Source organism: Chrysemys picta, chromosome 1 (genome assembly GCF_011386835.1).
Source record: "Chrysemys picta bellii isolate R12L10 chromosome 1, ASM1138683v2, whole genome shotgun sequence".
Lineage (NCBI taxonomy): Eukaryota > Metazoa > Chordata > Testudines > Emydidae > Chrysemys > Chrysemys picta.
Genome location: NC_088791.1, coordinates 322313159 through 322457337, shown reverse-complemented (window position 1 = coordinate 322457337; position 144179 = coordinate 322313159). Strand labels below are relative to the sequence as shown.

The window sequence follows — 144179 nt, the reverse complement described above, 5'->3', positions numbered from 1 at the left end:
TTGGTTGATTAGCGGTCCTGGGAGCTCTGGCCAGTCCTCAGGAGGCAGCTCCTCTGCAGGCTCCAGCAGCAGGCGAGATGCATCCATCTCCTGTGGTGGCCCCCTGCCCCAAATGAGCTCACGGCCTGCCTTTTGTACTTCCCCTTCCTTGTCCCACTCTTCCACTTCCAGAAGGGCGGACCTGGCTCTCCTGGTTTAGTCCACCAGGCAGCATGTTGTGCTCCTACCCTGTCACTCTCTGAGGGAGGCCATGCCTCCTCGCTACACTCATGTTTCCTATCTTAAACCAATTTCTATCTAATCCTACCCAAACTATTAGGGATTAGAATAAAATCTTCCTGGAAGGCAGATTACCTCACATCTGCCTGCTTTGGGGTTTCTTGCACCTTCTGCTGAAGCGCCTGTGTCCAGCCACTGTCAGAGAGAAGATGCTCAGTTAGATGGAGCTCAGATCTGACACAGTATCATAAATTCTGTGTTCCTATTGTGGTGTGGGAAAAGGTCATTTTAAAATGTAGAGTGCTAAGTAATTTTATCCCTCAAATTACTAAAAATATTTAGTCCAGAGAAACAAGAAATGATAGACCAGCTCTTACTAATTGTTTCCCTTACTGCCAATTCAGGGGTGTAACTCCCACTATTTTAGTCACAGGCTAAGTTCCCCCTAAGCTGCATGGCCGTGCAACTATGCAGCAGGCTATCAAGGGCCGTGCAGGCATGCAGCAGGGAGAGGCTCCTCTCCCCCGGCCCAGACCTCAGAGCTGCCACAGCCGGGGAGAGGTGCCCCAGCCCCAGAGCTGCTGTGGCCTGGGAGAGACACCTCTCCTCCAGCCCCAGCCCCAGCCCCGGAGCTGCCACGGCCAGGGAGAGGCGCCTGTCCCCCAACCCCAGGCTGCTGCAGCAAGAGAGGGCTGGAGGAAGTCCTCTCTCCCCACCGCAGCCCTGAGGCAGCCCACACCCCAAACCCCTCATCCCCCCATACCCTACACCCCTAGCCAGAGCCCTCTCCCCAACCCTCTGCTCCAGCCCTGAGATCCTTCCCATACCCCAAACCCCTCATCCCCAGCCCCACCCCAGAGCCTGCATCCCCAGCCAGAGCCCTCATTCCCCCCACACACCCCAACCCTCTGCCCCAGCCCTGAGCCCCCTCCTGCACCCCAAACCCCTCATCCCCGGCCCCACCCCAGAGCCCACACCCCCAGCCAGAGCCTGCACCCCAACCCTCTGACCCAGCCCTGAGACCCCTCCTACACTCTGAACCCCTTGGCCCCACCCCTGCCACACATCAACTCCATATTGGTGCACATAACAAAATTCATTCCACACATAGATGTAAAAAATTAGGGGGAACATTTGTCACAGGTGCTCTTTTACATATCTTAGGGACACCATGACTAAAACTAAGATAAAACACCCCAATTGTTAATGAGGGCTATTTTATTATTAAAGAAAATAAAATAAAACATTAAACAACACAAAAGGTTACATCCATTACTATTTCTTCTGTATGCCTCTCTGTGGAGAGTTTTCAACTGAGATTACACCTTTCAAAGCAGGCCTGCCTTTGGGGCGACACTTTCAGTAAATTGAGACCAAGGTCTTATTTCCCAAAGTTATTGTCAGTCCATTCTTAGTATATCATTACGTAACTAAAACTGTTTATGGATGGGCAAAACAATTTTGTTTAAGGGCAGGTTGATCCTGTTTGGTCATCAGAAATAAAAAATAATTTATAAATGGCTAAAATAAGCAATTTTAACTAAATTGGAAATTGAAGAAAATATTTAAACTACTTACTTAGAAGAAGCCATCTAAGGAGCTGTCTAAAGACAAGCCAATTAATGAATACTAAACATCTTACATCCAACTAAATCCTGCTATTTTTCTGTTTATCAGTGTTTGGCCCCTGTCTCCTCTCTAGGAATACATGGTCTAACCCAGGGATGGCCAAATGACGACTCACGAGCCACATGCAGCTCTTTTACAGTTAAAGTGAGGCTTGCAGAGCCCCCACCCTCACTCTCCGCCTACCAGACTGGAGGGGGAGCTCAGGGCTTTTGCCCTGCAGCAGAGTGGTGGGGCTAGGGGCTTCTGCCCACTGGGGAGGGGGGATTTTGAGGCTCAGCCCCATGGGAGGCACCTGCCAGGACTCGGGGCTTTAGCCCCACTCTTGGTGAAGCCCTGAGCCCCAGCAGGCGCCTCCTGCGGGTCTGAAGCCCCTCGCCCCACCACCCTGCCACAGGGCAGAAGCCATGAGCCTTGGCAGGTGTGCCCAGCTCTCGAACTTCTGAAGATTATCGTATGCAGCTCAGTAAGTTTGTTCACCCCAGTCTAACCATTTGATGATTAACAGGAGAAACTGTTAACATCTTAAATTATAACTGCATGTCCATATCCCAATAAAATCATTATCTGATTTTTACATCTAACCCCTTGGCAGTACCTTTGCTACTTCCATCTCACCTTGTTAAAGTCTTGTTTGTCATCAGGATGGCTTCTTGAGGCTTCCCTGTTCTTAGCTTTCACTTTTCAGCTTCAGTTTTTCTTGCAGAGATGAGCTGTTTTGAGTGTGTGTTTTATGTGAAAGCAGAGAGAGTTTTATACCTTTTTCCTCTCATAATTTTACTGGAGGCAGAATACACACCTTTTTAGGACTGGTTTGAATTTAAATATTTTCTGTTGCTCTTTTTGCATTGGCTCAGTCCTTCATGGGTTGGTTTTGGTGATGCCTTCAGCTCCTGAATATGCAGTCTGCCTAATGAATATGCAACATGCTTCAAGTTGGCTTTGTTCTTTTCTGGTAGGAAAGCCTCAGATAACCTTTAAAGTTTGAGTTTTAACTCTTTATTTTTATTCAGTCCATTGTCTGTGACTTCTTCAGTTTCACTAGGGTTCACAAGGAAATTAAATTCTGTTTTTAAAAAAGTCCAGACGTTTCTTCTGTTTTTTATATAAAAGTTTTTAGTTCACAAAATAGTCCCTCAAATTCAGTAATCCTTCAAGAGGGCCTTCAAATTCAACTAGCCACTAAGGAAAAAGAATGACTTCATTAACAATCTTTGATGAAGTGATTCTTCTTCTGACAAGTGGGGGAAGAGAGGCTTAAATTTGCCAAATAACTAATAAATTCTCAGTGAACAAAAATATTCTATACTTAAATAGCTTTTTACATGAGTAATCAGCCTAGCAAGGTCATTAGATTTCAGGTTGGTGTACAAAGCATTTTACATAGAAACAATATTAGGAAATTTCACTAGATATTTTGCACTTACTTTTGAAAAGCGTGTATTTTAATTATTTATCATTTCAACAATTAAGAAGTAAAGAAAATTTTTTGTGGAAAAATTGGAAAGAGTCCAGCGGAGGGCAACAAAAATGATTAGGGGTCTGGAGCACATGACTTATGAGGAGAGGCTGAGGGAACTGGGATTGTTTAGTCTCCAGAAGAGAAGAATGAGGGGGGATTTGATAGCAGCCTTCAACTACCTGAAGGGGGGTTCCAAAGAGGATGGAGCTCGGCTGTTCTCAGTGGTGGCAGATGACAGAACAAGGAGCAATGGTCTCAAGTTGCAGTGGGGGAGGTCCAGGTTGGATATCAGGAAAAACTATTTCACTAGGAGGGTGGTGAAACACTGGAATGCGTTACCTAGGGAGGTGGTGGAGTCTCCTTCCTTGGAGGTTTTTAAGGCCCGGCTTGACAAAGCCCTGGCTGGGATGATTTAGCTGGGAATTGGTCCTGCTTTGAGCAGGGGGTTGGACTAGATGACCTCTTGAGGTCCCTTCCAACTCTGATATTCTATGATTCTATGATTCTAAAAGGTTTTCCACAAAACATTCCCAACTGCACAAGTTTTTCCTAAATTTTTAAGCAGAGACTTTCCTATGCAAAGGAGGGGGAGAAAGTGCCCAATTTACAACTTAAGACAAGGATCCTCAGTGCTGCTTATCTTTGAAATAGCCTTTCATCCTTTTAGATAATTAGGTTTATTGCAGCATTTGTTTCCTTCAGATAAGTAATCTTATACAAGAGGAAGTTTGGTTTTTGACCAAAGGGATGTTTACTATCTACAGTTTTTTACAACATGCAATTAAAACTCCTATCAAGTATTCTCTACAAAGCATCAATCAGCATAATTAACATATATATAAAATCACAGAACAAAAGCAAATCATATAAAGGCCTGAATTTATAAAGGTACTTAGGTCCATAATCCCCAGATTTAGTCACCTGAGGGCAAGGCTACACTACAAAATTAAGTCGACCTAAGTTACGTCGACGTACAGCCTCCGAAGTAATTAAATTGTTTTTGTGTCAGCGGTGCACATCCTCATCAGGAGCACTTGCCCGATTTAACTGTCAGTGAGGGATATTGTGAGATGGCTTCTGAAAGGCAACAAGAGTCAATATAAGCAACAAAGCGTCTACACAGACACTGCATCAACCTAACTACATCGACCAAAGTGCTACACCTCTCACAGAGGTGGAGTTATTAAATTGGTGGAGTGGGTGAGTTACATTGGTGGGAGATACATTTTAGTATAGGCACTGTGATGGGGCATCTGCCCCATTCTGGCAGAGAAGGGATTAAAAGCAGTCTAAGGAGGCTGTGCAGGGAGCTGCCAATCCAAGAGCCACCAGTCAGACCCAGCAGGCCCATATAAAAAGAGCTGCAGGGTCAGAGGTGGTCAGTTGCTGCAGGGAGCTCAAGGGAGAGAACTGGAATGTAGTACCTCAGACAGGACAGCTACTATCAGGGAGCAGGGGAGCTAGAGAGAGAGCTCCTGGCTGGCTGCTGGGATTCAATGCCCGGAGAAGAGGGTGAAGAAGGTCCTGGGGCCACAGGAAAGTGGCTCAGGGAATTGAAGCAGCACTGGTGAGAAGTTAAAAAGAGGTAGTGGGAGGCTGCTAGCTGCAGGGTCCCTGGGCCGGGACCTGGAGTAGTGTGTGGGCCCAGGTCCTCCCCCTCATCACTGGGGAAGTGGCTAGATTCTAGAACTGAGATAACCCTCCCCCAGAAGGGGAAAAACACGAGAAGTGACACAGCTGGAGGACTGAGTCATGAAGAGGATGCTGCAGTAGTTGGACTGAGGCAGGACTGTAGGACGGACGGGGGGCCACCAGGAGAGGGTGCACTGGCAGAGCTAATCCCCGTGGCGGCCAGCAGGAGGTGCTGCAGTGATGAATTTATATATATAATATATAGTGAGCGAAAGGTTTAAATTAAAATCTATGGATCAGATTCATCTCTGCACTGGTGCACGTGCCAGAATGGGGACAAAGGAGAGGCACTTGGATTTTGCCTCTTTAAGGCTGAGTGGGGTTAGTGCAGCTTTGGTACAACCCTAACTTGTGTTTACAATAGCCACTATGGGCCAATGCAGGGGCATAAATCACTGGGGCACGGGTCAGCCCCTTCCATGCCCCACTTTTGCATCCATCTCCATTCCATCCACCCTCGGTGTGTATTATTTATGCCTGCCCTGGACACTAATATCAATAACAGCACAAGAAATTGTGAGGGATCACTGGCCTCAAACCCAGGCCCACAGGCCACAACTGCCACCCAGCAGCTCACCTGAATAACCAGGGAAGGGTTAGCTTGCAGGTAGCATTGCCCCCAAAGCTGCCAATTGGGGGAAACATCCAGCCCCCTGATTGGCTGAGGAGAGCTATATAAACCAGGAAGTAAGAAGAGGAAATTGTCTGAACAACTAGAATTGCTGGCTGGCTGCTACTGTATTCATGCCTGCTCCAAGTTCCTGTCTTCCTATTCCACATTCCAGTTCCTGCTGTCCTGCCCTGCTCCAGGTCCCTGTCCCTCGGATTTATCTTTGATTCCATCTCTGGCTCTGACTCTTGGTGTGGCACCTAATGCTGTCTTAGGGTTTGATTCTTGGCTCTGACCACTAGGCTTGACCGCCCACATGCCAGTCATTGCAGAAATATGCCCAGCTAACATGCTGGTCTGCACATTGCTTCCCCAAAGAAGTGTGTCAGCAAGTCAGGGATTATGTCCAGGACCTCAAATTATTACCACATACAGGAGCACCGCCAGCTTTTCCGCCACCCTAGGCAGCGGAAGGTCCCACCCCAAAATGCCGCCCCCCCACAGAAGCGGCGGAAGGTCCCGCCGTGGAAATACCGCCGCGGTCGCCGCCCCCCAAATCTCAGCGCCCTAAGCGACCGCCTAGGTCACCTAATGGGTTGCGCCGGCCCTGACCACATACCCTAGAGAAGCAGCATATGCTAACCAGTAGATGGTGAGTGTGTATGCCACTGCTGTTCACAGGAGCAGCAATAGAACCCCACAACACAAAGCCCCATCCTTCCTCTTGGAATCCTACCCTAGCCAGCAAGATCCCGTTGCAGAGGACACAGCAGGGTGCACCTCTGTGCCCCATCCTGTCATCAGCTGTGCTAAGACAAGATTGGTGAGCCAAATTCTCTATTGGTGTAAATGGGCAAAACTCAGTTGATGTCCATGGAGCAGCACCCACTTACCAGAGTTTCTAAATCTGCTTACTTTACTAATTACAATAAGCCTGGACACCTTTTAGCCCCAGAGGAGAGTGAGTTGGGTTATACTCTGCCTCGCATATCATCAGCTAAATTCATCATAATTAAGGCCTGGTCCACATTAACCCCCCACTTCGGACTAAGGTACGCAAATTCAGCTACGTTAATAACGTAGCTGAATTCGAAGTACCTTAGTCCGAATTTACCGCGGGTCCAGACGCGGCAGGCAGGCTCCCCCATCGATGCCGCGTACTCCTCTCGCTGAGCTGGAGTACCGGCGTCGACGGCGAGCACTTCCAGGATCGATCCGGGATCGATTTATCACGTCTAGACAAGACGCGATAAATCGATCCCAGAAGATCGATCACTTACATCCGGACCAGGAAGTAAGTATAGACGTACCCTTGAACCAAAAATTTCAATTTGGAAATGCCACTTCAGTGCCTCATGGGAGTTGTAGTTCAGGTACCTCACACTCCTCGTCTCTATGGACTGGGCTCCCTGGCCAGTCTATGGATGCCATGATGCACTGCAGTCTCCCGACTTGTTGAGCCACCACATTTCATCATGGGAGTCTCTGGCCAAAGTGCATCATGGGAGATATAATCTAGCTGGGGAACCTAGCCCACAGAGGAGAATGGAGGCATGAGGCAACCAAACTAAAACTCCCATGGGACACCACGGTGACCTTGCAATATCAGTATTTTTGTTTCTGGGTGTTCCCTTTTTTGACAAACGGTCAAGATTTTCCACAAATACACTTTTTGCAAATAATTCATTTGATCAGAAACCCAATTTTCCATGTAAAAGCAGTTTTGACACAATTTTCCACCAGCCATACATATAAAACCAAGGTCCTGACCATCTGCAGTGATTAAAATATGATGGAATTTTTCTGAACAGTATGAATATTAATGCAGATGTCCTGCTCAAATTTCTACTTGGGCAGTTACATCATGCTACCCAGGGCCGGCCCCAGGCACCAGCTTCTCAAGCAGGTGCTTGGGGCGGCCGCTCCGGAGAGGGGCGGCACATCCAGGTATTCGGCGGCAATTCGGCGGACGGTCCCTCACTCCGCCTGGGAGTGAAGGACCTTCCGCCGAATTGCCACCGCAGATCGCAATCGCAATCACGATCGCGGCTTTTTTTTGTTGTTGTTTGTTTTTGTTTTGGCTGCTTGGAGCGGCCAAAACCCTGGAGCCGGCCCTGTGCTTACCTACTAAAAATTCCCCGTATATCTTCAGTCATATGTGCCAAAGGTTTATCTTCTCTTATTCCCAGTTATTTTAAACCATGGTTTGTGGATAGCTAGTTGATCAGAAAGTGATAGCTCCTCTTTATTTCCACTTGTTAAAATACATTAAATATATGACAATAGCTATAGATGGAGGTTATGCACTTGCAGATCGGAGAAGGGTGGTCAGTGTGCTTACAAGTAGGAAGTTAGGGGAAGATGATCATGACACATTCTCTCCACTAAAATAGGCTCTTCAGTGACAGGGCCGGCTCCAGGGTTTTGGCCGCCCCAAGCAGCCAAAACAAAAACAAACGAAAAAAAGAAGCTGCGATCGCGATCTGTGGCGGCAATTCAGCGGAAGGTCCTTCACTCTTAGGCAGAGTGAGGGACCGTCCGCCGAATTGCCGCCAAATACCTGGACGTGCCACCCCTCTCCAGAGCGGCCGCCCCAAGCACCTGCTTGAGAAGCTGGTGCCTAGAGCCGGCCCTGCTCAGTGAGCATATCTGAGAACTCAAAGTCTCTGCTATTCTTCACTGTCAGTGCTAAATGCTAAATTGTTGTGTTGTGTTTTCTGCATATCCAAGTTCTGATCCTGCAAGCTGCTGAGTGCCTTGACTGCTTACTGGAGTCAAGGTCAAGCCCTTAAACAACTGTCACATTTCAAGGGTGACTGTATTTTAATAGTGGCCAAAGTGATTCTTCAATATACATTATGGCAAAAGCAGTCATTTGTTCAATCAACATCTGAAAAGCTCTTTGAGACTTATCTGGGTATAGGAATGTAATCATACAAGCAACCATGTTTTATTCAAATGAAAGATCAGAAGAAAGGAAAAACTGCTCGTGAAATAAAAAGGGTAGAGTTGGAGGAACAAAAAGTCTCTTCAGGCTTCTAAGAAGGTTTAACCAACAGAGTGTAAAACAAATAAAAAAGCATTAAAAAAATTGACTGTCTCTTTAAATATTTGTATAGGAAGCAAATCAAAATGTTTCCTTTTTTCTTTTCTATTACAATTTCTGTCACAAGAAAAAATTATCAAAATTTTAAAGTCTATTTACACTCTGTGAATCATACTTCCTTGACTTTTTCAAACTTGAGAGTTTTCATTGGCTGGATTCTGGACACGTTATGTTTTTACTCCACATGTTACCTTGACTATAAACCTAAGGACCAGTGGAATGAATAAGCAATTAATTTAAAGAGTACTATAAAGCTCAAAAATATACCACACACTGCTATAATGCAGAGGCTATATTAGGTATTGATTCCAATACTTTATGTTTGAAAGAAGAATTGAAACAGTTCTACAAACAAATTAATTTATTAACAGGCAGAATAGAAAATGTATAAACCAGGCCTTTTATACACATAAGTTGGTAATTTTGTGGTCTGCCCTAAGTGCTAAAGTCTATTGCTTTCAATAATTGACCCTTCTGTTTAATCTTTGCTTACTGATTATAAAGAACATACAATTACTGGATTTTGATATTCTTTATCTGCCAGTTGAACAAAATTAGCCAGTGTAAATATTGAATTTTCTTGGCTGCAGTCACCTATCAGAAGACAGTTGGAGCATATCATGGTTATAAAAATACACGTATTGCATTTGCTGTTTTAGCTGTAGTTGACCTGTCCCTGGCTCAATTTAACAGTAATTGGAAGAAGGAGCATTTGTTTCAGTTGATTATCTAAAGAGAATTTGGAAATAAATTATAAAGTGGGGGAAAAGAAAAAGGGAAGAGGAGAAGAGAAAATCAAGTGAGAGAGGATTGGGAGAATCCTTTGTGAAGTAAGATATTTTCATATGAACATTTATAAATAGACTTCTTGTATATGAACAGATCAGAACAATCAGAAAAAACCTTCCTTACAAGGATGTACAGGCACTAACAGTTACATTATTTGCTGGCCTGTAATTGCAAAGACAGTGAGACTATTTTAGCCTCCTCAATGGAAAGTTAATGGCCACTGAAAACTTAAAGGATTTGCAATGAACCTTATACCACCTACCAAAACTGTAACTTAATATTAATGCAGATTTGGGGCTCTTGATTCAGAAGAATGTGTCTGTGTGTTAGCTTATGGGAAATTACTTGGTTAATTAAATCAGGAACTAAGGTGAGTCTCAGATTCATTGGGATGCTTGAGCTAATCTGATCATAGTTCAATTCAGTCTAGTCATTCTTATCTTAAGCGAAGACTATGTGATAAGAAAAATGTACCTGCTCTGATTCTTTCTTGTATAATTTTGTTTTGTGAATAACTCATTGGGGAATGTCTATTTTAGGATTTTTCTAAAGTGCCTATCATCACAGAATGTAAGAATTTAGCAGATAAACTTAATGGGCATAGAGGTTTTCTATTAGACTTCTTGTATTCTTCTCCTGTCCCTGGTTATTGAGACCTTTCTTGGGGTAGGGAATTTGGGGATGGAGGTTGTGGGTTTTTTTAGTTTGTGTTTAATTTTGTGGGTGTCTCTAATCTATGTAGGTGCTTATTTGGTCTTCGTCACCACAGTACTTGAGCGCCTCTACTTATGGTAGAAATGTTTTATCAACATTTATTTTTATATCTTCTCTATTTCATCCTTTAACCTTGTGTGTATGTTTTATATTATATTCACACAAAATTCAATGAGATTACTCATGAAATGGTTACAGTAATGGGCCCCTATTCCTTAAGCAGCTTATACAGGCAAACCCACCTTTCCAAAGCACACTTTGTGTGAGCTTCTCATGGCACTATACAGAGTAAATATAAAAATATACCATATAAGCCATAACAATTCTAATACACAGTCAAACTACAATATATTAAAGCTTTTGATTAACTAATCGTTAGTGGTAACTCTATTTTGTAAATACCCTGCTGATGAAACACAAGTACTGGTGTGTTCAGTAGCGGAAGATAACAGGAACAAATACTGTGTTGACCGGAACAGGTTGTCCCTTCTTGTTGCCATTAGTTTCTATGGAAACATTAACTTCCAAGTACAATAGGCCAATGCAACATGTGGTACATAAGCACAATCTATGTCAAGGCAACTGGAAGGACAATTTGTGCCAAACTCCATCTGATGTTAAAAAAAAATTAAAAACACTTATTGGAAAATGGAATCTTCTGAAAACTGGAAGAACCAAGAAACTACATTTTACATTTGTGTTCTTTAAGCAATACATCAAGCAGAATGCTATCCTCCACATGGTATACTAATTAAAGATGAGCCAAAATAAGGAATGAAATCTGAAATGCCTAATGCCAATCTTCAGAGGTTGGGATAAATTGGCACCCAGTTCCAAACCCCCATTGGTACTGGCTGTGCAAAAACAATAACCAGCTGAAAAGTTTTGCAAAACTAAAGCCACTGTCAGTTTGATCTATGCTGAGTTGAAATGTAGTTGCATATCCAAAAAAACTCATGTGGCCCTGAAGCTACAGGTGAGGAAGATTTATTTGCACCACTGCAGTTTTCAATCAGGTTTAGTACTGCCAACCTACCGACTGTTAGATTTTCTAGATGGGTCTCCATCCAGGCTTACACTGCAGAATTTATTATTATTTAAAAGAAACATTTGCACTGAGGCTTGGATATTGCAAAACAAAATGCCATATAATGACCCCACGTATGGTTGTATTTATATAAAACAGTTATAACTGAGGGATAAGTGTTTTTGAGTCTAAGGCTACTAAAACTCAGATTTAAGGTGTCTCAAGTTGGGATTTCAGATATCTAAGCACACTACATTAATAGTCATTAATAGTCAAATTTTGATTTAAGTCAGGGGCAGCACCAGCCTCTTGCGGTGGGGGCGGGGGAGGCTGAGGTGGGATAGACAGAAAATTGAAGGGGACTGCGCTATATTGGCACAATTAGCTAGGCTGCTGTTGATAGATGGGGGGAGTGGGCAGGGTCGGCTCCAGGCACCAGCTTAACAAGCAGATGCTTGGGGCGGCCAAGGGAGAGGGGCGGCATGTGCAGCAATATGGGGGCAGCAGGTCCCTCACTCCCGCTAGGAGCGAAGGACCTGCCGCCGAACTGCCACCGCCGATCTTGGCTTTTTTTTTCCCCCCCAATTGCCGCCGCCGATTGCGATTGCGGTTTTTTTTTTTTTTTTTTTTTTTTTTTGCTTAGGGCGGCAGAAATGCTGGAGCCAGCTCTGGGAGGGGGAGCTGGTTACAGGTACAGCCCAGCATGGCTGCAAGTTCCTTTTGAAGAGACAGTGAGAGAGAGGCTAGCCAGGGAGGAGCTGACCGCTGGAGGAGGTGGAGCAAGAGGGGAGAGTTTGGAGCAACGGCCGGGGGAGCTGCAGAGGAAGGGTGCTACAGTCTCAGGGACAGTTCAGCTCACTGAACACTCACCCAGCATTGTTCTCCGGCTCTGCTTTTCGATGACACAGAGCAGGGGGGAAGCACAAACCCTGAAATCGTGGTTCAACTGTGCGTTTTACCATGAGGTAAATAGCTCCCCTGTGGTGCTTGGCAAATCCCTGAGCTGGGTGCCTCTATGTGAGCCAGCTGGGAAGCCTTCTCAGCTGAAATAGTTTTGGCTTGCTTCTTCTCACTGTCTCTTCTCCACTGCTGCTGGCGGTGGTGCTGCCTTCAGAGCTGGGTAGCCAGAGAGTAGTGGGTGCTGCCCGGGCACCCACCTCCAAAGGCAGCACCATCACCAACAGCAGTCCAGAACTGTAAAGTAAGGGTGGCAATGCCATACTATGCCACCCTTACTTCTGTGCTGCTGCTGGTGGTGGCACTGTCTTCAGAGCTGGGTGCCAGGCCAGCAGCCACCGCTCTCTGGCTGGCCAATCTGAAGGCAGCACTGCCGCTAGCAGCAGCGCAGAAGTCAGAGTGGCAATGCCATACCATGCCATCCTTACTTCTGCCTAACATTTGACCTTTGCACTGGGAGGGGTGGCTACTGAGGGACTAAGGCAAATTCTGGGTTGGCTATAGCCTCCCCCCCCCCCCAGAGCTGCCCCTGGTTTAAGTCCAAGATCACACACAAAGTGTCTGGCAGAATCCATGTCTCTAGACTCCAAATCCCATGCCTAAAAAAAAATTAGTGTCCATCATCACTACTTGTAAATGTTAGCAAGGTAATTTATTAATTTTAATGTAGCCTTTTCTCTCTTTTATTCCACTTATTACTGTTGGTCAGCATTCTGTCTCTGTGTTCATCCAATTCTCTCTTAAACCAGTTGCTTGGTCGTAGTTTACTATCTAATTATTAATTTGTGTGGTTGTGCTGCCACCATCTGGTTAACTTATTAGCAATGGAATTGTATATGGTAACGAGAGCTGGGCAAACTATTTGGATTAAAAGACGCAAACGAAGTGAAACACATTACCAATCAAAAATTAATCCAGGTTTTCTGGGGTCTATCAAGCTTTGGGAAAACCTGGACATACATTCCAATTTTGGTCTTTCCCCATGCAATTCCTGCCACACCCTTTATCTTCTGTTGAATTCTTGGGTGCCCGGTGTCCTGCAGCTCTTCTCTGCTGTTAGCTTAAGAGGCAATTAGCTGACCCACTCCCAACCTCTTCACCATCACCAACCTCCCTAGAGCTACTGCAGCCTGCCTGCTGGATCTTCAGGGAAACAGGCTGTTTTCTCACTTCAAGTAGGCAGCAGTAGCAAGATCTAAAAGGGGTTTCAGAATGTACTGTGCTATCATGCATGAATTAGGTCCTATGTTAAATTCTGAAGGGAATGGGCGATCTCCTCACCCCCACCCTATAACAAAGTCATCAAGAGGTAGTGGAGAAAGCTTGGGCCTACTGAGGAGATCTGGGGGCCTATGGAAAAAAGAGTTGTTTTAATAGACATGAATGGTGTGACCAGCAGGCAGAGGTGTAGGAGTGTGTTGAATGGCCAGTGCTACAGGCTGGGGTGCTACGATTTGAGACAGAGCAGCTCGATACCTGCTTGCATTCCTGAGGGTCCTGGTATCACAGCAAACTAGGTCCATCTTCAAACCTGACCCCCTTACTCCAGTTCCACTCATCATACTACAATCCTGGCTTATAGATTTGTGTAGAAGCCATGCAGAGCTCCCCAGCATCATATTAATTTCAGCCTCAAACTAGGTGAAATTCAGTCATTTTGGCTGTTTCTCTTTGAGTTTTTCAGGTACATTCAAACCTTCCTGCCTTCTCCTCTGCAAACGGATACCAGTGTGAATGGTCTTTAGGGCAAAACCAGGTTGGCCAGCAAGTTGAGCCTGATAACTGGTTCTGAATTCTCCTATTCTTGTGATGCAAACTACCTGCTGAGCATAGACTTTTATAAAATAAAAACCAAAATGTACAAACCTTGTGAACCAACAGAAAAACTTAGGCAAAGGAGAAAACTACATGGAAAACATAAGCACACAAGTCAATTTTATTGTGATCTTATAAAGTTTCTCTCTCTCTCTCTTTGTGCATCGCACATTTGAAAGAAATAACTAGATCTAAGCAAAATATAAATATTCAGATTGCTTAGGTTTGAAGAATAACAGTTTTCAAACATTTCAAAGAAGTTTCTTTGCCGAAGTTTGAATCCATGGAACATACTCTCTTCATCAAAGGAGCAGGCGTTATATTTTCATGAAAAGCCTGATGCATGAAATGCACCCCTGAATACTGCTGTTTTGTGATTTCTCATGATATAAAGGATTTATGACTGTGTTCCCTATAATAAGAACTTCTCGTGATGGATAATAATAAATCATTATGGCTAAACCTAATTCTAATGCACTGACTGTATTTCAAAAGCTGTTTTTCTTTTCTCATTTGTAACTCTTCCTGCAGGTTGTAAAATATAGTGAGATTTATTTTTATACAGTGACCTTAGATATAATGAAATGTCAATACTCAGCTCTACGTGCATGTTTTCTAAGAACTTTTAATAAAAGGCAAAGGGAATCAAGCATTAATTTGGGAACCACAACCACATTCAAAAGCATGCAACCATAAGCAAAAACCCAACCCCACTGTGAGTTGAGCAGTGTCATTTGCCTCAGTTTCCCACTGGTGGGGAAGTCTGACACACAAATGTCCCTTTAACACATCACTCCCCTCTCCCTCTGCTGCATCCCACTCACAGTTGGCTGTGCTTGGTTAGCCAAGACTCAGTGTTCAGAGGTGTGTTCGCAGGGGGTTGCCTCCCACCCCAGAAAGGGGGGGGGGAGTGTTGAGCAAAGTTGCCAGTTGCTGTGCGCTTCTGCAACTAGCTATTTGCCACTGCTGCGGCTGCTTTTCACTGCTGCTTCTGGATGCTCCCTGCCACTTCTACAATGCCATGTTCTGGGGTTCCACCCCTTAACCCAGATCTTTAGTGATTTCAGCTCTTAGTGATTTCACTGGGAAGCAAGGAACCTCACTGCCAGTACAGCATCTGCATTTTCTTTCCTTCTACTACTGTCCCAACAGCAGGTCTAAAATATAGTTTATCAGCAATTCAGCTTTGGTAATCACAGAACAGTGACTCTCAATTAAGCCTAGTTTAAACTCTGGAGAGAGTAAGGTCAAACAGTATCTAGAACTCTTTCAGAAACAGCCATACCAAGAAGTACAAACTCACACTCCATCTCTACTGGGCTTTGGTATCCATATCCCCGCTTAGCAAGCAGGGCCAGCTCCAGGCACCAGCCCAGCAAGCAGGTGCTTGGGGCGGCTAAGGGGAAGGGGCGGCACGTCGGGCTGTTTGGCGGCAATTCGGAGGCGGGTCCCTTTTGGAGTGAAGCACCTGCCCCCGAATTCCTGCCGAAGAAGAAAGCGGCACGGTGGAGCTGCCGCTGGCGTGCCACCGATCGCAATTGCAATCGCGGCTTTTTTTTTTTTTCGCCGCTTGGGGCGGCAAAAACCCTGGAGCCGGTCCTGTTAGCAAGTAAGGTTCAGTTTAGGGTGACCCCTCTTGATCAGGGCAGAGTAAGTACAGTTCAGCTGCCCTTTACTCATTCAATAAGGATAACAACATTTCATTACCCCTGCACTCAAGTCTAAAGTGATTTGTAACCCAACTCCAGCCAAAAGTGATCATTTTGACAAAGCAGCTCCATCATGCTGCACACCAGGCACAGTAGGAATGTCTATGCAAACACTGTCTCTTCCTGAAGTCTTTTCTACCAGCTCAACACCAGATGTCAAGAGAGAGCTCATTCACACCCTGCTTATACGTCTAATAAAAGAAACAGATGATACAGACATGTATCAGGAGGAAAGGCAAGGTCACATCACATTCTCCGTCCAAGAAGTCTCCAGATCATCCTGCTTCTGCTCCCATCACCTGGAAGGGCCTATTAAGAACATGTAAGACAAGAACCAGAGTAGATTTTGGGAAGCAAGCAGGAAATCCCCTTGAGCAATGCTGCTGCTGTGTTTCTTGCAGGGCCACAGTGATTCTCGGCTGTTTTAACAACAGGCTGAAGTCATATGCTGTCTGGTTTGGGTGCCAGTCAGTCTGATCATTTACATCCTTAGGTAGTAAAGTGACAAGGAAGTCCCAGTTCCCCCATTGGCAAACTGGAGAGTTGATCAGAGGCTAACAAACTGCCAGAGCATCTGGCTGTCAGGTGTAAGAGCTGCTAGCCAGACACTAGACCCTTTGTGGTCTCTGCACAAATAAAACCTGTTAATCCTCTGCATTGCCTAATATATTACAACAGTCAGTGTGCCGGCTGGGTTTCTGTGTGTGGCACATCCACAGACAGCTCCTAAAATCTGTGGCTCTTCCTAAAGGGGAAGAGCTCCTGATTCAGGAAGTAACCCTGAGAGTAAGGTTGGAGAGGTGGTGCTGCCTGCCGTAGGAGAAGTGAAAATGGTTTTGGAATCAGCAGCACCAGGAAGGGAGCTGCTTCTGTCCCCTCTAACAGTGATAAATACATGTTCTGCCATTAGTGAGCTTGTGCCAATGTCATTATTCAGGGGACTCTGCCTGCTGGTGCTAACCCACCAAAACAGACCATGAGGTCACACAACAATATATAGATAGTAGTACGTGAATTTAAGTCTATTATAAGGGGAATGTTATTAGTTTCCTCAGGATTTGGAGGAAGTGAGAAAAGGAGTAATCTTATCACCTCTCAAACCTTTGTGATCTCTTTTTTCCAATAGGTCTGTATGGGCTCTTGCTTAGTGTTCTTCACAAAGAGAAGCATTATAGAGACTGGAAAATAGTGTATTCATTTTTTTGTGGCAAACATACAGGTGAGCTGTGTAAGCATGTGTTCTGAGATAAGGATACTTCCTGAATGTTTTCCCACCTCCTCCTCCTCACCTGTACTTAAGTGTATGTGCATGCAGACAATTGTATATGGACTTCATATTAAGAATTTGTCCATAACATCAGTTTTGGACCCAAGTAAGGTTGTAACACCCCCACCCCCAAACTCTCATGGGTTTGTTTGGGGTTTTGTTTTTAAGGCTCTCCTAATTTCTTCCATCAAACCTGCAAACTCTTTCCCTCATGAAAAATGGCAGCCACTTCCCATTACCTGTAGTTTTTCCATGTGAAAGCAAGGCCGCCTCTAGTTAATATGGCCACTATTTCCTATTGTTTTCAATAAGACAGAAGCCAGGCTTCCAGCTGGGAAGATGGCATCCTTTGGGCTTGAAGGTGAGGAAAATGGCCCGAAACTGTTAGGAAACAGGGGAATATGAACTGTAGGACTAGGAAGAAGAGATTTTTAAGGTTAATAGACATTAAAATGTGCCTTGAAAATCTGTTGTTGAAAACTACAGTTCTCTCTCTCTCTTTCTCTCTCTCTCCTCTTTTAGCTATCTGGTGGCAATCACCCCCAGGAAATGGGACATCTTGTCTCAGGACTCGGGAGCATTAATGAAGCTAAAGCTAAAATATACAATTCCCAGGAAAGGAAATCACTGATGCTTGACAAGTAAGTTTCCCACTATTGTTATTTTCTCAACCTAAAGACTCCCATTTACTTATGGACAAAATTTCCATTTCCCTTAGCCTAGCTAAGGAGAACCACTGCAAGGCGACAGGCAAGAATACCTGCTCAATTTCCTGTGTAGAGCCCTATTGTCTCCTATATGTTAATTAAGAACCAGAGAAGTGGAAAAACAAAATGTAGGTTTAAACCAGTTAGGAGTTGGTGACCAAAAACCTGAAAGTTCCAGAGGTCAAACTTCCTGATACCTCAAGAAGTCTCTATGTATCATAGAATCATAGAAGATTAGGGTTGGAAGAGACCTCAGGAGATCATCTAGTCCAACCCCTTGCTCAAAGCAGGATCAACCCCAACTAAATCATCCTAGCCAGGGTTGGACTAGATGATCTCCTGAGGTCTCTTTGTCAAGCCAGGCCTTAAAAACCTCTAAGGATGGAGATTCCACCACCTCCCTAGGTAACTCATTCCAGTGCTTCACCACCCTCTTAGTGAAATAGTTTTTCCTAATATCCAACCTAGACCTCCCCCACTGCAACTTGAGACCATTGCTCCTTGTTCTGTCATCTGCCACCACTGAGAACAACCTAGCTCCATCCTCTTTGGAACCCTCCACCCCCTTCAGTAGTTAAAGGCTGCTATCAAATCCCCCCTCACTCTTCTCTTCTGCAGACTAAATAAGCCCAGTTCCCTCAGTGTCTCTTCATAAGTCATGTGCCCCAGCCTCCTAATCATTTTTGTTGCTCTCCGGTGGACTCTCCAATTTGTCCACATCCTTTTTGTAATGGGGGGCCCAAAACTGGACGCAATACTCCAGATGTGGACTCACCAGTGCCGAATAGAGGGGAATAATCACTTCCCTCGATCTGCTGGCAATGCTCCTACTAATGCAGCCCAATATGCTGTTAGCCTTCTTCGCAACAAGGGCACACTGCTGACTCATATCCAGCTTCTCATCCACTGTAATCCCCAGGTCCTTTTCTGCAGAACTGCTGCTTAGCCAGTCGGTCCCCAGCCTGTAGCAGTGCATGGGATTCTTCCATCCTGAGTGCAGGACTCTTTATCTTTCATCCCAGTTAAGAAGATACACATTTTGTTTGCCTGATGAATCAGATAGACATCTCTCTTCATTCAATTATCTATCTTGTTCCTCTAATGTACTGTCTCAGTCTATCATAAGTCTTGACAGATATGATGAGTGTTAGATATAATGAAAGAATATATGAATGGTATCTACTGCATTTAGAGGAACTATATAAAGGACTGTGTGTTCTCTCATGCAAGTCATAAACAGAAGAGATAGGAATGGGATAGCACAAGAAGGAAAAAGGAATGTTGAAAGATAATCACCTAATCAGGGTATAACTTTGGAATATTAAGAGCCATTGTTTAAAAAGTGGGATCCCAATTAATAGTTAGGGAAAGTGAACTACAATCCATGAAACGAATTAAACCCTCGGACTAAAACAAGCATTGAAGAAGTTTGTTATACACTGACACCATCTACTGGAGAGCAACAGAAACAGCACAAAAACTGAGAAACTTGAAAGCTGAGCGCCATTTGGCAAATGGCCAGTAGAAATCACAGGATACCCTGGTCCAATGAGCCCTGATATCACGGTATATAAAACTGAGGAGTCAGTGATAATCCACCCAGTATTCCCCGTCCCCTACTCAGTCAGGCCTAAGTAGATGATAAAGGTTAGAGAGATTTCAGTCACACAGAAGGAAAATAATTAGGGCTGTCAATTTATCGCAGTTAACTCACGCAATTAACTCAAAAAATTAATTGCGATTAAAAAAATTAATAGAATACCAATTTAAACATATTTTGGATGTTTTTCTACATTTTCAAATATATTGATTTCTATTACAACACAGAATACAAAATGTACAGTGCTCACTTTATATTATTATTTTTTATTACAAATATTTGCACTATACAAATGATAAACAAAAGAAATACTATTTTTAATTCACCTCATACAAGTACTGTAGTGCAATCTCTCTGTCATGAAAGTGTAACTTACAAATGTAGAAAATTTTTTGTTATATAACTGCACTCAAAAACAAAACTGTAAAACTTTAGAGCCTACAAGTCCACTCAGTCCTACTTCTTGTTCAGCCAATTGCTAAGACAAACAAGTTTGTTTACGTTTATGGGGGATACTGCTGACTGCTTCTTATTTACGTCACCTGAAAGATTTGACAAAACTCAAAGAAGGTACCAGTGTGAGATTTCTAAGGATATCTTGACCCAAGGTTTAAGAATCGGAAGTGCCTTCCAAAATCTGAGAGGGATGAGGTGTGGCGAATGCTTTCAGATGTCTTAAAAGAGCAACATTCCAATGCGGAAACTACAGAACCTGAACCACCAAAAACGAAAATAAGTCTTCTGCTGGTGGGATCTGACTCAGATGATGAAAATGAACATGCATCGGTCCACTCTGCTTTGAATCATTATCAAGAAGAACCCGTCATCAGCATGGATACATGTCTTCTGGAATGGTGGCTGAAGCATTAAGGGACACATGAATCTTTAGCACATCTAGTACGTAAATATCTTGTGATGCCGACTACAACAGTGCCATGCAGAAGCCTGTTCTCACTTTCAGGTGACATTGTAAACAAGACGTGGGCAGCATTATCTCCTGCAAATTATAACCAAACTTATTTGTCTGAGCGATTGGCTGAAGTAGGACTGAGTGGACTTGTAGGTTCAAAAGTTTTACATTGTTTTATTTTTGAATGCAGTTATATTTTGTACATAATTCTAGATTTGTAAGTTCAACTTTCATTATAAAGAGATTGCACTACAGTAATTGTATTAGGTTGTAATAAAAAATAAATATAAAGTGAGGATTGTACACTTTGTATCCTATGTTCTGATTTAAATCAATATATTTGAAAATGTAGTAAACAGCCAAACATATTTAAATAAATGGTATTTTATAATTGTTTATCAGTGCGATTAATCACGATTATTTGTTTTAATTACTTGACAGCCCTAAAAATAATCCAACGCTGATGAATCCAGGGTGTAGATTCAAGCCAGTTTATGTTGGAGATCATGACATTTTATTAGAAACCAGATTGTGACAATCCAGCTGCCTTTTTTCTTCAGAGCTGCAACACCTCAGCTAAGTGCAGGCAGCAGACAGGCAGCAGCGATCCCATGATCCCCAAGGACTTTCATTAGAAGTCAGGGAATGGGTCATTCCTTTTTAGGCATAGAGGTATGATGATCTCTTTTTCTATAGAAGCTCCCAGGCTCTTAACCCTAAGGCCTTCTTTACTCACAATCCTCACAAGGAGAATCCTGCCCCTTTATCCCAGTTTTTATTCCTCCCCTTTGTTACTTCCTTAACTGTATTCTAGATTGCAGCACAGATCCCACGGCCAAAGGGGATGCATCACCTCAACTCAGTCTAGTGCCTCTTTGCAGCCTGACATTTTGGAAGTCTATGAGCAATATTATCTGCTCCTTCACACCAGAGATTTCCACCATCACCATGTATCATTCCCATGCACAAGGAATGCATTTTGCCATTATCTCTGAGCATTATTTGGTCCATTTCAGATCTTCTTCCCCATCAGTAACATGGAGGCTCACAGGGAAGTTGTGAGTAACACCGAATCTAGTTACAAAACAGAAATCCCTCTCACTTTACCCTGGGGTTGTAGATGATGCTTCTGGACCAAATGGGATACTCGGACATTCAGGAAAAAATCTGCAAGAATGACATCAAATAGACTTCAGGACAAGTTTCTCCTTCAATGGAGAAATGCTCATGTAGCACCCCGTATCCACCTGGTTTCGTCCGTTAGTCGTGACGATATCCTTACAGGTTTTGATGGACAAGCCTGGGTTCATTTGGATCCAGCCTCCTGCTCAGCAGGGTGTAATTTCTTTATTGTCTTCCCATGTGAATGTATTTAGCGGTGCCTCCACCCCCGTCATTCCTTCCTGGCAGGGTCACCAGGGCAACTTGGAAGGAAAATGCTAAACACAGGGTAACCTGCACTTACTTGCCAGATAGTTGGAGACTCCCAAGAAATAATACAAACATATACAATATATTCAACACAGTAATTAATATTAAGCAGGAGGTAAATATACTATAACAGGGTAAAACACTATTCTTAGAGTCACCGATCCCCTGGCTGACTCAGACACCATGTGGGCAAATAGTGAGGGCAGCTGCTTTACAAAAGGCCATGTGCCCTTTGTGGGAAGCTGAACCAAAGGATCAGAGAGCAGGCTGTTTTCTCCGAACTCTGAAGCATTTTGCAGCAGGGGCTTTTAAATCTATATACTTCACTGAGTGGTTGGTTAATTAGATAGCTGACTAGCTAACTGGGTGATTTCAGCAGAGGAGGAGGGAGAGTCTGCATGGATTCCGGTTGAAATCAAGCAAGCTGTGGGAAGATGTTGTTGCAGTGCATTTGGCTCAGCAGACTGCATAGATTTTGGTGATCAAACGCTGTAACTGAAACTCGGGTGAACTCAACCTAAGTGTTTCTGTGGGGACTGATCTCTTTAGATTTAAATTGTTTTCTTTATTTCTGTTTATGTACAAATGTGACGACAATGTATGTGGATTATAAAGTAGCCATGTTATGTTGTAGAAATTAAGTTGTTATTATTACTATTATTGTTATTATTACTATTATGTTTCTTTATCTTTATAAAGTTGGTACTTAAGAATTAATTTCATTCCTTTTGTTCTCTTTGAACCTGAATGTGGGAAGGTTGACTCTGTGCAATCCTTGCTGAAAATCCTCAGTGACTGAATTCTGGATCTCCTGGTGCTTTTCTATGGGAGTTGGGGGGTTTTAGGCACTGGAGAAGGGTAGTGAAGTAAACTCTAGCCCACCCAAAGGTTATACAGATATGCCTGCTATCCTCCCCTGAGTCGACAGGGGCCCTTGTCCTTCTAAATAGTGTCTCTCTTCTCTCCCTCTTGGTTGCCTCAAAAACTCTGAATCTGCTCTGGGCTCCCCCTTCCTACCAGGGATCGTGCACCTCTCCCTGAGCTACCAGCACACAGAGTCCCAGGTGAGTTCCTTGGGGTTACACTCACGTGACTCTGAAATAAGTGAGGGAGCATCCTCAAACTTGCTATGCCTTGAGACACCTCACATAACTAGTTGTAGTTGTACTACAATTGTAACATGAGACCCAAGTTCAATTTTTCTCTCCCCTGTGTTATCCTTTTGAATTTGAGAGAATGAATAAGAAGTGCTATGGAAGAAAGGAAACACAATCAGCCTGTCCTGCCAAACCAAAATCACAACAGACTCAGTTATTTCCAACTTGCCATTCTGCTGTCACTTAATTCCATCCAAGCTGCCCATTTATATCAACAACCTAACAGCCTTTTTGCTAATATCTGTGTCACAGAAATGCTTGCAGGTATGTCACCATTTTGAAGCTAACCTTAAAGTGATTATGTCAGAAGTCATATTTTAAAATATTACACACACACGCGCGCGCGCGCGAAGAGAGCGGAACAAACCAAAATTTTAAATACAAAACATTGCAAAAAAGCCTACTTCATTAAATATATTCAATAAGAAGTTTTTTTAAAGGAATTGACATTTCTCACTCTTTAAAACACTATATCCACCTTTTAATATATTTTAATTTTCAAAATCTCTTTTGCAGCATTCAAACTAATTTTATTTTACTGAGCTTTTCAGTTCTTAAAGTTCTAAATATGTTGAAATGGAAATAGGGCTGCATCAACTAACACAGGGATTCTCAAACTTCATTGCACTGCGACCCCCTTCTGACAACAAAAATTACTACACAACCCGAGGAGTGGGGACCAAAGCCTGAGCCCACCCGAGCCCCGTGGCCAAAGATTGGGAGGCCAAAGCCAAGCCCCGGGCAGTAGGGCTCAGGCTTCAGCTTTCGACCCGGGCCGCAGCAAGTCTAAGCCAGCCATGGTGATCCCATTAAAATGGGGTCACGACCCACTTTGGCATCCTGACCCACTGTCTGAGAACCGCTGATTGGATCATTTGGGGCTGGGTCCTTCTGCATTTGGATTGTCTTGCTATTCTTATTTGTATATCTCCATTTCTACCCCTGCTCACCCACTGCATTCTAGCATCTATGGACCTCTGCCCCAGCATGGGTGGAGACATCCTTACATAGATCCCACCACCCATGTGCAGCAGAACTGCCCTGGCTCCTGTCAGGGGACTGAATGGTGGAAATTTGATGTCATTTATCTGAACTAACAACTTTGCCAAAATGTTTTGCTTTTATGGAAAGAGAGTCCATCAAATGTGGGCCACTTTTATTCTGAATGAGAGTGTTCACCCGGGTTTAATGCAGTTTAACTAATTATTTTAAATTCACATCTTTACTTAATTTAGATTAATTTTCCTAAGTGTCCCCATATAGACAATCCCCTAGACTTAAATGGAAGTGGCCTGATTTTCAGAGGTGTGGAGCACTGCCAGTTCCTGTCAACTCCACTGGGAGCCAGGTTTGGTCAGCACCTCTGAAAATCTGGCCACTTTTGTTTATGTTCCAAAATATGGATTTCTGTCACCCACATTCAAAAATTTTGACCCAAAAGTATGTAGGGTCCAATCTCCCATTTTTGCAGTTCACTTCCCTACAACCTCCTTGAGGTCCTACTCTCTCACCTCTTCCTGCTACTGCTTTTTACATAGAAACCTAGAAGCTTGTTGCCAGTAGCATCACCAAGCAGACAGCAGGCCAGATGCCCCTCTGCACCTTCAAGGGACATCTCCTCACATTCACTCCCTGATGTGGGTGAGGACATCCTCTTCTAGCTCTTCCCCAGGGGACATTAGGAGCTTCTTTCCTCTCTCTGTCCTATTAGATTTTCGGGAGTTCCAGGGGCTTTTCTTTCACCCTTTGTCTCTCCACTTATGTCCCCAACCCCGTGGGTATGGTAAAGGAGCTTCTCCTCTCTCACTTTCTCTCTCTGTTGGAGGAGTCCCACCCCGATTTCTTGCCCATGGGTAGTGATACCCCTTTCTGTGGTTCTCTCCACTTTCCAGAGGTGCAGGGCTTCATCTGTTCTTGTGTCTACTGCAAAGGATCAAATGGGGAAGGAGGAACAGACTCCTTGGATTTAGGTCCGTTGGTCACCTCTTCTCCTCTGCTGGGAGATTGGGAGTAGTGATTAGTTCAGGATGTGCTAACTACCAAGCCCCCAGTAAACCCATTTTACCATTATCCCTAAATGTTATTAAGCCATGTGGCATCTTGTATCTCCTCAGTAACATGGAGGGCAGACAGGATCACAAAAGGGGAATCCCTTTCACCTCAGTGTGAGACTTTTGAATCAATGTATTGTCAGACAAACCGGAAAAGATCTGGAGGAGCAACAGAAAAGAAATGTCAGATCAAGTTTCTCTCAGTGTAACTTCTCATCTGCACCTGAAACAATCTGAGGGGCATCCTCAGACCCCCTGTGCCCTGACATTATACTTTTTAGATTACAAGCTCTTCAGAGCAGGGATTTTCTCTTACTATGTGTTTATATAGTACCCAGCACAATAGGACCCCCAATATTGATTAGGACCTCTGCATGCCACTTCAATAATAACAAATTTAATTAATAATGAATAATACATTACATTAGACTGTCACTAAATGACATTGCATAATTGGGAAACTGAGTGCAAATTATTGAATGTAACCAAATAAATTTTTTTAATCAAGAATTCTGCATCACAAAATATATTTGTTAATTTATCTTTACAACTGTAGTTCTTTTATAACACTTCATAATGTACAGGTAAGTGTACTATAGAATAGTGTGCAAAATAATAAAGTCTCAGTATAATTTGCACAACTTCATTGCACTACTTTATGAATCTGTTCCTTAATCCAGCATAATATAAACATATAGGCCATTAATAAAGTCTTAAATATAAATTCACTCTAATGGAATACACTAGATAATTCAAAATTATTTTATGTCTGAATTTACAGCAAAGAAAAAACGCTAGTAATCTAAGTAATTTTGCAAACATTTTACTGTCCAGTTAAAAGCTTTCCTAAGTGGAAAATGAAACGCCTTTGATTATACTGTTATTTCCAGATGTTTAACACACACTGAATGCTACACTGCCACGTCAGATATATTCAAGCTACCTAGTTGCTATGGAAACCCTGTTGTCATTTTTTTATGTAACTGAAGCATGCACAAATTGGGTCAAAACCTTTGCATTCACCAAAGTGAGATTTACCAGTTTAATTCTGTTTGTTCATAGCAGCACAAACTACATGTCCTTTAAAGGTGATTTTTATAGTCTGGACTGTCATTTCTGGAACAGATATTAAATATAATTACCAAGCTTCATTTGACTTGGAACATTAAAGCTAGTTTCTCTGAATGTGTCATAGCCTAGAAATGTATTTTACTTTCTGTTCGGGAGAACAAATCAGTATGTGGGCTGATGGCCATTTGGTCACTGGCTTTAAATATCTGGCCACCAAAAACTTGGGTATGGTTATTAGCCATCATTTTAAATACTGAACACAAAACACTGGAATCAGTTTTGTGCCCCTTAAGTCTCCATTTTAGATAAGTGCAAGAAGAACAGGCCAAGGATATTTAGAATGCATCTCATTTAGAATCGCTCATCTCTCTTATGCTATCATGATGTCTCACAGTCCCAAGCAGTAATATATGTCCTTGTTGCTTCATATGGGCTAATTTCCCAAACTTGAGGAAGACTATGAGCAAAACTGACTGGAAGGAAATATTTAGTCAGAAAAATGAGAATGAAAATTGGGAGTCCTTTAAGAAGAGTCTATTAGATGGCCAAAAAGCCACAATATCACAATCAAGAATGAGGACAACTTTGGCTAAAAGCCCATTCTGATACAGTGGCAGAGTTGAGGCAGCAATTAGAAATATATACAGCAAATGAAAAAAAGGGGAAATACATAGCAAGGAATACAAGTTATGAGGCGTAGGTAATGAATAAGATAGACTAAAGACAGAGAAAAATCCATGGCTGACATGACTAAGGAAGTTGGCTGTAGTCCACAAAAGCTTATGCACTAATAAATTTGTTAGTCTCTAAGGTGCCACAAGTACTCCTGTTCTTTTTGCGGATACAGACTAACACGGCTGCTACTCTGAAACATGACTAAAACAATAAAATGGAGTTTTTAGTACATTAGGAACAAAAGAAATCCTAGCAATAGTATAGGCCAGGGGTGGACAAACTTTTTGGCCTGAGGACTACCTCTGGGTATGGAAATTGTCTGGCGGGCCATGAATGCTCACGAAATTGGGGGTTGGGAGGGGGTGAGGGCTTTGGCTGGGGCAGCAGGGCTCTGGAGTGAGGCCAGAAATAAGGAGTTCAGGGTGTGGGAGGGGGCTGCAGGCTGGGGCAGGGTGTTGGGGCCTGGGGGGGAGGTGAGGGCTCCATCTGGGTGTGTGGGCTCTGGGGTGGGGCTGGGGGTGAGGGGTTTGGGGTGCAGGAGGGTTTCTCTGCTCTGGGATGGAGGGGTTTGGAGGGTGGGGGGGATCAGGGCTGGGGCAGGGGGTTGGGGCATGAGGGGGGAAGAGCTCAGGGGTGCAGGCTCCAGGCTGTGCTTACTTCAAGCAGCTCCCGGAAGCGTTGGCATGTCCCCCCTCCGGCTTCTACATGGAGGCACGGCCAGGTGGCTCTGCACGCTGACCTGTCTGCAGGTGTCACCCCTGCAGCGCCCATTGGCCGTGGTTCCTGGGCAATGGGAGCTGCGGGTGCAGCACTAGGAGCAGAGGCAGCATGTTGAGCTCCCTGGCTGCCCTTATGCGTAGGAGCCAGAGGGGGGACATACCACTGCTTCCAGGAGCCACGCGAAGCCACGGCATGTACAGAGCGGGGCAAGCCCCCTACCCCATTCCCTGGCTGTAGCACTAGAGTGGGACAAGCCCCAGACCCTGCTTCCCGGTGGGAGCTCGAGGGCCAGATTAAAATGTCTGAAGGGCCAGATGCAGCCCCCGGACAGTAGTTTGCACACCCCTGGTATAGGCCCATAGATTGAGATGGTAAAATTGTTAATAACATTGCAGAGAAGGGAGAAGTGTTCAATAAATATTTCTATTCTGTATTTGGAAAGAAGCAGGATGATGTATTTTATCACAGGAAAATGAGGTAGTACTTTCTAGTGCATTAATAACCAAATAGGATGTTAAACAATGTCTGCTAGGGATAACTTCTACTTGGGTTGCCACCTGGACATGGTGGAGAAGCTTGCATATACACCTCTACCCCGATATAACACTGTCCTCGGGAGATGAAACTGCGTTATATCGAACTTGCTTTGATCTACCGGAGTGCACAGCTCTGATCCCCTGGAGCGCTGCTTTACCGCGTTATATCTGAATTTGTATTATATCGGGCCGCGTTATATCGGGGTAGAGGTGTACTTAAGCCCCTAAGAGCGATGCCATCTGGAGTCCTGTACTCCTGGTAGGGTCACCCATGGCAGTAAACTCGAAGGCAAGGTACCAGACAAAGTGCAGCCCAGCACAACACAGCCCAGTATAAGATAGGGTTACCATCCGTCCGTATTTCCCCGGACATGTCCGGCTTTTGCGTCTCTAAATAGCCGTCCGGGAGGAATTGGTAACAAGGTTAAAATGTCTGGGGGTTTTTTCTCCCTCGCCTCCCTCCCTCCCTTCCATGCAGAGTGTGGCTGCTGATTGGGCGGCTAGGCCGATTGACCCACTCCCATTGGCCTCCAGCAGCCAGAGCCCTCCCCTGCTTCCCCCTCCCTCTCTCTGTAGTCCTCTGTAACACACAAACCGACCCACGTGGAGCCAGAATGGTAAGAGGAGTGGGGGGGGCAGTCAGGGAGTGGGGGAGTGTTGGATGGGTCCCCAGCCTCCACCTGCCACCCCCCCTCCGTGCATCCCCCCCTCGGTGGGTCCCCCATTCCTGTCTGCCTCTCCCTTGTCTGCATGTGCTGGCTCTGGCAGTACACGCAGACAACTGCTGTCTGCTGCCCCCGGGTCCTAGTGCCCCCATCCACTAATGGGAAGACAGGCTGCCCTTACCCTGCCCTTCCACCCTAGCCCTGAGCCTCTCCAACACCCCAAACCCCCCAGCCTTCATCCCCACACACCCTAATCCTCTGCTCCATCCCTGAGCCCCCTCCTGCATCATGAACCCCTCATCCCCAGACCCACAGCCCTCACCCCTGCATCCCCTCCTATCCCCAAACTCCCTCCCAATCCCCCTCCCTCTTCCCACACACCCCCTCCTGCCCTCAAACTTCCTCCTAAAGCCTGCACCCCCTCCCTTTGCACCGCCTCTCACCCCCAAACTCCATCCCAGAGCCTGCACCCCTCACCCCCTCCTGCACACCCACCCCCTGCCCCAGCCCGGAGCCTGCACCCAGCACCCAAACTCTATCCCAGAACCTGCACCCCTCCTGCACCCTAATCCCCAGCCCAGGACCTGCACCCCAGACCTCCTCCCCCCACCCAACCCCCCTCCCAGAGCCTTAGGCAGGTGGGGTGGGGGGTTCTGGGCACCACCAAAATTTCTACAACCCTGCCACCCATGCGAGTGGATAAGGGTCAGGGCAGTCAGGGGACAGGTAGGGTCCTGGGGGGGGGGCAGTTAGGGTAGGGGGTCCTCAGTCAGGGGACAAGAAGCAGGGGGGGTTGGGGTTCTGAGGGGAGCAGTCAGGGGGTGGGAAGTGGGAGGGAGTGGATGGGGCGGGGCTAGGGCGGGGCTTCCCCCCCCCCCCAGTGTCCTCTTTTTTGTTTGTGGAAATATGGTAACCCTAGTATAAGACCTCAGTGGCAGAACAGGCAGATGAAGCAGGATCACCTCTCAATGGCTACAAAGGCGGACGAAGGCTGCAATGGAGGAGACACCCAAGGTCGTCTTGGACCTCCTTGCCACTGGACACGGGTGCCTCTTCCACCAAGATTTGTGTGTCTGCTGGTGCATATCAGCTCCCCCACATTAAACTACTCATGCGCCAGCTTCTTTCACAGAAAGAACTGTTTCCCCACCCCTGCCCATAAAAGTCCTGTGGCGATGGGCGAGTGGCGATGAGGATAGGTGAAGTGATCACCAGGAATCCCTAGTCACAGACCCACATGCAATCTTGCCCTCCTCCGCAATGGCCCCAAACTCGTCCCTGGACTCCAATGGTACTAGCTCCTTAAATTTGAGCATGGAGTTCCATGAGTTAAAATTATACCCATTAGCCACTGGCATCTGGTCATAAGTCCATATCAAGGTTTTATCCTCCCTCTGATCCTTGATTAAGTTAGTCACTCTAATTAGAATGACAGGTTTCAGAGTAGCAGCCGTGTTAGTCTGTATCCGCAAAAAGAAGAACAGGAGTAGGTGCCACAAGTACTCCTGTTCTTCTTTTTTCTAATTAGAATGTTCCCCTCTTTGGGAAGGGACACCATTTCATTTTAGGTAAACCTTCTGAGGGAACTTACCGTCGGACAAATCCTCCTTCTCCAGGATCCAACTGCTCACCTACACCTGCCAGTGTTGCAGGTTTGAGACCCCTACTCCCAGGGTTACTTGAGTTAATCCCTTTGGGAATTCTAGGGCTGTTTTAAATCCCCTCAGTACCTCACATAAATGCTCCCAATCCCAATGCAAGATAAGGGCTAGGCTAGGGTTGAGGCACCACTACAGGGAAGTTTGTATTTTCCTCTACAGTCAATTGCACATATGCACTAGGAAAAGGTTTGACATCTCAGTGAATACATTTCAGAAAAATAGTCTCTCTGGGGTCTCAGTGTTTGGGACCAGGTCGTGCTAGTCCAGGGTCCGCTCAGGTCCAGAATACATCAGGCCCATCACCTCTGTTCCATTTATCCAAACAGGATACTTTAGCTGGCTTTCACTGGTCCACACCTGTCCATAACCACACTCCATATAGGGGCATTCATAATACCAGTGACCTGGGCACCCGCATGAAAAGCAAACCCCCATTCAATCAGACACTTGAGAAGTCGCTCTAGACCCATGTTGCCTGTCCTACCAACATACACCCTTAGGTCTAGGTATTCGACCGCCAGGGTCATTCAATCCTGCCCCCTCCCCAGGGTAGGAAGGGTACCTGAATTCTCCACCTGTTGTGAAGGGGTTGACTCAATGCTGGTGTCTCCTTTTGGCCAGTCAGAGCATAGCAACTCTCTCCCCAATGGATGTCTCCTGCCAATGGCCTCTTCTCCTCTACCTCTTCCTGTGACTTGGCCCTCCAGCCAGGTCACTTTAAAGTCTCATCCCTTCCAGGGTTGTCCACAAACAAAATGCAAGGGGAATTAATACAAAAAACCTTCATAGGAAATAGAGGGGAATGATTCCTTCCCAAGGTGCAACAGAATCTGGTCCTCCCTCCTCTCATGGAGGGGCCTTTGGGAAGCAGTCATCTGCAATGCTCCTGCCTTCAGATAGCCTTTTCCTCAGAAGCTGAGGTTTGGAGGTCTGTTCTCTTCCCTGATCTGCCAACAAGTGAGCTGCTCTGCTCCCCTTTTAAGCTCCTCCTCCAGCATATGCATGTCCAGCAGGGATGGCAGGGTGAAGCTGCCTGAGCCCAGAGCAGCTTCTTAACCCCTTGTTGTTCAGCGTGAAGTTGAGTGGGCTGAAATGTAGGGTGGGCTGAAATCTCATTGGCACTTGCCTGGGCACCCATCTGGATGCCAGTATGGCCAATGCCATTGACATAATTATCACATGCTGTGCACTCCATAATGCTTGTGAGGATAACGAGGAGTGCTTGCATCCCGATTCGGCATAGGACAAGTATGGCTTACAAACTCTGTCCAGGTAGCTGGATCCCACATAAATGCACTCTGGTCCTGGTTCCCAGCTGGCATGGGAAATCAGGGATTCCATATGTGCACACATCATGGAACAGCAGGGAGGTAGAGGGTGGCATCTCTCTGTGCCGAGGAACATCTCCCTGTGCCGATACTGGAAAAGCACATAGGGGAACAATGGCATATCCATGTGGGGCTACATAGCTGTATGAAGGTTTTATTCTGTTGCCTGATTTTAGGAGATTAAATATTATTGTTTAGATAATATGGGTTATAGGCTCGCCAATTAATCTGATCAGAAGATCATAAGGGTCTTGTCCCAAAATCAGGCTACACAGAGTTTGCAAAGACCCTCGAGATGTACTTTATGTTTTAGCTCATCACCACCTATCTAGGATAAAGGCCTCGAACATATGTATGCTAACTTGCCTTAGCTCAACATACAGGATCTAGCCTGTAGGTTACTTGTGTTACAGCCAAAAATACTCGAATACAAATCTATAAACCTATTGTAATAAAACAAATAATCAAACCCATAAGAAAAGATATATAAGCAAGCAAGCAGACTAGCCCTATTGGCTACAGTTCCCTGTAGCTGATGGTCATTAGCTGTTCATTCCTGTGACAATTCACATGACCTCTCCACTGAGTTATTACCTTAGGGAGGGATTTGTGCTGTTGAGAGTGGTGGCCAAGTCATACTGCAGTCATTGTGCAAGGCTTGTGTCATAACTGTTCACGCTTGTTTGCAAATCTCTGTTATTGAGAGCTCTCAATCTCTCCTAACGACCTTATCAACATTTGCTTTTGGGGTGTGCATTTGTTCTATTTTTATAACTGTTGTTTTTCAGTAATGCTAGCTGCACTTAGCAACTGTTACAGAGCACTAATCCCAGGGCTGAAACAGGTCAAGGGTTTTTGCAAAGGCGGGGGACACGAAAATGAAGGTTAGTATCAGATGCCTGTATTGATATTTGATTTGTGTTTCATTTTTCTGCATGTGAAACAAGCCATAAAGATGTTTATCTAACCATTTCCTGGGTTGTGAATTCAGCTGCTTTTAGAACAAGTAGTGCTTTCTGTAAGCACATAACACTAACTGTACTTTCCCTGCCCCTCCCATGTATCCTTGAGACTTCAGATATTTCTTAACCTGGGGGGCAGGGCTGTGGTGTGGGACAGACAGAAAGGTGTTCACAGTATGATGGCACCAGAGAGTTACACCATTGCTCTTCATTTGCTGTGAATCCCAAACCTGAAAACGTCTTACAGTCATCATACTTAGGAAGGGGGTTCCACACTCAAGTCAAAGAAACTATAATATTTATTCAAACTAGTTTGTGGAAGGTGTAATTGGAATATTTTTAAAAAGAAATGTAAACCAACAAAACATAATGGGACTGAATCGGTGAAATATGGCCAAATGTTAATGTTTCTGCTAACCACCCTAAACAGCAGCTGGAGCAGGAGGAGGCAGGGCTGGTGGTTCATGGAGAGTGAACATGGCAGCAGGCGAGCCCTGAACTAATTCGGCCACTAATTCTATGGGCCTTTCCATTAGGGCATGCTCCCCTGCTCTAAGGCATGCCTGCTGCTCCATGAACCAGTTCATCAGCATCTCTTCCTGCTGAAGAGCCCAATCCTTACATACCCTAAGGAACTCAAACTGCTCATGATTTCTATTGTCCACACCAATGAGCAGGTCCTCCAGGGTCCTTCTCCATCTGCCTCGGCGGTGATGTCCTGCCCTTCTGGTGGAATGATTTCCCTCTCAGGAGCAAAAGATCCTGGCAATTCAAAGACAACTGTAGCATTATTTTTTTTTCCTTTGGAAGAAGCTGAGAAATTATCCCACATACAAAATGATGAGGTCTAAATTAGCAGTAACCCCTCAAGAAAGAGATATTGGAGTCATTGTGGATAGTTCTCTGAAAACATCCACTTAATGTGCAGCAGCTGTCAAAAAAGTTAACATTAGAACCATTAGAAAAGGGATAGATAATAAGAAATTATTAATGCCTCTGTATAAATCTATGGTATGCCCACACCTTGAATACTGCATGCAGTTCTGGGCGCCCCATCTAAAAAAAGATATATTAGAATTGAAAACGGTACAGAGAAAGGCAACAAAAATTATTAGGGGTATGGAACAGCTTCTGTATGAGGAAAGATTAAAAAGATTGGGACTTTTCAGCTTGGAAAAAAGACGACTAAGGGGGGATATGATAGATGTCTATAAAATCTTGACTGGTGTGGAGAAAGTGAATAAGGAAGTGTTATTCACTCCTTCACATAACAAAAGAAACAAGGGTCACTCAATGAAATTAATAGGCAACAAGATTAAAACAAAAACAGAAGTACTTCTTCACACAATGCATAACCAACCTGTGGAACTCTTTGCCAGAGGATGTTGTGAAGGCCAAAACTATAACAGGGTTCAAAAAAGAACTAGATATGTTTATGGAGGATAGGTCTATCAATGGCTATTAGCCAAGATGGTCAGGGATGCAACTACATGATCTGAGGCCTGGTCTACACTTGGGGGGAGATCGATCTAAGTTACGCAACTTCAGCTACATGAATAACGTAGCTGAAGTCGATGTACTTAGATTGACTTACCGTGGTGTCTTCACCGCGGTGAGCCGACTGCTCTCGCTCCCCTGTCAACTCCGCCTGCACCTCTCGTACAGGAGTCGATGGGAGAGTGCTCGTGGGGTCAATTTATCGCGTCTAGACTAGATGCGATAAATTTACCCCCGCTGGATCGATCGCTGCCTGCCGATCCGGCGGGTAGTGTAAACATACCCTGAGCATCACTAGCCTCTGTTTGCCAGAAACTGGGACTGGATAACAGGGGATGTATCACTTGATGACTGCCTATTCTGTTCATTCCCTCTGAAGTATTTGGCATTGGCCACTGTCAGAAGACAGCATAGTGGGCTAGATGGACCATTGGTCTGACCCGGAATGGCCACTCTGATGTTCTTATAACCAGGGCCGGCTCTAGGATTTTTGCCGCCCCAAGCAAAAACAATTTTGGCTGCGCCCCCCCCCCATTTTTTTCTTACCCCCACCCCCGGCCCCGCCTCAACTCCGCCCCTTCCCCAAATCCCCAGCCCTGCCTCCTCCCCCGCAGGCTCTCAAGCCTAAGAGGGAGGGAGGGGTAGGGAGAAGCAGCACGTGCGCCGCGGCCACTCGGGGTCTCCCCCTCCCTCCCGGGTTTGAGAGCCTGGGAGGGAGGGCGAGCAGTGGCGCGCGAGCGGCAGCAGCGGAGGTGAGTTAGGGCGGCCGGGGCACATTTTTAGGGGCGGCATGGCCCGCGCCAGAATGCTGCCCCTAAAAATGTGCTGCCCCAAGCACCAGCTTGTTTTGCTGGTGCCTAGAGCCAGCCCTGCTTATAACATAACTTTGTTGTAGTAGGCCACAATTTTGATACTTTTCAGCATTCCAGAAATGCAACTCTTAGACTATCCTTGCTTCCCAGATAACTTTTGTAGCCTCTGTGGAAAGTGCACGGGCTAATAATGGTAAGATACATATACTAATGTTTTTAAACATGTAAAATGGTCATACAATGGAGATACCTGGAGAGGAGTGATTGGGAGGAATGGCCTCCTTGATCTGGACCCGAACGGTGAGTTATTATTGGACTTCTGTGCTAGTTGTGGATTGTCCATAATGAACACTATGTTCGAACACAAGGTTGCTCTGAAATGTACTTGGTACCAGAGTACCTTGGGCTGAAGATCGATGATAGACTTCATAGTTGTCTCTTCAAACCAAGGCCATATGTTCTGGACACTTGGTTGAAGAGAGGGGCAGAGCTGTCAACTGATCACCACTTGGTGGTGAGTTGGATCCGATGCACGGATAGACATGGGAGGCCCAAATGATCAGTGCAGGTCGCCTGGGAATGGCTGGTGGAGGACCTTGTGTGGAAAGAATTGAATTCCCACAGCTGGAAGAACTCCTCCTGCATTCTGGGTAAGGTCTTGGATATTGAGTCTGAGTGGACCATGGTCAGGGCCTCAATCATTGAGGCAGCCACAAAAAAAGCTGTGGCCTGAAGACAATAGGCTGCCTGTCATGGTGGCAACCCTAGGACCCACTGGTAGACAGTAGTGGTAAGGGAAACTGTCAAGTCGAAGAAGGAGGCCTTCCGAGAAATTCTCATGAACAGGACTCCTGATATGGCTGAGCGGTCCTAGCTGGCCAAGAGGGCTGTGGCTCTGGGCAGTTGTTGAAGCAAAAGCCTGGTCTTAGGAGGAGTGTGGAAAGACCATGGAGAATGACTACTGGATGGCCTCAAAGGTGTTCTGGCAAACCATTCATCGCCTTAGGAGGGGTCAGTAGCGCATTGTCCAGGCTGTTCTCAGCAAGTGAAATACTGACCTCGACTGAAGAGCTTGTTGAGAGATGGAAGAAGCACTTTGAGGAACTCCTCAAACTGATGGACATGCTGTCCTTTCAGGCGGCAATGTGGGAAACTTCTGGTGAGATTGGATCTATTTCTTTTGATTAGGTTGCTATGACAGTAAAGGAAGCAGGGGTGGATGAGATTCATCCAGAGATGTTGAAATCATTGGACAATGCTGGGGTGTTGTGGTTAACATGTCTCTTAAATGTTACGTGGAAGGTCAGGGTAGTGGTACCGATCTTTAAGAAAGGAAACCAGAGTGTGTGTTCCAATTATAGGGGGATCATATTCCGCAGTCTCCCCAGCAAATGCCATAGTGCTGGAGAGGAGGTTACACCCGTTAGTTGAACCTTGGATTCAGAAGGAACATTTGGATTCTGTCCTGGACGTGGAACAACGAACCAGCTCTTTGCTCTCTCACAGATATTCGAGGGGTCATGGAAGTTTGATACTCTGGTCTACCTTTGTTTTGTAGACCTGGAGAAGGCAAATGACCATGTTTCCTGACATGTCTTGTGGGAAGTGCTGCGGGAGTATGAGGTACCGGTGCTGCTTTCACATGCTATCTGATCCCTCTATTTTCAGAGTGAAAGTTGTGTTTGTATTCTTGGCATTGTTATTACAATGGACAGGCTATCAAAGTTCAGCCGAACTGTGGAGTGCATCTGATACTGGGACTTACAGGTGGCATCTCTGCTGTTCGCAGATGATGTCCTTGTTGCTTCTTCGGACTATGGTCTCTGACATGCACTTGAAAGTTTCTTTGCTGAGTTTGAAGTGGCTGGAAAAAATTGGGCTGTTCTCTCCAGGTGAGGGGGAGCAGTTGCCCTTAGTGGAAAAGTTCAAGTTTCTTGGGGTCTTGTTCACGAGAGAATGTAAGTGTGAGAGTGAGATCGACTGGCGGATTGGTGTGGTGGTGGCGGCAGTGATGCGGGAGCTGTACCAAGTGGTAGTGAGGTGGGAACTGAGTTCTTAGACAAAGCTCTCAGTTTACAGGTCGATCTATGGCCGCATCCTCACCTATGGTCATGAACTTTGAGTAATGACTGAAAGGACAAGATCGTGGGTACAAGCGGTGGAAATGAGGTTTCTCTGCAGGGTGGCTGGGCATATTCTCCGAGACAGGGTGAGGAGCTTGGCTACACGGGAGGGCCTTGGAGTAAAGCCACTACTCCTCTGGATCGAGAGGCACCAGCTGAAGTGGTTCGGGCACCTGATAAGGATGCCCCCTGGGAGGCTTCCTTTGGAACTCTACTGGGCATGTCTCACTGGGTAGAGGCCCCGAGGCCAACCCAGGACATGCTGGAGGGATTATATCTCCCGGCTGGGCTGGGAACGCTGGGGAATACTCTAGGAGAAGGTGGAACCTGTTGCAGAGGACAGGGAGGTCTGGTCCTCCCTACTCTCCATGCTGCTGCCACCACCCTCACCAGGAAAAGCAGCATAAAGGAAGAAGAAGATAGCCATATTGTTTCAAAGGGGGTGGGGACGGAATAGTTCCTTTCAGGGCTATGTCACCAGACTGCAATTTCTTCTTTAAAGACTGGCCAACATTTGAAGAACATAGTGGTTTTCAAGGTACCAGAATGGAAAAGAGAGGTTCCTTTCCAATCCTATGGAGGAGATCCAGCAATCTATGTCAGAGAGATGTTTCTGCTAATGGCATGGCCCCAACTGCTGCTGCAGTGTAAAAGTGAGCAGCATAGCTCAGTTTGGGGGGGGGTCTGCCGAGGAGGAAGGACGCTTGGTAGGGGCTCCAGCCCAGAAGCCATTACAGCCCTTACCTACGGGAGCTAAAGAGCCCGAGACCTGGACCAGAGGTCTGCCGCTATCGGAACCCCAGGGACCATCCTGCGCTGAGAAGCCTGGAGGCCTCGATACCCTATGGACTGCTGCTGCAGGAAAGCCGGTAGGAAGTGACCCAGGGAGGGAAGGGGGTGGTACCTCGCACCCTCATGGGGTCAGCATGTTTCAGTGGGATTCTCCGCTGACCCTATGGCAGACCGCTCCGATGCTGTTAGGGCCCTGGGTTGGGGCCCGGTGGAGTCGGGTGGGCCCAGGCCCCCCTACTGGGGCCGCCACCCCCCTGCTGATGGCCTCCAGGCACTGACCACTAGGCCACCCTACCCTGCCTCCGAGGGTGGCTGTATTGACTCTGGCCGCTAGGCCATCCTATCCTGCCTCCAAGGGTAATTATATTGATTCTGGCCACTAGGCCACACTACCCTATAGTCAAGGGTGGTTGTATTGACTCCGGCCATTGGGCCAAGCTTCCCTGCAGAAAGAAGAAAAGCCCTATTGACTCTGGCCATGGGACCACACTCCCCTGTAGTTAAGGGGAGTCCTACTGACTCCGTCCATTGGACTACATAGCCCAGTGGCTGAGTGCAACCATATTGATTTAACCTAACCACGGGGCTACCATGCATGTATCTCACCCCAGGGTGACGGGGGGTACTGGCCCCGCAACAGCTTCTCTGAAGTTTCAGATAAGCACCACAAGCCCCTCACCTCTTCCCTTCACAGGGTCATCACACTGTTTATCCAACTACCAGATCGGATCCTTCTCCCAACCCTGTTTCCACCAGCTTGTGCCGCATGGCTCAGTGCAGGGAGAGGCTAAACACTAGGGACAGGGACATTAATAATCTTCCAAGGGACAAAGGAGTGCTGTATTAACTTTTCCTCAGACAACCAAAGTGTTCCCTTCCCCTTCCTGACCAACTCCTCCTCCAACCCTACCCTCCAGCCCATTCCACTTGGCACCCATTAGTAAGGGGATGGTAAGATCAGGGGTGGGAGAGAAAACACTGAAGCTCTGTGTCTTCGAAGGAACAAAAGAGCTATAATTAACTTTAGACAACCAACTATGAGTTTTCAGATTTAAAATTTTTATTAAAGCTAATGTTAAAAAATTATATAATACACAGGTTAAAAAAAGTGTGTCTGTACATCTGGATATAGTGCTTAGATTATCCACAAATACAAAGTTTGTTTTAAAAGTCATAGGATACATATACATAATCAGCAATAACCCAAATTTAGGTGAATAAATGTAACAATACAGTTTAGATATTAGCATCCAATTATTCAGGTTCATTACTCATTAAAAGTTATACAGAGAGTTGACTGTGGAAAGCAAATATCTCAATGAATGAAGATTGTCCCTCAGTAATTGAGAATTTAGGGTAGGTTGTCCATTAGAAAATACAATCCATTCGGGAAGTATTTGAGTTACTTTCCCGACTACGCTTCTCATTGATACTCCGGCTCATCTCTCCTCATATTGCCGATGTCTAGTTATGTGTTCTAGGTAGATGTCCCTTGACTACCTGATGGCGTCCGACACCATGAGTTGCCGCATCAGCCAAGTGTAGCGTTGACTGAATCCGCATTCTCTCAGCACTCGCTCATTTCCGGGGTCCCATATGCCCGGGCTTTGATGATCCACACGTGAGTTTGAACCTTATAGCCCCTAGCTCTCAAGGTGTCGGCCAGAGGGGCGTATTTCTCCAGCTTTCGAGATTGGGCATCACAGAAGGCCGGGGTCCTGTTTTCAAAAACAATTGAAAACAACTAAGACATTTCTAAACCGGCCTCTCCCTTCCTCTGGTCCACGTGGCCTTGGGACCATCACTGCCTGCATGCTGGCTGAGAAGTGCACAGACACAGAGGCACAATGATTATTCATCAGTATTCTGTTTCATAGCTTCTACCAAGTGCATAATAGTGGTTCATTGGAAATCAATAAAATCATTGATTTATAGCCGTGTTTATCCAATTTGTATTCATGTATCATTGTTGTATCTGAAGTTGGGAATATTGACCATGTCTCTGTATTTCAAATGTGCTACGTTGGATGAGGCCAAACAATGTTAGTGGCTTATTGAAGAAATGCACACAAGCATACGGATTACCCCAGGAACCGTGTGCAACAGAAACCTCTCAGAGATAGCTCTACACAATGGGGACTGTTTGACACAGGTCACAGCAAAAAAGGCTTTCCAGCAAGTGGGGAGAAGATCTAAAAGAGAGACAATGACAACATGAGGAGTCCTCACTCTCCCTACAATAACACACATGAAAACACTGGAGAAACAAAGACGGAACTGTGGGAAGTGATGGACCCAGGTTAAGATCTTTAGCCAGTGTATGAAAACCTAGGAAAGCCAAGGCAACTTGTGCCTTAAGAATCTGCCAGTCTGTTTATCAGTCAGGGTGAGAATTTGTTAATTTGTATTTTACCTATCTAGTGTGTTAAGCTCAGTCTGCAGCTTTTGTTTCATTTGCTTAGTAATCTGATTTGTTCTGTTTGCTATCCCTTGAACCACTTAAAATCTGCCTTTTGTAGTTAATAACATTTGTTTTGTTTATAATATAACCCAGTTTCTGTCATTTCTAATGGGGGGATGAGGTGTGCATACCTTCCTCCACATTGAGGGAGGAGGCAGATTTCATAATATACCTTTGGGTCTGCATTCCAAGGGAGGTGGACACCTGAGTACTGAAGCAAGTCCCTTAAAATAAGTCTTCTCAGAGCTGATCTGCAGCTGGGTGTGGCCCTGCCTGTGTGTGTGTGTTAGAGGAGGCTTTAATAGCCTGGCTCAGCATGACAGGTTAAAGGGGGCCCATGCTGGCAGAACAGATAGACTCAGTGGTATCTCAGCACATCAGGTGGCATCCCAAGGGTCCAACCCGTCACAAACATAGTCAAATGCAAATGTATCTAGAAATAAGGAATACAGGCTGTACACAGAGGATGAGGAAAGCAAGAAGTCTGGAAAAGATTTAGGGGTCACAGTGAACAAGTGACAAAACTTGAGCTTGTTGCTGTGGCAAAAAATGGCTAATGCGAGCCTTGGATCTATAAGAAGGGGAGTAGCAAGTAGAAATAAGGAGGTGACTGCTGAGACCGATACTGGAATAGCACATATAGTTCTGGTGTCCACATTTTAAAAGTGATGTTGAAAAATTGGAGAAGGTACAGAAAAGACCTACAAAAGTGATTTAAGGGCTGGAGAAAATGCTTTACCATGACAGCCTTAAAGAGCTCAATCGGTTTAGTTTATCAAAAAGAAAAAAGAAAAGAAAAGATTGAGCAGTGACTTGATTACAGGGTATAAGTACCGTCATTGGGGAGAAAATATTGGGTACTAAGGGGCTCTTTAATCTAGTGGAGAAAGGCATAACAAGAACCAGTGACTAGAAGCTGAAGCCAGAAAAATTCAAATTAGAAATAAGGCAGAATATTTTTAAAATGAGGCTGGTTAACCATCAAAACAAATTACCAAGGGAAGTGGTGGATTCTCCATCCCTTGATGTCTTCAAATCAAGACTGGATGCCTTTCTGGAAGATGCTTTAGCCAAAACACAAATTATGCTTTAGTCAAACATAAGTGATTGGGCTCAACCGGTGTAACTGGATGAAATGTAATGGCCTGGGTCACACAGATCAGACTAGATGATCTAATGGTCACTTCTGGCCTTAAATTCTATTCATCTATGAATGTTAACACCCACCTCCACCCTGCTCAAAGATGCCAGCCTTCATCACCCTCTTGTTACAGTTTCAAACAAGCACCTTTATGCTTTCACCCATGCAAGCCCCTTGCACTTGGGAGGAGCTCCCTGTAAATATTTGCAAAGCCAACTCATTGCCCTCCTTCAAATCATTCCTCAAATCTCTCTTTTGCCATGTTGTCTACAAAAAACTTGACACCAGTTAGACAGCTGGTGTGCTGACCAGTATTGTCTCATTGATTCTTATGTTCCCCCATCTGTCTGTCTACACCTGTTGTCACTTGTCTTATACTGGTCTTTCAGTTCTGTGTTTATACAGTGGGACAGGTGACTAGTGTAATTGAGTCAGAATCCACTGTAAGGTTTGCATTAAAAATGTATTGAAGATGACTGGCATTTAGATGTGACTTTCTACACCTACAGGGCCTGATTTCCCACCGCCTTGTCCCCTGTGAAGTTAACTACATTTGTGGAAAGAAGGTGTAAAATATGACCTTTCTGAACTGATCATGTTTCACACTCACTTTTGTGTAAATGATAACCCAGGGTGCAAGGTAGTGGAGAATGTGGTCCATAGACACCCTTTTTAGGTTTACAACATTGCTTACAACAGTTATTCCTGATTAAAACTGAAGCAAAAGACAGGCGAAACAGGGACATATACTTTGTGCAACAAGGATGCCAGACTCTGAAACAACAATTGCTCTGACAATATTCATATTTTTATTGATGGCCGTGCATTTTTACTGAAAGAAAAAAATACAAACAATCCAGATTACTTAATATAATAGGCACGTCTATAGAGTGAGAGACGCAAGATCAGGTCCATAGTTCCAAAAATTACAATTTCAAAGACATTTTGAAATTCCTACAAGTTCTGTTGGTGATCATGCATGTCGTGCACGCATTCATTTTTAGTGAATTCATAATTTAGGGCATTAGAAAGCCCTAAATCTGTTTTACATATTAAGGACTCACTTGTTAAAGAAATCAGCCATGCATTTGTGAATGCAAAATAGAGATATAGTTTGGGGCATGGAAGTGCATACCTAACTAGTTTACAAATCAGATCTGAAAGTATCCTTGACCATGTTGACCCTACTCTAATGGGATTTCTATTGAAATCCGTGAGAGTCTTGCTTAAGTAAGGATTGCAGGAGTCTGGAAATTCATGCCAGATAAAGGAAATAATGTATTTTTCTAAATCATCTTAATGACACACATGTGTTTTGCTGCATTTTACTGATGATAGATTTTTTTTTCTGATAGTTTCTTGGCAACTCAGATATGCAGAGAAACTAATTTCAAAAGTCAGCATTACTATCACTTTATTATTTAAAAAAAATGTGAAATGCAAAGATGTGTGTGTTAAAATGCTGCCACCAGTTCTGGGAATTTCATAAGAGGCAGCTGAATAGAAATTAATGAATGCAAAAAGCCTTGTGCTCATATGATAAATATTATACGTAGGACCTTCTCACGCAGAGGTGAGGGTGCTAACCCACTGAGCTATATTGACATACAGTAGTATAATATCATCAGGCATAATTTCATAAAGGAAATAAAATTGATTAAGTAGTGCTGAAAAGTGCAGTTAACAAAGTAGTACTGTATGTAAATATTTAACATAATTCGTAAGACTGGATTATTTAACTACAAGTGAGAGGCTTTAAGATTATGCTGATATATCAACCAGCATAATTGCTAGAAAAGCTATAATTCTATATTAATAGGCTGCTATTTGAAATACGGATTATAGGTTCTTCTAATTTTCATTGAAACTGATTTAATTCTGATTATCTTATTATTCTCTGCCCACGTATCCCAATGAATCCCTGTTGCAAGAAACTTTCCTGTGAAACGATGAACACCATTGAGATTTGCAAGGCCACACTGATTGAACCACCAGCCAGTGTTATCGCTGAAATTACTGCAGCTCTTCACAGGCTGCTCTTGGATAGAGCATACTGGGTTGCATCCATCATTATCTACATCAAAAGTGCTAAAGGGCATTGCATTCTGGTTATCTTCCTTTCTGTATCCTCGAAATGCATCACCTGAGTGAAACAGACCAGAAAGAAACTGCCATAAATGTTAAGATAATTATTTTTGTACAAAACCAAAGCCCTCTAACTAATGCATAAATTGCATTTTTTATCCTCATTTGTTGGAAAGCTGCATTTCTTCAAACATCCAGGGTGATGTGTTGTGGCATGACACCACAACTGTGTGTGAGAGAGAGAGGGAGAGTTATGTGCTGGAGAGAGAGGGAGAGAAAGGAATAGTTATTACTGAAACCAGGAGGAATACTGAGAAGTGCAGGAGAATTTGAAAAGAGTCAGAACAGATCATGGCTTTAATGTGGCTTTCTAACAATAACTACTTAACATGCATGTAATCTAGAGCTTTCTGTCCTCAAAAATAGAAACAAAAGATGGGGAAACAGAAAAAAGAGAGGTTGTGATTCAGATTTTCAATGGTGGCCTCTAATTTTGAATGCCCATTTTTAGACACCTAAGGCCTGGTTTTCAGAGGTGCTGAGCAACCACAGCTCCAGGTGAGGGCTGTTTCAAGTTGGAATCTAAAATATGAGGTCACTTTTGAAATCTGGTCCACTGTGAGTGGCTCCGGGCCCCCAAGAGAGAGGAAGTCTGTAAACTATGTTCATTATAACACAGGAGTTCTAAGCTACCAGTCCTGTACTTTAAGCAGGAATATTACTACTTCCCACATCAGGTTAAATAAGACACAGGACTGTCTATTGCTGGCTACCAAGAGAGATAAAGTGTGAAGAGAAGTTAGCAACCATCAGTATAGTTTTGGAGGAATACTTATACATTTTAATAAATGTGACGGGAAAACAAAAGGGCTGAAATGAGATGAAGTGTACTGTAAGATCGTTAATAGAAAATTGAAATACTTTTACCCGTTTGGAATGGCCTTAACTCTTCTTCGATACAAGTACTTAAATTGTGATTTCATCCACTACATTTACAGAACTGCCAGTGATATCAATGGAAGTTCTGCACACTCTGGGCATGATTTATTCTATTCAGTTTCTTTTTTCACCCTCATCAGCATGGCATCGAAGCATCTTTCAGTAGTCCATTAAACAACGTGACTAACATCTGAAAAACTCTTATTGACTTCAGTAGGCTTTAGATCAGGCCCAGAGCAGCTAAAGAATCAGATCCTTATTGCATTATATTTCTCACACTTAACTTGAATTTACTCAAATTCCTTCTTGGGGTGGGATGAGGGGGGGGATTATGCCTACACAAAAAATAAACCTTGGTCCAACCAATCACCATAGGTTGATTTCACAGCTTTAAAATTCATCATTCACAGAAATAATTTATTTTATAGAAAAACACAAATTAGAAATGGACATTTTTCATATTATCCTAACTAAATATTTCATCATCTCCACCTTTTTTAGACAGACTTATTTTAATACTTAAGAGCGTGGTCTTACCAGCAGTTCCTGAATAACGCCCTACATGGATTTTAAAGGAACACGCTTCATCCTCTAGCCAAAAGTTGTCATAAGATGCATAGGCATATGTGTCATCTTCAGATTCCAAACCCACATAAAGCATAAAGCTTGTTGTTTTCTGATTTACTATATGAAAAACTTTCCTCAGTCCAAGCCAAAAGTCCCCTGTGAAAAAAATATAATATAAATCACATAAACTTTGTAAAAAATATCTATAGAAACAAAATTATCTCTTCCATTTACCCCACTCTATTTCCCTTCCTAGACCAAAAGTAATGACTATTGTGCTGTTGAAAAGAATATGCTTACTTAAAAGGCTTAGGAAGGAGGAGAAGGTTCTCTAGTTCATCATGAAAATCTATGAACTGGATTCTCCTGTACACATGTCCTTACTCAGGGCTGGTCTACACTAAGGCTGTGAGTTGATCTAATTTACGCTAGCTCAGATACTCTCCTATCGACATAGCTTCCACCTCTCGGATAGGTGGAGTACAGACATCGATGGGAGAGCGCTCTCGCATTGACTTAATGTGTCTTCACCAGACCCGCTAAATTGACACTGCTGCATCGATTGCAGCGGTGCCAATTTAGCCAGTAGTGTAGACATGGCCTCAGTGATATATATACAGAAGCGAGAACTAAATTGCAGTATACACTGCAGGTGTACAAAAAATTGGGTGGATTGTCTGCTTGGCCACACATAATCCAATGTCAATCTTAATAGTAACATTGCTAAATGTTAGAGCCACATCAAATCTCAAACCCTCTTGATAAGAACATGTTTGAGGTGTGATGCATTTATGAGCCTCAGACCATGAAAGCTTACCCAGCATGGGTTGTGGTTCTTTCTGAAGCTGAAAAATTGTGAGCTTTCCTTCCTTTAACAAGCCCTGGTACTCCTCATTTTCTGATCTTTTCATTTGCTCACAACTTTCAGAAACTTGCAGCTATTGGGATGAAATTTTACAGGACCTAGGCTCTGCTTCAGGAGGAAAAAAACTGGAGTATGAACAAAAAGAGTAGAGACTTTTTAAGTATGAAATGAATGGGGGAAAAATACACTTGATCCTCCAGCCCTTGTGCAGCTAAAAATCCCATGGAATTCAGTGGGAGTTGTGACAGTGTGTGCCCAAAGAGACACCCTGCACCCCAAATTCACCATATTAATACATAATTGTGATATGTTTTATACAAAGTATGCCTTGAGGTATCATTTTAAAAGTCTTAATCTGTTGAATATTAATATCCTGTTAAGTTGTATGTGCTCTCATTGTATATGAATCTATGAAGTTTCACTATGTATGTGCCATTGAAACATGTTGTGAGGTTGGGAACAGCCACAAGCAGTCTTTCAGGTACAACAATAAAAAGGCCAAACAACACGGCTGACTCATTGAGGAGAATACAAACACTCACAAGGATTACCTCAGGAACTGTGTACAACAGGAGCGGATTTACCCCAAAACATACCACACCGTGGCAGGGGGCCTCCAATGACAGGGAGCCCCAAAACATAGGTGTGGGAACAAGGGGTGCGGGCGGTGCTGTAGCACCCCCACATTTTATGCAGGGCTCTGCTGCCGTCCCACGCCTGGGGTCCCGGCTGCCGCCTCACACCACTTATGTTAAAACATATTGTTAGGAGCCCAGAACCACCTGGGCTCCTGGGGAGACAGTAGGGCCCAAGCCCGGCCACTGGGGCTGCAGCGCAGCTGCCACGGCTAAGGGGGATCACAGCCGTCCGCTTTGCAAGGACCCAGCAGTCAGGGGAGGCGAGCAGAGATCAGCACACAGAGGCAGCGGAGTGGCCACCGATGGAGCCGTATCCCGCCTCCTCACCTTCAGGTGGGTGTTCAGCCTATGTGGATCTCTGCCCATTTCTCCGGGCCAGGCAGCACGGGGCTGCCACGGTGCCCCAAGCTGTCCTTGGCCATGAAGATCTTGGTGTCTCCTTCTCCAGCCCCATGGCGGCTCCACTCATGTCTCCGGGACACCTGGGGTCCCGGCTACCACCCCACACCCGGGGCTCTGCGGGCTCCACTGCTGACCCACGGCCCACGCCCAGGTCTGGACGTGCGCCTGGGGTGGACAGGGGTCTGGCTTTCAGCACCTCCACTATTCAAAATGTTTTAGCGCCACAGGCGTTAAACCTGGGTCCACGGCCCACCCAGGCCCATCTATGGCTACACCCTGGCTATTTCAGACATTTTTAATCTGCCTAAAATTGAGGTCAGTTTTTTAGCAATAATGAAGTGATACTATGAGTCTGGCAGTCAAAAACACCAAAAAATGAAGGCAAGGCAAGAAGACTAAGCTAAGCAAAAAGAGAGTTTATCATCTTATTTTAAAAAGCTTGAAGTATTGAATAGTGGACATTCATCAAAGTATGGGCAAGGAAACATCTGAATTATCTGATCACTTGCCGAGTTGTGGGGATACCACAATGACTGCAAAAGTTGAACAAGTGGACTCTGAAGTGACAATGGAACTACAATATATTGGTAATTTTGTCGAAGTAAGGGAAGAAATTGTCTAGGGAGGTTGTGGAATCTCCATCTCTTGAGATATTTAAGAGTAGGTTAGATAAATGTCTATCAGGGATGGTCTAGATGGTATTTGGTCCTGCCATGCGGGCAGGGGACTGGACTCGATGACCTCTCGAGGTCCCTTCCAGTCCTAGAATCTATGAATCTATGAATCTATGAAAACCTACCCTGAAGACACTGCATTATGGCCAAAATCTGTTTCATTGGATATGATAGACCGAAAAATGTAGGTAATATGAAAAATTTGAGAAAAGAGTATGAGGTTGGAGGATGAAAGCAATTTAGAGATCTTCATGAGTCCCATTTTCTGAGGATGAAGAAAAATGGGATGACAGAACTGAGAAATTGGTTGGGTTTTTTTTTTTTTGGAAACTGCTAAGGCAGTCTACTGTTATGTTTGCAAATTATTCCCTGACCATAGTAAAGGCAAGCAAACATTCATCAACGGACACTCTAATTGGAGAAACATTGCAAGACATATTGCTGATCATGAAACTCCCAAAGCTCATATTAATGCTATGTGTAAGTTCGTTCAAAGGTGTAAATTATCTGGAAGAATTGATTCTGTGTTATCGACTCAGTTTGAAAAGGAGTGTTCTTATTGGAGGAAAGTGCTGAGACGTGTTGTTGCCATGATCAAATTGCTGTCTTCTTTGGGACTATCTCTAAGAGGACATGATGAGTCATCATTGTCAAATCGAAAAGGTAATTTTTCAATTTGAATATCTTGAAATATCTTAAAACTTGAATATCTTAGTGAATTTGACAATTTTCTCAAAGAACATTTGAAAAATTATCAGTATTGTGGCTCAGGGAAGACCAACTTTTTAACACATCAAACCTATGATGAATTCATCACTATAATGACAGAGCGTCTCAGAAACCAATTCACTGATGAAGTAAAGGATGCCAAGTACTATTCTATAATAGTCGATTCAACACCAGATGTGAGTCATGTAGACCAATTAACATTAATTTTAAGATATGTGACCGCCAATGGTAAAATTGTAGAGCAATTTCTTTGTTTTGTCCTGCTAAAATCCCACACTTCTGAATGTCTAGAGACAACTGTTTTGGAAATCATTGCAAATTTAGGTTTGGACATCAAAAACTGTCGTGGGCAGAGCTTTGATAACGTCACAAATATGGCAGGAAAATATTCAGGTCTAGAGGCAAGACTGAACAATGCAAGCCCCTCTGCTTTTATTCATACCATTTTCCAGCCATTCATTAAATTTAATCTGCAATGCTGCAGCCAAATCTTGTGAGGGAGCTACACATTTTTTTGACTTTGTTCAAAATGTGTATACCTTTTTTTCAGTTTCCACGCATCGGTGGAGTATGCTACAATCACGCTTGGAGCAGGCAAATGGAAAATATTTGACAGTCAAAAGAATTTGTGACACCAGGTGGTCTGCTCGTGCAGATGCTTGTTTGGCTTTGAAAATGAGCTGATATAAAGAAAACCTTATTAGACATAGTCACATCAAATTCTGAAAAAACGCGTGCAAAAACTGAAGCAAAATCCATAGCAATAAAGTTTGAAAAGTATGATATTGCTGTTTTTACTCTTTTGTGGAATCATTTACTTCAAAGAATTAATGCCATCAGCAAATTCCTGCAAAAGGTTGAAACAAATTTACTGAATGCTGCACAATTGTTAGCCTCAGTCAAAAGTTTTATCATGGAAATTCGAAATGACTATAGCTCGGTGGAAGCAGAGGCACTAACATTAACAGAAAAATTAAGGTTCCTCTGATACATCTGACAAGAAGCATTAAAAACACAGGAAGTTATTTTTCTATGAAACTAGAGATAATGAAATCAATTTAAAAGAGAAAGAGAAGATCATTGTTGAGACGTCAATGTTATTTGTGACACAATAATCGTGCAATTGCAGAGTAGAGGTGAATCTCTAAAGAAAACTGTTGAATTATTTTGCATGTTTTTTGACAGAAGTAGGAACGAAAATGATAAAAGCCACTACCGTAAGAAATTAAGCGAATTCTACCTAGAGGACATAGACACAAATCTTTTTGAAGATGAAGTGAAACATTTCATTCATTTTATAGAAAATGATGATCTTCGAGATCACCAGTTGATTTGTATAGACTTGAACGTGATGGTTTGCAAGCAACCTTTCCAAATATAGAAACCATTCTGAAAATATTTTTAACAATACCGGTAACAAATGCTTCTAGTGAACATTCTTTTTCTGTATTGAAACAAGTTAAAAATTGTTTGCAAAATATGATGTGTCAGGAACATTTGACAAGTTCAGCAATATTGACAATTGAAAGTGTGTCTTTACAAAATATTACTTACGATGACTTAATTGACAATTTTGTAAAGAAAAAGTGTAGAAAAAAAGTATCTTTTTTTTTTCAAATTGAATAAGTTTCTTCAGAGGAAGTTAACTTTTATTTTTCCATTCATGCATCATCTATGCTTTTTATTTTTACACATTGTTCACATTAGCATAATGCAAATACAAGATTTCATATAGACCAGAAGTTCTCAAACTGTGGTCCGAGAACTCTATTCAGGTGGAGCGAGGAAAGTTTATTAAGTTGTTTTTTTATAAAGCGCTCTTACCCAAAGCACTTTACAATAGTTAGCTAACGGTACAAACAACATTTGGAAAGATCATTAAGTGGTCCACCGAGACCCTCAGCAATTTCCAAGTGGTCAGTGAAAAATAAGTTAGACTACAAAAACAATCAAGGTACCTCACTTTATTTTCATTTACTTCCTATTACTTATAATATAGGAGGAGGATGAAGGAAAAAAGAATGAAAAACGGAGTGGGGAGATAAGAGAGAATGTTTTTTCTTGGCTGGGTCCTGAGGTGTGTGTGTGAAAATGAAGCTGCGCACAGGGCCCCACTAACTCTAAATCTGCCACTGGCATACAATACAAACCTCTCAGAGATAGCACATACCCAAGGGAGACTGTTTGACATATGTCACAGCAAAGGATCTTTTCGACAAGTTGGAAGAATATATAAAAGGGGGAAGTGACATCATGAATTGGCTTCACTCCTCTTACAACACAGCACCTGAAAAGACCTCAGGAACAAAGACTGAACTGGGAAAGGGGGCCCCAGGCGGGAAAGAAGGAAGCCTGCCTCTGTAAGGAAGCTTGGTAGGCTGTTTATACTATCTAATAGGGTGAGACACTGCTTGATTCAAATCCTATCCAGTTTAGATATTTTAGATTGTGTTTTTGCTTATTTCCTAGGTGATCTTCTTTGATCTGTACACCTATCACTTATAATCACTTAAAATCTATCTTTCTGTAGTTAATAAATCTATTTATATTTTACCTAAAAACAGTGTGGTTTGAGTGAAGTGCTTGGGGGGGAAATCTCAGCTCAGTTAACAAAGGCTTGTACACATTTCTCTCCATACTGAGGGAGGGGTGGACTGGGTAATAAATTTATACTGGTCAGGCTTTTGAACAGGGCAAGACAATACAGCTCTGGGGTCCTAGGCTGTGGAGCTGGGGAGAAGCCTCCATGTAACTGCAGCTGGGTGGGTCCCTGCCTGTGTAAAGGTTTGTGTGAGTGCAGGACTCAGCACGGTCTGCAGCTTGTCCCAGCAGCAGAGTGTGAGAGGGCACCCAGGCTGGTGAGACAGAGGACTCAGTGGTACCCCAGTTCCAGGTTGTATCCCGGGGGGACCTGTCATAGGAGTGTCGCCAGCATTAGGACATCATGATTGGGTCCAAAGCCCTTTTTTACAATAAGAAAATATACTTAGAATCTGGAAAATTTAGAACGTTTATCTCTCAAACATATTAAATTAGTACCTGAAAGATCTCCAAATCCATCCAGGTATTCTGACCAATTTCTTTGGAAGTCAATTACCCCGTCGGTTCTTTTCTGAATCACAGTCCATCCCCCTCCTTTAAAATCCATATCACACAAAACCTAAAATAGAAATGTCAATGGCTAGTGAATATCCTCTGATGAACCACTTACTGATGCAGCTGCAACATGGAAAATAACTTTTAAAAACCAGGACATTTTCCAAAATAACGTCCTTTTAAAATGTATCAGCAAAAGTACTCTAAGATAAATGACTGGAACCAATAATGTTATAAGATATTTCTATATTGCCTGTTAATTGATTGGAAGGCTTGATCAGAGAATTACTGAACTAGTGGAACCACCTTACATATATATATGAATAAATATATTATCAGATGTGTTGGGGGAAGTACGTGTGTAGACACAGACACACACACCCATAAACATTCTACTATGTTTGTATTTATCTCAGTTTGAATTGGAAACATTTGCAGTGGGTATGTATTAATAATGTTCAAAATTACATAGAGGTGCAAGAATGTTCAGTGTTACATTTCTACTTCAGCAGAACAAAATTGAAAAAAGACATTAAAGGCGACAAATATTTCATCACCATTTTGTGCATTTTCCTCCTTTGCTTCCTACTGATCCTCTTAATTTAGTTTTCCAAACAACTTCTTATCTGAGAATTTTTTTTCCTTTCCAGTATTGTTTGTTATGCACGGGAAACACAGACTCCTAACTGAAGGACTCACCAGGTATAGGAAGTAAAGAAAGATCTTTTTTTCAGATATATCAGAATCACATTAATTTACCCTAGTGGGATGGAAAACTCTGCATAAAATAGATCCTGATCCAATCAAGCACTTAAGTACATGCTTAACATAGGCAAGCGTGTAGTCCCATTGAATGCAGTGGGACTACTCACATGCTTGAAGTTCTTCACTGGATTGGTACCTTAGTCAAATTTATGCTGTAGGGTGTGTTAGAGATAGAGCCAATGCATGCGAGATCACATTCCTCAGTAGGGAATATCACATCATGTGCTTCACTTTCTCCTGCCATTCAAAACCTTATGAACCCCAATATAACCTGACTCAAATATTGGCATACTCACCCATTGTTAGGGCTTGTGTACACTAAAGACATTTTTCAAATATTTCCCACCATAGCTAATGCTAGCTCAGCTGCACAGGTCTTATCAACATTAGGAGCCCTAGTGCAGAACAGTGGGCACCATTTTAGACATCACGTCACCTAAACTTGTTCAAAGGAGGTCTAATCATCACAGGGCTTACAATGGCAGTTGCAGACAGTGACCTATTTATTTCTAGGCTCCAAATGTTTCCAACACTAATGGAGCTGAACTCCTTAGAGCTGTAAGTCAGTGGGAGTACTCATGACAACAAGGGTAAGTACTGAGTACACTGTTGTTGCTCAGTAACTGATAATAATATAAGTAAAGGAAGGAATCCTGGAGCGAGTTTAGTAAATTGTTTCCATGTTCTGCTGAGTGAAAGCAGCAGAAAGTTTATGAGCCAGATCCTTAGCTGTGCCACAGCAGCATACAGCAAAGCAAAGGAGAGGAGTTGTAACGTTGGTCACCTTCGCCACTCCCAGAGCCTGAGTCTGGATAGGAGCCAGTTTGGACCTCAGCACAAGTTACAGCAGCCTCAGGGCTGCACTCTGCTGCACCCAGCTGCTTCTGGCCCCAAGTGGCTTTTCCTGCAACCAGGAACTGCAGGAACACTGCAGCACTCTTTCCAGGCCCTCTTTCCTCTGAAAATGTCCCTGATGCTGGAGCCAGGAGGGGGATAGCATAGAGCTCACTATGCTGAATCTATACAACCTGGGGATTCCTGAATCCTCAGGTAACTGAGTAAGTCAACTTCCTGGATGCATTGAGCTGGCCCTAACCTGTGGAAAGAAAGAACAATGCAGGGGCTAGAGCACATCAGACCTGCTTGCTGGGAGAATCACAATGAACTACAGGGGCAGCCTAAAAACCCCAGTCTGAAGAGAGAAGGATACAATTCTCTACCCATAGAGAGGTGATGGCCTGAGAGCTTAATGGCATTCCTAGAGCAGACCACAGGAAGGGAGACAAAGTACAGTCACCCCAAAAACTGTGACAAGGCTAAAGATATTTTGTTTTTATTTTAGTTTCTGTTCATTTGAGGGGCTTTTTGTTTATTGTTGTTGGTCAATTGGTTACTGAAATTAATACTTTTATGCTGGCTTTGGTTTTTTTTTTTTACTGGGACATACTGTCTTTTTTGTAATTTTTTCATTTAGTTATATTTTACAGGCCTTCTACAGCTCTTGACTATGAGTGCCTTAGAAATGAATTATGAGTTATTTTGTCAACAGGTTTATGTCTTAATTTCTTGAGACTTTTGTTCTTCTATGTTTTAAGCTTTAATTACAAACACGTGTGTTTGTCTTTTGCTCTTTTTATGCCTTATCACATAGGTGGTTTTACATTAAAATCTTTTCCATTTAATATCATTCTTTAATAAAATACACACCCATACTTTTGGACATTTTCAGGGAGATCCTGTCAGCATGATCTGCATTCAGATCTGTGTGACATCTATTAGACATGAAATGAGATACCTTTCTGTAAGTGGAGGTTTTGTTCTCATTATTTATTGTTCCTTCGTGGTTATAATTAATTTATGACTATTTTTCCCTTTGTCTCCTGACTCTGTCAGTATTTTCAGGAATCTCCCCACTTACTTGATGTCTCCCACGTCTTCAGATATTGGCAGTAAGCGCAAAATGTAGAAAAGTGTCAAAAATGCTTTTGAAGTGAAAAGAACTTTTTCATTTCAGAAGTGTTTGCACTGTGCTCTGAAACAGGTCATAATTTAACCACTTGAAGCCAAAAGTTACAGCAAATGGACTAAGCAATCTCTTTTCTCACTGAGAGGTAATAGTTATATCTCTTCCAGTAAACACCTGATTTTGGAAAAGGCATGAATAGTTTTCTCAGCTGGAACCCTCCACTTCAGAGCCAAATCCTGACTCCTCAAGAAAGCCGGGAATACATGAGTTTTGTGCAGTGGGTCTGCCTGGAATTGGGACAGAGAGAATCCTCCTCACAACAATCTATGGAGCATTAACGCAACTGCTTCTGTGGACACTACCTCTGCTTTAGTAGCATCTGTGGCCTCTGCAGTCCACTTCCATTGGTAGAGTTGGCTGGTGATTCTGGGTAGATTTTTTTTTTGTCCTAAGCCCCATCTCCTACACTGTGGTGAGAGAACTACTGAAGGACAAAGTTCTTTAGTACACACTGTGTAGCCTCCGCAGCTGGGAGAAGAACCACATTTCTGCTACTTTTGAGGGCTCCCAAGGCCCTTCTTTAGCCCTTTCATTAGATTTCGCCATATATGACAGTTTTGACTACACAGGACTACAGGTTTGGGCTCAGAGTTTTGTGACTATTTTGTGGGATACAATAGTAGGGTCCTCAGTGGGGTGGGTGGCCTAGTGGTTAGCATCCACTCAGTCATGGGGTAGTGGTAGGGGATGCCGGCCCACCCACTCCACCAAACTCCAACCCAGGGCCTTAGGAAGGGTCAGTAGCATTGACCCCTGGAGGTGGGGGGGGACCTTTTGAGTTATCCTCCCTGGGCTGCTTCCTATCACTGCTCCCTGGTCCCAGATAAGGAAAAAGAAAAAGAAAACCAAACTGTCAGCACCAACCAGGCTCATACAGTCCTGGTACTTCAGGGCATCTCTAGCTCCTTTTGGCACCAGCCTGCAGCGTAGGTCTATACTCCTCTCCAGCGTTCTGAGCTGGGTTGTTCTCTTTTCAACCCTGTCTCCAGTTGGAGCATGCTGTAAAAGATGCACTGTCCTAGGGATGGGGGTTCCACAACCACCACTCCCAAGAGGAGGAGGAGGGTGGTGGTGGTCGGGGACTCCCTCCTCAGGGGGACTGAGTCATCTATCTGCCGCCCCGACCGGGAAAACCGAGAGGTCTGCTGCTTGCCAGGAGCTAGGATACACGATGTGACGGAGAGACTGCCGAGACTCATCAAGCCCTCGGATCGCTACCCCTTCCTGCTTCTCCACGTGGGCACCAATGATACTGCCAAGAATGACCTTGAGCGGATCACTGCAGACTACGTGGCTCTGGGAAGAAGGATAAAGGAGTTTGAGGCGCAAGTGGTGTTCTCGTCCATCCTCCCTGTGCAAGGAAAAGGCCGGGGTAGAGACCGTCGAATCGTGGAAGTCAACGAATGGCTACGCAGGTGGTGTCGGAGAGAAGGCTTTGGATTCTTCGACCATGGGATGGTGTTCCAAGAAGAAGGAGTCCTAGGCAGAGACGGGCTCCACCTAACGAAGAGAGGGAAGAGCATCTTCGCCAGCAGGCTGGCTAACCTAGTGAGGAGGGCTTTAAACTAGGTTCACCGGGGGAAGGAGACCAAAGCCCTGAGGTAAGTGGGGAAATGGGATCCTGGGAGAAAGCACAAGCAGGAGAGCGCAAGAGGGGAGGACTCCTGTCCCATGCTGAGAAAGAGGGACGATCAATGAGTTATCTTAAGTGCCTATACACAAATGCAAGAAGCCTGGGAAACAAGCAGGGAGAACTGGAAGTCCTGGCACAGTCAGGGAACTATGATGTGATTGGAATAACAGAGACTTGGTGGGATAACTCACATGACTGGAGTACTGTCATGGATGGATATAAACTGTTCAGGAAGGACAGGCAGGGCAGAAAAGGTGGGGGAGTTGCGTTGTATGTAAGAGAGGAGTATGACTGCTCAGAGCTCCGGTATGAAACTGCAGAAAAACCTGAGTGTCTCTGGATAAAGTTGAGAAGTGTGAGCAACAAGGGTGATGTCGTGGTTGGAATCTGCTATAGACCACCAGACCAGGGGGATGAGGTGGACGAGGCTTTCTTCTGGCAACTAGCAGAAGTTGCTAGATCGCAGGCCCTGGTTCTCATGGGAGACTTTAATCACCCTGATATCTGCTGGGAGAGCAATACAGCGGTGCACAGGCAATCCAGGACATTTTTGGAAAGTGTAGGGGACAATTTCCTGGTGCAAGTGCTGGAGGAACCAACTAGGGGCAGAGCTTTTCTTGACCTGCTACTCACAAACAGGGAAGAATTAGTAGGGGAAGCAAAAGTGGATGGGAACCTGGGAGGCAGTGACCATGAGATGGTAGAGTTCAGGATCCTGACACAAGGAAGAAAGGAGAGCAGCAGAATACGGACCCTGGACTTCAGAAAAGCAGACTTTGACTCCCTCAGGGAACAGATGGGCAAGATCCCTTGGGAGAATAACATGAAGGGCAAAGGGGTCCAGGAGAGCTGGCTGTATTTTAAAGAATCCTTATTGAGGTTGCAGGAACAAACCATCCCGATGTGTAGAAAGAATAGTAAATATGGCAGGCGACCAGCTTGGCTAAACAGTGAAATCCTTGCTGATCTTAAACGCAAAAAAGAAGCTTACAAGAAGTGGAAGATTGGACAAATGACCAGGGAGGAGTATAAAAATATTGCTCAGGCATGCAGGAGTGAAATCAGGAAGGCCAAATCACACTTGGAGTTGCAGTTAGCAAGAGATGTTAAGAGTAACAAGAAGGGTTTCTACAGGTATGTAAGCAAGAAGAAGAAAATCAAGGAAAGTGTGGGCCCCTTACTGAATGAGGGAGGCAACCTAGTAACCGAGGATGTGGAAAAAGCTAATGTACTCAATGATTTTTTTGCCTCTGTCTTCACGCACAAGGTCAGCTCCCAAATTGCTGCACTGGGCAGTACAGCATGGGGAGAAGGTGACCAGCCCTCTGTGGAGAAAGAAGTGGTTCGGGACTATTTAGAAAAACTGGACGTGCACAAGTCCATGGGGCCGGATGCGCTGCATCCGAGGGTGCTAAGGGAGTTGGCGGGTGAGATTGCAGAGCCATTAGCCATTATTTTTGAAAACTCATGGCGATCGGGGGAGGTCCCGGATGACTGGAAAAAGGCTAATGTAGTGCCCATCTTTAAAAAAGGGAAGAAGGAGGATCCGGGGAACTACAGGCCAGTCAGCCTCACCTCAGTCCCTGGAAAAATCATGGAGCAGGTCCTCAAGGAATCAATTATGAAACATTTAGAGGAGAGGAAAGTGATCAGGAACAGTCAGCATGGATTCACAAAGGGGAAGTCGTGCCTGACTAACCTAATTGCCTTCTATGATGAGATAACTGGCTCTGTGGATGTGGGGAAAGCAGTGGATGTGTTATTCCTTGACTTTAGCAAAGCTTTTGATACGGTCTCCCACAGTATTCTTGCCGCCAAGTTAAAGAAGTATGGGCTGGATGAATGGACTGTAAGGTGGATAGAAAGCTGGCTAGATCGTCGGGCTCAACGGGTAGTGATCAATGGCTCCATGTCTAGTTGGCAGCCGGTTTCAAGCGGAGTGCCCCAAGGGTCGGTCCTGGGGCCGGTTTTGTTTAATATCTTTATTAATGATCTGGAGGATGGTGTGGACTGCACTCTCAGCAAGTTTGCAGATGACACTAAACTAGGAGGCGTAGTAGATACACTAGAGGGTAGGGATCGGATACAGAGGGACCTAGACAAATTAGAGGATTGGGCCGAAAAAAACCTGATGAGGTTCAACAAGGACAAGTGCAGAGTCCTGCACTTAGGACGGAAGAATCCCATGCACTGCTACAGACTAGGGACCGAATGGCTAGGTAGCAGTTCTGCAGAAAAGGACCTAGAGGTCACAGTGGACGAGAAGCTGGATATGAGTCAACAGTGTGCTCTTGTTGCCAAGAAGGCTAACGGCATTTTGGGCTGTATAAGTAGGGGCATTGCCAGCAGATCGAGGAACGTGATCGTTCCCCTTTATTCGACATTGGTGAGGCCTCATCTGGAATACTGTGTCCAGTTTTGGTCCCCACACTACAAGAAGGATGTGGAAAAATTGGAAAGAGTCCAGCGGAGGGCAACAAAAATGATTAGGGGTCTGGAGCACATGACTTATGAGGAGAGGCTGAGGGAACTGGGATTGTTTAGTCTCCAGAAGAGAAGAATGAGGGGGGATTTGATAGCAGCCTTCAACTACCTGAAGGGGGGTTCCAAAGAGGATGGAGCTCGGCTGTTCTCAGTGGTGGCAGATGACAGAACAAGGAGCAATGGTCTCAAGTTGCAGTGGGGGAGGTCCAGGTTGGATATCAGGAAAAACTATTTCACTAGGAGGGTGGTGAAACACTGGAATGCGTTACCTAGGGAGGTGGTGGAGTCTCCTTCCTTGGAGGTTTTTAAGGCCCGGCTTGACAAAGCCCTGGCTGGGATGATTTAGCTGGGAATTGGTCCTGCTTTGAGCAGGGGGTTGGACTAGATGACCTCTTGAGGTCCCTTCCAACTCTGATATTCTATGATTCTATGATTCTATGATGCTCTGCAAGGTTGGAGGGGTGGGGGTAACTGGGCCAAGTATTGTCCTTCAACCCCTTCCATCCCAGTGTGCGGTTTATATATCCCATCACAGGGGTATATAATTGGCTAGGGCTGGGTGGGACATTTCTACCTGCTTCCCCCATCCCTGTTTTGTTACAGCAGAGAAGTATTTATAATTAGGTATTATATTGTAGTATTTGTTTTGCCCTCCATTCTTCTTCCAATAACTGAATATCCCAGACATGTATATGCAAAATTAAAGTGGAAAGGCCTGTAGATGCAATGCCAAATCTCAGCTAACACATATGGACTTCTGCAAACAGAGCACCCAGAAGCAGAAACAAAAGAAAAATATAGGACATTGAATATTTTTTTTAAAAATAAGAATTTAGTCTGTTTGGGTTCTGCGAGTTCCAATTTTACCCAGACTTTGAGGTCAGAATCAGAACTAAGATCATTATCCTCCTCTCCCACTACCTTCCCCGCTGACAAAGTGGAGAGCAAAAGTGTGGAAACATGTGGATTGGGTGGAAGGGACACCTGTTTACATTGCATACCCAACCATTCATAGGCTTCAAGGTATTGATGAGGGTTTTAAAATTCACATTGCTGGGGGGAAGGACAGTGCAGCTAGGAAACCACAACCCTAGATGCTCCCAAGGAAAGAGGCCCCAAATTTTCTAGCAAAAGGCCACATAGCTTAATGCAGCATTAACTCTTTCTCTGCTCCTGTACCCTGCCCCTAGATAAGGAAGGATTATGCCGCCACAGTGAGGAACCCAGTGTCCATGTTGCAAGAGAGCATCTCTGTCAGTTTTGAGAAACTAATCGTGGGAATAAAGATTACAAGAAAATGCCCTGACATCTATGGGTGTGGGGACAGAATTTCTTTCAGTTCCTTAGTATTTGTGCAGGTCTGTGCCATTGTCTAGTCATGCTCCATGGCCCTTCCATGGCCCTTTTATTCACACTCATGAGAGGAGAGCAAAAAAGCAATGGCTTTTCCACTCTGTAGCGGGGTGGACACCTGCTCCTGCCTGGGAGGGCTGGAAAGCAGCCCTGGAGAGGGCTGCAGCTCTAAAAGCTCGGCTGATTGGGGAAGCAGCCGCAGCTGGGTCATGCCCCAATCAGGCCACAGCTGGCCTGTATAAAAAGGCTGGGAGCCAGGAGCTCACACACTCTCTCTGCATTCTCAGAGAGAAAGGCCTGGCTGCAGGGAGCTAGAGACAGGGTACCTGAGTGGAGCAGGGCTGGGGAAAGGCAGAGGAGCCAGGGAGCTCCAGCCTGGAAAGCCCCATGCTGCAGCCTAGCATAAGGCCAACAGGTACTGGGGGTTGCAGAGGGCAGCCCAGGGGTAGGCAAAGGCAGCAGGTCCAAACCCAACCTTGCCTGTGATGAGTGACGTATACTGTAGTCTGCCCCAGGGAGTGGGGGCTAGATGGTGACTGGCAGTAGCCTTACACTGAGGCAAGGTGGGGTTAGTGGGTGGGGTTTCCCCTGGGTGGGGAGACCCAGAGTGTGGGGGTACTGCCAGGGGGGCAGCAACCCGGAGAAAGGGGCACCGGGGTCCTGGGAGGGACACGGGGACCAGCGGTAAGGCGGATCACCAGCCTGCAGAGGGTGCTCCGAAGCTGGAATGAACTAATTCCTGGAAGAGACCAGCAGGAGGCGCCGCAGGGGTGAGTCTGCACCCTTACACACTCACTGAATGATGTGTAGTTTTTATAGAGAAGGATGATTCATTGGTTAGTGGCACTAGCCTAGAATGTTCAAGATCAGGTTCTGCTTTACCATAGATTTGAGAGACCTTAGGCAAGTCACTTAACATCTCTGTGCCTCAGTTCCCCACCTGTAAAATAGGGAGAATTGCACTTCCCCCATCTCACAGGTGCGTTATGGGGGCGACAAAGTGGGTGAGGAAATAACTTTTATTGGACCAACATCTGTTGGTAAGAGAGTGCTGTGTAAACTCAAAAGCTTGTCTCTCTCTCACCAACAGAAGTTGATTCATTAAAAGATATTACCTCCTCCATCTTGTCTCTCTAATATCCTGGGACTGGCACAGCTACAACAACATTGCATACAAGGGGTGTTATAAAGCACTCTGCTATTATGCTGATGGGGCCATATAAAGTACCTAAGATAGTAAGTTTTCTTCCAGGTGTTTTTCACTGTATATGAAAAGAGAGAATATGGCTCTGTATCTGAGATTATATTTCTTTGCAAGAACTGGGAAAGATTTCAAAATTGTAATTATGGCAGAGCCACTTAGTATAATTCTTATTCACACAATGAGAAATATCCAAGGAAAATACTTTAAAATTAAACATATTCTAAATACATGTTTTCAAGTAAAGTCTGCCCAATATGTGAGATAATTTTATTACCTCATAAGGGTAATTTGATCCTTCTGGATGGATTATGTACAGACCGCTGGGAGTTTTTGCAACTGAACCTATGGTATCTTTAATATCGGTGCAATCCAGTCCTAGAGAACAAAATTATTCAATATAATTTAGGTTAAACACTGCAATAACAAATACAGATTGTGACAAAAGGAAGGCACTTAGATGTAAAGGTATGAATGATCTCAAATTAAATTTCGTTTGTCAAGTAAAATATAAAATTATCTTTAATCAGAGATTTATTTTGAAAATGTGAATTCTCTGGAATGTGGTAAGGTCAGAAATAGGCAGAGAATAGAGAAAAAGGAACTTCCCACAAAAAGTCATTAAGTGCAGTTGATCTTTCTAACCATAACTAGCACTGCATAGACAATTACACACCATGGATCTGATCCTGCAGACCTTACTCAGGCAAAGATCATATTGAGTCAATGGAAACTTTGCCTGAGTAATGGCTGCAAGATAAATCCCTTTATGTAAAGCAATTGCTGCCCCCCCTCTTGTAAAGATTTAGATTTATAGTTTAAAATCCTTTAAATCATACCATAGATCAAAAAGATTTTGCTTAAAAGTATTGGGACAAATCCTGCTTGTCTTACTCAAGTGAGCAGCCTCATAGAACCCAATGGGACTGCTTAGAGGTGAAATTCCTCTCCTTGGAAGCATCAGAACAAGGGCTTAAGTGTAACACAAGTCTTGTGTTTTACCAGATGCACAGGCATGAATTTCACCCAGTGTGAATAAGGAAGCAGGATTTTGCAAGGTGCTGAACAACCCTGCATCCCCAATTCAGAAGGGACTCAGCACCTGTGTGACAGTAAACTTGATATTTTCCACAAATATTATCCATCTGGCATAAGTTTTCTTTAAAAAGAATCCAAAGTACTTTTGCAAAATTAAGATTTTAAAACAGTTCATAAGTTTTCCAAAGCTTATGCAGTACATATCACTTCTGAGTAGCTATTATAAATCCCATATCTTCTTGTCTTTGTTTTTCTCATTTCCTTATCAGGACACTTATAAAGATAAAGAGAAAAGATGTAAAGGTTAGACAAGAAAAGTCCTTACCATGAGACTGAACTGCTTTGTAAGGAAGTGGATCCAAATGTTTTCTCAAAACTTCTGCATTCAAAAGTAGGATCCTGTTCATAAGTTCACTCACCTGTAAGTTCAGAAGTAAACAAGCGTTTAAATACACTCAGACTGGAGCACTGAGATTTGAAGTCTTATGATTTGCTTCTTCCCTTATACAGATGTTCTGTAGTTAATTTCTATGATGCACGGCGATGCACACTTTACATATCCGTAGGCCATGCTGAATGCCTGATTTTCTACTGTCTTGTATTTGAGCAATCATTTAGGACTTGATCCAACTGCCACTTAAGTCAAGAGAAATTTTTCAAAGGACTTCAATGGGACTTGGGCTGGAGCCTTATATCTGTGCAAAGTGAGTGCACAGTGGTTGTTAGACACTATCAAAGAAGAATGGCAGTGTTTTACATGCCATAAATACTTAGATTTACCACAGTAACAATAACTATTAATGTGTGTCCTAAGTGAAAAGAAATGTTCATATTATAAATAAAAATTAGTACCTGATTAGAAAGATAATCCAAAGAAGATTGTTGGTCATCCATCATATTTCTTACCAGTTTTTTTGTACTTCTTGCATATTCAACAAGAGAGTTCTGCAAATTTCCTAAAAAAAGAGATATTGACACCCACTATAATATTAAAACTGTAGAACCATTTTAAGCTGCATAAACTTCATGCTTATTTTATGAAGTTTAAGTGAACACCAAAGATGTCTTATTTTAGAGTGCTTAAGTGAGACCTAAGTGGTGCATAGGCTCTGGACTAGGCCCTCAGGAGACATGAATTGGCATAGCCCTATTGACTTCAGTGGAGCTGTGTTGATTCTGCAGAAGATCTGTCCCCTCAGAAAGACTCTCTACACAAGGAGGAATCTCAGCCTCTTACAGCATTCTTAGGTACCAATGTGAATGATACCTTAGAAATACAAATGCAAATAAAAGAAAGATAGATATCTAAGGTTTTTTGTCACCATAGCTTCAAATCTTTTGCTCATCTACCAGCACTCATGCTTCTCAGCTTTGCTCACATGCCAATAGACCTAACTGTAAGACAGACAGAAGATGAATAATGCATGTTAAAAGAGACACAGAAAAGCTAAGCGACCTGTTAGAATATTCTATGGCAGATTGCAGCAAGCTCTGCAGGGTTTGACAAGGCAGGGGAGAGAGCACAAGGAGTCCTCTTCCACCTGCGTATCTGCACAAAGGATAACCACTGTCTCAGCCCTTTTATGCCCATCAGTAAATCCTCTGCACGGTGCCCAAACTGAGTAGCTAGGTGTAGTGCTGGCCCATGTGCCTGGGAAGAATCAAAGTAAATACAGTTTGCTATAGGTACATAGAGCATAGGTGAGTTTGTTGCTGACCCAAAGGCTTTTCTTAATGAATACATACTGCACATGTAATGTTTTTCTCCTCGTAACATTTTAGCTTGAATATCACATGGCACAACGCATTGTTCCTTTTGTTTTGAAATAGCTGTTGATGTATTTTTCTCTGCAGTCTTGGGTGGTGTTTCCATAGCACTGCCATTGAGTGTACCCTGTTATACCAAATAATGGAAGACAGATTATATTTTGAATTTGCCTTTTTATCCTCATCTTAAAAAATTAAAGACAATAATTGCCAGCTAGTAACTCAAAGCAAAGACCATAGAGGTTTGAGCCCAGGTACTGTTGAGTGTTTCCTGCTCAGAAGCCCCCCCAGAGGATTGAGCCAGAAGTAAGTTAGACTTTTAAAAACAATCTTAAAGGGCTCCTAAGAACTGGCTGGTGAGCTACTTCCACCTCCTGGCATTGTAAACCTAAGGCCTGAACTCACAAATACTTACTGACAGGTTTCAGAGTAGCAGCCGTGTTAATCTGTATCTGCAAAAAGAACAGGAGTACTTGTGGCACCTAAGGTTTTGTAGTGGGTTTTCTGGTTTTAAATTAAAACTGATAAAAATGCATTGCAGCTAAAAATCTGAGATTGGCTTTTTATAAAAACTTACCATTTGTACCTAAGGTGCCACAAGTACTCCTGTTCTTTTTGCAAATACTTACTGCTAGGCTTAGAGCTTGCTGCCATGAGCAATCCCATTAGAGTCAATGAGACTGCTCACAATATAACAAGTATCACATCCAATAGTCCTTGTTAGCAGAGTAAAGCCCCACGTCTAAACAAAATTATTTATGTTGTGGCGAAGAAGCAGGTCTTCAGGCTTATCCCTTTTTACTCACAATTGTAGTCCCTCTCTGCCTAGTACATAGTACAAATTCATCGGGTAGACCCCAACCTGGCAAATACTGACATATATGCATAACTCTACCCCAGCTAAGAAGTCAATAAACTCTAACCACATAGACAGCTCATATTTACAATCAAATACCACATCAGCAAAATATCTTTAATTTCCCTCAAGCAGAAAGTTTAAATGGACACTATTAACTAGAAATCTAGCCAATTCTAAACAAAGAAGGGGGTCAAAAACAGTTTCAAGGCACTGCCCCCATAGGGTTTTGTGGTTATACATTAACATTTTCACACTTTTAAAATGTTTTTCACTCCCCTGTTGCTGTGTGAAACCCACACCATCAATAGGGGAAACTGATTATTCACAAAGTTCTGTCAAAGTAAACAAATTAAAAACATGTTTTCTCTGATCCCTTTGATAACCATAGGTGTTACTTGTAACAATATAGGTAAAAACTCAAAACTAGTTTCTGCCTTGCAGAAAGGAAAAAATGCAATTGACTTTCCAAACATTTTCTTCAGATTCCTTTTTTGCCCTCTAAAGACTGATGTTTTTAAAATGTCATTGTGTTGTTACAACACTGCATAGTGATTGTCTATTGTGCTATGCAAACTGAAGCATGATTCTTATAGTATTAGGATTTTAAAAGGAAAGAATTATTTCTAAAGCATTTTTGGTCCTCCCTTCCTGCTCCAGATTCCTCCCTCTGGCACTAAGACAACAGTGGCATAATACTGAATAAGTTTTTCATTGGCACCTGTTTTTCATTTTTAAAAGTGAAAGCAAAAATTACAAAAGATTGTGAACTGACAGGTTTTAGAAAATCTCTTGAATTACTAGTAGTAGCATGTGTCTCCTCTGCAGATAAATTTGTATCTTTCTTGGACTGCAGACTCCACTCTCAGTTGAAAATAATCACAAAGCGAAGCAAGAAATGTTATGTAACAGTTAAAACCAGACCACTTGAAATAGAGTTTCGGTCCAGGATTTCATCCTGGCTACCAACCAGGCTGTTGGTATTAACCAACATCCATGTTCAAGTACACAGGGTCAATCTATTATTTTTAACCAGTATTTATATAAAAACAAAAGCAAACAATTATTAAAAGACAAAGGGTGAGATTCTGATCTCAATTATGCAGCTATAAATATCTGTGTAATTCTACCGAAGCAAATGGAGTTACTCTGGATCATATAAGTGAAATCAGAAACTGGCCCAAAGAGTCAAAACTCAAATAACACTCGTTAAGAGGAATGTTTCTGTGTTCCATTGTTAATGAACTAATTTTCTTGCTGCAATTTTAACAGAGTTTTTTTTCTTTCTCAGAGAAAACTTAACTTTTCTACACATCATAGTCCATCTAGGGTAAAAGAATCTACATTTTAAAAGCATCACTTACTGTTCAGAACCTCTATTCAGTTGCATTAATTATCTTATCAAATCAATGTAATTGAAAACCTTACCTTAGTAGAACAGGGTCTGACATTACCTAGCACAGTCTCACCCCCAATGAAAAAAATGATATTTAGACAGATCAATGAAGTTGGACTAAACTGGATCATCTTTTACTTGAAGAAATGCAAACGCTTCAACAGGTTTCAAATTTCTGTGGAAAGGCTTGTTCACTATGAGGTCCTGAGTCAAGTATTTGGGAATGTGTACAGCACAAATCGCAGCCAGCACATCAGTCCTTTTATGCCTGGATTTAACAAAACACATTTTATTCATAGAATAGAAGATTTATATACTGCACTTAATACAGTGTTTTGACCCTGAAAGCAATTACTGCTTAGTATCTGCATATGACACAATTAATGTATTAACATTTACACTGTAATAGGATTGTGATAGGTCTTGGGAAATGTTGCCCTTCAAACATATTTATTTGTATTTAGTGGGCTGGACTGGTTGAAAGAAAAAATGATTAATTAGTGCCTAACTCCTTTTATAAACACTTTAACCTAGAAAAAAACTGTCCATATTTTTGCACTAACATTGCTATATCTCTGGGTAAGGAGGCAGTTTCAGAATACAATATGTAGGTTTTCTGGTTTTAAATTAAAACTGATAAAAATGCACTGCAGCTAAAAATCTGAGATTGGCTTTTTATAGAAACTTACCATTTGTGCTATATTGAAAACTGTTCATAGAGGGGACTAATGGACTTTAAAGATTTCTCAAACTCAGTGACAGAATATCTCTAGGACTAAAGGGACTTCGAATGGACTAGTTTTTAAAATAATTCAAGGAAAACAATTTTTATTCCTAAAAAATTTCCCACAGTGGATGTGCCTAAAAATCTGAAAAACAGGAAAACTAAGCACCTAAACCATTAATCCCTAACTATAAGCCATATATTCAGGTACTTACATCTTTCACATGGAACAGTACAATTTGGGCCTGAAATTCCTCATGCTTGATTTCACCTCAAAGCTGAACTGTTTTTGAAAGTTTAGTAAAGATCCACTTGACTATTTTCTGTGATCCAAGTACATGTGAGGATTGATATTTGGTATGATATGATTCAATACATGAAAATCCCCAGCCTGAGGTATTGTATTAAGAGAACATCATGGCTAGTGAGCAATTGATATATGCTGTAGTAACCCTGACTGCAGTAAGATTTGAAAATAGCTATTAAAAAATCCCATTTTGTACCAATGATTTTTTTTTCAGCATGAAAATATACTGTATGTGGCCTGATTCTGACAGGAGAACCTATAACTCTCACTCAAGTCAACAGTAGCTGCTGATGCTCAACATCTCTCAAAATCAGACCCTAATTCGTTCAAACAGGCTTCATTGCATCCGTGTAACAGTGTCAGTAGGAGACAATAATATCTAATCAGAGCACCAATAACTTACTTGCTCATGGTTTACAGAGCTAAATTGTGCCCCACAGGACATGCCACACAGGAAAGTAAGGGGGGTGAAAGACTCCATCTTACTCCCCTGCACCAGCTACCTACAGAGAATGTTACTCCTGGGGGAATTCTGTGCCACTGCACATGCAGAATTTGCACTGAAATTAATGGGTTTTGCGCAGAATTTCCTTTTCCTCCACAGAGCTGCTGGCTGCCACTAGGGTCCGCGGACCAGGCAGAGCACGCTGCCAGGGGATGGGAAGGAAGCCCTCAAGGAAGGAGGTGGCATGCAGGAATCTCCACACAAGCCCGGGACCCAGAATCAGGCTGTTTCTCCCTCTGGATCTCTGTGGGGGATGGGGTGCAAGTGTCTGGGCAGGGGGCCTGCAGCTGGGGTCTAGGGGGAGGAGGTGCGGGTGTCTGGGCTAGGGGGTGCCCCACAGCTGGGCTCTGAGAGATAGGGGAAGGGGGCGTGAGTATCTGGGTTGGGGGGGTGCCCCACAGCTAGGCTCAGGGGTAGGGGATGCGTGTGAGTGTCAGGGCCGGCTCTAGGATTTTTGCTGCCCAAAGCAAAAACAATTTTGGCCGCCCCCCCGGTTCTTTAATTACCCCACTCCTGGCCCCACCTCAACTCCGCCCCTTCCCCAAATCCCCAGCCCTGCCTCCTCCCCAGGGGGAGAAGCGGTGCCCGCGCCCCAGCCACTCGGAGTCTCCCCCCCCTCCCAGGTTTGAGAGCCTGGGAGGGAGGGGGAGACTCCGAGTGGCCGCGGCGCGGGCGCCGCTTCTCCCCCTCCCTCCCAAGCTCTCAAGTCTGGGAGGGAGGGTGAGTAGCGGCGCACAAATCAGCTGTTTCGCGCGCCGTGGCAGCAGCAGCGGAGGTGAGCTAGGGCGACCGGGGCACATTTTTAGGGGCGGCATTCTGGCGCCGGCTATGCCGCCCCTAAAAATGTGCCGCCCCAAGCACCAGCTTGTTTTGCTGGTGCCTAGAGCCGGCCCTGGCGAGTGTCTGGGCTGGGGGGCACCCCACAGCTGAGCTCTGGAGGGAGGGGGCAGAGAAATAGGAACTGGGTTGTCGTAAGGGTTTCCTTAATTCTCTACTCCTGGAGGAATTCTTTTGTCTGTATTGTTACAGACATAATTGCTGATAGGTATTTGAAATAAATTACCAAAATAATTGAAATTGGCATGATTATATAGTATTATTTTTTAAAATAAAAATGCAGATTTTTAAAATATTGTGCACAGAATTTGTAATTTTTTGGTGCAGAATTCCCCCAGGAGTAGAATGTGTGGAGGGAGATAGCAATGTTTACTCATTCTTCTGTACACATGGGTGAGAAGTAGAGGGGAAGTAGGCAGAGCCTTTATTCTACCCGCCCCCCACTCCAAGCACCAGTCACCACTGCTGAAGTGGAGCATAGAAACAAGTAAGATACACAAAGTAAAGGGCTGCAACAGATTACTTCCCCATGGAGAAAGGGGGAACCAGACTGGTCTGCTCTTGCAGCAGCACAGTTACCTCTTACTCAAGGCTTGCTGTAAAACCACAATCTTCATCTTTGCTCTCAAACAGGCAAAACTCCCATTGACTGCATTGGGACAGAACAGTATTGAAGTACCGACCAATAACTTAAATTCAATATTTAATAAGAGGATTGACTAAATTCCAATGGATTATTGGAGACATGATTATTGGAAAATATGTATTACAAGCATATATGTAATTTATATATATATATAAAAGATGTTTGATATTTATAACATGTTCCATACAACATTTGAAGTTAATTAATACATCATTAAAGTGGTGGAAGTGGCTGGAAGTTGAAGTTAGATAAGGTTAGAATGGATATAAGACATATATTTTTAATACTGAGAGTAATTAACAATTGGAACAGTTTACCAGGGTCGTGATGGATTCTCTATCGGTGGCAATTTTAAATCAAGATTAGATGATTTTCTAAGAGATATGCTCTAGGAATTATTTTGGGGAAATTCTGTGGCCTGTGTTATACAGGAGATCAGACTAGATCAGGGATCAGCAACCTTTGGCACGCAGCACGCCAGGGTAAGCACCCTGGCGGGCCGGGCCAGTTTGTTTACCTGCCGCGGCTGCAGGTTTGGCCAATCACACTGGCTGCGGTTCACCGCTCCAGGCCAATGGGGGCTGTGGGAAGCGGCGGCCAGCACATCCCTCGGCCCACACCGCTTCCCACAGTCCTCATTCCCCTCCACTCCCACCAAAGCTAAACGATTTGGGAGCAGCTACCTCTGGAAGACCTTGAAGACCCTCTACAAGGGGGCATCCAAGCCATTAGGAAATAGGAAAAGGAGGCCCAGAAGACCCACCATTGCTCTCTCCTGCAATCCCCAGAAGGTATATAAGGTAAAGCTGGGGGTCCTGCGAGCTGGGACGTCTGTTTGCCAGGAGGCTTGGGATGTGCAAATTTTGTCAGTTCAGGTCTGTGAATATTCACAGATCTAGGCTGATTTTTTTATTGCTAGGATTAGAACTTGAATTTTCCCAGATTTCAAATAGGTTTAGGATTCTAGGCAGACTGTTCTACAGCCCTATTAACAACTCTGTTCAGATGAAACATGTTGATTAAGGGCTAATAAAGCTTTTCTGACAGAATGAACTTTATCAAACAAAAATAAATATATGGTTTAAAGAAGTGGATTGTGGGTCAAATCATAAGTGGAGATACTTCACAGAAGCAACAAGTAAGCAGGGGCTATTCAGTATTACACTTTATTTAGTCACCAATGTTATATTTGGACCCAGCAGAGAGGGACGTAGACACAGGCACAGAGGGAGCTGATAGAAATACAGCTGTCTACCATGCTCACTTTATTGTTCTGGCTGCAAAACTGAAATGAACATAAAAGTGAGGCTTTGCACTGGGGAGGCGGAGTGCTCACAGATTTAAAGACAGGACATCACATTTCTTCATCCTATTTTTAAAAGCTTTCTAAACACATATACATTATCATTTACATGGCTGACATGAAACACTATATAGCCTAACTAAAAGTTGCAGGTGGACTATCACAGATTCTTAAACTGCAGGGGACTATTCTACTTGAAATAGCAACTCACTAACTAAACAATTTATAAATTCAGGTGAACAACTGATTTTTCCACTCTCTTGGGATAACATGGTGACCGTGGTACTGAAGTGTCCTGAACAACAGGAATCAACTGGACTGGTACAGAATTAACTGGATCTGGTACCAAAATTTCTCCCATTGGTTTCTCCATGCCATTAGGAACAATATGGGAAAGAACTTCACCCACTCCGTATGGTGAAGCATCACAAGCCAATTGTAATGGTAGTGAAGCATCAAAGTGCATAAAAACTTTGGCTGATGTCAGCAGTTTCTTTGCTTCTCTAAATGCACACTCACATTCTTTAGTCCATTTCCATTTTTTTTTTTTTGCTTGTAATAGTTTATGTAACGACACCAATACTGTCACCAGATTAGGCAGAAATTTGCTGTAGTAATGAAGCAATCCTAAGAATGAATGTAATTGTGACACATTTTCTGAAGTTGGCACTTCAAGAGCTGCCTTCTCTTTCTCTGGTGATTTCCTTAAGTCCATGGCATCAATGACATGTCCACGGTATTCAGCTGAAGTTTTGAAAAACTCACATTTGTTTCAACATGCTCTCAGTTCATGATATTCCAAATGTTGCAAGACACCATCCAAATTTCAAACATGATCTCCTTGATCCTTTCCTGTAACAAGAATGTCATTCAAACAGCACTGAACTCCATTCGGTCCCTTCAGGATCTCATCCATGGCTTTCTGGAACAGGACAGGTATTGATGTGATACCTAAAGTCAACCTGTTGTAACAAAATTAGCCTTTTTCTGTATGGAGTGTGAGATATCTTCAAGATGCCGAATCAAGCTCCATTTGTAGGTATGCATTGAGCAAATCTAATTTACTGAAACACTGTCCTCTACTAAGAGTAGCAAACAAATCTTCCATATGAGGTTGTAGATACTGGTCTGCAGATAAAACTGAATTCAGTGTCACTTTGAAATCTCCACAAATGTGAACGGAACCATCATTCTTGATCACTGGTACAATGGGTGTAGCCCACTCACTGTGTGAAAGCAGTGACAGGATTCCAGTGTTTACTAAATGGAGCAAATCAGCTTCTACCAGAGGCCTCAGAGTATACGGCATAACTATGGATTTACAATATTTTGGCAGGCTGTCAGACTTAACACTGAGCTTCACTGACACATTGCTCATCTGTCCAAGCTCTTTTTCAAAAACTTCAGTCTGTCCAGTATTTCTTGAAAATTTCAAGGTGCTTTTGTGATCACCTTGATCTCAGTCCAATTCACTTTGTGCTCCTCAAGCCAAGATCTGCCAAATAATGGTGGATATTTTTCTTCAGTCACATACAAGGGTAAAACAACAGATTGTCCATCTAGTTTAACTTTCACCTGGAGTATCCCTTTTAGGGTATCCTAATTTTTCTCTGGTATAAGTCTTCAGAACTTGGGGCAGCAAAAACCCTGGAGCCGGCCCTATTTGGACCCAGCAGAGAAAGAGATAGACACAGGGGGAGCTGATAGAAACACAGATGTCTGCTTTGCTCACTTTATTGTTCTGTCTGCAAAACTGAAAGTACCACAAAAATGAGGCTTTGTACTGGATAGGGGGGCATTGCTCAAACATTTAAAGGGACAGGACTTCACAAAATATGTGACAGATTGACAATATCCTGTAGTATCCTGGACAAACCTTAAGGAATTAGGATACATTTTATTGAATTACATTAAACTTTATTGAATTAAGATTAATACCTTTTGGGGTACATTGTATTAAAAATGCAATTGTATATGTTCTCTAGTAGGGAGGGAGGTGCTAATGTACTTCTTCTGTTATCAGCCCTTTGAAGCCACGCCCCTGGAAAGGTTCACATATACTAGTTCAAATTGGATTCTACAGGGACCAACAAGCAAATAAATGTGTTTTGGATAATAGTCTGGTTTTAAACTGGCTCATGGCCTTCTTCCTCATAAATCAAATGGACAGGATTCCTGTCCACAGAGGGCCCCAATCCTTATGATAGGGATGGAAGGACTGGGCTACTGAGGCCTCATAAGACTGTCTGCTTGTTCTGAGTTGAAGCTCTGATGAACTGGTAACTGCAAAGAATCCCCTTGGGTGGAGAGTTGAAGGACTGCACCTGCTAGAATCCATGTTAAGTTGAACTCTGGTGAGCTTATTAGCATGCATGTAGGATCTTTAATTGTTTGCACTATGTTTTCTCTGTAATGCTTTTACCTGAAGAATAAAATAGGCTTTCATTAAAAGAACTGTGTGGTGCCTTATAACTGTAGCAATTACACCTATTAACTGTCTCTGATGAGAAAGCAAGCAGATGTCCTTGGTAAACCTGCCAGTGTTGGACATGACCCAGTGAAGGCAGGGAACTGTGCAGCTTGACAATACTCCATTCAGAAGGGAGAGAGATATGGGACTCCTCCCAGAAAAGCAATGGCTGGGGAGCTGGAAGCCTGAGAGTGGATACTCTTGCTGGAACGTTGAGGTGAAATACAGGTACAGTTGCCCTGAATTGTGACAATATTCCCAACTTAAAAGTGGGTGTGAAACCTTACTATTCTGTTTTGTTAATGCTTTATACCTAATTTGTACCGGTGTAAAGCAGTAAAGCATACACGGTGACTATTGCGCTAGTGTTTAGCTAGCATGAGAGCCAGGATTCTTGAAGTCTCGTCTCAGCTCTGACATTTATACGCTGGGTACTTTTAAGCAAGTCTCTTAAAAGCCTTTTGAGCTTCAGTTTTCCCACTTGTAAAATGGTGATAATAATGCCTACCTCAGAAAGTATGGTGAGCCCTGTACAGCAGTTTTGAAAAAAGAACTCAAATGCAAAGTATTATTTTTATTCTCATCAGTACAGCCACAGAACAGCTGCACATTATGAAAGAGAAGAAGAAGTGGTTTAAAAACAAACATAGCTGCCAAGAAGTGCCTTGCCAGGAAATCACCGGGGCATTTGGCCGCGTGCTGACATCTCATCCAAGGTGTGGCAATATCCCAGTATTACACACCCTGTTCTGTCTTATTGCTTAAAGTGCAGTTCTTCTCTGAAAATAACGGAACAAACAGTACATTTTTATTCCACACAGCTGCTCCCTTTTTGTATTATGTGTTATAACTGCATACTGTAATTACAAATATAATTGTTCATTGCTGTCTATTCATTTTAGCGTTGCAAAGTCAGCACAGCTAGCAGAAAGTGAGCTGAATTCTATTTCATGTTCTGCATCATCAACAAACAAAATTATTTACTAAGGTAATCAGTTACATCTGTGCAAACCCACTGAAGGCAATAGGCTCACTAAAGCATGTTTTGATCTGCAAAATCTTTATTTTCAGTAACGAGACAGCAAAGAATCCAGCCTGAGTTTGTAGGGCTGGGGGACAGGTAGAAAATGACATCCTTTTACCATAAATCAAGAACAATATGGAAATAGTTGAGACAACAAACATAGAACCCCAGATAATGCTAAAAATTAATATTATTCTAAAAGCATGTAAACATTCTCAGTTAAGCATGTTAACACCCTGTGCTGCCACATCACTAGCTAGGCTGTCCTGCCTGCTGATGAGCAGTGTCTATATGCCAAGTGCTGTACTGTGTGGAGGGAATGAAAGGAGTACAAAATCCTCCCAAATGCCTCCAAAAGGGAGCAAAGTGCAGCAATAAGTATTTCAGAGTAGCAGCCGTGTTAGGCTGTATCCGCAAAAAGAACAGGAGTACTTGTGGCACCTTAGAGACTAACAAATGAAGTGGGCTGTAGTCCACGAAAGCTTATGCTCTAATAAATTTGTTAGTCTCTAAGGTGCCACAAGTACTCCTGTTCTTTTTGCAATAAGTATTTTTCTCCATATCATCATTCTGAGCCAATAAAAGGCCCATTTGAAACAACATCAGTACTGCCAAGTCCAAGCATTCAAAAATGAGTTCAGGCTTCAAAGAATCATGAGATTGGATTAAAATCATGAAATTGTTTTCTAATATTTAGGATAGGATCTTTAGGATAGGAGTATCTTTAGGATATTTTTCTATTTTTCAAGGTGCACTCAGGTTTTCCAGCTTTTCTCAGAAAACATGAAAGCTAGAAACTTGCAGAAAGCAAGCAAGTGTAACACTGACAGACCCTGGTCATTGGTGGGCAGGATCGAACCTAGGACCTGTGGACATAAATGCATGAGCCTCTACTGCATGAGCTAAAAGCTACATGGCCCTTAGTAGATGGACAGAGTAGAACACCCAGGAGGTGTGTGGGTTACATACTTCCCCTAGCTGAGGAAGCATATCCCGAGCATCAGAGACTTTCCTGTTGAAATCCCAGATGAGTCCCCACTTTTAACATCGACAGACCCCGGTTGTTGGCGGGTGGGATTGAAGTTGGGAATCTCTGGATCTTAGTGAATGAGCATGTACTGCATGAGTGAAAAGCCACATGACCCTTCTTAGCTAAGGCTGTAGAGCAGACTCATTAATCTCTCTTTAAATGGTCTCGGTGCTACTAGACGGGACAGAGCACCACACCCAAAAGGTGTGTGGGTTACGCAAGCAGACAGTCTTACCAGATACAAGTCATGGAGCTAGGGCTTTAAGAAGAACTCAAAACATCATAAGACTTCTGATAAAATTGTGAGAGTTGGCAAAACTGTTAACATGATTTACCCATAAAAGTGTCCCAGTATTACCAGTTCCCACAATTTTATCACAAGACTCATCATGTCTGGTGTTTTTGTAAAGCCCCAGCTCCAAGAGTCACGTGATTACATGAGAAATTCACCTTTAGTTTTTTTTAAAAGAAGTATCGGTCATTTTCTTAGAAAACGTGACTCCTTAAAGCCTCAAAAATTAGATAGGAAATAAAAAGAACCCCAAATGTATGTTTTTTAAAAACTCATCTTTTGGATGTTCAAGGTTTTTGAACAGGTTATCAGGGTTAGCAACATTCTCCCCACATGCTTCTCCCTGCAACTCTCACCCAAGCTCCGTCCACTCCTATCCCCCCCTCCACTCAGGCCCCACTCTGTCTCCCAGCTCCTCCCCCCCCTGCTCCCAGCCCCGCCCCCTCTGCTCCCAGCCCCGCCCCCTCCCTGATTCTAGCCCCACCCCCTTCCCGGGCCCCTTCCGGTCTCCCAGCTCCTCCCCCTAGCCTTGCCCCGACTCAGGCCCCGCCCCCGCCTCCCTTGCCGACGGTGCCAGGCTCCTCCCCCGCCCCTCGCGTCGTCCCTGGTTTCCGTTGCGAAGGAAGCGGCGTCTCTGGTTGCCAAGATGGCGGCGGGGCGGCAGAGCCCCGGGGCCGTGGGCGCCCCCGCCCAGCACTGACCTGGCGTGTGAGGGACCGAGCGGGCCGGCGGCAGGACCTGTCATGGGGGCGGCCCGGCGGGGCTGAATGGAGCCCGGCGTGAGGGCCGCGGCGGGTGTCAGCCCCGCACAGCGGGAGCCGGGCTCTGCTGCCCCGGGCGGCCCTGGCTGGAGGAGCCTCTTGCGCCCCGAGCCGGACAGCGCCCTCCAGCGCCCAGCCGGCCCCTTCGCGGGCAGCGCGTGCGCGTATCCTTCGCGGGTTCGGGGCATGGCCACGGCGGGCTCTGCGGGGGGAGGGCTGACGGGCCCCACGGGACGCTCCCCACCCCCCGGGAATGTTGGAGGAGGGGGCGACGGGCCCCCCGGGGATGTTGGGGGAGACAGGCCCCAGCGACAGGCTCTCTGGGGAAGAAGGGGAGGAGTCCCTTGAGGAGGGAGGCTGGTGATGGGAGGACAGGCCCCATGGGGTGGCTCACTGGGGAGGAGCGGGAGAGGCTTGATTCAGCAGTCCCAAGAGGTGGCTGCCTCAGCAATAGGTAGGACAGCCACCCCAGAGGTGGGCAGGACTCAGGATTGCTCAACAGCCCTCAGGTTGAGATGTGGGTGGGGTTTGTCCAATGGATGGGCAATATCCTCCCCAGTGGTTTTATAAGAGGGTCCTGCTTACACTATTGTCAGGGTACCCAAGGTACCCGGTCCCTGTGGTGCCCCCCAGTGTGGTGGCAATATGGGGTTATTCTTGGATTCTAAACAGTACCTAAAACCATTTGGTTTTAGTTTGGTTTGAACCTTCTCTTTTTCTCTAGTCTTGCATACAGTAGATAGTTTGGGGATATATCTCACCGTTGCACAATTTGATTCAGCTTTACCTGTGATGGAATTGATGGGAGTCCTAGTGTAGACAGGACACTCATGCTCAGCAGTATTTTTACTACTGTGTCACTGAGACTTGCCCTGATTAGACAACATAGCAATAACAGAGCCTGTGCTCTGTGTGCACTTTTGCTCCAACTACTGCTACCCTTGATGCTACTATACCAGTGGTAGTACAGTGGTTGGCAACTACCAGAAATGTCTAGCCTATGTGTTTGTTTCCCTGCTGTCTATATAACCTGTGTTCATAATCATTGTATTTCTACAGTACCCATTGCTGTAATGACTAAGCATATGGGCAGTATCTGATTAGATACTATTATTATTTATTTGTTAAGTAGTGACATGCTTGGTTTTGAATAAAACAAAGAAAAACACTCAATCTCTGATCCAAACATTTCATGATCCAAAATACAAAGATTATATTTTAGACTGACAGCTAGGACTTTCAAAGAGGCCTAAGGTAGTCAGGCACTCAACTCCCATTGAATTTTAATGGGAGTTGGATGCTTCAATCCCTTGAGCTGCTTTGAAAATCCCAGGCCTTGGTATTAAAATGACAGGCACTTTACAAATTCCTTAAATAGATTATATTAAATAAAACATTAATGTGTATTGGTGCCCCAGGAAAGTAACGGGCACAATGTTAAGATAAGGCAAATATTGGATCCAGCTTGACATTTAGGCCAGGTCTACACTAACCCCCTAATTCGAACTAAGGTACGCAACTTAGGCTAAGTGAATAACGTAGCTGAAGTTCGAAGTACCTTAGTTCGAACTTACCTCGGTCCACACGCGGCAGGCAGGCTCCCCCGTCGACTCCGCGGTACTCCTCTTGTCTAGCTGGAGTACCGCAGTCGACAGCGAGCACTTCCGGGTTCAACTTATCGCGTCCAGACAAGACGCGATAAGTGGAACCCAGAAGTTCGATCGCTCGCCACCGATCTACCGGGTAAGTGTAGACCTACCCTCACTGTATAGATATGTATTTTAAGCAAGAATTTTGAGTTGGAATTACTCATTACATTACAGATTAAACAATGACCATGTAGGGATTTTTTAATGTTATTTTAAGAAATATTTTCCCTTTGATAACCTTGCTGTCCGGTAGCTAGTTCAGATAATAAGGAATGATGTATCCTCAGCTCTACATAATAAAGCTGTAATTCCATGTGGTAACATCATAAACGCAGAGTGCAAAGCCTGAGTGGGTTGATATGGTCATAGAAACTAAGTGATGGAGTTACAGTCTTAGTGTATGTAAATTAAGGCAGTACCTTTATTTAAAATTATACATTTGTGATAAGGAGCTATTGTGTAATTACTGGTAATCTGAGGAATCATCATCTTTTAGTTGCTCATGGATAGTTTACACTTTCTTAAAGAAGTACATAAGGCTCGTCATGCAAAAGGATCCGTGCAAACATGCTATTATGCCCATGAAAAGTCAAATTTTAAATCTGTACCTAAGACTGGAAACTTTTTTGTAATCATTCTAAAACTTAATAAGAATACTGCATAGGAATTTCAAGGATTTTACCTACATTTTCTGTTGTCTTTAACATAATGCCATGGTCAGAACTTTGAAATTTCTTCTTGAACGAGATTTAGAAGAAGAGCGTGAAGCATTATTAGAGGATCAAAAAATATGTCGGAGTCGGGCACGAAAACTTTGTATAGAGACAAACAGAAGAAGAAAGTAAGTAATTATGGGATTTCGTTTGGGTTGTGTTTGTATTTTGTTTTGTAAGGACTTAGTAAAGTTGTTAGATATTTGATATATTGATATTCTTATTCTCACATTTTAAAAACTCTATGTATCTAAGTAGTAGCACAGCTCCATTCCAGAGAAATCGAGGATTAGTTTGTTGTTATAGGACACCCAAAATATGAAAAGAATAGTGTGTCTTCTTCAGAGTTTCTCATTATTATGGAAACTTTTTTCTTTAATTAGCTTTGTTGATCAGTATTACCTTCCCTTAGCAATATTTCTTCATAGCCTGGGCCTCATCTATATTCCTTGTGTTCTCAAAACTCTCATTGGCTTTAGTGGGAGCTCTGAGTTTGTAACAAATACAGGATTGGACCCTTTTTATTTTATTTGTAACAGTCATCTTGTGGGTATTTTAAATGGCAACTCTGAATTTTCTACCTTTCCTAATACTTGTTGTATGCAAAAACATGACAGTTGGCTAAAATGATCAAACACAACATTTTGACAGATGACCTTTGAAAAGACTGATGGCCGCTGAAAAAACTCGAGAAGTCTGTTTATTAATAGTGGACTACTGTCATTAAATTGATATTCATGCAGATGTTATATGCACTTGCATAAGAATTCCATTATAATAGTAGCCTTAAGAAATATGCTGTGTTTCTAGATTATGATCCAGGTAAAATTATTAGTTAAATAATGTAGGTATGATGTATATCAAATAAATAATTACTTATTTGTATGGCAGCTGAGATATAATTTATCAATGGTTGAACTGTAAGTGTGTTGTGACAGGTTAACAAGTCGAAGATGAAAGGGAAACTGTACCTGTTTTGTTCTGCTCAGCAGTCTGAAAGTTGTAAAGTTCTTAGTGTGAATAAACTGTGAAATATACAAAATATAGAAAACTTAAAAATCAAGAGCCACTGTTCCCCTTTGTGGGAAAAATAATGTAGGGACTAGGAAGTCCCTTGAGTTTTAACTTATTCTTTCTTCCCGATTGTTCCATTGAGAGGGATGTGGTTTACCTCCTCATGAGTGGGTCATTGGATTAGGCCTGTAAAATTTGGGGATATTCTGAAATCCATTGGGATTTCAGAACACCTACAAAGGGCATGAGTAATCATATGAATGTGGCAGCCTCTATGTTGCTGTCTCAGCTCCCCCAGGGCCCACACTGCTAAGTGGCTGCACCAAAATTCCTCCCTGAGGAGTTTGCATACATGTAGCAGAAATTACTCTTGGTACCACTAGCTGTAACTTCACATTTATTTCTGATTAAAAAAAAAAAATAGAGAGATCCATGTGGACCTGACAGGAGCATATCGCTGAGCACCTAGCTCTACCCCCTTCCTGCTCCTAATAGCACTAAGATCCCTGTGCTGTTTGGGCCTACAAAATGTAGCAGAGATGCTGTTCTACCTTCTCTGCCTTTTTGTGTTGTTCTGTTCTGTTCTGCATCACAAAGTGGAGGGGAGCATGTGGCCTAACATTTTTACTATCACTTTTTAGCAACACAATAACTATTACCAGCCTACACTTGAAATGCAAATTATATGACAAACTTTGAGCCCCAGTCTGAGATAGCCCAGTGTGCAGAGAACTATTTTTGAAGTCAGTGAAAATTCCTTTTATAGAGAGCTTGCAGGTTTGAGCTTTTTATTTTCAAACTTTTCCATGTTTATTGATTCTGTATAGTATTTCTTATCTTCTGAAATTTCACAGTGAGTTAGAGTTTTCTCTTTAAAGTCATATATATAAAAATAAGCTATCATATAATGTGCTGTTTATGTGCCATATGTGTTCAGTCAAATGATGAAACACAAAAGTATTGGAGCGCATGCCTGATGTATGGTGTTCCAATTAGTGGTTGGAGTTGGGCAATAGCTACATAAGGAGACTAGAGGCAGTCTTTATTATTCATAGAAGGGGCCACATTTAGTAAAATTTACAATCAAGGGTCTTACGGCCAATATCTGAACTACTTTGAAATTTGGGTAGTAAATCTGCCTATTGTAATCTGGGTAGTGTATGTCCTCTCCAATTCTGTATTCGCTTTTTAAACCTATAATTCCACTGAAATTTTTTCAAAGGTAATGTATTGCAGAATACAAACAAGGTCTTTGCCCCTTCTGCTGGCTCAGTATCATTGATTGTCTAATAAATGCTGTCCTCCAAGCTGTCAGTGTCATTGTTATTGATACAAAATGAAAGGCAGTTCGGTTCCAGAGATGTAGGGTGTACAGAGTGTAATGCTTTCACATATTTTAGACATTTTTTAATCTACAAAAAATTTTGGGCTGATTTCATTGCTCTGTAGTGCAAAATGGGTGTAAAATACTAACTTTCTCATCTGTCAGTAGTTTGCATTCACTTTGTAATCATTTTGCATTAGTTTAAATAACCACACAAAGTGCAGGGCACTGGAAAATTGGGCCCCAGATGTCTCTATCTCCAAAGGTATGTCTACACTAGAAATGCCACAACAGCACTGCTGCAGCTGTGCCACTGTAGCACTGTTGTGTAGACACTTGCTACAGTGATGGAAAGGGTTCTTTCATTGTTATGGTAAATCCACCTCTCGGAGAGGCGGTAGGTAGAATTCTTCCATCAACCTAGTGATGCCTACACCAGACCTTACATCGGCTTTACTGTGTTGCACAGGGCATGACATTTTTAACAGCCCTGAGCAATGTACTTAGGTCAACCTAACTTTGTAGTGTAGACCATGCCTAAGATAGTTTGCAAATATTCCCCCCTTAAACAGCAGAAGTAATTGGTATAAGTCTTTTTTACACTTCTTCATTTTCAGTCCAAGTAGTAACAAGTGTTTAGTCTACATAGGAGTATACCATCCATCACCTGCTTGTATAATTTCATAAAATTAACCAGGAAATATTTCCACCATCTGCTCAGTCTACTGTTTTTAATATCAATGATCTATTTCCACATAATGTCTGGGCAGTGCATTGTAGATTAAACCTCTTAAAGCATTAGATTTCAAATTTGCTATAAACACTTTGGCAGCTATTGCAGAAATTGCTGCTGGATTGTTTATAGAAGACAGAAAAACTATGTTAAAACAATAAAAGTAAGGGAATTCTTCTGTTAACTCTCACTTTTTCATAAAAACCTAGAACTGGAAGGGACCTTGAGAGGTCATCTTGTCCAATCCCCTGCATTCATGGCACAGCTAAGTATTATGTAGACCCTCCGTGGGAGGTGTTTGTCTAACCTGCTCTTAAAAATCTCGGATGATAGAAATTCCGCAACTTCCCTAGTCAATTCATTCCAGTGCTTAACAACTCTGACAGTTAGGAAGTTCTTCCGAATGTCCTACCTAACCCGCCCTTGCTGCATTTTAAGCCCATTGCTTCTTGTCCTACCCTCGGAGATTAAGGAGAACAATTTTTCTCCCTCCTCCTTGTAACCACATTTTAGCTTCTGTTGACACTATCTTCATACAATATTTGTTGTTTATTTTGCGGGTATAAATTACAAATGCTTTCAAGTGTTTGTATGAAAATAATCTTTATTACTTAGTAAAAGGTCAGTGGTATAATATAATTAAACATATCTCATAATGCCCTTGTTTTACAAATAATGAAACAAACAACAAATATAATAATAATACTTTTCACTTTCATTTGAGAATCTGACAGCATTAATTAAGCCTCATACCATCTCTGTCAGGTATATAAATAGTCCAATTTTACAGAAAGGTTAATTGAGCCACAGAAATGTTCTCCTTCTGGGCCCCCCATACTGCCAAGTATCCACTATTTTTAGTAACTTTTGAGAGCTCAGTTTGATACACCAAGGACCTAATTTTCAGAGGTGCTGTGCTCCTGCAGTTCTCATTGACTTCCATTGTATTTTGGGATGTTCAGGATCTCTGAAAATCAGATCTTAAGTGTTTCAATTTCAACATTCAAAACAAAAGTAACATCAAAATTTTGGCTAAGTTGCTTGCTCACAGACACATAGCAAGCCATTGACAGAATTGGGAATAGAAACCAGAAGTCCTGATTCCCAATACCTTCCTTTAACCACTAGAGAATGTTGCTACCCTTCAATGAGACAAATGGATTGATTGCATACTCCTTATGAAGTCATAATTGACAGTGAGGTCAACGGAATGTAGCTTGAGGAAGGAGTGTAGGACAGGCCCTTTATGATAGGAACTTTATGTTGGAACTGGTTTTTACATGGCCTAAATTCAAATCTAAATTTACTATAGTTTTCTTGTACATGTCTTCCTTTTCTAGTAGGTTATATTCAGATCTAGGTACACTTCACAATAATTTACAGTCTCAAGCAAAAGGCATTTATCATATCAGTCTAGTACTGGATCCAGTATTAATTTGACATATTTGGATTACAAATTATTTTTCTGCATAGACAAACCTGCTGATAGTTATTGGGGGCCATTTCATGACATTGTTTTTAAGCAGAAGTCCTCATCAATTTTAATGGCAATTTAGACTAAACATGCTGGGAAATTTAACTGGGAGATGAGCTTCCAGTCACTGTGATCCCTGAGCAGCAGAGTTCAAAAATTTAATCAGAGTGGTCACTGCTGCAAGAATATTTGTATAACCCTTCTGCCTGTTGGACTTGGCAGCAAGAAGGACCGGGTTCAATATCTAGGGGTTCCTTTTCAACAATACAACACAAAACAGGCTCAAGCCCCACCCAGTAGCCTGGGACAATTACATACCACCCCCTGGGCGCCTCTAAGAGGCAATACTTCCCTTCTCACAAGCACAGAGTCTGAGTGTAGAAAAGAAACTTTTAACAAAAGGAGGGTAGTAACCTGGCATTAATTTGGAAAAACACCATAAACAGGGTTCATAAACATAAACCATGAGCAAAAGACCCACCCCTGTTTTCCTCAGGTTCTTAAGTCCAGCCACCAAAAATGTCCCTTTAACATGTTCGTCCCTTCTCTGCACCCCACTCACAGTTGTTGTCCTTGGTCAGTGCAGACCCTGAGTTGAGAAATGCATTTGCTGAGTTCAGCTCTGACCCTGGGTGGTAGTGCAGGGGTAAGAAGGCACTTTATTCACTCTGCTGTCTGGGCACTCGCTCGCCGCTCCTCTCCGCGGCTGCCTTGCTGCCCAATCGCCGCTCCGTTCCTTTCCGCGGCTTCTCCGCCGCCGGTTGCCTCTCCGGCGGCTGCCCCGTTGGCCAATCGTTGCACCTCTCTGCCAGCCATCCTGCTAGCTGATCACTGTGCTTGTCCACTGGGCTTTGCTCCACCGGCTGATCACTGATTCACTGGGATATGTTTAGGTCCCACCTCTTAACACAGCGCTTAGTGATTTCAGCTGTTAGTGGGGAGCCTCACTGCTGGTGCACACTGGGCAGTCTCTTGCATCAGAGATACTGTCCCAAAGCAGGTCTAATGCTTAGACCTAGATTATCAGTGACTTCAGCTCTGCAGCGTGTAACAAGACTCTCAGGTGGGTCTTAATCAGCTCTGTTACTATACAGTGGAGAGAGGAAGGGTCAAATGGTGTCTAGGGCCCTTAGGCTTGTATTTTCCGTGTGTCTTTGATTAATAAACTTGACCCCTCAGAAGGGGCATTGTTCCTTATGTAAAGCCTCCTTAAACTTATTGATGACATGGGAAACTGAGGCAGGGAGCACCTGCAGTGCCATACTTGGCCAGCAGAGTGTAATATAGGGAGGATATGCCTTATTACATAACTCTTCCTTGTGAAGCATCTGGTACTGGCCACTGTCAGAGACCAGATACTGGTCTAATCTGCTTGGCAATTACTATATTCCTCTCATAAGGGAGGGTCAGATCATCTGATCAGAGTTAGCAAATAAGAAGATTATAATATGACCCCTCTTCTTTGGCACTTGTAGGACATTGTCCAATTTCAAAAATGTTCTCAACTGAACCCTCATTTTCCAGTAACTCTGAAGTTTGTGTGGCACTGTAATCTGTCAGGAAGTAAGCTTTTAAACTAAACAGGATATTATAATATTATGCAAATAGTTTTATGAAGGCATTTCTCTGAGTGTAATTATAATTCCTGTGTGATGGGTTATGTTCATCAGAAAAATAACTGTTATTTTTACTTTTTAAATAGAGCACTTGAGGAAAAACAGAAGGCAGAAGAAGAAAAAGAACTAAAATCTAGAGAACATATCCTGAAACAAAGGAAACTGAAACTTCAAGAAGCAACTGAAAAGTTCCAGCGTGCTCATCTCCCTTTTTCCCAACGCAGGAGAATAGGTTTGGAAATTCATTGCACAATGTAGTGAATCCTCATATTGTATGTATTTGTCAGTATAATGCTTCCTCAAAGTGCCCAGGACTGTGAGTCAACTTGTTACCCTTCTGCCTCCAGTGATAGGAAGATTTGCTTGTACTTAACTTAGAGTCAGCTCCCAGACACCAGTCTGTCAGCTACCCAAACAATCGTCTCATGGCAGTGCTAGCCCTCACTTTGCATTGCAAGTTAACAACAGGTGCACCCCAATCCCTGAGCCCCCTTAAAGTGTTCCCCTGCAGTGTTCAGCCCTTAACCACTATACTCACAGAAATTATCCTCTAAAGGTACAGTGCAAACACCAGCCTGTTTGATTTAGCTGAGGATCAGCCCCAATGTAACCTCGCAGCACTGAGATATATTTATAGTGAAAACAAACATGTTTATTGTCAAAAGGCTAAGATTTAAGAGATAGTGGAAAAGGATAATGATAGAAACAGATATAGTTACATATAAAACAAAGTATAACAGAGCATAAACTGTAATCAGATCAGTTTATATAAATCCAGCTCAAACTGGATTAAGGATAGACAAATGTCAGACAATATTTGGAGAGTACTTGGAATCATCCATAGGGCCAGATCAAAAAAGATCCATTTCTCTTGTTATTACTAGACACAGAGAAAGCCTTTGATAGAATAGAGTGGAACTTTCTTTTTCAAGTCCTGTCCCATAAGCAATGTTCTCTCTAATTTTTTACATCCATGTGCGGAATGAATTTTGTTATGTGCACTGATAGTGTGGTGGAGATGGGGGTGAGGGATTCAGAGTGTGGGAGGGGACTCAGGGCTAGAGCAGAGGGTTGTGGTACAGGGGGTTGAGGGCTCTGGCTGAGGGTCCGGGCTCTGGGGTGGGGCCAGGGCTGAGGAGTTTGGGATGTGGGAGGGGGCTCAGGGCTGGGGCAGAGGGTTGGGGCATGGAGGGGGTGAGGGCTCTGGTTGAGGATGGGGGCTCTGGGGTGGGGCCAGGGATGAGGGGTTTGGGGTACAGGCTGCCCTGGGGCTGCAGCGAGGAGAGGCTGGGGGAAAGGCACCTCTCCCCACTGCGCACCTGCACGGCCCTTGATAGCCTGCTGTCCCATAAGGACTTTGGCCCCCCGTTCCTTTAAGAGATAAGTTGTCTTTACACCTGCCCAAAGCAGCTGTGCAAGTTAATGGAGTTAAATCTCCCCTTTCTGAATTGCACAGAGGGACTAGGCAGGGATGTCCATTGTCTCCTTTTCTTTTTTTGCACTAAGTTATCGAGCCTTTTGCACAGAGAATAAGGAACAATGGAGCTATCATGGGATTAAAACATTCAGGAACACATCAGAAAATAGCATTACATGCACATGGTATTATATTATTTTTATCTAAACCAAGTATTTCCCTAAAATGAGTTTCTAAAGAAATCCAGGACTTTGGGAAAGCATCTGGATTTAAAGTAATTTATGCCAGATCTCAAATGTTAGCTTTCAGTTTGCCAGACTCTGAAAAGTCACTCCTCCAGAAAACATTTGGGTACAAATTCTATAAGATACTTGGCAATTCAAATCTCAAACAACCTAGAAGAACTCTATGAGTTACATGTCAAACCACTACTTCAACAAATGAAAAAAATAGGCAATTTTTTGATTGGGAAGAATAGCTACAGTCAAAATGAATATTCAGACAAGGATATCTTTCTTATTTTAAAATCTTTCAGTGATTATCCTAGATAAAACTGTAGCAGGAATACTGAGGATGCTGTTAGAATTTATATGGAATAAGAAAAAAACAAGAGTGAGAGTAGATACTTTGTATAGACCCATTAAACAGGGTGGACTAGCTTTTCCAAATATTCTATGGTATTATCAAGACAGCCAACTCAAAGCAGTAGTGGATGGGGGGCACTCTAACCCAGCCAAAGACTGGGTCTGTATTGAACAAAAAAATTGTGTAGTATAGTCATATACCACTTTTGAGGCTATCACTTAAATAATCTTTGTCAGATTTGTTGTCACAAATGCAGCAGCATCAACTGTGAGTTAATGTCTCTGACTTTAAGATCAAATATCAAAGTAAAAAAACCCGAAAAGGATGGTACTACTTTAGGGCTTAATCATGGCTTTTCCATGAGCCCAGAGTGAGGGTCAGGCTGCAAATCACAAACACTCTCGTGGTTTCCCTGCTGCTTCAAGGCAGGAATAAATGGTGCCAGTGGTCAATAGCTATACCACCTAGTGTATTAGGGAGGTGGAGCAAGTCCCCACCCTGTTCTGCCCATTTGCACAATGGGAGATGTAGTGGTTCTGTGGAGCACCTTTCTCCTCCTGCACTACTACCTATGATGTGGGAAGTAAGCCATAATTCACCCTGGGAAAATACTAGACAGAATTATTCAGTCATTTATCAGCTTGTATAATATGGTTTGGCTAAAACAACAACAAAAAGAGAGTGGTATATTACATATTTCTTTCAGCAATGTAGACTAAAGACAAATGCCAAAATTTTAAAATTCAGATCAGGCTCCTGATTAATCCATATTTAGGCATCTAAATAGAACTGGCCTGGTTTTTCTTCAGCGGTACTGAGCAACCCCAGTTCCCAGTGATGATCAAACCATTTCTGTTTATTGTTAGTCTGACTTTAGGTATCCAAGTTTGAAAATTTTGGCCAAAACGTTTTATGATAAAGTTTTATAGAATGTTTCCTGATGATGTGTCTTTCCCTTTAACCCATATAGTCCAGAGAAAACCAGCTCCTCGATTAGAAGAGGCCCTTGAACAAATTCAAGGATCAGTTTTAACATCAGGGTTATATTTATCATCATCTAATAGGCACAAAAGTAGCTGCAGGTAAACATTTCTATTTATTCTATTGTGTTTAAAAACTAAATTATTTAGCTAATGCGTTGCAATATACAGCCAATAATTGACACTACTCTTCTGGAATTTTGGCAAACTATCTAGTGGCAAAAAATGCTGCTATGAGTACTATTAAAATTAAAATGTTGTGCCATATTCTTAAATGTTTGACGTCTACATGGCACAAAAGCAGAGGAAAGGAGGCAAACCTTTGCACTCCCCTAATCCTGAGGGCTAGTTCAATCCCCAGCATCAGTTACAGAAGCCTCAGGACTGTTCTAGCCTGAACCAGTTGCAGTGGCTGCCAAAGGCCATTCTCCCATCCCAGGATTAGAATGGGATGAATAATGAATTTTCTTTGTTCTTGGGCAGTTCCAAAAAAAAATTTTTTTTAAGTTTCATTTTGGGTTGAATTGAAACATTGAAAAAATTTCAAGTCTCATCAAAATGAAACATTTTATTTCAACCTAACTTGAAATTTTTTGTTTCAATTTTGGGCATTTTAACAAAAGCAAAGGAGGAATAGCTTTACGAACAGCAGGAATGAGGAGGAGGAGAAGGAGGTGGAACTCTCCTTATGAGCGTTAGCCCAGTGGTTAGGAAACTCACCTGGGATGTGGGAGATCCAGGTTTAATTCCCCTGCTTTCCCCCTGCCTGATGTGAAGAAGGAATTTGAACTTTGATCTCCCATGTTGCAAGAGTGTGTCTTAGCCGCTGGGCTGTGGGATATATGTAGCATTGGTCTTTTGTAATCTCTCCTCTTGAAACTCTTCCACTTGGTATAAATAATAGTCATGGGAGCAGGGAATTGACCTTGGGTTTCCCACATCCTAAACGAGTGCCCTAACTACCAGGGTATAGAGTCTTTCTCTCTGTTTTTTCCAGTCCCAATGCCTATTCATTGTCATTCTCAGTAGCATTTTGTAGTCATTCATAATAACAATTTCAAGTTGGGTTGAAACAAAATATTTCATTTTGACCATTCTGAAAGCTTGCAGTTTCAGTTTGGTCAAAGCTATTCAGCGAACTCAACACATATTAGTGAATAATTCTGGGTCATCCAAAACTGCATTTTTCAGTGAATAAACTATTAGCTGAAAAAATTTTCACCAAGCTCTACCCAGAATTGCTGGAGGACAAGAAGATATGATATGAGTAGATATTATTCCCATTTCATGTATGGAGAACTTGGGTACAAAGATTAAGGTCGAGACTATCTATTAATTTTGTATTTGAGGCACTTAGGACCTGATTTTTCAGAGTACTTAGCATTGTACAGTACTTACTGTGTTCAAAGCAGAGCTCCCATTGACTTCAGTTGCAGCTGTGAATGCACAGCATTTCTGCAAATCAGATCCCCAGTGTATCAAAATGGGCACCCAGAAAATGAGGAACACATAATTATTGACCTCCCATGAAATGTTTTGTTTAAATGACTTGCCCAGCATCACACAGGAACTCTGTGGCAGAGTCAGTTCTCCAGGAAAGCATTCAACTGTTTTAATTGTGATACCATCCTTTCTCTTTCTAAAATCTTCTGCCTCATTCACTATATACTTTCCAACTTCTATAAAAATAGTATGTGATCATGTAATTAAAGACTGTATCCTAATATGTACAACACAAGGGGGCTGAATTAAGGTTGCACAGTCAACTTTAATCTGGCATTTCCTAATTTATGAGTGCTTGACTTTGCAATCTTAATGTTCTTTGAATATAGTTATTGTGTGTGGTTTCCTAAGTTTAACTCCATAATGTGACACCATATTGACACCCACATGGATCATCAGAAAGGTTGGAATCTTTATATCCATTGCATAGACTTTTCCCACTTGAATTAAGTGGCTAACTGCTAACAGTACTAGGTTGTCATTCTCTCTTGTGGACCAGCACTAGAGGGGAATGGGACATTTTGTGGGTTTCTCTAGGAGGGTGGTGAAGCACTGGAATGGGTTACCTAGGGAGGTGGTGGAATCTCCATTTTTAGAGGTTTTTAAGGCCCGGCTTGACAAAGCCCTGGCTGGGATGATTTAGTTGGGGTTGGTCCTGCTTTGAGCAGGGGTTGGACTAGATGATCTCCCAAGGTCTCTTCCAACCATAACTTTCTATGATTTTTCTGTGATTTGCTGACAGCAGAGGAAAGGTGAGGCTCAGGAACCTTTGGTTCTAGTCCAGGCTGTAGAGGAGTGTGTGGGCAGCACAGACTCTTCTTCCCATTCCGCCCAAGCATGATCCCTTCTGCTCCTTCCCCTTTTACCTGCCCCTGTCCCAGTTCTGTCCTTTCTCCACTCCATAGGCTTCTCACCCCGTCTCATTGCCCAGTCATTCCCAGTCCCTCCCCCCTAGCTTCTTGTTCTCAATGTCCTGCCCGACCAGACCAAGTACCCTCCTGGCTCCTCATCCAATCTGTCTCTGTTCCCTTTCAGTCACCCCTGCTCACATTTCTTGTCCTCAGTGACTTCCAGTTTTCCTCCCTGGCTCCTCATCCAATCTCAATGTGTGCCTTGCCCATCACTGTGTTCGTGTCTCGGTCTTTGCCCAGCCAATCCCAGTTCCATGCACCATGACTCTTCCTCCAAGCTGTCTCTACTACCTTCTCCTTCCTCTGCATCACTAATTCTCAGTCCCATCCCACCCCTGCCAGTCAATTCCTCATCTGACGTCAGTCTTCCACTCCACCCCATTCACTGGCTCCCAGGTATCTCCCACCTGTTTCCTTCCATGGCTTCCAGTCGAAGTGTCTTCTCCCAGCTTCCAGTCGTAGTGCCTTGTCCAAGCTCCCAGTCTCCTTGCCAAACCAGTATCAGTCTTCGTCCATCCCTACTCCCAGTCCCATTTTTCCTCTTCCCCCACTAGCCTTCAATCCCAGCCGTCCCTCCCTGGCTCTTTATCCCAATGTACTCCCCCACCCTACCCCCAGTCTGGTTTTTGTCTCCTCTGCATTCAAATGGGGCAGCTTCCTCCTCCCGGCTGTCTGGGGCCCAGCAGGGGGTCATTGGAAGCACAGGAGAAACAGGCTCCCTGTTGTCTTTTTCAGTGCCAGGATCGAGCCTGCTGCAGCCCAGAGCTGCAATTGCCAGGAAAATCTTGCTCAACCATGGTCTGGAGTATGTACAGTGTACACATTATCTTTGGGGAGTTTAGTTGCAAAACTCTGGCAAGTCTCTACTGAGCATTTGTGAACTCCAGTTCTTCAAATGCTTATGATAACTTGGCCAAATTTGGGTTAATTTTCGTGGGATGGCAAAGCCACATCCCTGACACAAAGCTCTCCTCAACCATTGCCAAATTCAGATCCCTCTTCCAAGGCATGGGGGCACTAGAGCTTCTCAAAGAAAATATCACCAGTATTTTTTAACATGGGCAAAAAATAACCCTAGACTCATTCTTGGAAATGGCTGAACCATTTTGTCAGAAGCTTTCCAAAAGAATTCAGCCTGAGGCAGTCATTAAGCATGAAAAATTTCAACCCAAATGGTTAAAGTTTAGCAAAGCTATAAGCAACTGCGCAACCTTAATAATCAGTGGTGCTATCAGCCCCACCAGTAATTATGTATATATTATGTTGCCTTTATTTGGGAGATATTATATTCTTGCCATGTACTTCAGCATATTTCTTATTTTAAAAGTTATGTATTGTAAACTGTGTAGTTGGATCAAGAAATACATAGTTTAGTTACTTTTGGCTTAATTTTTATTTTCTCACACCAAGAACTACAGATTCTCCCTCTGATTCATCAGTATCTAAAAATGGCTTCTTACATCGGAAGCAGATCTCCACAAATGGTGGCTATGATAAAATGATCCAAGAAAACAGTGGAACAAACTTGGATAGTGACCAACTTCTCTTCCAGCAAAATCTGGAGGAAATGCAGCGACTCCTTGAAGAACAGCATATCAGCAGCTTGGCGGTAGGAGTCTTTGAAGTTATTCACTAAATAATGTTTCTTAAGTGTCTTACTAAAAATTAAAAGTCAGATAGGCAGCTATCCTCCTGACAGTCTGATTCTGTTTCAAGTGATTGCACATGTCTATTCAACTTTAGGGGTGTGTGTGCCCAGTATACTAGTAGTATCAGATTTTCCCTTAGTGGTACCAGTCAGGACAGGATGTGCACTGTCTGCTGCTTCGTGCTGCTGAACAATGATATAAAGGAGAGATCCGCCCATGCCCCTCACCCCCAGTTCCTTCTTACTGCTCATGATGGCTGTGGGAGTGTACTACTTTACTAGTGCAAGAGTTTCCCTCTTTCCTAGTCTTTCCTGTTGTATATAGTTGGTACTTGTTAGTAGTTTTAGTGTAGTATTTTACCTAGTAGGTTTCCTTTTTTACACAGTGCTGCCAGCAGCAGCGCAGAAGTAAGGATGGCATGGTATGGTATTGCCACCCTTACTTCTGCACTGCAGAGCTGGGCCCTCAGTAAGCAGCTGCTGCTCTCTGGCCGCCCAGTTCTGAAGGCAGCACAGAAGTAAGGGTGGCAATTCTGTGACTCCTCTGAAATAACTTTGTGACCCCCCTGCAACTTCCTTTTTGGTCAGGGCCCCCAATTTGAGAAATTCACGGGGGAGACCAGCAATCTGTGTAGTATAGGGGAAAAGCACACAAAAGACCACATTTCATGGGAGGAGACCAGATTTCAGGGTCCGTGATGTGTTTTTCATGGTCGTGAATTTGGTAGGGCCCTGCTGATGAGGCAGTAGTGTCTGGTGTTGCCTCACTTCTCCTGGACCATTACCGGGCCCTCCAAGACCTCCTGAAGAGGGTGACTTCCTCCCTACATATGCAGGTAGTAGTAGTTCAGGAGAGCTCAGAAGATTGTTGATATGTTGGGATCTGTGGGGCCCTCTTGAGTGGCACTCCCAGTAAAGGAAATTATTCTGGAATTCACAAAAACATTGTGGCAAATGCCATCTTCCCTGACTCCCACAGCTAAAAGGACTGAATGGGAAGTAGTATGTCCCCTCACAGGGGTTTGAACATTTTTATATACACCCCCCACCCTGGTGTCTTTGGTGGTTTCAGCTGTTAACTAAAGAGAGCACCAGAGTCCACAAGCATCTACCCCAAAATCAAAAGATGCAAAGAAATGTGATCCTTTTGGGAGAAAAGTTTATTCTACAGCTGAACTACAACTATGGATTTATAATCCGTAAGCATTGCTGGGCATTATGACTTCTCCCTCTGGGATAATATTTTTAAAATTAAAGATGAGTTGCCAGAGGAGGCCAGACAAGAGTTTCTCACAGTATAGTGAATGAGGCAAGATGGTAGTCAGGACCTTGCTTCAGGCTGCATTGAACGCTGCAGATTTTGCTGCCAGAGCCATTAAATCAGCCATTACAATGCATAGCTGTTCGTTGTTCCAGTCAGCAGGTCTTCTTCAAGAGGTCCGACAGACCACCCTTTTGAGGGACCAGTGTTTTTTTTCTCAGCAGATCGACTACAAGCTTCAGAGCCTTACAGATTTTAGGATTCCACTCCCAAAAGAAGATGCAGTTCAGCCTTCAGCAGTCCAACCATTATACTTTTTTACACATTGTCAGCAGGACCAGTCTAGGAAAAAAGGGAACAGTTACAGGAGGAGACGACCTTCACCTTTTTTGTCTTCTGTGAGCTCATCCAGCCAGCCTAGGAACACCAACACTCAGTTTGACATTCTTGTTGAGGACAGTTTACCAGTTTGCGCTTTGCCAGCTTCTCCTATCTGTTTTTTATCCCAGCAGGCTATCCCGTTTCCTAAGGGCTTGGACCCATATCACTACAGACCAGTGGGTCTTAAGCATGGAGGAATTGGGATATATCCTTCAATTTTACTTCTAACTCCATTTCCTCTCTCCCCGCCCCCCCCCCCCCCATTCCTATTCAAGGACAACTCTCATGAGGAAGTTCTCCTTCAGAAATTATAGAACCATACGGTTAGAAGGGACCTCAAAGATCATCTAGTCTAACCTGCCAAGATGCAGGGTTTGTTGTGTCTAAACCATCCAAGACAGATGACTATCCAGCCTCCGTTTGAAAACCTCCAGTGAAGGAGCTTCCAAAACCTCCCTAGGCAGTCTGTTCCATTGTCATGTTTGTCTTACAGTTAGGAAGTTTTTCCTGAAATTAAATCTTCTATACTGTACTTTGAAATAGAGCTGTCAAACGATTAAAAAAATTAATCGTGCGTTTCATCGCACTGTTAAACAATAATAGAATACCATTTATTCAAATATTTTGGATGTTTTCTACATTTTCAAATATATTGATTTCAATTACAACACAGAATACAAAGTGTACAGTGCTCACTTTATATTTATTATTGATTACAAGTATTTGCACTGTAAAAAAACAAAAGAAATAGTGTCAAGTATCAGAGGGGTAGCTGTGTTAGTCTGAATCTGTAAAAAGCAACAGATGGTCCTGTGACACCTTTAAGACTAACAGAAGTATTGGGAGCATAAGCTTTTGTGGGTAAGAACCTCACTTCTTCAGATGCAAGTGAAATAATATTTTTCAGTTCACCTAATACAAGTACTGTAGTGCAATCTGTTTATCATGAAAGTTGAACTTATCGTGAAATGTAGAATTATGTAAAAAAAATTGCATTCAAAAATTAAATATAAAATTTTAGAGCCTGGAAGTCCACTCAGTCCTACTTCTTGTTCAGCCAATCATTCAGACAAACAAGTTTGTTTACATTTGCAGGAGATAATGCTGTACGCTTCTTGTTTACAATGTCACCTGGAAGTGAGAACAGGCGTTCGCATGCCACTGTTGTAGACGATGTCACAAGATATTTACGTGCCGGATGTGCTAAAGATTCAGATGTCAATTCATGCTTCAACCACCATTCCATGTGTCCATGCTGATGATGGGTTCTTCTCGATAACAGTCCAAAGCAGTTGCATGTTCATTTTCATTATCTGAGTCAGATGACACCAGCAGAAGGTTGATTTTCTTTTTTTGGTCGTTCGGGTTCTGTAATTTCCGCATTGGAATGTTGCTCTTTTAAGACTTCTGAAAGCATGCTCCTCATCTAGTCCCTCTCAGATTTTGGAAGGCACTTCGGATTCTTAAACCTTGGGTCGAGTGCTGTAGCTATCTTTAGAAATCTCACATTGGTACCTTCTTTGCGTTTTGTGAAATCTGCAGTAAAGGTGTTCTTAAAATGAACGTGTGCTGGGTCATCATCCGAGACTGCTATAACAGGAAATATATGGGAGAATGCGGGTAAAACAGAGCAGGGGACATACTATTCTCCCCCAAGGAGTTCAGTCACAAATTTAATTAACGCATTATTTTTTTAACAAGCATGGTCAGCATGGAAGCATGTCCTCTGGAATGGTGGCCAAAGCATGAAAGGGCATATGAATGTTTAGCATATCTGGCACATAAATACCTTGCAATGCCAGCTACAAAAATGAAATGTGAATGCCTGTTCTCACTTTCTGGTGACATTGTAAATAAGGCAGCATTATCTCCTGTAAATGTAAACAAACTTGTTTGACATAGTGATTGGCTGAACAAGAAGTAGGACTGAGTGGACTTGTAGGCTCTAAAGTTTTACATTGTTTTGTCTTTGAGTGCAGTTATGTAACAACAACAAAAATCTACATTTGTAAACTGCACTTTCACTACAAAGAGATTGCACTACTGTACTTGTATGAGGTGAATTGAAAAATATTATTTATTTTGTTTATCATTTTTACTGTGCAAATATTTGTAATAAAAAATAATATACACTTTGATTTCAGTTACAACACAGAATACAATGTATATGAAAATAAAATAAAATAAAAAAATTAATGGAGATATCCTATCTCCTAGAACTGGAAGGGACCTTGAAAGGTTATCGAGTCCAGCCTCCGGCCTTTAGTAACAGGACCAAGTATTGATTTTGCCCCAGATCCCTAAGTGGCCCCCTCAAGGATTAAACTCACAACCCTGGGTTTAGCAGGCCGATGCTCAAACCACTGAGCTATCCCTCCCGCCAAATGTAGAAAAATATCCAAAATATTTAATAAATTTCAATTGGTATTCTATTGTTCAACAGTGCGATTAAAAATGTGATTAATCGCAATTAATTTTTTTAATCGCGATTAATTTTGAGTTAATTGAGAGAGTTAACTGCCATTAATCAACAGCCCTACTTTGAATCCATTGCCTCTTGTTCTTCCTTCTGTGGCAAGAAAGAACAACTTTTCTCCCTCTTTTTTATGGCAGCCTTTCAAGTATTTGAAGACTACAATCACGTCTCCCCTTAATCTCCTCTTTTCCAAACTAAACATACCCAGTTCCTTCAGCCTTTGCTCATATGGTTTGCATTACATCCCTTTGATCATCTTTGTTGCTTGCCTCTGGATCCTTTCCAGTTTCTCTACATCCTTTCTATACATTGCTGAAACAGTACTCCAGCTGATGCCCAACCAGTACTGAGTAGAGCAGTAGTATCGCCTCCTGTGACTTGCATACTATGCCTCTGTTAATGCAACCTAAAATTGCTTTTGCTTTTTTTGCAACAGTATCACATTGCTAACTCATGTTGAGGCTGTGATCCACCACAACTCCCAGATGCTTCTCAGCTGTGCTGCTACCACTAAGCCATCATCTTCGGTTATCAGCTCACCTGCATTGACTAGTGGACCCACACCATCCCTGATCTTTCTTTTTTATCTTACATATTTGAAAAACAGGTTTCAGAGTGGTAGCCGTGTTAGTCTGTATCAGCAAAAACAACGAGGAGTCCTTGTGGCACCTTAGAGACTAACAAATTTATTTGGGCATAAGCTTTCGTGGGCTAGAACCCACTTTATCAGATGCATGGAGTGGAAAATACGGAGCAGGTATAAATACATGGAAACAATTCAACATGGAGACAATTCAATTAACAATTAATTAGAATTAGAATTTCCCCAATACTAATTTCCCCCTACTGTTACTCCCACCTTCTTGTCAGCTGTCTGAAATGGGCCACTCTCATTACCACTTCAAAAGGTATTTTTGAAGTGCTTTTAATTGAATTGTCTTGTTAGACTGACCTCACACTTGGTTGAGCAACTCACATCTTTCCATGTATTTATACCTGCTCCTGTATTTTCCACTCCATGCATCTGATGAAGTGGGTTCTAGCCCTTGAAAGCTTATGCCCAAATAAATGTGTTAGTCTCTAAGATGCCACAAGGACTCCTCGTTGTATTTGAAGAACCCCTTCTCTAACTTTCCTTGCCAGCTGTAACTCATTCTTTGCCTTGGCTTTCCTGATTTTGTCCCTACACGCTATTCCCTTGTATACTTCCTTGGTGGCATGCCCTTTCTTCCATTTCCTGTTTGTTTTCCCTTTTGGTTTGAGATAGCTAAAAAGCTCCTTGTGCAGCCACATTATGCTCCTGTGGCTCTTATTATCTTTCTTCTGCATTGGAATAGATGGATGTTGAGCCTCTAGTATTACATCTTTTAGGAACTGCCAGCCTCCTTAGACTCTTTTTCTTCCTAATTGGTCTTTCCATGGGACCTTGCCTACTATTTCTCTGAGTTGGCTGAAATCTGCCTTTCTGAAGTCCAGTGTACTGGACTTATGTTCTTATGTTTTGCTGTTCTTATGTTCTCCTTTCCTTAGGATCTTGAATTATATCAGATCATGATTACTTCCTCCCAAGTTCCCGACCACCTTCACATTCGCAACTAATTCATCCCTACTGATCAAAACCAGATTCTAAACTCCCAGACAAACTCCCTCTGTTTGCTTCTTCTCTGTACAATCTCTCCTCCTATTGGGAGCCATAGAGGAAGTTCTTCCTTTATGCAGAGGAAAGGGGTTACTTCCTAATTCCAAAAGCTAAAGAAGGTCTCAGACCCATGCTAGACCTGCAAGAGCTGAACAAATACATAAAAAAAATAAAGTTTCACATGATCAATCTGGTTTCCATTATCTCCTCCCTGAATCCTGAAGACTGGTATGCTGCCCTCAGCTTAAAGGATGCATATTTCCAAAATCAATAGTGGCAATACCTCAAAGCCACAGGAGATTCCTCAGATTTATGGTCAACAAATCCCATTATCAGTTTGCAGTCCTGCCATTTGAACATAAGAACGGCCGTACTGAGTCAGACCAAAGGTCCATCTAGCCCAGTATCTTGTCTACTGACAGTGGGCAATGCCAGGTGCCCCAGAGGGAGTGAACCTAACAGTTAATGATCAAGTGATCTCTCTCCTGCCATCCATCTCCACCCTCTGACAAACAGAGGCTAGGGACACCATTCCTTACCCATCCTGGCTAATAGGCGTTAATGGACTTAACCTCCATGAATTTATCCAGTTCTCTTTTAAACGCTGTTATAGTCCTACCCTTCACAACCTCCTCAGGCAAGGAGTTCCACAAGTTGACTGTGTGCTGTTTGAAGAAGAACTTCCTTTTATTTGTTTTAAACCTGCTGCCCATTAATTTCATTTGGTGGCCCCTAGTTCTTGTATTATGGGAATAAGTAAATAACTTTTCCTTATCTACTTTCTCCACATCACTCATGATTTTATATACCTCTATCATATCCCGCCTTAGTCTCCTCTTTTCCAAGCTGAAAAGTCCTAGCCTCTTTAAGCTCTCCTCATATGGGACCTGTTCCAAACCCCTAATCATTTTAGTTGCCCTTCTCTGAACCTTTTCTAGTGCCAGTATATCTTTTTTGAGATGAGGAGACCACATCTGTACGCAGTATTCAAGATGTGGGCGTACCATCGATTTATATAAGGGCAATAGGATATTCTCCATTTTATTCTCTATCCCCTTTTTAATGATTCCTAACATCCTGTTTGCTTTTTTGACCGCCTCTGCACACTGCGTGGATATCTTCAGAAAACTATCCACGATGACTCCAAGATCTTTTTCCTGATTTGTTGTAGCTAAATTAGCCCCCATCATATTGTATGTATAGTTGGGGTTATTTTTTCCAATGTGCATTACTTTACATTTATCCACATTAAATTTCATTTGCTATTTTGTTTCCCAATCGTTTAGTTTTGTGAGATCTTTTTGAAGTTCTTCACAGTCTGCATTGGTCCTAACTAGCTTGAGCAGTTTAGTATCATCTGCAAACGTTGCCACCTCACTTTTTACTCCTTTCTCCAGATCATTCATGAATAAGTTGAATAGGATTGGTCCTAGGGCAGACCCTTGGGGAACACCACTAGTTACCCCTCTCCATTCTGAGAATTGACCATTTATTCCTACCCTTTGTTCCCTGTCTTTTAACCAGGTCTCAATCCATGAAAGGACCTTCCCTTTTATCCCATGACAACTTATTTTACATAAGAGCCTTTGGTGAGAGACCTTGTCAAAGGCTTTCTGGAAATCTAAGTACACTATGTCCACTGGATTCCCCCTTGTCCACATGTTTGTTGACCCCTTCAAAGAACTCTAATAGATTAGTAAGACACAATTTCCCTTTACAGAAACCATGTTGACTTTTGCCCAACAATTTATGTTCATCTAGGTGCCTGACAATTTTATTCTTTACTATTGTTTCAACTAATTTGCCCGGTACCGACGTTAGACTTGCTCGTCTGTAATTGCCGGGATCACCTCTAGAGCCCTTTTTAAATATTGGCGTTACATTAGCTATCTTCCAGTTATTGGGTACAGAAGCCAATTTAAAGGCCTATCCACAGCCCCCATGTTTTTACAAAGTGCATGAGAATAGTGGATGTGATCCTAAGGAAATCAGGAGTTTAGCACTGGGGTTGCTAATAATGAGGGAAAGTCAATCCTCTCACCTGTTCAGAGAATACAGTTTACAGGAGCAGTCTTGAATTTTATGGACGCCAAAGCATTCATCCCACAAACCAGATTCTAGACAATGTTGGCCATTTCATTAGAACTGACAACATGGAATTGCCTCTGGCTTCTGGGGCACATGTCCTCATGTACTTAACGTGGTTTGACGTACCAGGCTGCTTCTCAGGAGTCTGCAGAGCAGGCTGTGCTCAATGTGCTCTTTGATTCGTGATCCGCTGGACATGGTGTTTCGAGTACTCACAGAAGTCTTAGCCTTTTTGGACCGGTGGATGGACCAGCGTATGTGTGGGAATTTGGTTTGTTTCCCCACAGCCTACTTTGACTCTGGTTATAGACTCTTCTGCCTTAGGTTGGGGAGCCCACCTAGGAATGCTGCAGACAGTGTTTAGTCTATTCTGGCCAGGATTTAGCTCTCCATATAAACATGAGAGTTGAGATCCATTTGTCTAACTTGTCATGCTTTCCTCCTCCATATCAAGGGAAGGAATTTACTAGGTCTTACCAACAACAGAGTGGAGATGTTATATATGAATAGACAAGGAGGGACCAGATCAAAACTTCTATGCCAAGAGGCAATACTGCTTTGGTAGTTTGGCATCACCAGCTCAGTCCACTTGAAGCCTGCCTCCTTCCAGGTGTCTAGAACTATCTGACAGATGGATTGAGCATATTTTTCACCAGTCACCATGAGTTGATTCTCCAGCCAGATACAGTGAGATACCTTTTCCAAGTCTGGGCCATTTACTACATAGACCTGTTTTCAATCCAACACAACAGGAAGTGTCATCTGTTTTTTTCACAGGCAGGTCAAAGTCCAGGGTCTCTGACAGATGCTTTCCTGTTGCCCTGGAAAGACAATCTCTTGTATGCATACCCTCCAGTTCCACTCCTACCCAGTGTTGTTAAAAATCAACAGGACCATGCACTTATAATTAGGGCTCTACCAAATTCATAGTCCATTTTGGTCAGTTTCACGGTCTGAGGATTTTAAAAATCGTCCATGTCATCGTTTCAGATATTTACAGCTGAAATGTCATGGTGGTATAACCATGGGGTCCTGACCCAAAATAGGTTTGCGGGGGGATTGCGAGGCTATTGTAGGGGATTCGCGGTATTGCCACTTTTACTTCTGCACTGCTGCTGAAGGAGGCACTGCCTTCAAAGCTGGGCAGCCAGAGAGCAGCAGGCAACACAGACATGAGGGTTGCATGATATGATGGGGGGAGTAGGGCCAGCCTTACTGGTGTGCGACCGCCCAGGGCCCCATGGTCAGGGGGGCGCTGTGATTCCCCACACACAGCCAGCCCAAGGCCCCTATGACCCCCGAGAGCTGGGCCCAGAGCCAGGAAGAGGCAGGGCTGGGGACAAGGGCACTGGAACCTTTTTAGAAGGGGGCCACCACCAGCACCGGAACTGGAGGGGCCAGGGGGCTATGCCCCACACTTTTTAACATGGATGTAGTTTGTAGGACAGGGACCAGCATTGCCTCCCCAAACTGCAAGTCTTGGGCACACATGAAGCACCACTGGCAGGGGCTGTGCTTTGTGGTGGAGTTGCTCCCACCCCCCCGAACTGCAAGCCTCAGGCAGGCATGGAGCACCGCTGGCAGGGGCTGCACTTTGTGGTGCTAATAACAGTGATCAGATCCCCCATCATGTAGTGCAGCCCCTGCCAGCACCGCTCCGTGCCTGCCTGAGGCTTGCAGTTTGGGAGGGGCAATGCCACCCCCTGCCTCCCAAACTATGCCTGTGTTAAAATCCCCCCCGGTTCTGGTGCCGTTGACTTGGTGCTCCTACCATGCGCCGGGCTGCAGCTGCTAGTCCCAGCTGGGCTGGGGAGGGACGGGACTTCCTCTTCTCCTGCAGGGGCTGCAGACAGGGACAGGTCAGACCCCACCTCTGGGAACCTCCCCCAGGTGCAAGAAGCTCTGCGGCCGCTCCCTCTGCGTGACACCTCACAGCATGGATTAGGTGTGATGCGGCAGGAAGAGGAGCGAAGGTGCGGAGCTTCCTGCAGCCAGGGGAGACTACTAAGATGATCTGAGGAATGGAAAATCTACCTTATGAAAGGAGACTCAAAGAGCTTGGCTTGTGTAGCCTAACCAAAAGGAGGAGAGGAGAGATACAATTGCTCTGTATAATACATCCGAGGGATAAATACCAGATGGGGAGGAGTTACTTAAGTTAAGCATTTATGTCAGGGGTCGACAACCTTTCAGAAGTGGTGTGCCGAGTCTTCATTTATTCACTCTAGTTTAAGGTTTTGAGTGCCAGTAATACATTTTAATGTTTTTAGAAGGTCTCTTTCTCTAAATCTATAATATATAATTAAACTATTGTTGTATGTAAAGTAAATAAGGTTTTTAAAATGTTTAAGAGGCTTCATTTAAAATTAAATTAAAATGCAGAGCCCCCTGGACCGGTGGCCAGGACCCGGGCAGCGTGAGTGCCACTGAAAATCAGCTCGCGTGCCACCTTCGGCACGCGTGCCATAGGTTGCCTACCCCTGATCTATGTGGACATCAGAAGAAATGCTATAAACTGGCCATCAACAAGCTTAGGTTCAAAATTAGGTGAAGGTTTCTAACCATCAGAGGAGTGAAGTTCTGGAACAGCCTTCCAAGAGGAGCAGTGAAGGCAAAAATCCTAACTGACTTCAAGACTGAGCTTGATAAGTTTATGGAGGGAATGGTATGATGGGACTGCCCGTGATGGCATGCTTCATTGGCAACTGACAGTAGCAAAAATCCCCTGGAGACAGGACACTAGATGTGGGGGGGGCTCTGAGTTACCTCAGAGAATTTTTTCCCAGGTATCTGCCTGGCGGGTCTTGCCCACATGCTCAGGGTCTAACTGATCACCATAGTTGGGGTCGGGAAGGAATTTTCCCCGCGTCAGATTGGCAGAGACCCCGGGGGGTTTTCACCTTCCTCTGCAACATGGGTTGCAGGTCACTTGCAAGTTTAAACTAATGTAAATGATGAATTCTCTGTAACTTGAAGTCTTTTAAACCATGATTTGAGGACTTCATTAATTCAGCCAGAGGCTAGGGATCTATTTCAGGAGTCAGTGAGGTTCTGTGGCCTGCAATGTGCTGGAGGTCAGACTAGATGATCACGATGGTTCCTTCTGACCTTAAAATCAGTGAGTCTACAATGATCACTCACTTTTCTCCAATTACATGTCCCTCAGGTTTTTGAAGAGCCTGGGCCAGTTATATCCTCAAGTAGAGGATCCTATTTTCCCTTGGAACTTAAACTTGGTGTTAGCAAAGCTAATGGGTCTGCCCTTTGAACCATGACTACCTATTCATTGTTTCATCTTTTAATGAAGGTGGCAATTACCTGTGCAAATATAATAGGAAAATTGAGAGGTCTGGTATCTGACCGGCTGTATACAGTCTTTTGCAATAACAAGATGCACCTATATCCTCATCCAAAGTAGTTTCTCACTTTTACATTGATCAGGCAATATACTTACCAATTTTCTTCCCTAAACCTCATGCACACACTGGCTGCTAGGAGGGTGTTAGTGTTTTACTTGGATAGGATTAAACTGTTTAGGTCATCCTCACAACTGTTTGTGGCAGTTTTGGACAGGATGAAGGGGCTTCCAGTCTTATCCCAAAGAATCTCGTTGTGGATTTCCTCACGTATGTATTTGTGCTATGAAATGGCCAGCGTAACTCTGCCAAACAGTATACTAACATACTGAAAGAGACCACACACAGCCTTTCTAACTCAAGTATCTATTCTGGACATTTGTAGAGCTCCACCTTGGTCTTCAGTACATACTTTTGCTTCTCATTATGCTATCTCAACAGTCTAAAGATGATGCCAGATTTGGACATGTGGTCCTTCACTCAATATTCAGGTAGACTCCAATCCCACCTCCAGATTGAATTGCTTGTTTAGTCAGCTGAAGTGGAATTGACCTGTGTAATTTAGGACCAAAAACAGGTACTAACCTGCTCCGTAACTGTTGTTCTTCCAGATGTGTTGCACATGTCCATTCCACATTAAAAAATTCTTACAGCCATTTAGTTGAGCGAAACTAGCACCGCCATGCTTTGTAGCAGGGACTTGAAATTTGGAAAGGAGGTTGCTCAGGTATCAGGGATGTTTTTTGTAGTCCATATAAAATTTGCCTGTGTTATAAGCCTCTAAAAATTCTCAGTTCGCACCTGCTTTGAGGAGACCTGTTAAAGTGGCAGTTGAATTTGCCAAATATTCCATCTGTAATGAGCATGCTCCAGTCCAGCTCCAGGGCAGAGGCTGAGCAGGCTTTTCCCTGCAACTGCTCCTTTTGGCAGCCAGAGGACACTTTAATGTTGAGCACAGTAACTGAGAGTAACTTCTCTCCCCTGCTCTCAGTGCTTCTGCTGCTGGGGCCCAATCCAGGCAGTGTGCAGGAGAAGGAGGAAACAGTCTGACTGGACTGCAAAGGAGTAAGTAATGCAGGAGGTGAGGGGAACAGGGAGAATGGGAGCAGGGAAAATAAAGCATAAGGGACAGCAGACGAGAAAGAGGGCAGAACTGGAATTATAGGAGGGTTGGAAAGAAGATGGGGGGTGTAAAGGAGCAGAGGAGGAAAGACAGCCTGGGCAAAGGGGTGTAAAAAGAAATAGAGCACACTCACTTAGAGACCGTGAATTGAACCCAAGAGTCCTCAGTGTCTACATTACTCTGCTGGTGGCAAATAGCTGTGAAACCCGGTGGCAAAGTGTGTGTCTCCTCTGCCTCTAGTGGCTGGTCCACAGAGAGGATGATAGCCTATTACATCAAATGGAAGAGGTCTGTGCTGTGTATGTAAAAGTGCATTCCCTAATGACGCAGATAAAATAAAAACTAACCAAAAAATAGAAATTTTATTTTAATGTAATTTCTTATGTTCAAAGAATGGTAGGTGGCAATTCAAGCACTCAAAAATTAGAAAATATCAGAATTAAGGATTGTGCATATGCATTATGTATGATAAAGACTTTAATTACATGATCCCAAACTATTTTTTCCACATGATCCCTGCCTCATTCAGTGCACAGGATGGCTGGGGCTTTGGAAATCTATCAAATGTGTATATAGTGGATGGTCTGCAGGACCCTGCCTCATTTGTTGCAGAAGTTGGATGGTGTGTAGTGGATTAGGCAGGGGATTGCAGGAAAAATAGGAGTGATCCCATTGTTCAGGAAATTGAATGTCACTCTGGTGAATTGGATCCTGTCTTTGTCTCTGCCACAGATTTCAATGGGTAAGTTTCTTAAACCGAAATGTTTACAATTGGCTGCTAATTGTGTTTTCCTCATTTTTTCTGGTACTCCACGAGATTTTCTGGTGCTCGGAGCACTCACAGCTGCAACTGAACTCCATTGGCTATGTGCTGGCTATAAAAATGCTAAGTATTCTGAAAAACCAGGTTCAAGGTGTCTCAATTTGGGGACCCAAAATAAGTGGACACTTTTGGTCTTTAACACTCTGTGCCTCGGGGTTGCCAGCTATAAAATTAAGATAATACCATGCAACTCATAGAGGTGTTATGAAGATAAATTCATTAATGTTTGTGAAGTATATATAATTGTGAGAGCATTATAAAAACACCCTTTAGGAAATCAGTAATTTTGCATTCAACTCAGGTGTGGAGGGTGTGCATAAAGGCGTGGTCCACACATTGAATGAGGGGAATAAAAAGAAATATTGAGTAATTAAATCCCCATTTACTGGACAAGGCAGAAAACTATGAAAAAATAGTACCTGATCTGTACTACACATATATAAATTTCATTGTATTAAACATATGGGAAATAATAAAAAAACTTGTTTTGTTTTTATTTCGTGATGAGTTGATAAATTCAACCTTGAGAAGACCAATCCTGCAAACACTTATGCATGTGAGTAACCTTGCTTGCATCTCTTTAAGTTGACTCATGTGTCCATTGACTGCATTAGTAAAGTTTCTCTTGTGTATTTGCAGAATTGAACTATACTTCTTTAAAGCTAAAATGTTAAAGGTAATTAATGGGAAAATGGAATTCATTTTTGCAGTACCTTTGCATTATTGTGGAAGGAGTTGACCTGCATCATCAGTTGCATCTTCAGTGCATGTTCTATCATGCTGCCTTGTTCAGAGATCTAGACATGACTGAGATAGAATGGAATGCTCTTTTTTTTATTCTGTTTGTCAGAGTGTCAAAAAGTTGTATGTTTGCAGTGTTATTGTAGCCATGTTGGTCCCAAGATATTAGAGAGACAAGGTGGGTGAGGTAATAACTTTTATTGGACGAAATATTAAAATATCAAATATTACATTAATTTTAATTTAATTTATTAATATTACTATTAAAATATATTTTCTCACCTACCTTGTCTTTCTAAGAAGTTGTATCGTTTCTTGGGCTAATTAGGGAAAACAGTTTCTTAAAAGAAGTGTTAGGGAGTATATGGAACTTGCATAGAAATCAAGTTTAATTTTGATGAAGAGTTATATTCAAAGAAATGGCCATTTTTATAGATTAAGACTAATAGCTAAAATTGAATGTGCTGGTGATATGACAGAATCAGGTAACCTCTATATTAATTTTCCTCTTAGAAAGGTGAATGACATCAAGTTTTTGTTGGCTCTCATTCAGTCCTGCAATATAGCAATGTAAGCCAGATTATTTTTCTATTCCAAATGACACTAAAGTAAAATTTATATTAGCTATAACCCTTATTAATCAAAGTAAAGTATAGCTGCCCAATTAAATTAAAATATAGCTGCCAGTGTATTTCTCAGAGTATTCTTATGTTAGTGAAATTACAATTGGTTCCAAGCACATGTGCTTTCTTGATTTATAGAATGAAATTACACCTTCACTCAAGATCTGGCAATCTGGGTTTGTGGTTTCAAGGGTACCTTGCATAGATACAGGGGTCCACTTTAGCAGATACTTATGAGGGTAGGGGCCACAACATAGCAAACTACAAATGAAAGGAATCTACTTCACAGAATAATTAATACCTCAAAGCACTTTGTTGTGAAGAAGTTAGGGTTGCTACACACACAACATGCCTGGCACAAACTACAAAAGCATGGAAATGAGAAGTTAAGACACCTAACAGTACATAACTATCAACTCTTCTACCCCCAAGTACACACCTTACCTTTACAATTATCATGAACACAACTTTAACTGTGCACGACTACCCCGTCCCTTTTGTTCTTCTGCACACTCCCATTTACCAGATTATATTTTCCCCAGCACTAGTAGTTGTGTTTGTTTGGTGAAGTGGTTGTGCTGGGAGAGGTTAGTTTTATAAAGGAATATAATCAGGAGGAGAGTTGAAAGTCAGGAAACATCAGAATTAAGGTTGCCTACGCAGTCTGTTTGGTTTCTTTGTGCATATGCATTATGATACAGTCTTCAATTGCATGATTGCAAACTTTTTTCCACAGGAGCCCTCCCTAATTCAGTGCACAGGATGGACTGAATAATCACCTATTTAATATGTATTTTCATCCTCATCATTCAGTTTGTGGCTTTATGCATTTGTGCGTCTCCACTAATTAGGTGGGTGGCCCTTCATTCTCTTGTGTGTGGCCGCCCAGGCACGCACCTTAGAGGGAACTATTCGTGGACCACCTGAATGCAGCTCGCAGACCACAGTTTGAGAACCTCTGCTGTATAGTAATGCATACACACAAGAGAGCCAAATCAAGGTTCCAAAAGGAACCTTAATTCTGGCTTTTCCTATCTTTTGAGTGCTTGACTTTGCAACATTAACGTTCTTTTAAAATAGTTTATTTAATGTGATTTCCTAAAATGTTTCCAAAATTAAAATGAATAAATAAATGTCTTCATGTGGACCCCATATTGTGACTATGGGTCATTAGTAAGGTTGGGTTCTTTAGATCTATAGTATAGCCTTCCACCACTTGAGCTAATGGAGAAACTAGTAGAATACAGTGCCATTATCATCCATATCAGAGGTTCTGTGGTCTGCGATCCTGCTTTTATCCTATCCACTCCATAACTCCTGCCCCTCTCCCTCCCCTCTGGTCTTGTAATGTAAAGTTTTGTGCAGCCTTAACTATAGGTGTTACAATGTGTGTTACGTGTAATTCCAAGAACCTTTATGAAAGATATTGTTCTCTACCAGATTTTACAGAGTTTATAGGATTTTAGACACATTTCTGTAAGACTTATATTCATTTCATCTTGTTCTGTAGGACTTTTCCCTAAGGGTTCCTCAAGTAGGGTTCCATCTGAAATGCATATTTAAGTTATGAAGCTAAATTTAAACATAAATGGATAAATATTAAAATGTTGGATAATATATTGTGCTTCTGGAAATTCACAGCCATTTGCAATAGCAGGTCTTATCCCACAGGGACAACAAACAGATTACCTTACTTCCTCAGACATCAATAATTCTCATAACTGTAAAAATGGTTATATGTAAATAGCAAATAACATGAGCCACAGAATGACCCCTGGGGACACCACATGGAGTTCAATAGTAATAGAGTCTAAAACTACTGGCAGTAGCCTTTGAAGTGAGATTTAAATTATTTTGGGGCATTGCCTCTAAGACTTGCACTGAATTCCATATACATCACTCACTGTCATAATTAAATATATTCCACAAAGGGTATTAGCAAATATAGAATATAGAAAGCATACTGGTAACTGAGATGTAGAAGATGAATTACTGGGTCTGAGCAAAGCCTTTCAAATCTCTGATCAATTTAGAAGCGTCAGGATATCAGTGTTTGTGACTGCTGGGGAAACATCTAGGTTTGGGGTAAAATTTTCAAAAGCACTTAAGTCCCATTAACACTCAATGAGAGTTATGCACCTACCCCACATAGGTGCTTTTTAAGACCCAACTTTTGGTATTTGTTGCCATCCTACTTATATAATCAGTAGTACAAAAATGAGACAGAGTGGCTGGAAAGACACTGGATTCTTTCAATTCCAAACCAGACAGAAAAGAATTTAGGATTTGAGTACTGTTAATGAAATTCTCAGTCCCAGAACATACATGATGGGGATTGAATATTTGGTTTCACCATAGTAAAAATTATTCACAGGAAAATGCTGTAGTTAAAATCAAACTTTTCCCCAGTGCAAGATGTCTTTTCCAAATATCAAAATAAATATTAAGGCAGTCTATAGTAGTTTTTTTTTTCAATATTTGTACATTCTATTTTCGTACTTCTAAGTTGCTTATATGTAGGTTTGGGAGGATTCGATTTTTATTGGTTAATATTGGTAAACGTTGATTTCATCAGACATACACAAACTTACAAAAAATATTTCCACCAATGATGATTGAAATTTACAGATAGGCAAAGTAAGAAAAATGCTGCTTGAGAACTTGAGTTTGATTTACCAATATTTATTTTGTATATTTTGACATAATAATTGACAACTAATGTTTTAATGGTTATAAAGCTTTAACTTTTTGAGTCTCAGTGTCTACTGTCATTAAATCCCCCCATATTTTTCTGCAGCTGTGAAAATTTAACTCAATGAAAATGCTTCAAACAATTAATACTATCCCTCAAACTTATTTTAAAAAAATCCAATTCTCCCAAGCCTACTTCTATATAAGCATGTGCTTAAGTGCTTTGCTGAATTGGAACCTATGTAGTTAAAGCAAGAAGAGTGCTAGAAAAAAGGGGAAAAGAAGAATGGTATTTTCAATAGATGATAAGCAGTAGGTTCTCAGTTCTTACACACTTTCTTTTAAAAGTAGGCTAGCATTAGGTGATGGTTATTGTACTCTTGGTGTTGTAAAACATCAAAAATGTAACCTAAAAAATGACTGCAAGTACAGTCAATCTTGCATTTCATTGCATGATGGTCATCAAAGAAGCCCACAAAACAAATGCAAGTAGAGGCTTCACAAGGAAGCAACTAGTATTAAATGCTACACACAGTCTTCACTGCTGTTGGCAGTAAGCCTCAGATCGCCTTTACTTCTTCCCTTACTTGCAATGCACATTGTATGGACAGGGAAGACCATGGGCAGAGAATGATCATGTCATAGGAATCAAGGGCTAAAGTGCTGTCCTCGTGTAATGAGATGCTTAAATGTATTTGCCTCTTCTTTGGCGGTGTAACTTGGTGGTTGTGCAACAAAACTCTCAGTTAATAGAGGTTCAGATTCCTTTGGATTCCCTGACTTGCTTATTGCTTTTTACTTTGCACTTACATAAGCAATCTCTGCACATGGTCAATGCAGGACCAAGCCTTAATGTAACAGAACGAGCAACAGAACAAATAGTTTAATATGGAGAGCTTAATTTTCCACTGCACCCAATCTGTGCTTGGGTGCAGTGAAAGAGGGAAGGCAGAGGCCAGCTTCAGCACAAGTTACAGCTGCAGGTGGGCAGCTTTAAATTACACCATTGATGAAATGTTCCCTTAAGGACCTTACCCCAATGGGCAGTCAGATATAGCAGACCCTCACTGTGCCACACACACCCTGCCATGCCCCCAGTCTACTCCTGACAGACTCTTCCCTTCTCTTATGTTGAGGGAGAGAGAGTTTCTGGCATATGAGCATCTTTATGTGGCTATTCCTCCTGTGCAGTGGAATTTTCCAATGAAAATCTCCAGCTATTTCAGGTTCACTTTGGTCCACTTATATGGCACAAAATGAACTTGGCTGACTGGAGAATCTAGGCCTGTCTACCTTAATGCCTACCAGACTTAGTGCCTTTTTAAATTTGATTTTAAAATGTTAGCTAATCAAAGGCAACATTTTCTAAACATTTCATACCCTGTGCTCATCTAAATACTATCAAAACAGTGCCAGTATGAAAATTGTCACCCATGCAATTAGATGCACATGAGATTTACACATAGTACATCCTCTATTAGGAGAACCTGCATTGCAGAAAATGAACTAGTAGGTGTTTTCCATTCCTAATTAATGTGTACTGTAATATGACCATCTGAGCGGGAACAAAAACAGTGGACAATAATGTTAACTATTTCTATGATGCTATGTAAATAAAGTATTGTGTACATTTTTAATAGAAAAGTTGTGAGAATCTCTTCTATTATAAGATACATAATACTTTCATTTGTCTAAATGTAAGTCACACTTGCAGAATTTTTCTTGCTTGAGTGAATAATATGTTTTGATGGGTGAGGTAGACAAACAGAAGTTGTGCCTGGGCTGATAAATTTTCATGATGCTTTTGCAAGGCTGAACTAAGTAAAATTTTCTGTCTGTAAATCAGAAAGCCTCAGTTTATTTAGCTACTAAATTTTCTCTTGGGGATTGATTTGACTGGGATTACATGGATGATCTTTATAAGGAATTATTCTGCGGGGTAGGAGAAAAGAATTCATACATATAAACACAATAGCAACTCCTGTTTGAAGTTTTCAGGCAAACCTCTGTGTGGGCACACTTGTATCGGTTTAAAACCGCGTCTAGCAGCTTAGCTTGCAACTTATAAATTTACAAATGCAACTAAATTGATGTAAGCCAAGTTTACTCTGATATAATAGTGTCCACACAAAGTTCTGCCTCAGTTTAACTAAATCAGTTTAGAAATACACCTTTACTTAATATGGTACAACTTTAGGTAGAGACCGGGTATAAATGAGAATAAGGTCCTTGATTTCTTGTTGCACATTTTTCCCAGCTGGAAATACTACAGCTAGTCCCAAGGTGTGGTCTTATGTAGAAAATTTAGAGAGGAATTTCCCCCCCTTTTTTTCCCTTCTTTCTTCAGCTGTGAAGCTCAAATAGAGGTTAAAATATAATTTGGCTAAAAGGAAAGGTTAATAAGTAACTAACAAAGCTCTATCTATTCTGTTTTACTAGAAAGACACCAGCTTGCATAGTCTTACTTTGAAAATGTTCCCTAAAGGGATCTTTGCCTACACTTGGTTCTTTGTTCTTGTATTTGGTTTCTTTATCTCAGATCATAACTATAATATAAGCCTGCACCAGCATCTGAACATTTAGTGCAAGATAAGATTTAATTCAACCATAAAAAGTCTTTCAAGATACTTTTGTATCTAAAGAGCTCTCTAATTTTTTTATTTTGCAATTGAAAATCATTGAACAACTTTAAAATATGCAATATTGTAGTTTAACAATAACATTAATATTAAATTAAATAGCATTCTGATGGGGAAAGATGTGCTTATTTATTAACAGATTTTTTTGTGGTTTCCTTAATAAGCCTTCAGAAATTCAACTCTTTCAACATAATTGTTAAAGGAGATATAAATTCTTACCACAGTTAGTCCTGTTTCTTGCAATTTGCAAATGTTTCCCTTTAAAGTTACAAGACAAAAAAAAAATAATGCTCGCACTATTATTCTTAATGCATCTCCTACTATTTTTTCACCAGAATGTAATTAGGGTTGCCAGGTATCCTGTTTTCTACTGGAACACCCAGTCGAAAAGGGACCCTGGTGGCTCCGGTCAGCACCGCTGACCGAGCCATTAAACGACTGGTTGGCTGCACTGCCGGCGCAGCGGAGCTGGCAGGCTCCCTGCCCCGCTCCCGGAAGTGGCCAGCATATCCTTCCGACTTCTAGGCAGAGGGACGGCCGTAGGGGCTCCGCACGCTGCGCCCACTCCGAGTGCCGGCTCCGCAGCTCCCATTGGTCGGGAACCGCGGTCAATGGGAGCTGCAGGGACGGCGCCTGCAGGTGGGGACGGCGCACAGAGTCCCCTGGTTGCCCCTCCCCCTAGGATTTGGAGGGACATGTTGCTACTTCTCGGTAGCCGCCTGAGGTAAGCGCCACCCAGAACCCGCACCCCTCACCCCCTTCTGCATCCCAACCCCCCGACCAAGTCCTGAGCTCCCTCCTGCACCCAAACTCCCTCCCGGAGCCTGCACCCCCTCCCACACACCAACCCCCTGTCCCAGCCCAGAGCCCCCTCCCACACCCTGAACCCCTCAGCCCCACCCCCCAACCTGGAGCCCTTCCCCATTCCGGAACCCTCACCCCCTCCCACACCCCAGTCCCCTGCCCCAGCTCAGTAAAAATGAGCGAGTGACTGAGGGTGGGTGGATGAGAGCAAGCGACAAAGAAAGGGGGGATGGAGTGAGCGGGGGAGTGGGATCTCAAAGAAGGGGCGGGGCGGGGCCTCGGGGAAGGGGCAAAAGGGCGGGGCAAGAGTGTTTGGTTTCCTGCAATTAGAAAGTTGGCAACCCTAAATTTAATTCACGTTAGATTCTGAAATCAATTGTCTAGTCTACAGTGTTGAAGCAGGGCATTACAACTATAACAAAAAGAAGTGGAGAGAAAATAGGAAAACAATTAAAAATGCAATTTTTCTTTCATTGTTTGTGTACAGTTTCAGACATACTACCTTGTGTAATGATCCCATTAGATATCATAAATTATTTATGTTCAGGCTTGGGCAGTACTGAAATGAAGACATCCACCGAACACCTAGGTATTGAATGAGATGACTTTGATGATTGAGTAGGTGCCACTCCTTCCTCTGAAATATTACTGTATTAGTGTCTCACTAAGGTGTTTTGGGGAAGTGGATGGCACTGCACTACTGTATGCTTTTGGATGTGATCTAATTTCCTTTCTCCTGAGAGACAAAAAGAAAGAAATCAAGATCCTATGTATTTCTTTTAAAATGTGTTATGTGTTAAGATACTCTTGTGATGAATGTTGTATAAGATCATAGGTGGTTGTGTTCTAACCACTAGTACTGAGAAAAGATCTCATGACACTTTGCATAAGGATATTCATTCCAATATTATGGACAAATTCCAGTTTCAGTTATAGCCATGGCCTCACTCCATCTTCTTTGTGCGGTTCCAGAAGTGTAAAGGGGATGGAAAGGTAGTTTAAATAATAATTTCCTCATAAATACAGTACAAAATACTAAAAGTTAGAAGCTATGCTTTTTTCTGATATGGTTCCTAATTCACAACCCCATTATCTACCTCTGCAGAGATCGTAAAATTACAGAGGGTTAGAAGGGATGAGGGTTTTACCATCAGATATTTGGTATTAGCAATAAACTTTTAAGGTGAATTTCATTGCAAACTGTGAAAAAAATGATTATTGGATTCTCCTGTCCACTAAATGAAGATAGCAAGAAGATGCATTCCCTTCATATAGGGGAACACTGTACTAGGTGAAAGTTGTCAGGGGCAGCATGGTTCTTGGACGTGGTGGAGAGTCAGGGCTTGAATATTTAAAATAACATGCATCTGTTTTATTAAGTGGACCAGTTTGAAAGTTCACATGGGAGCTGCATGTCTCACCATGTATTGACTGTAAAATATCTTAAAAAATAAAAACGCCTAATTGTTGGCATTTCACTGCTTAGTGCTGACAGTAACCATCTTGTCGGAAAGTAATGTAATTTGTGGGTCACACAAAATGAGATCAGTTCAGTGCAAGAGACAATATTTTGAAGCCCCACAACCCCACAGATGTAGATGTCCCTGACCACAGCAGAACTATTGTGGTTTCACTGCATGGATGGCAGCAGGATTTAGGAAACCGATGTGTATTGTCCCTTGAATGCCATAAAGCCCAGATCTCCAGGATGCTCCTTGTGTTTTAGCACCCAGGGAAGTGTTGAGGATTAGACAGTAGCAATAGATCCATGAATACACCAATATATTTTTTAATTCTGCTCTTGAAGAACTGATATAAAAACACAGAAATAAAATCCTTGAATTATACATCTGTTTCCTTAGAATGTGATCTCAAAAGTTCATTCTTTTCTTTTATAAAAGATGCCCAGATATCAATTGACTTGAATGAGAATACTTCAAGGCAATTGATGATGCTGTGAACATAAGAGTGAAAATAACTTCCATTACTCTACTGAAAGTATAGTAGTGTTTATCTGATTTTAACCTAAGCTTTAATTAATATAAAGAACAAAACTGTACTAATCAATACAATAGCATATTATGACTGTAACAAGTCCTGTTTTACTTCTGTTTCAGAATTTTCACCAAGAAGTCAACCAAATAACGAATTATGACAGCCCGTCAAGCCTGGATAGCCTTGAGGCAGGAGAACAAAATGAAAATTATACAACACCCAGTGAAACATCTTTGACTACACAGTGGGACGACTCTGTACCCTACAATTCACAAAAATCACAGTCTACGAATAAGAGCTTCCTTGATACACCTGAACTAACTTTTTCTAAAAATCAGCATGTAAATAATTGGCTGATAAATTTAGATACCCCAAATAGCCAGCCAAACGCTCCTTTTCATGACACTTTAGCTAAACAAAATGTTCTAATTCCTGCTGAAAATGTACACAATCCAAAACAGAAATCATTTGTTCTTAATGGAACAGAAAAAAGAACAACAGACATATGTACTTCTGATAATCAAATAACCTTTGTAAATAGTCCGTGTACTTTTCTGCAAAATAAGAAAGAGGAAAAAAACAATATGTTGAAAGTTCCATCTTCTGGAACGGTTAGTAGAGAGAGTTCATTAGCCACTGATAGCCCTGTGTTCAAATCCAGCAAAGCCTGGGCCACCTCTGATCCTACTCCAAGAGAAAGAGTTCTAGATTCTGTACAGGAGCAGAGTTCTGAACTGACTCAACAGAGAAGAACCACTTCATCAGTACAAACCTCAAATCAGCCTGTGGCAACACCTGTAATCTTACCTTCAAAACAGTGGAGTTCAACTGGTGTTCACAACAGTATTTTCTCATCTAATCCTTTACAAAAGGGCAAAAATACAAATACAGTGCCATGTACTGATAATCTAGACAATTTGTCAAAAACAAAAGATGAAAACATAAACAAATTTAATGGTATTAATCGGGGATCATCTTTATTTCAAGACACATCTAATGCTTCCATTTTGTGCAACACTGATCAAGAAGAGGACAAAAAAGAAGAAAAGGGAAATGTGGCTGAAGCCATGTCACCTTTGTCTAATACAAAGTTTAATTATGACTTGTCTGAACATCACAGATACCTGAGAAATAACATGCATGAGCGAAAGGGAGTGAAATTGCCCAAAAGCATTTTAAAGAAAGAATCTAAATATGAAAATTATTGTTTCAAAGCAGTGGTTTTGAACCGAAGGATCAGCTTTGGGAATCAAACTGCATCATCTATCAGAGACAGTCTAGAATTGGCAAAAATAAAAGGGAAAGATGCAGAAAATCAAAAGACCAATAAGAAACTCAGATGGTTTGATGAAATTGACAAAATAGTAGTAGAAGACGATGAAAAGTGTTCAGAAAAGACCACCACAGGAGTATCTCAGGCACAGTTGCAGCCATCTTATGTTCAAAGTAAACTCAATGCTTCTAACAATAATTTAAGAAGTCTTCCTGCTTGTACCACAAATTCTATCTGCACAGAAAATCACCAGGATTATCCCCCGATATTCACAAAAATTGTTGCTGCTGGGGGCTCAGAAAGAGACTGTATGCCTCTGCGTTCTTTTGTATCTACAGGTTACCACTTTGCTAAACAAGCTTGGATGGCATCAAAGGGTGATGAAAGTAAACCCCCTGCATATAGTGGTGACTCTAAAATTCAGAAAGGTAATCTGCGTAAAGGTAAGACAAAGATAATCAGAAGACCAAGATCTGCCAAAACCCAGTCAGGTTTTACACCTAAGAATAGAAAGGGCACTATAATCCGACCACAGTCGGCTAGTGAAGTTCATGAGATTATAAAAGCTCAGGGTAAAATCATTGTACCTCATCCACCACCTAAACCTGTACCAGGCAACAGGACTGATCAGAATGTAGCAGACACTATGTGTCAACCAGTAAATTCTTCCAAATGTCAATCCAACACTACAAATGGCAACTATGTAAATACAAGACACCTTTTGCCAGCAGATCAGGTTTTAAATAGAACCACTATAGAAAATAATAAGAGTATTACTTGCAGTTCTGACTTGGTCACTGTGACATTGGCACCCCCGCCTTCCTACAACGTATCTCCAAGTGAGCCTTTGGAAAAGACAAATTATACTTTAAATAATATTCAGACAATTGCCCAGCAAGACAGCTTGATAACTGGTACCAAAAGGAAACCTGTATGTGCAGAAAATGGACTACGTCTTGATCGTACACCAACTGATGAAGAAATAAATCTTTTGTGGCAAGGTGTGCATAGTGCCCTAGCTCAAAAGGATTATGCTGCGGGTAAGAATCATTCTTGTTTTTTTTCAAAATAGGGAGTTTTAAATGATAACAGGCTCTTGCATTCAGTTACGTACATTGTTTTCACCCTTTCACACAACAGTTTGAAGAGTTTCTACTTTTGTCATTATCTATCATCTCCTAGAGGCCCCAGTCAGAGATGAGGGCCCCATTTTCTTGGATACATTACAAGCATTAAATAAAAAGAAAATCCCTGCCCCAAAGACAGGTGGATGAAACAAATAGATGTGGGAGGAGGAAGGCAGAGAACAAGTTAACAGTAAAATGAATGAGTTTTACATGGTAAACTATAGCTTACCACCTGCCAGCCACTATCAGCTGGCAGGACTCTGTCATCTGGGAAAATGTTTTTTGAAAGGATCTCATGAAAGAGCCATAAATCTGCCATGTTTTTAAAGTGATTGCTCTGTAAATATTTGGTATTGCGAAGACTCTCAGTCTCGCTAACACAGGGAATGTTTCAAAGAAAGTTGCCCATGTTAATAGAGAAATGAAAGTGGAAGAAATTTTTAACAGCCATATGTCACTGTGCTGACAAATATTTGTGTCAGAGAGAATTTATAGAAGCATTACGCTTTACAAAAACATTTTCTGGGAACATTACTGGAGAAATAACTAGGGGCAAGACAGAGCAAAAGATACACAAGAAAATTTAAGAAAATAAATCATATCTTCCTGCTAATTAACTTTTAAAGCATGTTTCAGACTGATTAATTTATATTTACAAATGCTTTCCCAGTAACCCCTTTGCACTCTAGCCAAGTTCTGTGCCTTAGAGCAGTATTGGAATCCTGAGTCCCCACACTGCACCCAGCTGAGATGCTGTGTGATTTTCCAGCCTTGCAACTTCTTCCAGAGGCAGAGTCCAGGACTCCACCAACTCCACTTCATGTACCAGCAGCCACTCTGTGCCTCCTACCATACTGTTATGACCATCCTGAGGATCACTCATGCTGGTGCAGAGCCCCCTTTTATTAAAATAAAGAGCTTCCATGTCCCTTATTGGGCCTGTCACTTTATTTACAGTATGTACACTGTGTCTCTCAAAAACTACTTCTTTGGGGAAGAGCAGAGTGCTTTGAATATATTTTGTATGAAAGAGGCAGGAAGAGAGAGAGGAGAGTTTCTGTTTCCCTACCCTTCTGTGTCTCCATACAACTGAGCAGAGTAACTTTTAGAGACAGATTTTATGTGTCACATGCAAATATTTTAAACCTCTTCCCCCGGGTTTCCCCCCATACACACCTATGTCCTGGAGGGATAGATGGAGACATTCCCTTTTCTTTGAAAATCAGTGGTGGTATTCTTTTGGTATCTATTCATTATGTCTATTGCATTCTTTAAGTCAGATTATTTATATTAAATACCCAAATTTGGTTTTAGTGACTCATTATTTATATTACAGTAGTGCCCAAAATGTTCTCAGCACTGTACAAGCATATTAGAAGACACAATCCTTGTCCTAAAGTTCTTTCCAAGAGAGAGCAAATCCTGCACTGTTCTTCTTCAGTGACATATAGTGTTGCAACAATATCCTGAAGTTCAGCAGTGTGTGTGAGCAGCTTAGAAAACAAAAAATATTATTTGCTGCAACATACAACCTACTGTATATTAAAGAAAAACAAAATAGAGAGAGCAGTCAGGGAGCAAAATGTTCATTTCCATAAACAAAATGATCAGCTATGAGGGTCTTTCTTTAAATGTTTTAAATGGAGCTGGAAGCATCAAGTGGTGTATTTACTGATCAAGGCATAGTATTCCCTAAGGGTTTGATCCTACATGGTGCTAAGAACTCTGGCCCTTATCCAACAAAGCACTAAACATATGTTTAACAGTAAGCACTGGAATGGTACCACTGATGTCAGTGGGACTAATTCACATGCTCAGAGTTAAATGCTTGCATACGTGCTTTGCTTTATAGGGATAGAGTCCTCAATACCTTGAAGGATCGAGTCCTAACATATTCTATTACTGTGTTGGGTAAGTCTCACTAAAACTTTAGTCCATAGTTTCTTCATAGATCTAAATACACCTCTACCTCGATATAACGCTGTCCTCGGGAGCCAAAAAATCTTACCGCGTTATAGGTGAAACCGCATTATATCGAATTTGCTTTGATCCACCGGAGTGCGCAGCCCGGTCCCCTCCCCCCCCCTCCCCACAAGCACTGCTTTACCGCATTATATCAGAATTCATGTTATATCAGGTCGCATTATATCAGGGTAGAGGTGTACATCTTGGCTTACTTATCAATGAAACTAATCTTGGTGCAGATCAAGAAGCTCACTTCCAACTCTCACTGTTTTTCAGAAATGTATTACTTGATTAATAACTCAGCATTTTAAAATTTTTAATGTTCCTCAGTATATAATGAATACAACTTCATTACATTCAGTTTCGTTTCAGGTGATTTCCGGCATTACGATGCTTGTTACAATAATTCCTTTAGCACTAATTTGCAATCTACTAAAGCTAACATATCCCATGTTACTATTGATGGTGGCAACCTTCTGACCAGTATTAAATCATCTAGAATGAACGGATTTTTCTCTTCTTCATCAAATGGTAAGAGACCTTATTTGTTAGATATCACTGTAGTAAAAACGACAGAGAAAATGCTGTTAAAAGCACCAAAAGACATTCTGGGGCAAATTTTCAAAACCTTACCAAATTGTGTACACAAAAAATGGTCAAGCACACATATAATTGCACATGCAGAACCCACATTTTCACATCAAATAACTGTAAGTACAAAATGGCATATAATATCTGTTTGGGTATGCAGGTTCCTGATTTGCACCTGCAAATTCCATGTGCGGACGTATGTTTCCCTACAGGTGTAGGTTAGAGGCTGAGTTTTGAAAATGTATTAAAACACTGAAGAAAACTGAATTAAGTTTGCAGTATAGTATCTAGTTTAGGCTTATGCATCTGAAGAAAATTGCTGCAGTGTTTTTTTTTTGGTTTGTTTTAAATACATTAAAATGAGTACAAATACTCATAAATTAGCAAGGCAGAAACAAATATAGCTGAGGAGCTCTAATATGTACAGCAGTGGTAGTAAAATCTCATGGGATGAAACTTAGTCAAGTAAATTCAATTCTGTGAACTAGTGAGCATCCCCTACAATGTGCTGAGTTCTCTTAATTACTATTAAATCCAATGGGAGCTGAGACCATGCAGCCCTTAGTAGGAAGCACTGATTACCCGGGATAGTCAGGCCCTAAGGTAGTTTCCTAAATATTGCCTATCTTATAAAATGGAATAATTGTTTGGCATGTCATTAGACATTGCTGTATCACAAAGGTAACTCAGAAGTTAGCTAACTATTATATTTTCATCAACCTTAGGTATTTATAGAGGATCAGTCACTATACAGTAGAACCTCAGAGTTACGAACACCAGAGTTACAAACTGACCAGTCAACCACACACCTCATTTGGAACCAGAAGTACACAATCAGGCAGCAGCAGAGACAAAAACAAATTCAGTACAGTATTGTGTTAGACTTAAAATAAAAAGGGGCAGGGAACAGCATTTTTCTTCTGCATAATAGTTTCAAAGCTGTATTAAGTCAATGTTCAGTTGTAAACTTTTGAAAGAACAACCATAATGTTTTGTTCAGAGTTACGAACGTTTCAGAGTTACGAACAACCTCCATTCCCGAAGTCTTCATAACTCTGAAGTTCTACTGTAATATCAAAGTGCTAATAATCTTTGCACCTCTGTATTTAGCATGCCTTTACATACTGGCTGCTTTTTTGTGTTTCTCATTTTAGGCGCTGTTCCTGTTACAAGACGAAAGCAAATTTCCGACAACAGCGAAAATAAACGTAGAGCTCTTTTAGAACAGAGAAGACAAATTGTAGCCTCTGCAGGAAGGAGATCCACTTATGATGCACTGGTAAATATCAATTTCTGGGATGTTGAACTGAAAATGTCAGTCAAAGGTTGTCACAGAATAATAGTTTCCTACCGCTGTATACTTGTTGGAGGAATAATGGAAAATAAATATTGAAGTAAAGTCAAGATGTTAATTTTAAAACAGGAGATTCCGATTCTATGACTAGTTACTTTAGCAAATGATTGATGCAGATACATTGATTTGTTTGATGGATAATGATACAATAATGTGAGAATTACTCAGTGTCCTGCTATTGACCTGCTGCATTCTGATTGTCTTAGAGAAAATATTTAGTGTTCTTCAGCCAGTCGACGACTAGCCATACAACTCCCTAGCTGAACATAAATATATATAGCAATCTAACTGGCTGGTGCACACTCTCAGCTCGCTTAAATAAGAGGTACAGACAAATATGTGTAACAACTCATGCGGTACCCCGATTAACAAAGTAAAAAGGCAGTTACATTTCCCTCATTCCTCCCAGCACTGTGCTCATCCTCATGATTCTTCTGCCCTTTTCCTTTAGGACCACAGCTGAAGCCTCTCCCTCCTTCGTCTCTTTTTCTTGCCTGGGAAAGCATGTAATATGAATACATTAAATACAAATGTACCAGTTCAAAAGTTTGTGTGCCTTTTGGGGTTTTTTTTTTCCTTTTCTGTTTTTACTTCTTATTCCCTTCTTTTTTTCCCTATCATCTCCCACTTTCATTTTTCCCTTTTATTTTCACACAATTTTCTCTTTTTTTCCCTTTTTTCAACTGCTTTCTCTATTTCTCCCTCAATCTCTGTTTCTCTCCCTACTTTCCTCAAATCTCTTTGCCTCCTCACAACTTTTCCCTCTCTCTCAACCCATATCTCCTTCTGTTATCCATGCTTATGGTAGTCCAGTTCCCAAGCCTGGAACTTTTCTTAGGGGCATGTGACCTTTCTCCTTTGCTGCCTTCCTCTAATGCTAGTTTGAACCTAACAAGAGAGTGGCTTGGACAGAGAAATGGAGTGCTGATATGTGATGCTGCCAAGAAGAGCCTGTATGGCATTCATGTGTATTTGGAGCACTGAACTGGCATGCAGCTAATATCTTAGGGAAAAAATTTCTATCTGATCTTTGTTGTAGAGCACTGTTGAATAATCTGCACTTATTTTGCACATAAATTTTCCATGGGCATACGGGAGCTCTCCCTGCAAAACGAATGCAGAATGTACAACAGAAATCTACATTATTGGTCAGAGAGGAGAATTTTACCTTAACCTTGAATTTTAGTTGAGAATGGAAATTGCATGCACTAGTTACACATAATAGAACTTCATGTCATAAGATTTATGAAAACTTTGAGAAGGCCAAACCAAAGCCCCAATCCTGCACATGTTTAACCTTACTCATGTGAATAAAGTTAAAGTGTGGGAAGTGCTTGCAGGATTGAGGCCTAAATTCGATGGAGGCCAAACTTACTTAATTCTTTCCAAGATCTATATTATCATGAGTATTATAAAACATCAGCAAACATACAAGGTACTAAAATTAGTTACTTGCCGATTTTATGTATTGTTAATTTAAGAGAACCTTTTGTTCACAAAGAAAAATCACTTGGCTGGATCAACTCAGAAGTTTCCTATGGCTTACGTGTCTATCAGATTACATCACCAGTGAAAAATAACAAGCACTTTCAGGAAACTAAAAAGGAAAGTCCCAAGTCCCAAAAATCTTCCATTGAAAATTAATGAGAAAGTCCAACATTGCTGCAAACACAAAAACAGTTTCTCTGCACATTCTCAATAGTTTTTAACTATTGTCACAGTGAAATACTTTATCTTTCCTTACAACAGATGTATTATTTTCTTTGGGGGGTTTACTGCTATAAACCAGTCACCAGAAATACATAGACCAAATGTTATCAAATATCTTTATAGAAGGCATACAGCTGTTATGAGATTCATTAATCATCATTGTTTATTCCAAATATAAATGTTTCCTTTGCATAAAAACATTTTGTTTTCATCATTTTGTATATATAAAGTATACATAGCAGAATTAAATATTGCTGTGGCTGTAAAAACTTGTAGTGGTAGTGACATCTTACTGGAATGTGATTTAGTTTAGGGTCATCTCATATGGTTGACATCATGGATGCTGTTATTGGCACCAGGCTACTTGTCATTAATGTCAGAGCTAAATGCATTAGACAGATAGGCATATAAAAATGCTCAGAGTTTTGATTAGAACTTTTAAATAAAATTTCTAATAGTCACTGGGCTCCTTGTTTTTTAATATTTGTAAAATAAATGAATAAATAAAAGTGTTAATAAAAACCAAATGAATCATTAGAGGATTTTACAAAATGCACATTCGGGAGAGATTAATAGATTCTAAGACCAGAAGGGACTGTTGTGATTATCTAGTTTGACCTCCTGCAAAACACAGGTTGTAGAGCTTCACTGAAGTAATTCCTGTATACACTGTCAATTAGAAAAAACATCTAATCTTGATTTAAAAATTGCCAATGATGACAATAAAGAGACTATAAAAATACAAAACTATGCGAGTGCAATCTAGTAAAAGTGTAAAACAAAAGTCAACCAGAATGCCTCTAGGGTCTCTTGCTACTGTGGATCCTCTCCACACTTCTCCAGTGCAGGCTGTTGCTTAGAAACCACAATATGCACAAAGGTATATAGACATTTTTGTGTACTTTAAAAAAGCTTTATTAATTGCTCATATTTTTCAAAATAGCTTTTGAACTTGAAAACACACAGCCTGTAAACTTCAGTAACATAAATATCTTAACTAAAACATTAAAAAGCTCCAGAAATGTTAAGATTATTTTAAATACTATTTAAATATTATTCTGATAAAGTGATCAATTTTTACAGAATACAGTACATACTGTCCAGCTAAGTCCATTTCAATGTGCATTTGAGCCAGTGCAAACTGTGAGTGGCATCCCTAATTCTGATGAAGGTACAGTAGTTCATTTCAGTTCCATTCTTTGTTATAGATAAAATAGTTGCACTATACATCAGCTGTTGCCTTGTAGCATCAATGATTCTGAATCAGAAAGTATGGTCTGTTGGCTGGAAATAAAGATTTTTCCACTAAAAGTTAATACAGCACAGCACAATATCACTTATATCTGATTGGTGGATTTAGAAGAGCATCATGAAAAAGATAAAGTCTCTATTCCTTTAGTGTTGTATTTTTTTTAAGTGTATGACAACTATGTGTACAGGCACAGTATGTCACTATTAGCTGGTTGTAAAGCTGGTAGGACTGGCTCCTCCACCAGCTATCTTCCTCTGCCCCATATTAGGAGCACAGGCAACCTTAATTCTGGCATTTCTTAACTTTTGAATGCATGACTTTGCAACATTAATATTGTTTTAATGTGGATTTTTGTGTGCAGTATATCCATGAAAATGAGCAATAGGCCTAGATGTGATAAAATATTCTAATTTGAAAAAGTTCAGACTGTGACCAGCTCTGTAAAATCTTTAGTTTCAGAAAGTACTGCCCAGTTTTTGCTGGCAGAAAATCTAGCAGGTACATCAGTTACAGAAGGTGAAATCCTGGCTGCTATGGAAACAGTGCAACCACCTGGACAAACCATGCTGCTTAACAAGGCCCAGCGACGAGGCATGAGTGCACTGTCACTAGAAGAACAGAAGATTCTTCAGTCACTTGATCGTCTCAATCAAAGGTTGCAGAGTAAGTACAATATATAGCAGGGATCGGCAACCTTTGGCACGCTGCTCACCAGGGTACTTACCCTGGCGGGCTGGGCCGGGCCGGGCCGGTTTGTTTACCTGTCACGTCTGCAGGTTCAGCCGATTGCGGCTCCCACTGGCCGTGGTTCGCCATCCCAGGCCAATGGGGGCTGCGGGAAGCGGCGTGGGCCGAGGGATGTGCTAGCCGCTGCTTCCCGCCACCCCCATTGGCCTAGAGCGGCGAACCGTGGCCAGTGGGAGCCGCGATCGGCTGAACATGCGGACGCAGCAGGTAAACAAACCAGCTTACCCTGGCGAGCTGCGTGCCAAAGGTTGCCGATCCCTGATATATAGTATTAACATAATAATAACTTACATTTTAAATATTGGTTTGTGTGACATATAAAAACATAAACTATGTAGCTATAAAGACCTATAGGTGCATCTGCTCCATCCTGTTGCATTTGTTATTTAGTAAACATACCAAACAGTAGGTACAAAACCCTTACTCAGGCAAAACTCATTTAAAACAATGGGAGTGTTGCCTGAGTGAAAACTAAGTAAGATTTTTGGATTTGGATTTGTCCCCCCGTTAAACTTGTGTATGCTGACTGGTCCCACATGATATGGTAGCCTGAATGACATATCAATACAACTTCTGAAAAGGAATTCAGGTTTCCCCTTTCCATAGCAGTGGCAAAAGCAGAGGAGAGGAACCTTGCAACCACTGGGAATCTGCTTAGCTGTAGCACAGAGTCACTGATCCCAGAAAAACAGCAGTTCAGACTTCTCTGTTTTAGGAAGCAGTTTTAGTATGATGTCCTCTGGATTAGGCAGAAGGAGATATTAAATGAGAAACACAGAAAAGTGGAAAAGAAAATACTCTATGAACTATGAAGGAAAAAGAGAGAGACACACACACATAGAGGCAGATAGAAAAGAAACAGGAGACAGTGAAACTAAAGAAGATAGCAAAGCAACAGACAAGATAATTAAAATGGAGAAAAAGTAAAGAAAACTAGAAAGTAAAAAAGAAAAGTCCAACAAGGAATATTAAGGGAACAATGAAAGAAATGTAAAAGTAATGACTGCAAACCATACAATTACAAAAACTAAAGTAAAACATTGCTAGTGTGCAATTAACTACTGCACATTGTATTCCAAATTTATCAGACACTGTGGGCTCAATTCCCCTTTTTATCTAAGCTCCACTAGGTGTAACAAGGGGGTAGCCATCAGATCTGGCTCCCTAATTCTGAATCTACCCACACTGGTGGTAGATAAAGTAGCTGACAGGTCCCAGCACCCTCCGCATTATGCCCTTTCCCTCCCCTGATGGACCCCTACAATAGAGGCAGGGGAGGGTGGCTGGTGCAGAAGTCGACTCTGCCAGCTTTACCTCAGCAAGGAGTTCATCTCCACAAGAGGAATTATCCCAAGACAATTTACAGCCAGAATCCAGCCACTTTGCAGTATGGGTACGAACATCCATCACCACCTGACGTTTCCAAGTGGTTTTAGCTCCTAGTTATGTAATTCTATGTATTCTGTTGCAGTAATCTATTCTGGAGGTGACAAAGACATGGATCATTATGTCAAATATATCTGAAAGAAAAGGTGACAAGTTTCTGGCCAGGTTTAGCTGGCAAAAAAAGCATTCTTGACAGAGATGCCACGGTTTTGTTAAACCTTCACCATCTCCGCTCCCTTTATTGTTTTGTTTTACAGAAAACCTAAATCTGGGACTAAACCTACAAGACAGTGTGCCTTCAACATGGCCATGTAAATGGATAACTCGTTCTGAGTGGGGTTTTTTTTGTTTTTGTTTTTGTTTTTATATCCCATCTCTGGGGAACTGGCCTTCTCTTTTTCAGATTTGGATTTCGTTTTAGATGCTACAGGCTTAATTTACAATTCCAAATTTTAAAAATACAAATAAACTAGATGTTTCAACTTCCCTCAGGCCAAAGAAAAATAGTTTACTTGTTAAATTGCAGTTAAATTGTTGTATTTTCCACAGCCTTTAGGAAGGTTGGTACTGACTTGTTGACTGTTGTTCATATTTTTGTTCTAGCATGTGTTTTATATAATTGTTGCATCATAGTTTTGTACTTTTTTTAGATGTCCAAGAAACCATTGCCAAAAACCTATCCACGTCAAGTGTTTTACAGATAATCTCTCCTTTGGTAAGCATTTAAATTTACTGTTTTCTGACTTAGTAGGTATTGACATTGGTTTGTTTTAGGATTAACTGAGTTGCTAGAATTTCAGAGTGTCATTTGCGTGGGATAGTGTTCGTAACAGGGCTGTCTGACCTAGTGGTCAGAGCCAGAGGTGGAGTTGGGATTGCACTCAGGAGTCACACCAAAGATGAAAGCCAGAGTCAGAAGCCATGCTAAGGATCAGAGCCAGGGTCAGGGTCAGAGCCACACCAAGGATTAAGCTGGAATCAGAGTCAGAAGTCACACCCAGGGTCAAAACTGGAATCAGCAGTTGGCATCAGTGCAAGGAAGTAGGAAGCAGGAAGAAGGTGCAGGGCCTGGTAGTGGGAGCATGGACTAGGCATGGTGATAGGAAAAAGGATTAGGAGCCGAACAAAGAAGCAGGGACTTGATCTCCGGGGTCTAGGCAGCAACAGGTCTAGCAACTAGTTGCTCAGACAAGGGGTAGGACGGGAACAGGAAACTTTATACCCAGTCATAGGCGCTGACTCTGTGGGTGCTCAGGGGCTCAAGCACCCACAGAGAAAAAATAGGGGGTGCTCAGCACCCACAGGGCTGGCCGGAGCTGCTGCTCCAGTGGCTCTGGGCTTGGCCACCAATCAGCTGTTCAGTGGCTGGCCCTATGCTCCCAGCAGCTCTTCAGAGGGGCTGCCCCACCCTTTAGCTGTTGAGCGGGGCTGCCCCTCCCCTCAACTGTTGAGCAAGGCTGTCCTGCCCGTCAGCTGTTGAGCAGGGCTACCCTGCCATTGGCTCCTCTCTGCCCCCTCCCTCCCTCACTGCCCATAAGGTAGGAGTAGGCAAAAAGGAGCAAGCAGTGGGTGGGAGGTGCTCAAGGGAGGGTGTCTTGGGGGGAGGATCGGGGGCGGGAAGAGGTGGAGTGGGGGTGGAGCTCGGGGGTGGAGCCAGTGTGGGACACCCACCGGAAAAATGAAAAATCAGCGCCTATGTACCCAGTGGTGTCCAATCAGTATTCTGCTGTTAGTCACCTGACTCTGTGAATTAGCAGGCTGGGCATTAGCTGGGCATTAGGTACAGTTCATTCATCTGATCCTTCTGTGCAGTGTCGCAGAGGTGGTTCTTGCTCAGCAACCTTGCAGACCTGGATTTGAGACCCTCAGCGCCTAACAGAATAAATTAATGAGCTGTATGCCCTAAATGTTAAGTGTATTGTTAGGATTTTATATCAGGCTTTGAAGTCAATGGAGCTAGGTTGAGTATACATTTACACCAGCTGAGTATCTGGCCCGTCAGCTTTAGAAAAGCTTGGCTTTAGGTGAGAATATAATGTAGCATTCCTCTTCTGGAATCTGGAGCAGTTTCCACAAAGCCTACAAAGTTTCCAAAGAACAGTTGCTTTGCAGGCTCATATGAGCCAAATAAGGCCCTTTATTAGTTATTTTTTCCTAATAATGTAAGGAAAAAAGATGTGCTGTATTGTGACCTGAAGGATAATCAATTGTGTAATGAAATATTTTCATGACATGCAGAGATCATTTCATGTTCTACAACTAATCTGCATTATATTTCTTTTTTCAGTATTTATATTTCCTGTTTTATATAGTTTGGTTTCTTTAATATAATATAACCAATACAATACCAGTTTCAGGTATATATAGGATTGTATAGGCTAGTGAGTATCTTAAGCATAGATTTTACACTTCAACTTATCACTCTGTTATTCAAAAAATATCATGTGTGATTCAGTATTCTCTGTTATTTTACTCTACATGTATATTGAGAAAAAATATAGACAGATGACTGTATATTTCACACCCAGTTCTATTACCCAAAAAATGTATAATGAGTGTAAAGAAAAATTTGGACTGAAAAAAGTTACTCATTCTTCAAGAGGCCTCTATACATTCCCACTAGTGGGAATTGCACCAGTTGTACAGCATAACAGTGAAAATCTCTGAAAGCAGTGCCTGTGGAAGCCCTCGTACCTCTACTGATCCAATGATACCAGAAGTAAGACGGTAAAAGAAGGCAGAACACTTCAACTGCCTCCATTCCTTCTAGCCATGATAGTATGTGTGGAATTTGAAAAGTCAGATTCCCCTCTCCTGTACCAGAGGGATTATTACCAAGGATACTAGTGTGATTTTGTATACAAACTATATAATACGGCATATTTCCTGTTTCAAAGAGTTTACAGTTTGACTCCGGCTCTATAGAAGTCCGTGGGAGAGTTCTATCTGCTTCAATTCCCATGGATGTCAGTGAGAGAGGGGGGCATTCAGTACCTCAGAGGAAAGGCTCAGCACCTTGCAGACTCAAGTCCCAATTCAAGATATAGGGACACAATTTTTTATGTAGCTGAAAATAGAAGATCACATGATATTGTCAAATTTGGTTTTATGTTAAACATCATAAAATATAAATTGTCATTTTGTGACCCTAGGCACCCCTGTATTCACACCTTACACACTACTGCATTAATATTTGTACAAAATATGCCTTTTGAGGTATCATATGAATGCTAGCAATACACTGGTCATTAATATTATTTCTAAGATGCATATGTTAATCTTGTATGTGAAATTATGAATTCCCTCTGTATGATGTTACTAGAACCTGTTTAAGACAGAGAGCTTAGCCTAGGTGAAGGTGATAAACAGGTCTGTCCTAGACAAAGGCATGTGGGTTTACTTCAATTTGCATATTAGCAGTAAACAAAGCTATCAAGCTAAACCAGTGTGTTATCCTGATCTTGAACTTGGGAGACAGAGAATTAACAGGGCTCCTGCACTCCAGAGAGATAGACGACTGAATCCCCAGGAGGCCTCCCTATCTTTTAAAACAAAACCAACCTCTTTGGGGATATAAGGAACAGAAAGAGACTCCATCTTGAACCTTCACCTTAAGGAGACAAAGAAACTAAGTGATTTAATCTTTGTGATAGATCCTGACTAGGTCAGCCAGTAAAAGGCTGGAAAGGAGACTGGGGGTCAGAGAAACCATCTTGAACAAAGACTGTATCTTGCTAGATTAAGTTTTAGACTTTTAGATGCGTATTTTCTCTTTTAGATGCTTGTAACTACCTCTACCTTTATCTCTTTTATTTGGTATCACATAATCCATGCTCTTTTGTTAGTTCACTTGTTTTACTTTTACTATAAACCAATTCAGTGCTGTGTTTGAAGGGTTGTATTTACCCCAGTTAAATTAATAAAGTGTGATTGACTCTTTAACAGACCAGCAAACTTAATATCTTCTGTGAATGCACAGTGTAGGGACTGCGCATTGCAGAGAAACATCTCGGAGGAGCTCAGGGGCTGGAGTTCACTGATTGCTACTTACTAGGTGAGGTTTGGGCTGGGAGAGCCTTGAGGAGTTTGCCGGGAGGAAGACAGACTGGTTTAGCAGGCAGCTGACACACAGTCTAATAGCCAGCAAAACTCGCTCTTGCTGAGGCAGAGGGATAACACAGTAGCTCACAGCTCTGGGTATCCCCAGCAGTATGTTACACATATAAAAGCATTATTCTTCAATTTGTCATAGAACATTCAGCAATCTGCATCCTCCCCTTCTGTGGACCCTCCATTAGCCATGCGAAGGTATCGGAGTATGTCAGCTGACACTCTATCACGACTACAGAGAAGATACTGACATGGACTAACAAAGGCTGCTTCACTGGATTTTATTTTAATACAGCCTCGTGTTCTTTATGTAATGTATACTTGTATTCAAAACACTACACACTATAAAATCAACCACAGTGTAAGGATGTAAACAGTAACACAAGTAATGAATGTCAGTTAACTAGTTTACATTTAAGACATTTTATTATGCACTTTACTGTAAAATATTGTATTTTTAAAAGAATGGAAATACCTCACATTTTAATGAGTCTATTGCTGGTTGTAAATATACTGTATATTTAATTAAAATGACATGGAAAAGAGATTATTTTGCTACTCAGGTTAAGATTATGTATAAACTAATCTCCTATCTTCATGGTTTTCCAGATTTGCCAATAAATTCTATTACATTTGTAAAAGGTATGTTGTAGAAAATGATCTGATTATCAATAATCCATGGAGCAGCCAGGTAAATGTTGCATCTCTTATCTTTCATCTGATGGCCCCACTCCAAACTACTACAGACTTGTCTATGCCTCTTGGACAACAATTCTGTTTGATGGCCCTAAAACTGACCATGCTGTCAGCTTCATGCTTCTCTTGGTTTCTCTTCTAGCTCCTCTTACTGAAAATGTTGGAACCGTCCTGGCTTCTGAATTTCCTTGACTGTATTACACTTACCTTTGTTGTGTGCAGTGCTGATGCAGCTATTTTGGACCCAGGATATTAGAGAGACAAGGTGGGTGAGGGATATATTTTATTGGACCAACTTCTGTTGGTGAAGGACACAAGCTTTTGAGTTTACACAGAGCTTACATAGGTGGTTCACAATTACATGGATATGGTATGTGCCACAAAGTAAAGAGGAAAAATAGCAATTTCACAAAATAAAGGCAGTTTTCTACTATGGTTTCCAGTGTTCTACAGTTTATGTGCATGTCTAGGGAAAATTATTCCAGGCCTATCTCACTCTAAGAATAGCAGCTTTACATTTATCAAAATATTATAGGTAGCAAACTAACTATAGGTTTATCCATTGAAGGTTTATCCATTGAAGATTTGAAAGTGAAAACTGTAGTTTTAACTGCTTATAATTAAGTCATGGTTTCTGTTAATACAGTTCCAAAAGCCCCTCTAAAATCTGAAGAGCATGTACTGTAGAGTTTGTCCAGCTTACGTCTTTGCAACCTTTCTTTATTTACCATAGTGCACTATAACTGATTCAATATGTCCCAATTAGAGCTGATGAAAACTCAGAATTTCCCTTACATGGGAAATTTCAACATTCCTAAATTTTTCATGCCGTGAAAACAAATATTTTTTGAATTTCCCACAAAAGTGACAATTCAAAAAAATGTGATTTAAAAATTTTGAAATTGTTTCGAAGTACAATATTCATTTTGATTTTTTTTCATTTTTATATTTATTATTTTTACATTATTGCATAACATGTTAATAGTAGTAGTGCATAACATGACACATCAGCATTGTCAGGTTACATCAGAATATGACAAGATGTCATTGACATAATAATTGAGAATATTCTATTTTATTTTGAATTCATGAAGGGCACCTGCTACTAAGTTTAAATCAAAACTTTGTTCTTTTATTTTCTAGTATTCCTGTTTGTGTTCTAATGAAACTGTTTGACCCTTTGAAGAAGAAAGGAAGATAAGCATTCATTACAACACAAACAGGATCTAGAAAATAGGATGTAAGATATGATTTGTACTAAGTAGCATCTACTGTTAATGATTTTAAAAGTAAAATAATATAAATTTTAAAAATTTTCAACTTTTTTGTCATATGTCATGACAACAGTAGTTTTTAGAACAAAATTACTTGTTCATGTTATGACCTAACATATGTCACCTTGTGCACTATTACTACTAAGTCATGAAATAATGTAAAAATAAAAATATAAACATGCAAAAAAAGTTTTGAAATGAAATTTCAAAATGTTTCTGAATATTTGTTTTGAATTTTTTTTGTGAGAAATTCTGTTGAAATTTTTTTGTTTTGTCAAAGTAACATTTTGCAGTGGAAAACTTTTTCAACTCAAATGTCTGACCAGCTCTGTCCACTTAGCAGGTTGCTCTCTCGTTCTCCCTCCTGTAACGTTTTTAAAGCATGGGAAGATTATCTGATATGGTGTGTTCCCTTTGTTGTTTTCGTTTCCAAGCACTATGAAAGATAGTATGATAAATATAAGTTTCACAGAAGTCTCCATTTATAAGGCAAAACAGAAGCAGGAACATCCATCACAGCCAGTCCCTTGCAGGGTGAGTGAATGGAAGGTGCCCACAGCCCTTCAGGGGGCATTGTGCACCTGCCAGCTAATGGCAGCCCTCCCTTGTTAAGAAGGCTGCCTTCGATCAATCCCAGTGCCTCTAACAAGCACTGGGGTCATCTTACAGGAGGAAAAGGACAAGGTGAAAGCAGGCCTTCTCCTTTGCCTCCTGCTCCATTGCAAACTGGACACCTTAGAATGGATTGAGAGCTGGTTGCTTGTGGGGCTCATCAGCTAAAATTAATGCTAGTTGCTTCTATGGCAGATGGTCCTATCAGCAGAAATTATATTCCTTGCAGCAGGAGGAAAATTAGGATTCTCCCAAACTCGCAGTCTGGGAAATGAGGTAATACTTCCCTTTGCCTCTAGTTAGGCCTTGAAATGGCCGTGTGCCTTGGAATAATACAGATCTGATAGGACCTCTTAGGTTTACATGGGCTGGATTAAATCTGGGACATGTTAGGATACTCTAGATTTGGGCATCAAAAGGGAAAAAAAGTTTGCAATGCCTATGGATGGCTGTGTTTTTCCTCCCTTGTCATTGCTGCCAAGAAAGGGAGCCCAAAGTTGCAGCCACTTGTCAAAAGATTCTGATGTCTCCATTCTTATTAGGCTACTGCTATTCACAGTAGATGTCTAAAATCTCCAACAAAACAGTGTAGATATACTCAGGGCAAGTGAACATAGGCAGCAGCACTTGAAAATCAGAATTTGTTTGCACTAACTATGCTGATCCCATACCCTTCTGTCTGTATACAGTATACTTTAACATTCCAGTATGATGAGGTTTCCCTCAGTAGATTTTATATTTAAACTCTGGGAAGAACTTTCCTCTCAGCAATTGAGAGGGAAAGCAAATAATTGAACTACTGGAGGCTGAGGTTCAAAAACAATCCTGCTAGTCAGAGAGCTAGAATATCATCTTATGCAATATTTTCCCCACTGGTTTAGGAAGCAAGCAAAGCTCTTGAGTCAATCCACTTTCCCCTTAACTAGAAATAAAGGCCGAGATTTGTAAAAGTGGATGCCTAAAGTAAGGTTTCTGGAGTGGATTTTCAGAAGAGCCCAGCTGACTTAGGAGCAGAAGTCTCATTGAAAATCAATAGGATTTGCCCTCCTAAATCACTCTTGAAAATCCTCCTTAAATGTTCTTATTTAGGTGCCTGAATAAGTGGCCTGATTTTCAGAAATACTGAGCACCCACAAATACAAATGAAGTCAGTGGGCGCTCAGCACTTTTGAAAAGCAGGCCACTTACTTAAGAGAGGTTTCAGAGTAGCAGCCACGTTAGTCTGTATCCGCAAAAAGAAGAACAGGAGTACCTGTGGCACCTTAGAGACTAACAAATTTATTAGAGCATAAGCTTTTGTGGACTACAGCCCACTTCTTCGGATGCATATAGAATGGAACATATATTGAGGAGATATATATACACACATACAGAGAGCATAAACAGGTGGGAGTTGTCTTACCAACTCTGAGAGGCCAATTAATTAAGAGAAAAAAAACTTTTGAAGTGATAATCAAGATAGCCCAGTACAGACAGTTTGATAAGAAGTGTGAGAATACTTACAAGGGGAGATAGATTCAATGTTTGTAATGGCTCAGCCATTCCCAGTCCTTATTCAAACCGGAGTTGATTGTGTCTAGTTTGCATATCAATTCCAGCTCAGCAGTCTCTCGTTGGAGTCTGTTTTTGAAGTTTTTCTGTTGTAATATAGCCACCCGCAGGTCTGTCACTGAATGACCAGACAGGTTAAAGTGTTCTCCCACTGGTTTTTGAGTATTTTGATTCCTGATGTCAGATTTGTGTCCATTAATTCTTTTGCGTAGAGACTGTCCGGTTTGGCCAATGTACATGGCAGAGGGGCATTGCTGGCACATGATGGCATATATCACATTGGTAGATGTGCAGGTGAACGAGCCCCTGATGGTATGGCTGATGTGATTAGGTCCTATGATGATGTCACTTGAATAGATATGTGGACAGAGTTGGCATCGGGGTTTGTTACAAGGATAGGTTCCTGGGTTAGTGGTTTTGTTCAGTGATGTGTGGTTGCTGGTGAGTATTTGCTTTAGGTTGGGGGGTTGTCTGTAAGCGAGGACAGGTCTGTCTCCCAAGATCTGTGAGAGTAAAGGATCATCTTTCAGGATAGGTTGTAGATCTCTGATGATGCGCTGGAGAGGTTTTAGTTGGGGGCTGAAGGTGACAGCTAGTGGTGTTCTGTTATTTTCTTTGTTGGGCCTGTCTTGTAGGAGGTGACTTCTGGGTACTCGTCTGGCTCTGTCAATCTGAATTAATGGACACAAATCTGACATCAGGAATCAAAATACTCAAAAACCAGTGGGAGAACACTTTAACCTGTCTGGTCATACAGTGACAGACCTGCGGGTGGCTATATTACAACAGAAAAACTTCAAAAACAGACTCCAACGAGAGACTGCTGAGCTGGAATTGATATGCAAACTAGACACAATCAACTCCGGTTTGAATAAGGACTGGGAATGGCTGAGCCATTACAAACATTGAATCTATCTCCCCTTGTAAGTATTCTCACACTTCTTATCAAACTGTCTGTACTGGGCTATCTTGATTATCACTTCAAAAGTTTTTTTTCTCTTAATTAATTGGCCTCTCAGAGTTGGTAAGACAACTCCCACCTGTTTATGCTCTCTGTATGTGTGTATATATATCTCCTCAATATATGTTCCATTCTATATGCATCCGAAGAAGTGGGCTGTAGTCCACAAAAGCTTATGCTCTAATAAATTTGTTAGTCTCTAAGGTGCCACAAGTACTCCTGTTCTTCTTTTTACTTAAGAGATATTTTTTAAAATCTTGGCCAGAGTTGAGACTGACAGTTCTAGATATTCCTTCTCACTTCAAGAAAATCAAAGGCTGAAAAATTATATTTAATTTTCTTATAGGGTGGACAAAGTATAGATTACATTAAAACCAAACATTTGCCAAACAGGTTTGCTTCAGAAATGAACATCTTCATGTTTGGGCTGGTTGGATTTCTTTCAAAAACTCTTTACCCTGCCCAGTTCTTTGCTGCTCCCAAATGTAAACCTCACCCACTTCTTTTCTTTGACAAAAAGTTAAGTTGACAAGAAAACATAAGAAAAACAGGTTAGTGTGGCTCAAGTGTAAGCCTCAATACAAAGAACACGTCTGTTTATTGTAAAGCATTTTCTTCCCTAAGCCTGCACATCGTGAACCTGATTTTCAAAGATTCTGATCTGGATGTTTTAGAACAACCACAGAGGTGGCTCCAGATATGTCCAACTGTATACCAGTGTTTTCACTGTATTTAATAAAGAGTGACTTTTACGTGTTCTAAATAAAGTATATGTCCTGGCCCCATGTAATGAAAGTACTGCTATACTTAAATACACTTATTTTATTGAATGCAAGATTGATGGGTCACAGGCAATCCTACTATTGGAGCTAGAGCACAAAATAAAGCTGCCATTGAGCAGAATAAATCAGCACATTTCCTTTTCAACCTAACTTCTTCCCTTGAAGTTGAAATTAGCTTCTCTGAGTTGGAAATACCCAATGACTCTAGCCTTTCTTCAGTCCTAGCACTCTGGCAGGTACTATGACAACCAGCAATAAACTGACAATTTATAAAGGACATCTGTCTGTGTCATAACATTTTAATTGCATTAATACTGAATTATTATTTGCATTACTATGGTGCATAGAGGAGCCATATTATACTAGGCATTGTACAAATACAGAGGCTTTGTCGAGACTAGGAGAAAAGATATTTGAAATCATGTTAGCTAACTCCAATTTAAGCATCACTTAAACCCTAATGTAGATGGAATTTAACACTAAACCCAGGTTAGGTGGTCAGGATAAACCCTAGGGTCATAGTAAAAGTGTCCTGCTCTGGTGATCTTACAATGTAAATAGACATGAAAACAAAGGAAGTTTTTAGATACGGGGAACTGAGATTAAATTATTTGTCCAAGGTTAACCGGGAAATTTGTAATGGAATTAGGCCCAGAGTTCCTGCATCCTAGTCCAATGTCTTAATCACAAGACCATACTTCTTCTCTAAAGGATGAAGTTACCAGAGGCACTAGCAACAATAGTAGTTCAAAGGAATTAGTGACCAAGTGGTGTTAGAGCCTGATACTCCAGTTCACAATCCCAGAAAATATGAAACTATTACCTACACCACGTGGGAAGCTGCTACAGTATAGCCCAAGGGTCAAATTCTGTCCTCAGATTCTTCACTGGAAGCTCCCTGAGCATATGTGGAAACAGAATTTAGCTGTAAGTAATTTTTCAGCTGAAGTGTCTTTGGGAGCAAAGGTGAAGCAAGCAATGAATGCAGTAGTATTTTTACCTTTACGAACCTGGATTCAAAGTCTTTTTTATTACCAAAAGAGCAAATGAGGCATTTGGTGGACTCACAAGGGTCAAATATTTGCCAGCCTGGTAAAGCCACCACACTATTTGTCACAGTGTGACAAATCAGAGTCGTGGGACTGGAATACCAGTGTGGCCACGGATCAGATGAGAACTGCATTCACAAAACTGCATGAGTAACTTGCACAGCATTTTCCTGCACTATTCCTAACTCAAAGGAATTCCCACACCAGATCAAACCAGTGGTCTGCCTAGTCTAGTATCCCATCTCTGGCAGTGGTTTGGATCAGCGGCTTCAAAGGAAGGTATTAAAAAAAACCCAACATGGGTAATTGTGGAATAACCTGTCTATAGGTGAAATGTATTCCTAATCCCTTCAAGTAGAGGGTGGATGAAGGATGAGGGTTTACATCCCTTCCAAATTTAGGGGATTTTGTTTAAATTCAGCTCTCATTACTGAGTTTCATAAGCACCAACTCCAGACAAACACACTTTTATTTATTTCTTTGTAAAGAAGAGTACTTCTCAATCATGGAGACTAACCAATTTGTTCCTACTGAAATAAAAAATTCTATGGCTGCTGGATTGAGAGAATGGGACGAATTTAGCCATTTGCAAGGGATAAGGACCTCAGCAGAACCACTATAGGGTTGTAGGGCAACTCCCACCTTTTCATGTTCTCTGTATGTGTATATATATCTCCTTACTATGAGTTCCATTCTATGCATCCGATGAAGTGGGCTGTAGCCCACGAAAGCTTATGCTCAAATAAATTTGTTAGTCTCTAAGGTGCCGCAAGTACTCCTGTTCTTTTTCCTATAGACTTCTGCATTCTCAGAAGTATGCTGAATGTTTTGCAGACGGAGCATATGAATAAACTTCAATTTTATGAGCTTGCTGAGGCCAGGCATCCACATTTTTTGTGAAATTGCACTGTTAAATGCCGGGCTCCCTATATAATCACATGCTATTGGGGGTACATCAAGGCATTTCAGAGAAAAGAAACTTGTAAGATCCATGTTTGCCTGTATTAGATCCAATATTTAACACTGCTGTATAATGTGCATATTGGGTCAAATTCATCCCTGGTCTAACTCCATTGATTTCAACTGAGTTACATCAGGGATTAATTTGCCCCAATATGACTAGGGAAGTAGGGATAGAATGAAACCACAGTTTTTGGATCTCTCTTTATACCAAATGGTGCTTCTCAGTAATTGTTGAATACTGATTACAAATCCTAATATAGATGGCTACAACTGTGGCAGAGCTCCAAATGACAAAGGAGTGGCTGTTTGCATATAACACAACTCTGATCACTGCCCATATTTGTTATGTTTTTAATGTTTGTTTAATCATGTAACAGCAATGTTTCCCAGGGTTCTTGTTTCTCTAGGTTAGTTACAAAAAAAAAAAAAAAAAAAAGTCAGTTCTTCCCTGAACTTCTCTATTTTCCAGCAGTATCAAATCATATTCCATCTTTCCTCCTACTGACAGAAGATGATGACTCTCTGTAAGGGGCTGAAATATAATAAGCATAAATGCCAATAGAATGGAACATTGTCACAAAATAATGGTGTTCTGCTGTAACTTACATGTTGTTGAAGATTGAAGAATTAAGCCATTAACCAAACTAAAATAAGCCAAGACATTTATTTCCAAAGAAGGAAATGTTCCTGCGATACACTTCTATTGCAAGGTTTTATTTTTAACACAAAGTATTGAATTATTATTTTGTTCAATTATGATATTTATATGGTTCTAGGGAAGAAAGATGATCTGGTGGTTTGCACTGAACTCAGCTGTGTGCAAAAGGGTCTATCACCTAACTGAAGCCAAGAATAGTCAGAAGGGTGGTTAAGTCAGAGAGCTATGGAGTTCCAGACTAGGGAGGCAAGGATTATCTGACCGGGTCCAGAGGCAGATGGGCCTGTTATGCTCCCAAGAAAACCAAACTAGAATATTTTAAAAGAACAATAAGTTCACTGCTGGGGGACAGTTTGACAGCTGAATAATTGGAAACTAGGTATTCTCAGTGTTTAAAAACTTTTTGGATTTTGTCAATATCTCCTGAAGAAAAGGATAGGACTTGAGATTTTGGTTGGTTTCCACTCTGTGAAGAGGGCCTATTTTAGATTTATGGTATTGCTTGCTTGAAGAAATTAAATACTGGAGATCTCTGATTGCTTAAACCTGAGACATGGGATCTGAGACTTGTAATTGTGTTGTCCATGGGACTGATGAATACACACGATGAAGACCATCTTTACTGAATTTCCCCTTCCTGGTTTGCTTGAGTTCCTCTGTCACTTACGCCTTGTGTGGCCTTGGTCAATTTAATCATTCCACCTCTAGTCTCCCTTTGTAAAACAGGGATTATTCTTCCTTCTCCCAAACAGCTATAAGATTATATACACATGTTGCCAATTCTCATGATTTTGTCATGAGTCTCATGATAATTATTGTTTTCCTCCAGGTCCTGGCATCAAGTGGATACGTGATGATTTCAGCATTCATTCTTAAAGAAAAAGTAAGTTTCTAGCCCTTGTGGCTATGGAAAAACCTTCAAAATGTGCACCTTAAAGACTCAAAAAGCAGAAGGCTAATAAAAAGAACACCAAATCTATTATGTTTACATAATCTCATTATTTTAAAGCCAATCTTATGATTTTTGATGAGCCTGACTCATGGTGTTTGAACATTTGAGGTTGGCAATACTTCATACATTGTTTCTGAGGAGCTCAGATTCTATGGTTTGTGGGGCCCATATACATATCAAGAGATTGGATTGCAATAAGGAAGACAAGGGTGTGTACCATGCTGATATATCATCCCTATTTCTCAAATGATTGCAGTACACGGCCCTGCAGAGGCAGAAGGATGTCCCAGCATGACACACACCCTGGGGGATGCATTGCTTCATTCACAATCCTAGTAATTAAAGGAGCAAAATTAAGTGCTGCTTTATAGTCTTTCCTTGTTTGTAAGATCTCTGGTACCTACTCATGACAATACGGTGAGTGTGTGTATGTGATGTCTGAGTGGTATAATTACAAAGGGCCTCTCAGTGTGCTGCTTTCAGCAGAAAGCCCCGTGTCACAGGTGAACTGTGTGAACAGAATATTGCCTCATCTCTTTCTCTGCTGCAGATGCTTCTGTCATCTGAAATCCAGCAAGAATGTAACAATGACTTGGCTGGCCCAAGGAGACTGTGTGATTCAGTTAAGGGTAAAGTAGCCTAGGATAGTGGGCAGTGTGAATGGAGATTCTGTGAATCTGAATAGAATAAACTGTAAATCCTCTCAGCAGCTCCCCTGCCAGTAAACAATAGAAGAAGACTATCTATTGCAACTGTGACACTACACTCCATATTCATATCTTCTCAGGTGTCATTGGAAAAGTTATAATTTGCTGAGTATGGTTATCCTATTTGTGTGCATGTATCATTTTTGTATCTGAAGTTATAAATATTGACTATGTATCTGTATTTCAAATGTGGTTACACCTTGGTAACACCCACTAGGAAAAATGCTTCCAGCCTAGACAGCTGGTTGTGAAGGGCCTATTCAGGGTAATGGGCCATTAGGGAAAACAATAGGCCTTAGGAGAAGCTTATCCCCACCTGGTGAGCCTTCCTGAGAACGCTCCAGACAGCCTGTAAGTAATGGCTGCTATGACTCTGTAAGGGCATGTGACCAGACCACATGACTCTGAACTCCATTTTGGGTACCTGTATTTTTCCACAAACTGATCTGGGAACCAAGTTTGAAACAAAGGGTTCCTGTCATATGGAAAAGCTATACAAGGCAGGGAGTGACATCATCTGTGGTTCTTCACTACCCCACAACTCAAACACCTGAGAGAAGCTCTGAAAAAACAACAACTTGGAATGGGGATGGGGAGCCCAACCTGCAAAGCAAGTGCAGCTTGTGCCTTGAGAATCTGCAAGCCTGCTTGTATCATCAGTCATGGTGAGGAATTGCTAATTCATTCATATCCAATCTTTCTAGTATTTTAGGCTTAGTTTGTGGTTTTGTTTATTTACTAGGTAATCTGCTTTGATCTGTTCGCTATCGCTTATAATTAAGGCTAAGATTTTGTCACGGATATTTTTAGTAAAAGTCACGGACAGCTCACAGGCAAAAAAGAAAAATCCACGGAAGCCGTGACGTGTCTGTGACTTTTACTAAAAATATCAGGGATAAAATTGGGATCTGCGGGTCCCCACACCACCTGAAGCAGGGCAGCTGTGCAGCGGCTAGGAGCTGCCTGCAGCAACTGGGGGCTGTGGGGTACCCCTACATCTCCGAGGGTCCCCTGCTGCCCAGGGGGGCTGGGAGTTGTGGGGTGCTTCTGGCTTCCGTGTCAGCTGTGGGGTACCCCCACCGTCTGCAGTTCCAGGGGCCCATGGGGCCAGGAGATTGGGGGTTCCCTGCCGCCCACACCTCCAGGGGCCGTGGTGGCCAGGAGCTGCAGGGTACCCCTGCTGCCCACAGCTCCAGGGGCCTGCTGTAGCTGGGAGCTCGAGGGTTACCCTGCTGCAGCTCGGAGCTCGGGGGTTCCCCACCACCCCTTGGTGGCTGGGAGCTAGGGGGTTCCCTGTCTCCTGCAGCAGCTGAGAGCTGCGGGGGCTGCCAGAGGTGGCGGGGGTACCCCGCAGTTATCAGTCCCCATGGGCAGCAAGAGACCCTGCAACTCCACACCGCTGAAGTCACGGAGGTCGCTGGAAATCACCAATTCCGTGACTTCCACGACCTCTGTGACTTATCATAGCCTTACTTACAATCACTTACAATCTATCTTTTTGTAGTTAATAAACTTATTTTTGCTTTATCTATTTTGCTTTATCTTATTTTTGCTTTATCCAGTGTACCTTTGAGTGAAGTGTCTGGGGGAAAATCTCAGCTTGGTTAACACAGGTTTGTTGCATATTCCTCTCCACAGTGGGGGAGAGACAAACTGAGTAATACATTCATACTGGTCGGGGTTTTGATCAGGGCAGGATGGTACAACTCTGGGGTCTTAGGCTGGGAAGCTGGAGGTTATTTTGGCTGCAGCTTCTCTATTGTTGGTTTATGGAGTGGCTGGCCAAAGCCTGCAAGCAACTCCATCTGAGTGTGTCCCTGCCTGTGTGAATGCTGGTGGAAGTGTAGGACCGGGAGTGATCTATACCTTGTCACAGCAGCACAGTGTGAGAGGGAGCCCAGGCTGGTGAGTCAGAGGGCTCAGTGGTACCCCAGTTCCAGGTGGCATCCTGGGGGGAACCCGTCCCAGCTACCTTCTGTGGACTGGATTCTGGCCGATTCTGAGAGCGCTTGGGGCTTGGGAATGTGAAAGTGACACTCTCCCTTGGCTCTGTCAGAATCCCTATCATCTCTATGGAGCAGAAGTATCCTGTGCCCTTTGAAACGGTGTAGCAATAGGTCCTCTCCACCTGTCAGCCAGGGACTGCGGGAGGAATCAGAGCTCTCTTGACATGGTGTGGCTTTGCACATATACTCCCCAGGGCAGAAATATTCCTTAAAGGCACAATTGAGCTTTCTGATTCAATGAGCTTACACTGTGTACATATATGTTTTAGAAGGATATGCAGTAGATATATTATTCCTATATGACTAAGTATTTAATCCTCCCTAATTAGCACTGGTGACGTTAGTGATAGCTGTTACAGTTGTCCCCTGTGCCTTAATTTGAAATCCATGATACTGCATGCTCCCGTGTTTTTGCTATAACAAATAACCCGGGGTGGTGGGTTTTTTAATTCTAATGGATCAAATGTGGACCTAGCCTGCTTAATGGTTGTCTTTTTAAATGAAATGAGGACAATTCTCTTCTGACTCTAGGAAACATTCCAGAACCAAGCTATGGAGTTGCCTACACAATAGTACAGTGTCTTGCCCCTGATTTATAATTTGAGAAGCAGATTGTGTTCAGACAGAATGGGAGTTGAACAATGATGTTTCTAATCCTGATCTTACTAACAGAGATTTGATCCAGGATCCTATTATATGAACTGTACCAACAAACATTGATAAAATTAATTTTCAAAAGGCTTTTCTGTCACACACTTAGGACACAAAGTTAAAATATCTAGTCAAATACAAAGGTGCCCCAATATAGACTTACTCATGGCCTTTATAAGACTCCCTGTGAGGACTGTATTGACCACATGAAATTCAAGGTTATTCCATTAAAAGACTTGAGGATGGTTGAACTATGGCACTTTTCCTCTTATTTATGCTGATTCAAAATGAGTCACTTTATGACACCATATCATTTGACAATAGTAAAGAAGCACTGAGTCACTTCCTTCTAATACTGAACAAGGACCTAGCTTCCTGCTATAGATTTGAAGAAACTGTACCATATTCTCACACTAAACTTTTTGCTTCAATGATATCTTGTGGCAATGAGCTCCACAGATTAATAATGCGTTGTGCACGAAAAACTTTCCTTTTATTAGTTTTGAATTTGTTGCCTTTCAGTTTCATATCATGTCCCTTTGCTCTTATAATGTGAGACAGGATAAATAGGAATTTCCTGTTCACCTTCTCTAGACCAGTCATTACTTGGAGATTTTTGTAGTCTTTATTCATCTCCTCTCTAAACTTGAGTCCCAGTGTTCAGAGTCTCTTCTCCAAAAGAAGTCCTTTCATGCTACTAATTGCTCTTCACCTGTGTCTGAACTCCTTTTGATAACGAATAGCTAGGACAGTAATAGATGCTACACTTTCTAGCTGATGTGTGGCGGTTCAGTCACATAGGCTGTGTTGACTTCGGGAGTCACCTGGCTTAATCCCCATCAACTGCTTTGACTGACTATTTAGATGAATGTGATTGCAAAATATGTATTTGTCCTCTTTTTTTTCCCCCCTTGATGGTATTGACTGTTCTATAACCCCTCCAATAGTTAGGCATCCTATTAAACCTGGGTTTCCATTAACAGACCTCTTACTTAAAATGCCCTTCATCCCATCTAGTACTATGCTGTGACCCTTGTCTCATGCAGCACTAAGGACCCCTTTATAGTGCTGAAAGACATTCCAGAAAGGCTAACCTACCCGTAAGCTAAAGTTCTACCAAAGTGTAGCAATCTGTTACCCAACAAGGTAACAAAACTTAAAACCAAGCCCTACTTAAAAGTAATCAATCTTTTGCTAACTAACCTATGCTAATAGACTTCATCTTAAAACATACCATTTCTCTCTTGCCTGTGCCTCTTAGTTTGTCTGCCTCTCTTGGTTATTGGCCTAATGACTGAATGCTTTAATTTAGTCACCATTCAGGAACCAATCCCACTATCCTTCATGCAGACAAGACTCTCATGGAGAATTTTGCAGGGGTCAGTACTGCAGGAACTGTACTCACTGTACCTTTGCACTACCGTTATCTGTCATTTACTATATTCAGTCTCATGTCTTGAATGATCTGATTCTGTAAAGTATTGTTGGGTGCATTTTGAATGGAAGGTGCTGCACAAATAAAAATGTACTATTTCACATAGCAAGTACCTAACCAATGAAACAAAACCAAGGCAAATATTTATTTTATCTAAACAACTTGGGAAGAGTTACTTTGCAACAGTTTCAGTAAATGAATTCTTTCCTTCCACCTCCAACACAAGAAAAGGCCCAGGGCCCAGTTCTTTGTTCCTCTGCTCCTGACCTTAGGGCAGGGACAGAGCAGAGAGAGAGGAAAAGTGGACTTAAGCCACATTTGTGCTCCCTGTATTTTTGAGGCTGTTCAGTGCCTTGTATTTATTGGCACAAGGCTCCCAGTGTGAGTTAGAGCAGTTCCAGGGTGGCTGACACTTATGCTCTACTCCCCATGGGTCCTGGGAAGAAGAGGATAG

General features: G+C 42.3%; 2 protein-coding genes across 8 annotated transcripts; one reads left to right on the top strand and one right to left on the bottom strand.

The window, feature by feature from the left end:
• Positions 1-42079: 42079 nt before the first annotated feature.
• On the bottom strand, positions 42080-75786 carry ANGPTL5 (angiopoietin like 5). Its single transcript, XM_005300339.4, has 9 exons — positions 75647-75786; positions 65840-66075; positions 63535-63682; positions 62641-62744; positions 62114-62207; positions 61028-61128; positions 51232-51352; positions 44855-45040; positions 42080-43436 (listed from the first exon to the last, which is right to left on the bottom strand). The coding sequence occupies exons 2-9, from the start codon at positions 65936-65938 to the stop codon at positions 43117-43119; spliced, it is 1173 nt and encodes a 390-aa protein (XP_005300396.2). The 5' UTR covers positions 65939-66075; positions 75647-75786; the 3' UTR covers positions 42080-43116.
• Positions 75713-138954, top strand: CEP126 (centrosomal protein 126). 7 transcript variants are annotated; one of them, XR_010597862.1, is made up of 12 exons: positions 75713-75870; positions 78077-78196; positions 84316-84461; positions 87202-87313; positions 91036-91234; positions 114036-116226; positions 118640-118809; positions 120024-120148; positions 123017-123104; positions 123639-123848; positions 125969-126033; positions 129571-130069. XR_010597862.1 is itself a non-coding variant. In XM_042854731.2 (12 exons), exons 1-12 carry the CDS (start codon positions 75713-75715, stop codon positions 138867-138869), a joined length of 3639 nt encoding a protein of 1212 aa, XP_042710665.2. In that variant the 3' UTR covers positions 138870-138954. The 7 variants fall into 7 exon arrangements, 3 of the variants coding, with proteins under 3 accessions (XP_042710665.2, XP_008176863.3, XP_008176862.3); XR_010597863.1 differs by lacking the exon at positions 129571-130069 and adding an exon at positions 128216-129262; XM_042854731.2 differs by lacking the exon at positions 129571-130069 and adding an exon at positions 138804-138954 and having other exon boundaries at positions 118651-118809.
• The last annotated feature ends 5225 nt before the right edge of the window (positions 138955-144179 follow it).

Bases quoted from the DNA above. Each gene is read 5' to 3' on its own strand.
- ANGPTL5 (XM_005300339.4), bottom strand. From the start codon at position 65,938: ATGATCCAGTTTAGTCCAACTTCATTGATCTGTCTAAATATCATTTTT. The intron at 51,353-61,027 runs GTAATAAAATTA...TTTCTATTTTAG, and splicing joins GATCAAATTACCCTTATGAG to GTTTTGTGTGATATGGATTT. The intron at 43,437-44,854 runs GTAAGACCACGC...TGTTTCACTCAG, and splicing joins GCGTTATTCAGGAACTGCTG to GTGATGCATTTCGAGGATAC.
- CEP126 (XM_008178640.4), top strand. From the start codon at position 75,713: ATGGAGCCCGGCGTGAGGGCCGCGGCGGGTGTCAGCCCCGCACAGCGG. The intron at 78,197-84,315 runs GTAAGTAATTAT...CTTTTTAAATAG, and splicing joins GAGACAAACAGAAGAAGAAA to AGCACTTGAGGAAAAACAGA. The intron at 91,235-114,035 runs GTAGGAGTCTTT...CTTCTGTTTCAG, and splicing joins AGCATATCAGCAGCTTGGCG to AATTTTCACCAAGAAGTCAA.